This window comes from Bufo gargarizans, chromosome 3, assembly GCF_014858855.1.
Source record: "Bufo gargarizans isolate SCDJY-AF-19 chromosome 3, ASM1485885v1, whole genome shotgun sequence".
In the NCBI taxonomy this organism is placed as follows: Eukaryota; Metazoa; Chordata; class Amphibia; order Anura; family Bufonidae; genus Bufo; species Bufo gargarizans.
Window position 1 is genome coordinate 476,396,264 of NC_058082.1, and position 144,179 is coordinate 476,540,442.

At 44.9% G+C, this 144,179-nt stretch overlaps 3 protein-coding genes across 3 annotated transcripts; 1 reads left to right on the top strand and 2 right to left on the bottom strand.

Annotated features, from left to right (window-relative positions):
• Positions 1-9,317: 9,317 nt before the first annotated feature.
• On the bottom strand, positions 9,318-10,544 carry LOC122930389 (E3 ubiquitin-protein ligase TRIM8-like). Its single transcript, XM_044283750.1, has one exon. The coding sequence runs from the start codon at positions 10,533-10,535 to the stop codon at positions 9,453-9,455; it is 1,083 nt and encodes a 360-aa protein (XP_044139685.1). The 5' UTR covers positions 10,536-10,544; the 3' UTR covers positions 9,318-9,452.
• A 10,644-nt stretch (positions 10,545-21,188) lies between these two features.
• On the top strand, positions 21,189-98,849 carry LOC122930386. Its single transcript, XM_044283746.1, has 19 exons — positions 21,189-21,261; positions 22,838-22,976; positions 23,960-24,102; positions 31,734-31,851; positions 35,420-35,548; positions 36,244-36,467; positions 45,861-45,951; positions 52,208-52,282; positions 55,919-56,058; positions 57,905-58,058; positions 59,518-59,593; positions 59,830-59,919; positions 63,542-63,629; positions 64,800-64,892; positions 68,937-68,965; positions 70,939-71,030; positions 71,116-71,202; positions 96,411-96,505; positions 98,223-98,849. The coding sequence occupies exons 1-19, from the start codon at positions 21,196-21,198 to the stop codon at positions 98,388-98,390; spliced, it is 2,097 nt and encodes a 698-aa protein (XP_044139681.1). The 5' UTR covers positions 21,189-21,195; the 3' UTR covers positions 98,391-98,849.
• Positions 98,850-131,110: 32,261 nt separating this feature from the next.
• On the bottom strand, positions 131,111-134,283 carry LOC122930387 (polyubiquitin-C). Its single transcript, XM_044283748.1, has 2 exons — positions 134,133-134,283; positions 131,111-133,284 (listed from the first exon to the last, which is right to left on the bottom strand). Exon 2 carries the CDS (start codon positions 133,276-133,278, stop codon positions 131,221-131,223), a length of 2,058 nt encoding a protein of 685 aa, XP_044139683.1. The 5' UTR covers positions 133,279-133,284; positions 134,133-134,283; the 3' UTR covers positions 131,111-131,220.
• Between the last annotated feature and the right edge of the window lie 9,896 nt (positions 134,284-144,179).

The window sequence follows — 144,179 nt, forward strand, 5'->3', positions numbered from 1 at the left end:
AAAAAATATTTTGCATACGGTGGAGGATGTCGGCGCGGTCCACATGCACCACAAAGGCATCCTACACAAAACGGAGCATTGTGCGGATGAAAATATAATCATAAATCACAGAAAAAATGCACCACACGGATATGCCACTGACTATACTGGCTAGTCATAAATGCAGATATTAAAAGCTGAGACTTTTGCCAATATATTCCTGTCAGGAAGATATCGGAGCCCCAAGCACCACGTCACGGTTCTCAGCATGGCAAGGGGTCCTACCACTACGCTACCTATGGTGTGAACAAGGTCTGAGGGTGATGTAATCCAGCTCACAGCCAGGCTTCCACACAACCGCCTAGCAGGACAACCTAGTGCAATGTGAACAAAGCCAGACTGTAAGCCACACCCATATCAGACTATGTAATGGAGGCTACCAGGTGCAAAGAGTGTTTGAATGCCAGGTGAAGGCACATACACTACATATAAAACAAGACAAAAACACAGAAATATAGTGGCAAATCTGGGGGAGCTGCTCAACCCCTAACACTGTAGCGTGTTTTTCATTGGGGGAGCAGCCCCACCGCATGTGGACCGCAGCAAACGACTATCCCCAGCAAAAAATATTTTGCATACGGTGGAGGATGTCGGCGCGGTCCACATGCACCACAAAGGCATCCTACACAAAACGGAGCATTGTGCGGATGAAAATATAATCATAAATCACAGAAAAAATGCACCACACGGATATGCCACTGACTATACTGGCTAGTCATAAATGCAGATATTAAAAGCCGAGACTTTTGCCAATATATTCCTGTCAGGAAGATATCGGAGCCCCAAGCACCACGTCACGGTTCTCAGCATGGCAAGGGGTCCTACCACTACGCTACCTATGGTGTGAACAAGGTCTGAGGGTGATGTAATCCAGCTCACAGCCAGGCTTCCACACAACCGCCTAGCAGGACAACCAGTGCAATGTGAACAAAGCCAGACTGTAAGCCACACCCATATCAGACTATGTAATGGAGGCTACCAGGTGCAAAGAGTGTTTGAATGCCAGGTGAAGGCACATACACTACATATAAAACAAGACAAAAACACAGAAATATAGTGGCAAATCTGGGGGAGCTGCTCAACCCCTAACACTGTATGCGGTGGGGCTGCTCCCCCAATGAAAAACACGCTACAGTGTTAGGGGTTGAGCAGCTCCCCCAGATTTGCCACTATATTTCTGTGTTTTTGTCTTGTTTTATATGTAGTGTATGTGCCTTCACCTGGCATTCAAACACTCTTTGCACCTGGTAGCCTCCATTACATAGTCTGATATGGGTGTGGCTTACAGTCTGGCTTTGTTCACATTGCACTGGTTGTCCTGCTAGGCGGTTGTGTGGAAGCCTGGCTGTGAGCTGGATTACATCACCCTCAGACCTTGTTCACACCATAGGTAGCGTAGTGGTAGGACCCCTTGCCATGCTGAGAACCGTGACGTGGTGCTTGGGGCTCCGATATCTTCCTGACAGGAATATATTGGCAAAAGTCTCGGCTTTTAATATCTGCATTTATGACTAGCCAGTATAGTCAGTGGCATATCCGTGTGGTGCATTTTTTCTGTGATTTATGATTATATTTTCATCCGCACAATGCTCCGTTTTGTGTAGGATGCCTTTGTGGTGCATGTGGACCGCGCCGACATCCTCCACCGTATGCAAAATATTTTTTGCTGGGGATAGTCGTTTGCTGCGGTCCACATGCGGTGGGGCTGCTCCCCCAATGAAAAACACGCTACAGTGTTAGGGGTTGAGCAGCTCCCCCAGATTTGCCACTATATTTCTGTGTTTTTGTCTTGTTTTATATGTAGTGTATGTGCCTTCACCTGGCATTCAAACACTCTTTGCACCTGGTAGCCTCCATTACATAGTCTGATATGGGTGTGGCTTACAGTCTGGCTTTGTTCACATTGCACTAGTTGTCCTGCTAGGCGGTTGTGTGGAAGCCTGGCTGTGAGCTGGATTACATCACCCTCAGACCTTGTTCACACCATAGGTAGCGTAGTGGTAGGACCCCTTGCCATGCTGAGAACCGTGACGTGGTGCTTGGGGCTCCGATATCTTCCTGACAGGAATATATTGGCAAAAGTCTCGGCTTTTAATATCTGCATTTATGACTAGCCAGTATAGTCAGTGGCATATCCGTGTGGTGCATTTTTTCTGTGATTTATGATTATATTTTCATCCGCACAATGCTCCGTTTTGTGTAGGATGCCTTTGTGGTGCATGTGGACCGCGCCGACATCCTCCACCGTATGCAAAATATTTTTTGCTGGGGATAGTCGTTTGCTGCGGTCCACATGCGGTGGGGCTGCTCCCCCAATGAAAAACACGCTACAGTGTTAGGGGTTGAGCAGCTCCCCCAGATTTGCCACTATATTTCTGTGTTTTTGTCTTAAAAATATTTGCTAGACAATTAAAAATCCAAACAATTTCAATCTATAAAAACCACTCTCTTATAATAAAACACCATAAAATATCTATTAAAACAATAAATATAGCTAATAGATTCACCCAATCACTAGCAGCATTCAGAGGTGTAAGTCCGTAAATTCGAATCGGCGATCCGAATTTCCTATGTAGAAACAATGTTTGTTGGAGCAATTAGATCGACAAAGTCCGAATTAAATTTCAACAAAATTGGAATCGATAATAATGTCTTTTCCACTAATCAGTTTGCATGAAAGTGCTTGATGAATATTCGTACAGCGGCGTCCCGCTACATTAACTTCTCAGTGGCGTCCCACTGAGACGAATTACTGTGTATGCCAACACACGATAGTAAATTCGAACAGTCTTACCATTCGATGTAGCTGAATGCCTGTGTAATACTCTGGACGTTGGTCTTGGTATACACTCGACCGTGGTCTTTCGAGTTGTAACGAATATTTGAGTCTGTTTTTTCCACACCGGCCGCTTGTTCGCACCTGAATTATACTCACTATGTGCGATCTTTCTCAAGCTTCCGAACGTTTTGTGGATACAGGCACTGACTTTACCAGGCAATATTCTTCATCATTAGTCCATATGTTGTAGTTGGATCCTTTGAGGGGGGTTGGAACCAAAAGTAATTAGTCTCAGTGGGACGCCACTGAGAAGTTAATGTAGCGGGACGCTGCTGTACGAATATTCATCAAGCACTTTCATGCAAACTGATTAGTGGAAAAGACATTATTATCGATTCAAATTTTGTTGAAATTTAATTCGGACTTTGTCGATCTAATTGCTCCAACAAACATTGTTTCTACATAGGAAATTCGGATCGCTAGTGATTGGAAATATTATTGCGAATAAGCCAACTAGCTATATTTATTGTTTTGATAGATATTTTATGGTGTTTTATTAGAGTGGTTTTTATAGATTGAAATTGTTTGGATTTTTAATTGTCTAACACATATTTTTAACTAATTAATAAATTCAATATTGGTCGCATATCCGAGAGTGCCCAGTATCAATCTAAAATATGGGCTCATGTTTTTGGGCTCAAAGAAAGGGAAGCCAATATCACCATGTTTTGGGTGAGCCTTGCTAATGGCGGAGTGTCAGTCAACATTAGTAGGCTACCAATTGGGCCGGTGGTTTACCTGCTATCGGGGTTGCAGCTAATCTTCAATATAAGGAGGGAAGAAAATGACAACCACACACTGACATAGTTGCACCAAGTAGCTAATTAGCATATTATAAAATTACTCATATCTATGGGTTTTCACAACATATTGAAATGGTACAAATGGAGTTATATTCAGCTGCTCAGCGCAGGTCTCCAATGGCAGCTGCATTTATATCAAGGTATGAGCTGACAGATGTCCATTATAGGAGCTATCCAACTCCTATAATGCCCGGGCCCCTCACACTGGTTATACTTACCCTGGCACCCTCATCGCATCTGATGCACACCCGGCCGCCGCTGCATCTCCCTGTTGCGCGGATCAAAACCCCCGCTGCCAATAGCATCTGCCGCGGGAATGAGCCTCCCTAGCGTCACCGGCGATGCTAGGGAGGCTAATTCCCGTTTGGCCTGCTATTGGCTGCCCCAACCCCCCCCCCCCTCCCCTTATGTTTTGATCTGCACTACGGAGAGATGCAGTGGTGGCTGTGCGGGCATCAGATGCGATGCGGGTGCCGGGGTAAGTATACCCAGTGTGAGGGGCCGGGGCATTATATGGGAAAATTTAAGGCAATGGTCCCAGAAAGGATCAGTTATCTGAATGTTCTTCTGTGCAAATTATTTCCAAATTTTGGTTATTGTCAATCGTAAGCTGAGTATTCGGTAGTGGTGGCACATCTTCCGGCCACAGCCCTACTTGAACATGTAGATCGACCTGACAGATCGTCTCCCAATTACAGGAAAGAACGCCACGCAGACACCATTATAACAACAGTTTTTATTTAACCAAAAATCAAATGCATTAACATTAATTCTATCAGTCATCTGCACTTCTGCAATCATCATGCTGTTGATGAACTGTTCTAGCATGTGATCACTGGGGGCACTGAATGGCCACAGCAGTCATGGGACCAAGACACTTTCAAGGGGGACCTGAAGTTGCTGGAAAGGGGGTCGTGGCCCTGGAATGGCAGGAATGCAGAGGTGAGATTTTATTATTTTTTTTAATTGGGCACACGTTCCAATCGTGGTGGGAATGGTGTAGAAAGGTGAAACATGCTGACAAGTTACCTTTAAGGGTATGTCCAAATAGGATGTATTTGGTATTTTTGACATGGATAATGCTGTGGACATACTGCAGATTACTGCACCGCAAGTAAATTTACATTATGGACCACATTTGGATGAGATGTGCCACAATTTCATCCACTTTGCTGGCACAGGAATAAACTGTGGGTTTACGCAAATCCATGACATCAAATACGCACTGTATTAGTCTATGTGGATGTACATTTTAGCAGTCTAACAAGAAATTTCTTGTTACTGGATACTGCAAAAGATCTGGGTATCCCCACATTTTTGTATGTACTATATATGATTCTATAGTATTATATTGGAAAAGAGAATTGTGATGGCACACTCACATTTGGTTTAATTAAAAGTATTTATTATTTTTAGTTAAATATTTGATTTGCGTTAATATATATAATTATATATGTAAAAAAGTATATAAATGCATTAAAAATAAAGATAAAAATAAAAATGAGAATAAAAATAAAATGGAGCTATATCTGGTGTTCAAAGTATTTAAAGAGTCTGTTCAGTGGGTCCTGGAATATAAGGTCATATAGATCAAGTACAGTATGTTGGTTCACTTTTGTGAAATATTGTTATTCTTCAAAAAAAATGTGCAATCTAGTTGCAAAAAGGAGAAAGTCCAGTATATTTCCAATCAAGAAAAAGCGTGAAAAAATAGTGCTCAATTGAATAAAATATGTTGTGCACAACAAAAGTTGGTATATCGATATTATAAAAAAAAATTGTGAACCTTATATCATGTGAGTGGTGTTCTTATATTAAAACAATGCCAGATACTTGCTGGTGTGAATACTGCAGTAGTTATTCTTATATTCACCGGGTCAAGTTGACCACTGAGGAAGGGACCAAAAGTGACCCGAAACGCGTCTGGTCTGAGGAACTAGTGAGGACTAAAAGGAAAACCACTACTTGGAACTGAAAATTATCGGATGATAACATATCTGCCACGGCGATATTCTTTTAAATTTCCCGCAGCAAAAAGGATTGGCCAATCAGAAACCAGACACCGTGTGACGTCAAACAGCATCACCATCACGTGCAACATCACATGGTGAGGCGAGCGATCACGTGGGACGCCACGCTGGTCCTTGCACAAAGGAAGGCATCGCAACAGATGAAGAGGGGTAAAGTAAGCTCTCCACTATTCCTCCGCATTTTAACATATATATTTTGCCAACAGTAACGGCTATACGAAAGAACAATACTGGGAAAACATATAACAGACTTTAAGTATACTTACAATTACCAGGAGAATTGCTCTCTCCTTAAAGGGCGGACGTTCTAATACCGGGAAACCCGGTGAATATAAGAATAACTACTGCAGTATTCACACCAGCAAGTATCTGGCATTGTTTTAATATAAGAACACCACTCACATGATATAAGGTTCACCATTTTTTTAAATAATATCAATATACCAACTTTTGTTGTGCACAACATATTTTATTAAATTGAGCACTATTTTTTCACGCTTTTTTTTTGATTGGAAATATACTGGACTTTCTCCTTTTTGCAACTATATTGCACATTTTTTGAATAACAATATTTCACATAAGTGAACCAACATACTGTACTTGATCTATATGACCTTATATTCCAGGACCCACTGAACAGACTCTTTAAATACTTTGAACACCAGATATAGCTCCATTTTATTTTTATTCTCATTTTTATTTTTAATGCATTTATATACTTTTTTACATATATAATTATATATATATTAACGCAAATCAAATATTTAACTAAAAATAATAAATACTTTTAATTAAACCAAATGTGAGTGTGCCATCACAATTCTCTTTTCCAATATAACACACCCTCACGGTTTTTAGGTGTATCGGTGATAGAGCACCTCTATCCATATTGACCGACTGGTGAGCCTCAGGAACACTTTTATCTATAGTATTATATCTTTAAGGACTTTACTACAAAAAAGAACTTGCATTAGAAAGTGAAAATATTTCACTTTTATGATGATGGGTTGTAGTTCAAGGCCAAAATCCTGTTAGGTACAGTGATCTTGTGTGGATCCACATAACCATCCACAATGTCCACATGTTCATGTAGATATTGATGCTGCGTCATGGTGCATTTTAGCTACTGTTTAGATTGTTATCCCACAAACAGTATTTATCACCTATCCACAGCCCCAGAAATCCAAAGAACAGAGGGTTTCCAAGTCCCCTCCTTAAATGGAGCGGGACCACTGCATTCACTTTTATGGGACTTACAGTATGTTGTCTAGGTCAGTGCCAAAGAAGTGGTGAACCAGCATGCCAACTATCGCTCTAATCCGACAATTATCGCCTATTCTGTGGTCAGGTGACATATACTTCACATGGTACAACCCCTTTAAAGGGCAGATTTAAACCTATGCAGATTTAACCTATGACACTGACTGACCTGTTACATGTGCACTTGGCAGCTGAAGGCATCTGTGTTGGTCCCATGTTCATATGTGCCCGCATTGCTGAGAAAAATGTTTTAATACATGCAAATGAGCTTCTAGGTCCAACGGTGGCATTGTCGTTACACCTAGAGGTTTTGCTTTCTCTACAACTGCCGCACCCCCTATACTTTAATTGGCAGGCCCAGGCAGTGTAAACGTGATCACACTTGGCCCTGTCAATCAAAGTGGAGAAGGTGCAGTTGTTGCAGAGAGAGCTGAGTCTCTAGTTGTAATAGTAATGCCCCCATGCTCCTAGAGGCTCATTTGCATATATTAAAACATACCTTCAAGGGGTTCTGCATTTTTTTAAAACTGATGATCTATCCTCTAGATAGATCATCAGCATCTAATCAGCGGGAGTCCGACACCCGGGACCCCCGCTGATCAGCTGTTTAAGAAGGCAGCGGCGCTGGCAGTAGTGCCACGGCCTTCTCACTGTTTATCGCAGACCCAGTGACGTCACGACTTGTATCAACTGGCCTGGGCGGGGCTAAGCTCCATTCAAGTAAACAGAGCTTAGCCCCGCCCAGGCCAGTGATACTAGTCATGATGTCACTGGGCCTGCAGTAAACAGTGAGAAGGCCGCGGCGCTCCTGGAGCACCGCTGCCTTCTCAAACAGCTGATCGGCGGGGGTCCCGGGTGTCGGACCCCCACTGATCAGATGCTGATGAGCTATCCAGAGGATAGATCATCAGTTTAAACAAACAGCAGAACCCCTTTCAGTTGCCAAGCGCACATGTAACTGGTCAGCCAGTTTCATAGGTACAAATCTACTTACACATGCCCATTAAGGCTCTGTTCACATCACGTTTGTTCCACATTTACATATATGCAGCGAAAAAAGGATGCAAAAGGGTAGTATACTACGTTTTTCCATTCTGCAGAACCCAGCAAAAAAACATATATGTTAAACGGACACTTTTTTTCTAATAGAACCCTATGGTTATTGATGCTACTGTACAGCGTCCTTCAGAGGCATCCATTTAAAGTAGACATAGTGCGTATAGATTAGACGTGGGACAAAACCTGATGTGAACTAGTCGTGATGACTAATTAACATAACTCACAAAAAGAAAAAAGTTTCAAACCAAAGTTTTTTTTTAAGCGCTACTGATCTTGGTCAGTATTTTGCTTTAAGATTTGTAAGGCAAAACCAAGAATGGAACCTACAGAGGAAAAGTTTAATGGAAAGATTTGAAAGTATTCTATATTTTGGACCCTCTCATCATTTAAGCCTACATATATTGAAGCTATACACTAACCAAAATAATGCCATGTGAAGGAGGCCTTAGGCTGAGTTTATTTTTTTTATGTTTTTTTCTGTAGCATGCAAACCACATAAGAATTGTAATAGTTGTTTACTATAGAAGCATTGCTACAAAAGAGGAGGCAAAATACTGAGAGAACTAGGGTAAACGTGGTAAACTATATAAGGTTAGGCCTCATGCAGACATCCTATAAGGGTCCATTCACACGTCCGTAGTTCCGTTCCGTGGCCCCACAAAAAAAGATAGAGCATGTCCTATTCTTGCCCGCAATCGCGGACCAGAATACGCATTTCTATCATGGGGCCGGCCTTGTGCGGTCCGCAAATTGCAGAACGCACACGGGCCGGTATTCATGTGTTGCGGATCTGCAATTTGCGAACCGCAAAACACTTATGGACGTCTGAATGAACTCTAATGTTGTCCCGTTTTAGCATCCATTTCACAGTAAGCCTAACAACCCAAACTGACAGAATCATAAATTGGTCAGTCTTCTCCAATCATGGCGTCTTCCACTGCTATCTTTACACAGCCTTTATGTACACATAATGCAGCATGAAGTGGCTCAGTGAAGTTGGCAGTGAAAGTGTACAAGCACCTTATGGGGGCACACAATTCGTAAAAGGACAGCTTCCCAGCCTCATAATCCACATATATCCTGACCTTATCACTGGAGATCTGGTGAGGTAACTGGATCACATGGCTGTTGTGTAACACTGAACACTGATTATTATATACCTGTCGTCCTCCACACAAACACCAGGACTTATTATTATTCCCAATGTATGACCTACGCCTCTTTCTGCCTATACTGGGATAGCAAACTCCTATCCTCCACAAAAGTGATCCATTGATCTCCACATCCCAGTATTGTCGCCCCGATGAAAAACTATTCCTGCTTATCACCTGATTCTCCTCAAATTTCAATGCAGTTTCTAGACGATTTTGGTTCATCAGTGTCCGTGACACAGTTTTCAGGTCATCTGATATGTGGATATTATTAGCAGCCGTGTTTACATCCAGTAATATGTCTGCAGGACCCTCTGCAACTGAAAGTTACATTTATATCTCTTATTATATCAGATAATGTCTGTGATATGCGAGAGATCAACTCCGCACCCCAATCACCTCCATCATGTGTCAGGGTGTCTTCAACACCTTCCTCCTCCTCTGGATCGCACAAGTTACGTGTGTCTAATGCCCGCAAAAAAATAAGAGGATCAGTTATGTTACACACCTCCTCAATGTACCTCATCAACCTAGAGAGCTGTTCCATATTTATTTCTAACTTGTGGATCAGAGAGGAGAGCGACAGTGACACCTGCTCTTCCTGCCTGGAGAACTCAGTCATGATCCTCTTCTCCACATCATCTATCCGTCTTCTAATGTCTATAAACAGGGCAGTGACACTCTCTGCTTTTCCAGCTGCTTTTACTTTAGCTTTTCTCCAACAGTCCTCTAGACTCCAGACTCTTTCCTCAATCTCCTCTCTCTTTGTGATCAGTTTCTGCAGACCATTTCTAAGTTTCTTTTTTCCTATCTCAGAAGCCTCATCTAGAGACTTTATTTCATGCCCCTGATGTTCTCCAATCAGACAACAGGACACACAAATGCAAGTGGCATCGCTGGTGCAGTAATATTCCAGAATCTTCTTATGGATGGAGCATTTCCTGTTCTTCAGGGATGTGCTGGCTTCAGTTAGGACATGTTCTGCTGACTTGCTGTGAAACCTCAGGTGTTTATCACATAGAGAAGCTTCACAGTGCAGACAGGATTTAACAGCAGGTACAGGATAGTCTACGCAGTAAGTGCACCACATTTTGGTTTCCTCCTGATGTGGCTGAGTAAACTGGAAAATCTTCACTAACCTACACAGAGTTATGTTCTTCTGCAGTGCAGGACGCTCCTGAAACTGTGCTCTACATTCAGGACAGGCATAAACTCCAGACCCGTCCAGTGTATTCGGGACTTGATCAATACAGTCCCGGCAGAACTTGTGTCCACATCTCAGGGTTACAGGATTGGTATAAAAGTTAAAACAGATGGAACATTCCAGTCCTCTTCTCAGACCAGCAGATGCCATCGCTGACGGCAGAAGAAAGAAATGAAAGTAAAAGTATAAGTTATTCACATTTATCACACAGGGTGAGGCTGGGCTCGTGACCAAGTTTCTACAAGCTAGTTTCAAGTGACACAACAATTTCATACTACCTCAAATCTGGGACGATTATGTGAAGTCCCTATGGGTGGAAGTATGTGGACGGAGGAGCACACAAAGCTAAAAAGGTCCTCCGCATATAACGGATTTAAGCAAGAAATCTACAACCAAGAAAGAATTCACATCATCGTTATTTTTCCATTCTCCTGATCCATCAGAAGAACAGAAAAATAAAAATGGATCTGGTAAAAAAACTATCCTGTGCATCCATTTGAGCCGTTATTTTAGACAGAAAAAGAAATTGCTGCATGCAGGACATTTTTCCGTCTAAAAAAATGGCAGACGGAAATGGCTCAAAAGGATACCAACTGTGCATAACTGATGCACAGGATCCGTTTTTTTTAGTTTTTTTTTCTGTTCTTCTGATGGATCAGAAGAACGGAAAAATAACGGTCATGTGAACTCTCCTTAAGGCATACAGATGAGGGACCAAAGCACAATGGGGCAGATTTATAAGTCCTGTAAATTTATACAGGAAGCTTCAAGATTCGCCAAATTCATCCTAGTGGTTACTGCTGGGTGATAAACTTGGCGTATGGCTAGCCACTTTTGTGTCACGATTTTAGTAAAAAAATATTGCACCCTAGGCCATGCCCCCCTTGTTAGACTTACCGGTAACTGGATTTTCTGGAAGTTTCCACGACGGCAAACTTGAGATTGCCCTTGTCCTGTTTAGGCAGTAAAACATACAAATCAGTATTTTTTTTAACTAGGCATGAGTCAATGAAAAAAATTACGGAGACATGGACTACTTTGGACCATGAGGTGGACCAAACATGCCCATTGAAGTCTATAGGTCCATTTAAAAAAAATCACTGATGCAACATGGCTGGCATCCTTGTTTGATCCAGGTCTGGTCCTTTTTTCACTGACCACTTGTAGGAGATGCTCTGGAAATTAGTTTTCAGCTGAGCAGTGCCGTGGAATATGGACAAAACATGACGTCAAACGGACACAGAAATGTAAACAAGGCCTCATACTGCCTATTTCTTTTTACTAGCAGACTTTGTCAAGAGAGTGCTTTCAAACTCAGCAGAAAAGACTTTCCTCGGGAAAAACAAAACAAAAAACAATACCATATTTTTTGCCCTATAAGACGCACTTTTTCCCCAAAAAATTAGAGGGAAGTGTCAGTGCGTCTTATGGGGTGAATATACTAATGAGCGCACCAGAGAACCAGCAAACAGTGAATGCAGCTCTGCACTCACCGCTTCCTGGTCCTCTGCCTTCGGCTGTGCTGTGACCTCAAGCTGCGAGCATGGCGTCACAGCACGCGGCAGGAAGAAGAGAGCTGGATCCTAGGAGCGGCGACGTTCGGAGCAGGACAGATAAGTTAATTTATTTTATTTGCTCTGAGGCATGGATGTCTGAATGGGGTCTTATTTATATGAAGCTTTTATCTGAGGTCTGATATGAGGTCTTATAAACATTGGGGGTCTTATTGGGGGCTCTAAGCTGAGGTCTTATTAACAGTGGGGGTCTTATTGGTGGACTGATCTGAGGTGAATAAAATATATTTTTTTCTTATTCTCCTTTAGAACCTAAGTGTGTTTTATAGGGTGAAAAATAGGGTACTTCACTCTTGTGGGGACGTTTTTGTTTTTTGTTAAGAAACTTGGTCAAATTCTCCAAAGTATAGGAGAACCACTAACCAGAGAGAAACAACAACTATAGGAGAATTAAGTGCTGATCTCAAGCATAACACAAGCCTGGATTAGACACATGCTCCATTCATATCAAAGTTGTGTTCTGCGGTACCTACCAGTCCCACCACCCGCTGGTGTTTGGGATCAAGGCTCAGAAACAGACTAGGTCTTGAGCCTTATTGCATAAACCGCCCATGGAGTGCCAGCAAATACAATTTATTAATGTCATCACAAAGTGTGTCACATCTCTCCAATCTCATGACGATAGGTCATCAATATTAAAATCCTGGAAAACCCCTTTAACACAAGGCAGTGCCCCGAGGGAGAGAAGAAAGAGTGCACCCTCCTTTCAGTGCACTGGCCCTAGGGAGCAACCGTGTGAAGAAAGCCACTGTGATAGACTTTCTGCAGTCAAGGCCACTACCACTCCCATCCTCTGCACTGTCTCTCACTCTATCCATCTATCTTGTGGCGAGGTGATGTTATCCTAGATATTACTGGGGTCTATGTGCAAAACACACCCTGCTCTTCTCCCCTCTGTCTGTAGATACTAAGGGAGGGCCCCCTTTGCTTGTTCTGCATAGGGAAAGTCATTGGTAATTGGGCAGTTTCTAGATGCCCAATTCTTCTAGCCAAGCCGTGCCAGCCAATCAGTGGTATGCAAACCAGTCCCTTCACTTCTACCAGATATAACCTAGTCCCTGCTCTAATTAGACTTCTTTACTCCTTTATGCTGCTGCAGCATGGAGCAGACACTTCCAAGTCCAGAGAGGACGCCCCTCAACCATCGTCATGGAATCTGAGGGGTTAACTTGTGCACTGAACAGTTGTGGCCTAACAGGCATCACCAGAGTCTGACAAGTAACAAGGTCATGGGGCAGCAGCTCCCCTGCAGAGTGGTTACAGAGATGCAGCCTCTCTACCTGCTGCTCCCCTTCTCAGGACTCTGCACGGTTCAGGCCAAACCTCCGGCACTCAGGACTCACACTCACTATGAACGGAGTGATGCTGCAAGGCTTCCAACTGTATGTACCTCTAGAGAAGTGAAATACAGTGGAAAATGGCGGCGCCACCACCAGAGACCTCCTGTGCCTGTGCCCGGGGGAAGACTCCTCACTGCGGGGGCGGGGCCTCTGGAGACCGCGCCGCTGCTTGATGAGGACCTCAGTGAAGGAGGGCGGGGCCTCTGGAGACCGCGCCTCAGCTTGATGGAGACCTCAGTGAAGGAGGGCGGGGCCTGAACTGTACCCGCCTGACTCCTTCAATGTGGCTCCCGAGTGTAGCGCAGGAGTCGGGCTGGAGTGTGAATAATGGCTAGTCCTCCTGCTGCTGTCCAAGGGCCCCATAGCGGCCTCTACTGCTGTTAGGGTAGTTAGGGCCCTGCCCCCGCTTTCAGGGTCCTGCATACCAACAGTGACCCACTTTAGCCCCTCACACACCAAAAGTGACCCACTTTAGCCCCTCACACGCTAAGTGACCCACGTTAGCCCACCACAAACAATAGTTACCCATCTTAGCCACTGACACACTAAGGCCTCATGCACACGACCGTATTTTGTTTCCGTGTCCGATCCGTTTTTTTTTTTTGCGGATACGATGCGGACCCATTCATTCACCGTGTGCTGTCCGCATCAGTATCTCCGTTCCGTTGCTCCGCAAAAAACATAGTGCATGTCCTATTTTTTTCTAGTTTGCGGACAAGGATAGGCATTATTACAATTTGGATTTCTTGCGACTGGCGTGGCCCTTGCCTAATGGGCTTCAAAGATCCCGTGAACATGGACAAAATAGGGCATGCCTCTGTGCAAAAACCCATATGTGTGAACACACACATTAAAATGAATTGGTACGTGTGCGGTCCGTGAAGAACACATAGAGCACACGTACACGGAACACTGGGAATGAGGCTTAATAGTGACCCACTTTAGCCCCCCACACACCTATGATAGCATTATCTGTAGGTCATGTAATTGGCTAAAGGGAATCCAGGGGAAATGTACCGCCATACTACAATATCAAAAGCACAGCACCAAAAACTGAACGCCAAGCTCAGAGGCAGAAACATCTTATAGGAACATGAAGTTAGTTTTGTTTAAAAAATCTTTTTGTTTTACCTTCCTTTGTATTGACCTGTTCTATCTGTATTGTGTATGCACTATTGCTAATAGCTGCCGTCTTGTCCTGTTGATAGAGCCCAGTTATAATTGGTATTTCGCTCTACTGTGTGTATAGCGGTGCGCTGGCTCGGCTGCAGGATACCTGGGTGTGGTATGTCCTGCGTTTGCTGTGCATTGGGCGGTAATAGAGTATTGTAGCAGGCATTAGATAGCCTGGGTATAGCCCTTTGTATAGACCCGCCGGGAAACTCAGCACAAGCCTCGGCAGTGAGCAGTGATGGCGGTGTGATATTCAGTACAGGGTACAGTACTTAGGGCTCTTTCACACTTGCGTTCTTTTCTTCCGGCATAGAGTTCCGTCGTCGGGGCTCTATACCGGAAGAATCCTGATCAGGATTATCCCCATGCATTCTGAATGGAGTGAAATCCGTTCAGGATGCATCAGGATGTCTTCAGTTCCGGAACGGAACATTTTTTGGCCGGAGAAAATACCACAGCATGCTGCGCTTTTTGCTCCGGCCAAAAATCCTGAAAACTTGCCGCTAGGCCGGATCCTGAATGAATGCCCATTGAAAGGTCCCGGCTGCCATAGTAACACTGAACGCATTTTGAAGACAGATCCGTCTTCAAATGCTTTCAGTTCACTTGCGTTTTTCCGGATCCGGCGTGTAATTCCGGCAAGTGGAGTACACGCCGGATCCGGACAACGCAAGTGTGAAAGAGGCCTTAGTACGCTTTTTATCTACGTGGGAATTGACCTGCCATGCAGATTTCCAAATCTGCAGCATGTCAATTATGTTTGCAGTTTTAGCTGCAGATTTCACCCTTTTCCAATGAAGTGTGAAATCTGCGACAAACCCACACTTAAAACCCAGGGCCATTTCTGCCATGAGGCGACATGAGAATCTCCCCTCAGGTGGCAGTTTTCGGTATTTTTGAGGCGGCGGCATCCGCACAGCAGTTAAACATTGCTGGTGGATGCCGCCAGTGTTCCCTTTAGGGCTCATTCACACGAATGTGGCGTGTTTTGCTGTCCGCTAATTTCAGATCCGCAAAATACGGATGCTGCCCGTGTGCCTTATGCAAATTGCAAATGATTTATAATTTTTGCAGGGACACGGAGCGGAGCAACTTCAATCTTTTGCGCCCCCATTGAAGTCAATGGGTCCGCATCCAAGCCACAAAAAATGCGGCTCGGATGCGGAACCAAACCACGGTCGTGAGAACGAGCCCTTAGGCTGCGCATTCCACCCCCCATCTCCAGGGATCTGCGGTCCTGTCACTCACACACCGCTCAGCTACCCGCGCTCCTCCCCTCCCTCAGGCAAGCAGCCCACTGAATGGTGAAGCAGACAGATTTCTTCCCGTTCCACCTTTCAGCCTGCAAGCACAGATCACGCTGCCGTCCTGTGTGGGTGGAGCCTGCAGACCCGAAATGTGCATCAACTCCGCCCCCACACAGTCCTGCAGAGCGATCTGTGTCTGCAGGGGAGAGAGGACTGTGAGCTTCAGGAATGGGAAAAGGTGAGTAGTTACTGTGTTTTTTTTTTTTGTTTGTTTTTTTAGTTTTTAGCACAGGTGGCATTTCTACTACAAAGGGGACACAGAGGAGAGGGCATTAATACTACAAGGGGGGCACAGTGGACATTATTACCATAAGGGGGGCACAGCAGGCATTACTACTACAAAGGGGGGCACAGTGGGCATTACTACTACAAAGGGGGGCCCAGTGGGCATTACTACTACAACAAAGTAGGCACAGTGGGCATTACTACCATAAGGGGGGGCAGAGTAGGCATTACCATAAGGGGGGCACACAGGGCATTACTACCATAAGGGGTCACAGAGGGGATTACTATCTTAATGGGGCACAGAGGGCATTTCTATAATAAAGGGACACAGAGGGCATTGCTACTATAAAGGGAGCACAGAGGGCATTGCTACTATAAAGGGGGGCACAGAGGGCATTACTATTATAAAGGGGGCACCAAGGGTATTTTTATTATTATTATTAGAGGGCATTACTACCATAAGGGGGAACAGAGGGGATTACCATCATAAAGGGACACAGAGGGCATTACTACTACAAAGGGGGGCACAGTGGGCATTACTACTACAAAGGGGGGACACAGTGGGCATTACTACTACAAAGTAGGCATTACTACCATAAGGGGGGCAAATAGGGCATTACTACTACAATGGGGGCACAAAGAGCATTACTACTACAAAGGGGGCACAGAGGGCATTACTACTACAAAGGGGGCACAGAGGGGATTACTATCTTCGGGCTCTTTCACAATTGCGTTGTCCGGATCCGGCGTGTACTCCATTTGCCGGAATTACACGCCGGATCCGGAAAAACGCAAGTGAACTGAAAGCATTTGAAGACGGATCCGTCTTCAAAATGCGTTCAGTGTTACTATGGCAGCCAGGACGCTATTAAAGTCCTGGTTGCCATAGTAGTAGTGGGGAGCGGGGGAGCAGTATACTTACAGTCCGTGTGGCTCCCGGGGCGCTCCAGAATGACATCAGAGCGCCCCATGCGCATGGATGACGTGCCATGCGATCACGTCATCCATGCGCGTGGGGCGCCCTGACGTCACTCTGGAGCGCCCCGGGAGCCGCACGGACGGTAAGTATACTGCTCCTCCGCTCGCCACTACACTTTACCATAGCTGCCAGGACTTTAGCTTCCCGGCAGCCATGGTAACCATTCAGAAAAAGCTAAACGTCGGATCCGGTAATGCGCCGAAACGACGTTTAGCTTAAGGCCGGATCAATGCCTTTCAATGGGCATTAATTCCGGATCCGGCCTTGCGGCAAGTGTTCAGGATTTTTGGCCGGAGCAAAAAGCGCAGCATGCTGCGGTATTTTCTCCGGCCAAAAAACGTTCCGGTCCGGAACTGAAGACATCCTGATGCATCCTGAACGGATTTCTCTCCATTCAGAATGCATTGGGATAATCCTGATCAGGATTCTTCCGGCATAGAGCCCCGACGACGGAACTCTATGCCGGAAGAAAAGAACGCAAGTGTGAAAGAGCCTTTAAAGGTGCACAGAGGGCATTACTACTATAAAGGGGACACAGAGGGCATTACTACTGTAAAGGGAGCCCTAACACAGCACCTGCAGTGACACCCCTGCCCTCAGGCTAAGACCCTTGGCTCTGGACCACAACGAGAGGTCGCAATAACACCTGTACAGGCCTACCAATCACTGATCAAACAGTGAGGGCTCATGCACACAAACGTGCTGTTTTTTGCGGTCCGCAAATTGCGGATCCCCAAAAAACTGATGCCGCCCGTGTGCCTTCTGCAATTTGCGGAACGGAACAGGAGGCCCATTATAGAAATGCCTATTCTTGTCCGTAAAACAGACAGGAATAGGATATGTTCTATTTATTTTTGCAGGGCGCGGAACGGAGCAACGGATGCAGATAGTACACAGAGTTCTATCCGCATCTTTTGCGGTCCCATTGAAGTGAATCGGTCTGCATCTGAGCCGCAAGAAATGCGGCTCGGATGCGGACCCAAACTACGTTCGTGTGCATGAAGCCTAATGGAAAGATTTGCACCTACCCTGAGGTTTTGACCCTAACCTGGTTTTGTCTCACAATCACTTATTGAAATCACTGAGCAAAATACTGACAGTGTGAATGAGGCCTTGTGTGTTTATTCACACATTCTTGTTTTTCCACTGACCGTGGTTCAGTGCAAAGATGGAAGCGTGCACTACTATGGGTCGTGTTGTGGACCAAACACACCCAATGAAGTCTACGGACCTGTAAACACTACTTCGAGAACATGGATGCAGTCAGAGTTTTCACTGACCATTGGTAGGAGATGCTATGGAAATCCCAAAGTGCATGTGGAATACAGATGACGCAAGAAGGGCAAAAAACGGACACACTGACCCTTATCGCCCCTCTTCACAGATGAGTGACCAGTTTTTCATAGACAGTGTCACAGATATAGATGTGTGAATGAAGGGTTTGTCCAGTTTTTTTTAGCAAGGACCTGTCAAGAAATCCATTCACCTGGTACCAAATGCTTGGTTTCGGCTCCCTGGCTCCTGGACTGACTTTCATGGGCTTCTGGTCAACTTCCTGCACATCATAAGTAATCATATAGAGGCTTACCCGTCTGATTATGGTGCTCTTGCCGTATTTGACTCACCCAATCAAAGCAAATGAAGTATACAGTAGTAACGACAGGCACTCATTATCTGAGACCACCCAGAAATAGTTGATAAAAAATGTATATAAAAATACATATAAACACTAATAAACAATAAAAAATATGAACAAAAATGTCAATTGCTGATGACTCTTAGTCTAGGGTTGTGTGTATCTTATGATTTGCAAACCACGGCAAATAGCAATGAGGTAGCTGATAATGCAGTGGCTAACAAATATCTGTCCACCATATAATTCACACCCCCACTAGTTGTGCTGCCATGTATCATAACATAAAACCATATAACGCAACCAAATATACGCTGTATTAGTTATTGTATATGGCGATATAGATGCTAGATATTTATAAGTCCACCATAATCTTCAGCAAATGAGCTAAAAGATGACCACAATATTTAGAAAACCTACATTAAAATGTCCACATGGGGTTAATTATCATCTCCCCAAAAAACACCAAAGTTGATTACACTTTAGGAGTTAAAGGGCACATTCTGGTGCCTCTTATTGGGTGGTCAAGTTATTCTGAACATGGAACGTTTTAATTACTACAAAACAAAATTACTCTAACAAAGAGATGGGCTACGGCAGCCAACTACATTATATGTCATGCCTCTGCTCTGATGATCCTTTATTAGAGCAGGGATGCACAACCTGTGGTCTAGGGGCCACATGTGGCCCTACAATGGAGAGAGTCACTGTACATGAATGCATGGTCTCCTCTCTGGAGTGCTGATTAGGGGGGAGAAGTGGACCCCCATTCTGGCGATAGGTGGGAGTACTGGAAATGAAACCTGTACCTTTCAGACATTTATGCCATATACGTTTGATACGCTATCAATGATCCTGAAGGTAATACCCCATTCAATCTTACTTCTGTCCTTGGAAGTGGTTCATTATGACAATGTGGCCCTTGGACCAGAAAAGGTTGTGCACCCCTGTATTACCCTAAGTTCACACCTGAGCGTTTTACAGCGCGTTCAAACGCGCTGTAAAACGCTCAACACATGAAAACCAATGCTTCCCTATGGGAATGGTTCTCACCTGGGCATTTTACAGCGCGTACGAACGCGCTGTAAAACGCCCGACGCATAATCAAGTACTTGAGCTTCTTTGGGGCGTTTTGACGCGCGTTTGTGGCCATAGGACACTGCAGTCAATCACACAAACGCGCGTTTACTATTACAAAAAACGCGCATAAAGACGCGCGACAAAAACGCGCGTAAACGCGTTTGAGAAACGCTCAGGTGTGAAAGCAGGGTTAGAGTTAGGCCTCGTGCATACGACCGTTGTTGTGTTCCGTTCCGCAAAATAGGATTCTGTTGTGCCGTGCTCCGTTTTTGCTCAGTTTTTGTTTTCGTGTGTCTTCCTTTATTTTTGGACGACCACCAGACATAAAGGAAAGTAAAAAAAGGTCTGACAGGTTTGCCATGCAAATGATAGAAAAAAAACGGACGCAGACGCAGATGACAATCTTGTGTGCCTCCGCGTTTTTTAGCGATCCCATTGACTTGAATGGGTCTGCGAACTGTTTTCCGCGAAAATAATAGGACAGGTTATATTTTTTTGACGGACTGGAACCACGGATCACGGATGCGGATGGCAAACGGTGCATTAGCCGAGTTTTCAACGGCGCAACGGACACGGAATAAAACAACGGTCGTGTGCATGAGGCCTTACAATTCTAGAGCCACTAGAAAGGTTGACTTGGACCAATTTACTGAAAGTATGTACTCCCCCATAATGTCACTTCCTTTGTAGGGCAGTATGGGAAAAATGCATTAAAAAAAAAAAAAAAAAACATATAAAATGCCACACCACATATTTTGTCACATTGGCATTTTTGCGCCATCCTCGCCACTTGGGAGTGACACATTTACAAACCTGCGGCCATGTGGGGAGCAGGAGCGACTCCGGAGAGTGGCGTAAGTATAATCTGAGGTGCCCGGGCATTAGGGGGGTCATTATAATAGGGACTGGATAACCCTTTTAAAGTGAAAACTAGTCCAGCCAGGGACTGGAGTAGTTTTTAAATTAGGGGCACGAACTGCCAGCGGTGCACTTAATTTATGACGTAGCCAGGCCTCATTATAAATTAGGCGCTTTCTCTGCTAGAACAGGGGGAAACAAAGGTCTTTGTAAATGACCCCCAGTGGGTGTCTATGAGAAATGGGCAACAATAGGGAAAAAAACACCAAACCCAGAGCATTTGGCGATAAAAAAAAAAAAAAGTGATCCTATGATGGATCTCAGTACCGGAAAGGAAAACGCTGATGTGCAAGTAGCCTTATCTGTTTGTAGATTTTAATGTATGGATTATGAGGTGGTTACATTAGCAATTACTGTATATGATACTGTTTTATCACTAAATATAGAGCGACGCGGGGCCTCTCTGTAGCCACAAATAAAGTCACTTTGTATGCTAGGCGCTTCCAGCAAACAATGGGTTAATAGTGTGTGTTCTTCCCATGCAAATCAGTGCAGGTATTCCCGGCCTGTGTGTCCTGCTGAGATTTGCATAGTTTGTTGTAGTAACCGGCGCGCTGGTGAGATACCAATCGGGGGAAGGCATGGCAGCGAGCTCTGCAAGTCTCTTGTGGCTGGAAAAAACAAGATCACAAATCCAAAATCTACAGGTACCGTAAATGAGTCTCTATAAGCCGACATAAACCACAGCCTCCTAAATAGTGATTGAATGTTCATAGAGAAGACCCTTACTTTTCTTGACACGGGATTCTGTGATTTTCCTAGAAATATTTTCCAGAAAAAGAATTAACAAGGGTTCTTAAACAGACAGGGGGTCATTTATCATAAACCGTATGACGGTCTATGATATCGTTGTGTGCTGCCAGAGGATGCACCTAATTTAGGATGAGGAACTTAATTAATCATAAATTTGGTGCATCCTCCAGCAGTCAGTGCACTTAAATTGAAATCTACACCAGCCCCTAGCTGCTGCAGATTTCAGTCTTCTTTTACACCAGAAAACTAGTATAAGAGTAGATAAATATGCCAGGCCCGCTACCGTGTCCCCTTTTTCAGCGAAGAAAAGCCACTTGCAAAAATATTTTGTATTTAAGTCACAAATACAGTGTTTGCAACTTTTTTATGCCAGAAAACTGCAATAGTGGGAATAATAAATTCCCCCATTGTTTATAAAGGGGCAACTGTACTGAACCCCGTCACTAATCAGGTGATATCTGAGTAATGGCATACTGTATGAGGCCACGAAAATTCATTCTAGATTACGGATTATCACAAGCGTGACGCTGCCCAGACGCAGGACCATGGCAGCCTGGCTGTAAACAGATGACCAACCTAAGACTGGTCCAACCACAGTACTAGAAGATCCTCTAGTGGGCCAGGGCTCTGATACAGAACTGTCCCCAAAGGTCAAGCAGAAGACAACCCCACTGGAGCTGACTATTGCCACCAAGGTCTTATATTTGATCTCCGAATAGCCCATTAGGCCTTATTGATGATATGCCCTACGTGTGCAGTGATGGCCACAACATTTGTTACACAATTAACCCTTTCAGGAGCAATGGTCGTGTAACCAACCGATTACGTTTACACGTGCCGATTCTATGATCTTATGAGCAGAATGGGAGGGGGATGATCTTACTAAAAGGGACATTTCCGTCCAAAAAGTTTTTTTAAACTGAGTATTAATAGAAAACTTTTTTTTTTTTTTTTTATAATTTTTTACTCAGTAATACTATGACATTGAAAATTTAATTATTGTCCTACTGTAGCAGTAGGCACAAAATTTGAATCCTCCTATGTAAATAGTTCGTCCATTGCTGTGTGGGGGAAGGTGTTATCTGCAAGGCGATCTTTATTTTTAATAGTAGGTCTAGAATTGGGATGGCAGTATGACAGTTCTATTGCTTTCTGGATAGGACTAGGTAAAGATGTCCACAGAAGAGAACTGCATATCAGTATGATGCTCTAATTGAGCCCCTTTATAGGAGGGCTCTGCCTGGCTGCAGTTAATGGAAAAATGTAACTGAGGCTATCTGCGTGCTAAAGGTCCAAGCAAACAGGAAGTTAATGACTCAGGACAGGAAGTAGAACAGATGCGACTTTAAAAAATGATATCCAGAAAACGTAATTAATGATTGTAGGTTGGGTAGAGGGCACCTATACTTATTATATTTATATTTGTAATATAATCCAATTGATTTTTCCTTTTTTTTTCCGCATTGATAGGAATGGAAGGATTTTACAAGTAAATTATATGATGCTGTACAACAACAGATGACTGAGAATAATATCAACTTCTTCAATGACCTGTCAGAAACAGAAAAGATATTTGTTCTCGACAAAGCAGCCAAAGCTGTAAAGTCAGGTATTGTCATTAACACTATGGCATGAGGCTTCTTGTATATGGCAGAGATGAGTGCACAGACCATCCATGGGCTACACTAAATCACTATGACTCTGTGTATGGCCTATGTCGGAGTATGAAATTACAGTAGAGACATCCAGATGTAAAGTAAACATCTATGAGTCTGAACGTTGGCTCTGTGCAGTATAGAGCATGTATGAAATAGCAATATGGCCATGTGCATGAGCCTTTATAATATTAACAAAGTACACAGTCAGGATGTTAAAGCGGTTTTCCAGGCTCCAAATCAGCTGCTTGCGACATCCACCGCTGACGGAATTAAGATAGGTCATCAGTATAAAACATTCAGAAAACCCCTTTAATATAATTTGTCAGAATGCAAGACTTTGGGGGTCATTTATCATGCTGAAATACGCCTATATTAGGCGTATTTCAGGCACAACTGCTATCTGCAATTTTAACCCCGCTCACACCAGGTCTAAAATTGTGGGAATAAATTAGCAGTGGGGCGGTGCTGGACTCCGAAGTAATGGGAGCGGCTGGGCTCCAACTGCCGGAGGGACGTGCCCTTGGGCTCCTTATTGAGGTACTTTATATATTAATAAAACCGATTTTATAGACCGAGTAAAAGACACAGGGCAGTAAAACTAGTGTATTTTAATGTACATCGTGGAGACTAATGTGGTGATGTTATTAGCTCAGTAAGTAAAATCCAGGTAACAGTCTTCCTTTAAGACCAACATCTAAAACTCTGGTCTTAATAAATGTACCCCTATAAGTTTGCCCCCACTTCATATAAAGTATACTAAATGTTATCCAATCAAACGTTTGTTGTAAGATGATGACATGCTATTAGTGGCCAGTAGAAGCCAGGACTGTCCTTTGATGGAAGTATTATTTAGCAGTGTATGGTGGTATTTTTTGCAGTATTATCTTGGCAGTATGGACTGTAATACCAGCCCTCTCTCTTCTCTCACTTCCAGGTACTACTTACAGTGAACTATCAGCTCGCATCAGCTCCAGTTTGGAGGAAAATATACTTAGTTATGTGGCCCAGGAACAACGAGATGGTGTCATCCCAAGAAGTCAGTCACATGTGGTGGCTTCACACATTCAGGATGGAGTGGTAGGTGAAATGGTTTCTTCTAAATCACACAGTGGTGTTTGTCTGGCCGAATCCTGGCCTATTTGCCGGGTGACAGGTGGCTCTCCGCCGGACACCAATATAGTCAATGGGGCTGACGGGCCTTGCGGTAACATTTGGCAGTGCTGGATCCAGAGAGCTCCGGCAATCTGTTTCAGCAATGTGAAGCTAGCCTTAGTTTTTTTATTCCCTGCCTTGAAAGAGCCATAACTTTTTTACCTCTTGTTTTTTGCAGACAGGTTGTACTTTCTAATGGCACAGATTAATATTCCATACAATGTATTGGAAAGCTGAATTTTTTTTTTCACAATGGGGTAGAACTAAGAAAAAACAAAAACTATGCCATTGTTTTGCGTTGACAGCATTTATTGGGCAGTATAAATAATGTCATCTATATTTTACCGGTCAGTACAATTACAGTAATACCAAATTTATATAGTTATGAAAAGAGAGGTTTGTCCAGCTTGTAGTTGTGGTAATCCAAAAGGCTTTTTATTCAATATTCAATATAAAATCCAGGTACAAGAATGCAGAGTCTACATGTTTCGGGCACAATTCAGTCTTAGCCCTTACTCATGACGTTTCAAATACACTGTCAAGTTAACCTTTATAGGGAGGAGGGAGAGCTCCCTCACCTGAGACAATCAGGCTGAAGATCAACCCCTCCCCTCCACAAAGGTGTACATAGATAAAAACATACCAAAAAAGAATTTATATAAAAAAACAAATTACAGAAGTTGGGAGAAAAAAAGAGAGATAAATTAACAAAGTGTCAAGCAGTGTTATAAATTTGTATTCCCAAATTCTTCTAGCTTTTTGGGATTTGAAGTTACCTTTTAATATGAGTACTTTCATATGTTCTACATTGTGTCCTGGGCTACAGAAATGCTTAGCCACAGGAAAGTGTAGCTTCTTCTCTTTGATTGTGTGGCGGTGGGACCTCATCCTTGCATTGAGTCTCTGTCCTGTTTCTCCAACGTAGAGGCCTCTAACAGGACATTTAGTGCAGAGAATCAGATAAACAACATTAGATGTAGAACATGCGAATGTCCCAGGGATCCTATATTCCTGCTGTGTGTTTGAATGTCCCAGGGATCCTATATTCCTGCTGTGTGTTGGGGATCCGGATCTTATCTGTTGTCATTATATGGGAACAGGTTTTGCATCTGCTTATATTACAGGGATGGGTTTCCTGTGGTCACTGGCCTTGAACTTGATCTGATCAAAATGTTCCTTAGATTTGGAGGTTGTCGGTAAGCTAGTAAGGGGGGGGTCTGGGAAGATTGTTTTTAGTCGTTCATCCTTACGTAGGACATGATGTAATTTTTTGGCAGTTTTCCTCAGTACCTCTAGTTGTGGGTTGTAAGTCACAACCAGAGGTATGCGCTGGTTCTGTTTCTTTTCATTGTATTGGAGAAGTTGACTTCTGGGGATCTTGGTGGCTCTTGTGATCTGATCTTCAATTGAAGCAGGATGGTAGCACTGGTGTAAAAATGTCCTTTTCAGATATTGTAAATGCTCATCCCTGTCTAATGGGCTGGAGCAGATTCGGTTATATCTGACGGCTTGACTATAGATGATGGACTTTTTAATATGTTTGGAGTGGAAGCTGTCCCATGTGAGGTATGTAGGCCGATCAATAGGTTTCCGATACAGGGATGTCTGTATTGAGCTGTCTTGAAGTTTTATGGTGGTGTCCAGAAAGCTGACTTCTGTGTGGGAATAGTTGAGGGTCAGGTTTATGGTGGGATGGAATTTGTTGAATTGTTCTTGAAATTTTATCAGTTCATGTTCAGAGTTGGTCCAGATTATTAGGATGTCATCAATGAAACGAAACCAAAAAGTCATTTTCCAGTTTTGCCATGAACAGATTTGTATATTGCGGTGCCATTCTACTGCCCATGGCGGTCCCAGTACACTGTAAATATATCTCCTTGTCAAAAGAGAAATAGTTATGGGTGAGGATGAATTTGGTCAGTTGTAGTACAGACTCTGAGACGATCCCATTCGCCTCCAAGTATACTCGGCAAGCAGTTAATCCATCATTGTGCGGGATATTTTGAATACAAGGATTCCACATCCATGGTTGCCAAGATTGTGCCTTTTGGGAGGGGACCTATGGCTGACAGTTTGTTCAATAAGTAAGTGGTGTCCTGTAGATAACTATTTGTGTTCCTCACTAATGGTTTCAGGATGCCCTCTATCCAACCTGAGATTTCTTCAGTGAGGGTTCCCACACCTGAAATGATCGGCCTCCCTGGATTCCCTGCTGTATACTGTAGGATTAAATCCAGTTTTTTGTTAAGACCTTGTGGCTGGCGACTTTCTAACCGGAAAATCCAATATGATTCTCTGTTTAAGAGTTTCCTTTTTCTGTCACCACCTCTTATTGGTTTTTTAACCTTTTCAATACCTTGTACTGACATATAGGAGACATCACCACCATGTACCATAGCAAAATGGAGGCTTGCCGCAGATATATTGCGGTTCTCATGGTGCGGTATGTCTGATATATGTTTTCTAATGCGTGTTTTTATTGCGTTTGTTGTACATCCTACATATTGTAACATGCAACTTGTGCATGTTATACAATAAATCGCATAGGTAGTATTGCAGTTTAAAAAGGATTTTATTTTGAAAACCTGGCCATTAGTGCTAGATTCAAAACTGTGACAGATTTTCATGTGTCTGCAGCAGGTGCAAATGGAGTGACCACATTTATAATTTCCTTTTGTTGACAGCCATGTGCTCTGTGTTGTTCTAGATTTTTCATTTTTAAAGAGAGATGGGCTCACAGAACTGGCTACGGTGGGTGCCTTCCGTGCTGCACATTTGATGCCTTTTTGTGCCATTGTTCCCCATTTTTTGTCACATGCTAGCACTGGGAAGTGCTTTTTAACAATGTTACAAATTTGGGTATATTCATTACTATATTGTGTGACAAAAATGTTTTTCTTTTCACATTTAGGGCTTTTTCACACCTGCGTTCTTTTCTTCCGGCATAGAGTTCCGTCGTCGGGGCTCTATGCCGGAAGAATCCTGATCAGGATTATCCTAATGCATTCTGAATGGAGAGAAATCCGTTCAGGATGCATCAGGATGTCTTCAGTTCAGGACCGGAACGTTTTTTGGCCGGAGAAAATACTGCAGCATGCTGCGCTTTTTGCTCCGGCCAAAAATCCTGAAGACTTGCCGCAAGGCCGGATCCGGAATGAATGCCCATTGAAAGGCATTAATCCGGATCCGGCCTTAAGCTAAACGTCGTTTCGGCGCATTGCCGGATCCGACGTTTAGCTTTTTCTGAATGGTTGCCATGGCTGCCAGGACGCTAAAGTCCAGGCAGCCATGGTAAAGTTTAGCGGGGAGCAGGGGAGCAGCATACTTACCGTCCGTGCGGCTCCCGGGGCGCTCCAGAGTGACGTCAGGGCGCCCCACGCGCATGGATGACGTGATCGCATGGCACGTCATCCATGCGCATGGGGCGCTCTGAGCTCATTCTGGAGCGCCCCGGGAGCCGCGCGGACTGTAAGTATACCGCTCCCCACTACTACTATGGCAACCAGGACTTTAATAGCGTCCTGGCTGCCATAGTAACACTGAAAGCATTTTGAAGACGTGTGCTTTCAGTACACTTGCGTTTTTCCAGATCCGGCGTGTAATTCCGGCAAGTGGAGTACACGCCGGATCCGGACAATGCAAGTGTGAAAGAGGCCTTAGATATCTCTCTAGTTTTTTGTCCCTTTGTTCCTACATGTGTAGCTAGCAATGTGTTCCTGTTCATGTTTAGGATATCTCTGTTGCATTTTTTCATCATTTTTTCTGAGTATGCTCTGTGTGCCAATCTTTTTATAATATCTTGCACCTCTGTCTCATAGGCTGACTTTTCACTGCAGTTTCTTCTGGCCCTGATTAATTCTCCTTTGGGTATATTTCTGATAGTGTGGGTAGGATGGCATGACTTTGCATGTAATAATGTGTTGCCTGCTGTTGGTTTTCTGTATGTGCTGGTGTATATGGAGGCTGTGGCGGAGTCCCCCCTGAGACGGAGATCCAGGAATTCGATGTTCCTGGTGCTGTGTTGAACAGTAAATTGGATACCGTTCACACACGCATTCAGATATTCTGCAAAAGATGGTATGGCCGCCACATCACCAGACCAGATAAAGATCAGGTCATCGATGTAACGGCCATACCATCTTATGCTTTCTGAAAATAGGTTGGTGTCGATGAGGAGACAGCCCCTCTCCCAACATGCCATAAAAATATTAGCTAAGGAGGGAGAGAACTTGGCCCCTATCGACACCCCCGATGTCTGCAGGAAAAACATTCCATCAAACATGAAATAATTCCGTCTTAGGAGGAAGTCCACCACAGCCACCACATACTCTGAGCACCGTTAAAAAATTTCAGAAATTCTCCAAAAACCACACTAGAGAAATATTAACCAAGTTGTGGGGGATACTAGGGTAAAGTGCAACCACATCCGCTGTCACCCATGAGTATCCTTGGGACCACTCTAAATTTTGTACTGCTTGCAAAACCGATTTGGTTAAGAACACCTATATTAAATCCATGTAGTAACAGATCTTCTAATTCTTTCTGAAAGGAGGGGAGTGGGTCACCGGGTAAAGCGCTATAGATCTTATCATTATGTAGCATCTGATGAATAAGCGATCTATATAGTTCACTGTCCAGGATGACCACCGCTCCCCCCTTATCAGCCTGTTTCACAACAATATCATCCCTATTGCTAAGATTGCGCAATGCTAGGGATTCTTTTTTTGATAAATTGTTTGTACTTGAATTCTTATGTTGTGAAACAACAGAATTGTTCAGTGAGACCAAATCCCTCTCAACTAGTTCTTGAAATCTATCCAGCGCATGGCACCTGGATTGCACTGGATAGAAGTCACGGTTGGAAGGGTTAAAGTCTAACGAACAATGAACAGGGTTGGAAGGAGAACACATATTTCCCAATTCTAGTAGGTCATACACATGTAGCATTTCATTAAAGGACATACTGGCTGAATCAAATGTATGGTCTGGAATTGAAGTTTTATTAATGATCACTGGGTCTGAATCTACATTGGAGGTAAGCACACCGGCTGCAGCATCTCCCGGACTACACACCTGTGAGTCTATTGATTGGAAATGCTGCTGCAGAGTTAAGCTGCGAGCCAGTCTGTTTACGTCCAATATAGTTTTGTTCAAATCAAAATGACATGACGGCGCAAAAGTTGAACCTTTGCCCAAAACCTTGAGTTCATGTTCTGACAATAAGCAGACTGACAAATGTATTATTTGTAGTTCATTTTCCCCCTTCTGAATCTCGCGGGATAGCGGCGACTTACGGTGTCATCGACCTCCTCTGTGTTTTTTTTATAGTGTTATGTTTTAATGCATTTAGGGCTCATTTTTGCGTGGCAAGCTATAGGGGCAGTGTCAGAATGTGAAGGGACACCCCCCCAACTATTAACACCCAACTATTGCAGACAGTTTGAAGTACGCAACAAATCCCAGCACGTTTTGTGAAGAATCCAATCCAATATCCACCTCTAGCATGAGTAACAGCATAAATATTAACTTCCGATGCATTTCAGATAAAAAATATCCTTAATCATAGCTCAGCAGACTGTTTACAATTCATTCATAAACCTCTAGTAGGAATAATAGAGGAACAGCACAACATGCAGTTATAAGCAAAGATGGTCCAGAATCGTTATCTCATGCATAAGTAGTTCCTTAAAGGGCTGTCTCACGTCAGCAAATGGTATTTATCATGTAGATAAAGTTAATACAAGGTACTTCCTATATTTTTCGCACTTGATGATAAGACGCACCTAGGTTTTAGAGAAAGAAAATAAGAAAAAATATTTTTCATCAGACCTCCATGTCAAACCTCAAATTAAACCCCCATATCAGACCTCAGCTCAGGCCCCCATATCAAATCTCAGATGAGACCCACATATCAAACCTTTAAATCAGACCCCCATCTGACCTCCATGTCAGACCCCTATATCAGACCTCATAGCAGATCCCCTTTAGACCATGTGAGACCCCATATCAGACGTCATATTAGACCTCGTATTAGAACCCTATCCAGACCGTCTTTAATATTGATTGGACCCTGGGCAAGAATGCCAGATATGAGCCCCCCAATGCCATATATCAACCCCCCCAGTCTCATGTATCAGCCCCCAGTCTCTTGTATCAGCCCCCCAGCTTCATGTATCAGCCTCCCAGCCTCGTGTATCAGCCTCCCAGCCTCGTGTATCAGCCCCCCAGCCTTGTGTATAAGCCCCCCTAGCCTCGTGTATCAGCCCCCCCAGCCTCGTGTATCAGCCCCCCCAGCCTCGTGTATCAGCCCCCCCAGCCTCGTGTATCAGCCCCCCCAGCCTCGTGTATCAGCCCCCCCCAGCCTCATGTATCAGCCCACCCAGCCTCATGTATCAGCCCACCCAGTCTCATGTATCAGCCCACCCAGCCTCATGTATCAGCCCCCAGCCATCAGTGCAAATAAATAAATAAACAAATTACCTCTTCTGCTGCTCCTGGACGACCGCGCTCCTCACCACCAGGCTCTCTCTCTTCTTCCTGGACCAGGAAGCAGTGAGTACAGAGCTTTCACCGCTTCCCGGTCCTCTGGTACTATTCATTGCTTCCATAATGGAAGTGCTGATTAGTATTCACCCCATAAGACGCCGGGGGGAAATGCATCTTATGGGACGAAAAATAATTTGTGGGCAGTGGCCAGTGGGGCTCAAGAGGCAGCTGCCTTGGGCCCCCAAGGAGCAACTGGGCCCAGGGAAGCTGCCCCTTTTGCCCCGCGTTAAAGACGGCCCTGACCCCATCAGAACTAAAATAAGTTAACTTACCTCTCCTGCTCCACCGCTACTCTGCAGGTCCGGCTTTCCCTCCTGCACTCACCGCTCCCTGGTCTTCTCCAGGCCCACACTGCACTGTGACCTGACTCTGCGCAGCGTCAGGTCATAGTCTGCACACTACATCCTTACAGTGCAGCATGGGCCCAGAGAAGACCAGGGTGCGGTAATTACAGTCAGCTCTTGAAGCGCATCACACAGCACATTCCCCGCGACAGCATACTAGTAAGCGCTTCCATAACTAGTATATGGTTTATAGAGCACCACTATTTTTCCCACAATTTTTGGGAAAAAGGTGCCTCTCTAAAGAAAAGAAATAAGGTACTAATGTATTGTGATCATCCACATGTCCTCTTTTGCTGGATTAATTAATTTTTCATCACATTATACACTGCTAATATCCAGGGGTTATGACCACCATACAGTCCAGCAGTGGTGGTCGTGCTTACACACTATAAAAAAAAGCTTTGGCCTGTGAGCACTCCCAAGGTACTGGCCACCAGAGAGGCCACCACTTTTTCCTATAGTATGCAAGCACGTCCACCGCTGCTTGATTGCAGGGTGGTCGTAACCCCTGGATACAAACAGTGTATAATGCAATAAAGAGTTCAAAAAGAAGAATGTGTAATATTGATATTAAACATAAAATATACATTTATGGTTAGTATATTTTACCCACAAAATGATTTTGTATCTGTTTTTTCACACTATACATTACATTTTTTTTGCTAGATCAATATATTAGAAAACAGACCAAGCATGAAGGTAAAACTGCATGCACTTCTAAATCAGCCCATACCGGACACACTCCGAACTTTGGCCTGGAAATTGCAATTAGCCAACACAAAAGGTAATGACGGGATAACTGTAAATGGATTGATAACTTTTTTTCAGCTTTTTTAACTTCTCTTCTAATTATTTATAGTATATTGTTATTTACCTATGTATAAGTTTATAACAGGATATGTGGTGGGCAGAAAGTTTGAGCACTTGTCCACACCAACCCATCAGATACTGGATTAGATTTTTTCATAAATAAAAAAATAAATAAATGCTATAATTTCACTATGGGCAGCATTTTTGTTCACTTCCTCTACTTCCAACTACTTTAAAAGCATCTCAGGCAATTGCTCATATCCTATAGGACCTGAGGACACTGTATGTTCATATAAGTCAGATTTGGTGCAGAAATGTTTGCAAAAATTTTACCCTTTTATTTGAATTGGGTTTGTAAGAATCACATGGATATCCTGCAGAAAAAAATCCTTAGGCCTCATGCACACGACCGTTGTGTGCATCCGTGGCCGTTGTGCCGTTTTCAGTTTTTTTTCACTGACCCATTGACTTTCAATGGGTCCGTGGAAAAATCGGAAAATGCACCGTTTGGCAGCCGCATCCGTGATCCGTGTTTCCTGGCCGTGAAAAAAATATGACCTGTCCTATTTTTTTCACGGCCAACGGTTCACAGACCCATTCAAGTCAATGGGTCCGTGAAAAATCACGGATGCACACAAGATTGTCATCCGTGTCCGTGATCCGTGTCCGTTTTTTTCCTATCATTTCAATGGCAAACTTGACTTAGATTTTTTTTTCATTTTTCATGTCCGTGGATCCTCCAAAAAACAAGGAAGACCCACGGACGAAAAAACGGTCACGGATCACGGACCTACGGACCCCGTTTTTGCGGACCTTAAAAAAAAACGGTCGTGTGCATGAGGCCTAAGATGTATGAACCTGATTTCTGCAGTGAATCTGATACATGTAAATATACCCTAACATTCTATTTTGCATATGTTACCTTTAGGGCTCATGCACACAAACATGTTTTTTGTCCTCATCCGATCCGCATTTTTTGCGGATAGTATGTGGACCCATTTACTTCAATGGAATCGCTAAAGATGCAGACAGCACACCGTGTACTGTCCACATTAGTTTGTCTGTTCTGTGCCATCCGCAAAAATATGGAACATGTCCTACAGTATGTCCTATTCTTGTCTGCATTACAGACAGGGATAAGACTGTTCTATTATTTCCGTTCCACAAAATGACCCTTAAACACATCTGGATAGGTCACTTACCAATTCCTAAATCCATTCTAACATCCCTATGTATAAATGAAATACACATTACTTAGGCTGTGACCAGGGTCGTACACAAATCTTATTTACTATGGGTCCCCCTACCCCACCTGGATCACCAGTATGCATGCTTTCAAAGCTCCCAGGCAACACAGAGAGTAAATACTGTATTACACCTGCCGATTTTTCGGCAGATGATCGCTAACGACAGTTCCGTTAGTGATCATTTTGCAGATTAATACATTAATACTTCCGCCAATAGCCCAATGAACAAGCAAACGATCATCGGGCAATCCAAATCTTTTGACATTTTAAAAATGTTTTGCAGGCGGAGGATCGTGGTCTCTAATAACGATCTGCCGCCGGCAAACCACTACTGTATATAGCATGGGGACAAGCGATGGCATAGCGATAACTCCTCCACATGCTGCAGACGAGATCGCTACATATGTAATAGCAGCAGTCTCCTCCGTTAACGTGCAGGCGATTGCTGGGAGGGAATGCTTTTTTTTTTTTGCTTCCCCCCCAACAATCGTCCGCCACATCGGGCTGTGTAATACAGCCTTAATGCCCCAGAGTTCTGATGAATTTACATTTTAGTTTTTGGGTTTTATTGGGAGGAAAAAACTTGTAATTAAATGAAGTCTCTCTAGGCTTTATTACTTTATCTGACTTCTGTGTTGGAATAAGTATGTTTCTCATTCTGAACATCATATTTCTCAATGTACTGTATTTACACAATTTTTTATATATATATTTTTCAATTTTTTTTATATTTCAAGAGCTATAAATGTGTAATTTTCCTGTCCATGTAACCATATAAGGTCTTACTTTTACAAGTTGTAGTTTGTAATGGCACCATTTTGCAATACATATAATCTCTAATATTTTTTTTTTAACGGGATTACCCAACATTATATCAGACCTCACAGAGTGGCTGACCGACAGTGGTGATCATACTTACCTGGTCCCTGCCGCTGGGTTCAGTCTACACACCCCTGTTAAAATGTCAGGTTTCTGTGATGTAAAAAAATGAGACAAAGATAAATAATTTCAGAACTTTTTCCACCTTTAATGTGACCTATAAACTGCACAACTCAATTGAAAAACAAACTGAAATCTTTTAGGTAGAGGGAAGAAAAAAATATAAAAATAAAATAATATGGTTGCATAAGTGTGCACACCCTTAAACTAATACTTTGTTGAAGCACCTTTTGATTTTATTACAGCACTCAGTCTTTTTGGGTTTGAGTCTATCAGCTTGGCACATTTTGACTTGGCAAGATTTGCTCACTCTTCTTTGCAAAAATACTCCAAATCTGTCCGATTGCGAGGGCATCTCCTGTGCACAGCCCTCTTCAGATCACCCCAGATTTTCAATCGGATTCAGGTCTGGGCTCTGACTGGGCCATTCCAAAACTGGAAACATTTCTGAAATGATTTATCTTTGTCTCATTTGTGTATGTCTATACCTCTCAATCTCATTCATGGCAGTGCTGGTGCCTGACAGTGCTCCTCCCTCTAAAACCACCTAGATGCCGCAGTCCCTTTTGACTGTGACATCTAAGGCGTTAAACAGCCAGGATCTGCACTTCTGCCAGTTCGGGCCGTGAGGCTGGGTTCACACCTGAGCGTTTTACAGCGCGTTCCTACGCGCTGTAAAACGCTCAACAGGCAAGAACCAATGATTCCCTATGGGAATGGTTCACACCTGAGCGTTTTACAGCACGTACGATCGCGCTGTAAAACGCCCGACGCCCCAAGAAGTACATGAGCTTCTTTGGGGCGTCTTGTCGCGAGTTCCCGTACATAGACTTCAGCGGGAACGCGCGACAATGGGCGTTCGCTTGTCTCTGTATGCGCGATTGCAAACGCCTGGAGAATTGCGCATACAGATCGTTCCATCGCGAACGCTCAGGTGTGAACCCAGCGTTAGAGCAGGAGCCTGGCTGTTATGCGAGAGCCGAACTGCTCTTTGCTGCACGAGAGACCCATGCAGCATTTAAAATAGGCCAAACGCTTGTTCATCAGGTAATCGCTGTTGAAGCGGTCACCTAAATCGACATTTGCCTGCAGCAGATCGTGCTGTGTAAACAATGCCGACAAACAACGATTCTGTATGAGTGATAGCATTAGTGATCACTCCTCATACTGTGGAAGAGATCACTGCATGTGAAATGCAGCGGTCTTTTTCACTGAAGAGCAGGCGATTGTCGGGATGGAGTGCAACCTTCCTGACAATCTACAGGGACCTTTAAGGATGTTCAGTTCACACTTGAAATGCTAAGTCCTATGATTTGTAACAAGAATGCTATCTTATTATCTGTGCTGTTCTCACAGCCCGCATGGAATATCTGTCACACGTGTCCTTGAACAAGGCCCGATCTGTACTAGACCGAGAGATAGCTCTACATTGTGAGGCTCTGCTCTCAGCGGAACAGACATTTCAAAACCTGAAAGATATCAAGGGTAAGTGTTGTATAGAGTAAGACTGGATCAACTGGATGAGTGATGGGGACAGATAGTTTACAGGGTAACCTGCTCGGATCACCAGAGGTCAGATTTAGGGCTCATGCACACAAATCTATTTTGTTTCTGTGTCCGCTCCGTTTTTTTGCAGATAGGATGCGGACACAGTCATTTCAATGGGTCCACAAAAAATGTGGACAGCACACCATATGCTGTCTGCATCTGTATGTCCATTCCGTAGCCCCGCAAAAAATATAGAACATGTCCTATCCTTGTCCGTTTGCGGACAAGTATAGGCATTGTTACAATGGATCTGGAAAAATTACGGATGCAATACGGATGTCACACGGACGGCATCCATATTTTTTGTGGACTGCAAAATACATAAGGTTGTGTACATGAGCCATTACTCTGTGCAGGAAGTGGAGTGTTCACTTCCCCTGCAGCACCACCTGCTGATGTATTACATGATGACCATTAAAATCAATAGACTGTTAATATAATGTAACAACACGCCATGTTTGCCAGAGCGAGAGACATTTTTGTAGCTGGTAATTATTTGGAGGTTATTGAACAGGGGCGCCTTTTATTAACTCAGAATTCATTCATTGGTCATTTTAAAATAGTTTTTCTAAAATAAAAAAAAAGCACACTCATTATATACTCTGCTGTACATGTTCCTTTTGTATTTTTAGGATTTGCAAGATGTATGCGGAATGTGATGTCCTATTGTCATAAACAAGCCAAGATTGGCCTTTTAGATGAGGATTATCTTTTGCTTGTGCCTTTAACACAGACAGTCTTTGCAACATCTAAGCCTAGTACATCTGTAGATACACTGTCTACACTATTGGTTGAGGAATACATCACCTTTATGGACTCCCGACCACCCGCCATGCATAGGAATGAGCACCCACAGGTATGTTCCATTCTAGCTCTATTGTTTGTCACATACTACATCTTGCCATATGGTGTTACTGGTAGATGTACATTTCTTCTTATCTTTGTCAATACGGAAATGTTCTGCAATTTGCCACAAATTAATTTACCTAGTACAGGGCCGATACATTTACCTACTACACTATAAACTGCAGCAAACTGGAACCATGACAGTAGACAGCAAAGGTGACAGTAGAGATATTTGTGCAGCTGTTGCTCATGCATTTAGCTCCAAGCAGATTGTTTAAAGGGCTTGTGCAAGAATAGGGTGGTTTTTGGCAACCCCCTCCCCCCCAACTTGGCCAGACCAGTAAAGGAAAGATAGATAACTTACCTGCTTCCTGGTGGTGACTCCCCGCTCCTTCTCCTCCAGGCCTGCTATGCTCCCTGCATGTCAACATTCGGTTTGACATCACCACAGCCAATCACTGGCCGCAGCGGTGACCAGCGTCCCTTACGTCATGACAAATAGTCACATGGCTCAAGGGAATTCGGTCTCCACCACAGCCAATCATTGGCTGTGGCAATGTCAAACCAGATGTTGACATTGAGGGAGCCCAGCGGAGAATCACAGACCTGGAGGAGAAGGAGCGGGGAGCCAGCACCGGGAAGCAGGTAAGTCATCTTTCCTTTACAGGTCCTGCCGGAGAGAGGGGGGTTCATTCTTGTACAATCCTTTAAAAGGCATCTGTCTGCAGATTTGTCCCTATAAAACTGGCTGACCTGTTACATGTTCACTTGGCAGCTGAAAGGACTTGTGTTGGTCCCATGTTCTATGTGCCCACATTGCTGAGAAATTATGACTTCATGTCAGTTTATTTGGATTTCATCCTTTGGAATCCAAAAGTGATATCTGTGGCAAAACCGCATCAAATCTGCACCAAGAACCACAGGTAATACGTGTTTTTTGGTGCAGAAACGCAGAGATCTGCACATAATTCTGTATGGAATTTATGTTTCTAAACCTGCACCCATGTGCATGTACCCTTAGAATACGCTTCAGTGTGCAAAACCAAGTTTGTAACCTAGAATTAAAAAAAAATAATTGCTGTATGCTGTTTATTAACTGTATTCATTTGTAGGAAGGACACACTATTCAATTTATTATGAGGAAGAGTAGGGGGAGACTTGGATTACTGCAGTCCTTTACTTACTCCCTGCTGAGAGAGATAGAGATACAGCTAAAAAAAAAATTGGATATCTGAGTATCTGTATAGGAGACTTCTTATAATTACAGCACCATCAGCATTTATTAACCCCTTGATGACTTCCACCGTACATGTATGGTGGAAGTCGCCACTTTTACGATGGCTCCCTTGCTTGTGCAGCAGGCGCCATAGCCACTGGGTTTCTGCTGTTTCAAACAGCAGAGACCCGGGGCGGATGTATGCGATCAGCCCTAAGGCTGATCGCATTCAATTAACCCCTCAGATGAATTTGAATGTGAAGAAGTGGGAGCCGCGCACGGCCGTGACAAAGTTAGGGTCCATTCACACGTCCGCAAGTGTTTTGCAGTCCGCAAATTGCGGCTCTGCAAAACACAGACACCAGCCATGTGCTTTCCGCATTTTGCGGACCGCACGCGGCTGGCACTACGATAGAAATGCCTATTCTTGTCTGTGGCTGCGGACAAGAATAGGACATGTTCTATTTTTTTTCGGGGCTGTGGAACTGAAGTGCGGATGTGGACAGCACACTGAATGGGTCTGCACCCGTTCTGCAAAATTGCGGAACGGATGGGGACCCATTTTGCGGACATGTGAATGGACCCTTAGCTGGAAGCCTCAGAGAGTTAAATATGGAACATGATAATAGCATGAGAAAGAAAGCACCGCGGCACTCACCACTGGTTACAAAGTTGCTGTTTGCAGTTTATTTCTTAATGCACATCGTGGACGTGGACAGAACACAGGTGAATAAATAGGCTACAGCTGTTTCGCGCTGTGTTGCGCTTTGACAAGCCCAACAAGGCTACAAAGCAGCAGGGGGCAGCACTGTATTGTTATAGTAAATTGTGTGTTCTATAAGTTTTTATCAATATAAAAATGTGTTCTGACCATTACCTCTTTGCCTGACGATTTGGACCTGATGAGACTTCCTGGCTTGACATATTTCTATTTTCTGGTTTCTGATTTGGCTTTAGATTGGATTCTTCTGGTTAGTGTTCAGCGAAACGAGCTTTGGATTAAACTTCGTTTTAATGCTGTACGTTGACCCGGCGAGGTGAACATAGTTACTTGAATTTTTAAACATTAAAATCATTTTAAAACATGGATCCGAAGTTGTCTTTGGTACCGGCTGGTACCTCAGTACTGAAGTCAACTTCAGATCCATGTTTTAAAATGGTTTTAAAGTTTAAAAAACCCAAAGTTATTCACCGAAGTCCCACAAGACTTCTGTGATAACAAATTTGCCTTTCTGGAGCCCATACATTTGAATGCTGTACATAGACGAATCTCTGTACAGCAATCAAGTTTTGAACAAATCGATTTTGTATCTAGGATCTGAAGCTCAATTCACTCAACACTACTTCTGGTATTGACATAGGCTTGTATCATTCTGCTATATTCTGTTCTGGTTATCCTACCCATCGAGTCGGTTATCTGCCCAGTGTATCTGTCACTACCTTTTTTATTTTGTACCGGCATTTACCCCTGTAGGCCCGTGCACTTAGTAAGGAAGGGACCGCCGTCCAGTTGTGGGCCATCATCTAGGGCGTATCGTGCAGGCAGGTAGGGACAGTGGCAGGGTAACGTTCAGGGCCTCACTGATCCATATCATGACATAAGTCTCTCTCTCGCTCTAAAGTGTGAGAGGGGAGGGGTGGAAAGTATAATGTAAACTAACATGCCGGTAGAAACAGTGACGATGACCTGGTGGCAGTTCCACTGTATCTGTGCAAAAATAAACAATGATGACAATTTCGTGTTAGTTAAAAGGGGTTGTCCAATCTGGACGATTACGGCATATTGATAGGATATGCCATAAATATCAGGTAGGTGCAAGTCTCACCTCTGGAACCCCACTCCTGTCTTAAGAACAGGGCCCCACCATGAATGGACAGCATTACACACATGTGCAGCATACTCTTCTTTTACTTCTATGGGACTTCCAAAAGTACCTGAGCTGGTGCGTTCGGTTATTTTTGGAAGTCCCATAACAGTCAATGGAGCGGATGCTGCAAATGCACCTCTCCATTCACAGATATGGGACTCCCAGAAATAACAGTACTTTTAGTCCGGCTGCCTCTCAGCGTGCGCTGCCATCGGAACTCCGCCCCCCACCCTCATTATAGTCAAAGGGGACGGAGCAGCAGTGCGGGGGCACACGTGAACTAGCGGCAGGACGGATCCGACAGGCTGTTCACCAGGGGCGTCGCTAGGTTAAAACATTCGGGGCCTGGGCCCCGGATGTTTTGTCCCATGCCCCGAATGTCCTGCCTGCCTGCTAGATACAACTGTATTGCCGTACACAGTTCTGTACAAATACAATTGAATCTTACACTGGGAAGAGGCGAAGGACCTTTGGTGACATCACAGGTCATGTGATCAGCAAAACAGGCTGTGATAATATGACCTGGATGATGTCACCATCATGTGACCAGTGCAGGATTGGACCGGAGTCAAGAGGAGAAGGAGCCTAATGGTGATGTCTGTACAGGTAAGTGAAGGGAGAGGCAGAGCAATGCTGGGAGTTGTAGTTATTTAACTGGGATGTATTTTAGGGCTGAAGGGAGGGATGTTATTGACATGGAACTGTGTGCTTGAGGTGGCTGGGGGAGGGAATGATGTTATTTACATGGGACTGTATGTTGAAAGTGGATGGTGGGGGGGAATGATGTTTATGTACATGGGACTTAATGTTTAGGGTCCAGTGTTTCCCAACCAGTGTGCCTCCAGCTGTTTCAAAACTACAACTCCCAGCATGCCTGGACAGCCTTTGGCTGTGCGGGCATGCTGGGAGTTGTAGTTTTGCAACAGCTGGAGGCACACTGGTTGGGAAACACTGGTTTAGGCTACGTTCACACTTGCGTTTGGTGATCCGCTTGTGAGATCCGTTTCAGGTCTCTCACAAGCAGCCCCAAATGCATCAGTTTAACCCCAATGCATTCTGAATGGATGCGGATACATTCAGAATGCATTCGTTCGGCTCCGTGCGGTCCCCCGTTCCATTTTGGAGGTGGACCCCAAAATGCTGCAAGCAGCGTTTTTTGTGTCCGCATGGCCTTGCGGAGCCAAACGCATCCGTCTTGAGTAAGGCTACTTTCACACTAGCGTTCAGAGCGGATCCGTCTGCATTATATTGTAAAACAAAAAATTCTAAGTGTGAAAGTAGCCTGAACGGATCCGTCCAGACTTTTACATTGAAAGTCAATGGGGGACGGATCCGTTTGAAGATTGAGCCATAGTGTGTCATCTTCAAACGGATCCGTCCCCATTGACTTACATTGTAAGTATGGACGGATCTGCACGCCTCCGCACGGCCAGGCGGACACCCGAACGCTGCAAGCAGCATTCAGGTGTGCGCCTGCTGAGCGGAGCGGAGGATAAACGCTGCCAGACTGATGCATTCTGAGCGGATCCGCGTCCACTCAGAATGCATTAGGGCAGTACGGATCCGTTCGGGGCCACTTGTGAGAGCCTTCAAACGGAGCTCACAAGCGGAGCCCCGAACGCAAGTGTGAAAGTAGCCTAACAATGTAAGTCAATAGGGACGGATCCCTTTGCATTGACACAAAATGGTGCAATTGTAAACGGATCCGTCCCCCATTGACTTTTAATGTAAGTCAGGACGGATCCGTATTGGGACTTAGAAATTAAAATCTGATACAAACAAATTAGTCCTGAACGGATGCATTTGTTTGTATTATATCGGTGCGGATCCGTCCTGTACAAGTACATGACAGATCCGCACGAACGCAAGTGTGAAAGTAGCCTTAGGGGGTGATGTTTACATGGGATTGTGCGTTGGAGGCGGCTGGGGAGGAGGTGATGTTATTTACATGGGACTGTATGGTGGAGGGAGGATTATAACTGCAGGGGGCACTGCAAATCCAGGGGACATTATAGGTGGTCTTATTACTACTGGGGGCTCTATAGGAGGGTCATATAGATCCGCCTTATTTCTACTAAGCGCACTATGGGGGCCTTATTACTACTGTGGGGTCTGTAGGGAGCTTTATTACCACTGGGGGAACAATAGGGGGCCTTATTTCTACTAGGGACTCTGTGATGGTATTATTAATATGGGAGGGCATTGTTGAGGAGCATTATCACGGTTGGGGCAGTGTTACTAATAAGGGCATTCTAGAAGGGAATTACTATTGGTGGGACTATGAGGAGTACAATTACTATGGGGGGCAGTAATGTTTCTTTAGGATAGTATTTGGGGGTATGGGGGGGGGGGTTGAGGTTTTGGCATAGCAAGCAGCAGGATAACACTGTGGGGACTCCAGTTGGGGGATAATGATAGAATGTGAGGAAGCTAAGATGTCTGTGTGTCACACTCTGCAGAGACGAGGCGGCTGAGAGAAGTTGTCCAGACCGAATGGAGAAGATGATGACAGAGAGGAGACGTCCCCTGGAGGCCCTGGATGTGACAGGTAAGTGCCGCTGTATAGCAAGCACAGCATAGTGCGGGGGGGGGGGACATATTTATTGGGGCTTGTGCCCCGGATCTTTTGAGACCCTAGCAACGCCCCTGCTGTTCACCCTAAGCCAGCTCTCAGCTTATTTTAGGAAGTCTAATAACATTGAATGATGAAGTGGCCGTGCATGTGTAGCATGCTTTCCATTCACAGAGCAGCCACCTTCTTCAGATAGGAGCAGATCCTAGAGGTGGAACCCACACCTATCGGACATTTATGACATATCCCAATATGCCATCAATGTCCACACATGACAAACCCTTTAATGTTAGTCTTCAAGATGTCTTAAAAATGCTTACTGTGTCTTACCTGTTTGTTCAAAACAAATATCTACTTTAATTTATCCAATCCAATATTTTAAAATTAGATTAAAGTAATGAAATCATCTCCCTTAGAGACTGTTAAGCTGATACAGCAATGATCAAGCTATTCAGTGCCAGCTGGCATGGAGTAATTGCAGACCTAATCTTATAGTAAAATGCCAGCAGGAATTCACAATTCTTGTTCCAATATTTACTTATCTATATCTTTCAGGTGACAGATTAAAAAATTTTCTTTTGTAGGAGGTAGGTATTTTTAAAGTAAGTAAGTAAAATGCTGTAAAACCACAGTTTAAAGAAGTTTTCTGAGATTTTGATACTGGTGACCTATCCTCAGACTAGGTCATCAGTATCTAATCGTGGTGGTCCGAAACTCGGAACCCCCGCTGATCAGCTGTTTGAGAAGGCACCGGTGCTCTTGTGAGCACCACGGCCTTCTCGCAGCTTACCAAGCACAGTGCCGTACATTGGTATCACAGCTCAGCCCCAGGAATGTATAGGCATTACTAAAGCTTAGGCCTCTTTCACACGGGCATTGCGGGAAAAGATGTGGGTGCGTTGCGGGAAAATGTGCATTTTTCCACGTGAGTGCAAAGCGTTTTAATGCGTTTTGCACGCGCGTAAGAAAAATCGGCATGTTTGGTACCCAGACCCAAACCCGGACTTCTTCACAGAAGTTCGGGTTTGGGATCGGTGTTGTGTAGATTTTATTATTTCCCCTTATAATATGGTTATAAGGGAAAATAATTGCATTCTTAATACAGAATGCTAAGTAAATTAGGGATAGAGGGGTTAAAAATAAAAAATTAAACTCACCTCATCCACTTGTTCGCGCAGTCCAGCTCGTCTTCTTTCTTCTTCTTTTGAGGACCTGGAAGGAAAAGGACCTTTAGTTACGTCACTGCGCTCATCACATGATCCATCACCATGGTGATGGACCATGTGATGGACCATGTGATGAGAACAGTGACGTCACCAAAGGTCCTTTTCCTCCCAGGTCCTCAAAAGAAGAAGAAAGAAGCCGAGCTGGACTGCGCGAACAAGTGGATGAGGTGAGTTTAATTTATTTTATTTTTTTAACCCCTCCATCCCTAACTTACTTATCATTCTCTATTAAGAATAATATTTATTTTCCCTTATAACTATGTTATAAGGAAAAATAATAAAAATCGGGTCCTCATCCCGATCGCCACCTAGCAACCATGCGTGAAAATCCCACCGCATCCGCACTTGCTTGCGGATGCTTGCGATTTTCAGGCAGCCCCATTCACTTCTATGAAAATCACCGCTCATGTGCGCAACCCCATTGGAGTGAATTGGTCCGGATTCAGTGCGGGTGCAATGCGCTCACCTCACGGTGAGCATGGAATTCTCACCCGTGTGAAAGGGGCATATTAATGCTCCGTGTCTCTGCTGTCCGGAACGGGGCTTGGATCTCTTTCACGCAGCAGATTACCTACACGGCGTCCGCTCTTGTGAAAGAGCCCTAATATCGTAAGATCTGTAGGTCCGCTACTGCTCCACTATCTTGGACAGGCGTGGGCATCGCTCCACTAATCCTATGCAAGATGGGGCTAGTATTTAGTGAAATTTCTCTGTGGTTCTGCAAAGGTTAACCTGCCCTCTTGCCTTCTGTTTAGCTGCTGACTAAGTGCTGATTAAACTTTTATTTATTCTGGGCACTTTGTTCCACCCCTTTGCCTGAGCTTTAGGTATTCTGGTGTTTGCTAGTCCTAGTGAAGGTGTGCTTTTCTGTCTACTCGTGTAAAACTCTGCCTGTTTACTGACTCTGATCATCCACTGCCTGCCCTGACTGGATTTGTTTTACAGATACACACAAACTATGCGTGCTCTGATGCCAGCCTGTTTCCTGACCACGAGTATTGTCTGTTCCTTTGGTACCTTGCACTGATTCTCTGACCCCTGTGGGTCAGCTGCCAACTACACCGGGACTATTCCAGGATTTGACAGCCTGGTTTGTTTCCTGCAGCAAAGTCCAGATCCATGTAAAGGGGTTAAAGGGTTAATACTTTCGGTTTAGCTCAAAGCCAAACCACTTAGTTGACAGCGTTTATATCAACAAACCTTTCTATCCTGTATCAAGTCCCTTTCCTAGTTGCTTCTAGCCTATGTAGTTTGGGTCTTGCATATATTTCAACCCAGATCTGATTTTGGAGTCTCCTAGAACGATTAAATCTATTTTGTTTTGATTCCAGTTTTCCAGTTCATCTCTGCAGGTTTTTTCTGCGTTCTAGTGCCTCCTGTTGTTGGTGATGTTAGGGTTAGTATTTCAGATACAGGGTTCCATAGGGTTATCTTCAGGGACAGTGAGGGTCAATGGTGTTTGGCTTGAAGGTCAATGTCTAGGGATAGTTAGAGTCTAGGTCACTTATTGCCTGTTAATTATTCTTTGTTAACTCCATCTGCTTTATTATCTGACTGCCATTATCTGTTTCTTTACCTGACTGACATCTTCATATGTTTGTGCCACCATCCATTTACCATCAGCATTCAGGTTCTGTCATTTAATGGTGAGATTCTACTTCTGTATATTTGTTACCTGCTAGTGTTGATATATGCTTAATAGTATTATTCTTCAAAGTTCAAACCATCAGTTTTTATACAATTTGGCCCTACTGCGAGTACAAGGAGATACCTAAGGTACCCAGGAAAATCCACTACTGGTGAAGGCTAGTTCTTCATTTTGTGAACTACCATTGTCATTACACACCGCAATTTCGTGGCAACGTGAACATGGCCTAACACCCCCATGCTGTTTGATGTTCAATGGATGAGCTAGAATGAATAAAGCATCAATAGTAGGAACAAAGTTCTTGGGTTTGTCTTTACCTTTATACCTGGAAATCCTGTATGCTACATTTTGTAGTGGTCTATGAGCTGAAGTTTCTAACCTGAAATTACTTTAACCACATGATAGACACCATACAACAGTGAGGGTGTATGGTGGGAGTTGTTATAGTTACGTATGATATTTTCTGTGGGCTTTGTATTGAGAACTGAAGATCAGAGGGTGAACATAGATAGGCTTCTGCTTGCAGAATCATGTAAGGAGCTGGACTGGAGTCAGGAGGTTGAACAGCGAGTTTCACTAATGTTGGCCATACATATTAGACTAAGATTGGCAAGAGTCAGGCATGCTAACGTTTAAAATGTCCCATCCTTTATTGTCAAGGGACATGAGGCACCGGAGAGGTCTGGAAGCAGATTATTCTACTCAGAAAACATGCACGCCCAGTTGAACTGAGCATGCATGTGTATCAGAAGATCAGGAGGAACAATTGTTGGTCAAACAAGGGTTCAGCTAACAGCTATTAAAGGTGAATGGTCGCCTTAACACATATGAAGTGAATTCAGTATAAACAATCTTATTTTATATTTAAACTAGGAGAGTGGGATATTCCAAAAAATGTCTTTATCTTTGCAAACTCTGGACCAAAGGCTAGCAGAAACCATCCAAAAAATCTATGCAAATGAAGGTGAGTTTTTATTTTGTATTTTTTTTATCTTTGTAACTTGAAACCACATTTAAAGGGAACATGTCACCATGAAAATGCAATGTAAGCTACAGGCACAGCATGTTTTAGAGCAGAAGGAACCGAGCAGATTTATATATAATTTTTGGGGGAATATTTACTTTTCTTTTATACATTTAAATTCCTGCTCCTATCAGTGATTGACAGCTATTTCTATACACAGTGTTAGAGGGCAGGCTGTCAATCGCTGATAGGACCGCCTCCTGGACTTTAAAGCCCAGAAGGAGCAGTAATATAATTGAATGAAATACAAGTTATATTGAATCTTTCCCCACAAAACTATATATCAATCTGCTCAGCTCCTTCTGTCTATAACATACTGCCTGCAGCTCAGACACCAGGTTCCCTTTAACTTACAGTGCCACAAACAGTGCAGATCTGCAACGCATGTTGGCTGGAAGATCTATCCAATCGGCATGCTCATTTTACAGAGAAAATATCTGTGAATGAGTACATCACATTGGGGACAAGTACAGCCAGTCCGCAGGGTGCTCTAATCATGAAATTAATGGGCTGATTGACTGTCTTCTAGAAGCTGTATGAGTGTTCACCCCTGTTAACATCACGCTAGAATCTTACGTCAAATGTACAATTCGGGACTATTGCCCAACATATACCTTTAACAAAAGGCTCTCATGTGTGCCATTGTCATATACATACTACAATGAAAAACGTGTACTGTGCGGTATGGGGCGTTTTTTGCAGAATACCTTGGCATACAGATAGAAAGTTGGCTATGCTTTTCTTTACAAGAAAGAATACCAATGTACACCAGCCTGATGAAGGCTAAAAGGACTCTCTTTTGGCTTCCGTCAGGTGAATGGAGCCCAATGGATATGTTTAGCATATACTGTATGTAGGGAGCTTTTCCTGATGAATTTGCTTAATGAAGGGCATAATGTGATGTGAACAAGGCAGCGGTAGCGTGCAACATGCATCCACCTGTACTGCACTGCTGTCTACCTGTGCTACATGTACTACTGCTGTCTACCCGTGCTACATGCACTGTACTGCTGTTTACCTGTGCTACATGTGCTGTACTGCTGTCTACCCGTGCTACATGCACTGTACTGCTGTCTACCTGTTCTGCATGTACTGTACTGCCCTCTACCTGTGCCACATGTACTGTACTGCTATTTACCTATACTACATGTACCGTACTGATCTCTATCTCTATTACATGTACCATACTGATCTCTACCTGTACTACACATACTGTACTGCTCTCTACCTGTACTACACGTACTGTACTGCTCTCTACCTGTACTACATGTACTGCACTGATCTCCACCTATACTACATGTACTGCACTGATCTCCACCTATACTACATGTACTGCACTGATCTCCACCTATACTACATGTACTGCGCTCTACCTGTATTACATGTGCTGTACTGCTCTCTACCTGTACTACATGTACTGTACTGCTCTCTACCTGCACTACATGTACTGCACTGATCTCTACCTGTATTTCATGTACTGTACTGCTCTCTACCTGTACTGTACTGATCTCTCTGTACTACATGCACTGATCCCTACCTGTACTAAATGTACTATACTGCTCTCTACCTACGCTACATGTATCGCACTGATCTCTACCTGTATTACATGTACCGTACTGATCTCTACCTGTACTACATGTAGTGTACTGCTCACTACCTGTACTACATGTTGTGTACTGATTCTAATTGCAGCGACGGTGGTCCATTGTGGAAGCGTTCATCTCCATATTAATCTGTATCGCAGTCCTCAGGACGGCGATACAGATGGCTGTGGCGGGGCAGGGGAGGGAGAGGTGGACATCATTATCATTGCGCCGCCTGAGCCAGGCAGCAGACAGCCGGGAACACAGGCCAGAAGAGGCCTGCATTGCTGCCAGACTCATGGAGGTAAGTATTAGTGACACTAGGGTATTTATTGGCCCATTTTTTTTGGGGGGGGGGGCCACTATGGGGGCATTTCTTACTGCCCCATTTTTTTGGGGGGGGGAATGTGGGGGCATTTCTTACTGGCCCATTTTGGGGGGCACCATGGGGCATCTGGTAGCACTATAGGGGCATTTTTACTGGCACATTATTGGAGGCACTATGGGGCATCTGGTAGCACTATAGGGGCATTATTTGGGGGCACTATGAGGGAGTGGAGCACTATGGGGGCATCTGGGGGCTCTAAAGGGGCCTTTTTTATTGGCATATTATGGGGGCATTATAGCATGTGGTGGCACTAAGGGGGCATTTTTAACTGGCACATTATGGGAGGCACTATAGGGGAGAGCAGCACTATGGGGCATCTGGTGGCACTATAGGGGCATTATTTGGGGGCAGTAGAGCACTATGAGGGCATCTGGTGGCTCTAAAGGGGCATTTTTTTTACTGGCACATTATAGGGGCACTTTGGCATCTGGCAAGGGGGCATTTTTTACTGGCACAATATGGGGGGCACTGTAGGGGAGAGGAGCACTATGGGGGCATCTGGTGGCACTAAGAAGGGGATTTTTTTACTGGCACATTATGGGGAGAGGAACAATATGGGGGCATCTTGTGGCACTAAGAAGGGGCATGTTTTACTGTCACATTATGGAGGCACTATGGGGGAGAGGAGAATGATGGGGGCATATAGTGGCATTAGGAAGGGGCATTTTTAACTGGCACATTATGGGGGCACTATGTGGGAGAGAGAACTATGGGGGCATCTGGTGGCACTAAGAAGGGGTATTTTTTACTGGCATATTATGGGGGCATCTGGTGGCACTAAGAAGGAGGATTTTTTTACTGGCACATTATGGGGGCATCTGATGGCACTAAGAAGGGTATTTTTACTGTCATATTATGGGGACATCTGGTGGCACTAAGAAGGGGGGTTTACTGGCACATTGTGGGGGAGTGGAGCACTATGGGGCATCTGCTGGGGGCACTAAGAAGGGGAATTTTTTACTGGCATATTATGGGGGGCACTGTGGGGAAGGGGGAGAGGATCACAATGAAGGTATGTGCTGGGGGCACTAAGATGGGGTATTTTATACTGGCACATTATGGGGGCACGATGGGGAAGGGGGAGAGGAGCAATATAGGGCATTTACTGGGGCACTAATAGGGGTATTTTATACTGGCATACATTATGGGGACATTATCTCAACTGCGGGCACTAAGTGGGGGTATTTATTGTACAAACCGGATTCCCAAAAAGTTGGGACACTAAACAAATTGTGAATAAAAACTGAATGCAATGATGTGGAGATGGCAAATGTCAATATTTTATGTGTAATAGAATGTAGATGACAGATCAAATGTTTAATCCGAGTAAATGTATCATTTTAAAGGAAAAATACGTTGATTCAAATTTTCACGGTGTCAACAAATTCCCAAAAAGTTGGGACAAGTAGCAATAAGAGGCTGGAAAAAGTAAATTTGAGCATAACGAAGAGCTGGAAGACCAATTAACACTAATTAGGTCAATTGGCAACATGATTGGGTATAAAAAGAGCTTCTCAGAGTGGCAGTGTCTCTCAGAAGTCAAGATGGGTAGAGGATCACCAATTCCCACAATGTTGCGCAGAAAGATAGTGGAGCAATATCAGAAAGGTGTTACCCAGCGAAAAATTGCAAAGACTTTGCATCTATCATCATCAACTGTGCATAACATCATCCGAAGATTCAGAGAATCTGGGACAAACTCTGCGTAAGGGTCAAGGCCGTAAAACCATACTGGATGCCCGTGATCTCCGGGCCATTAAACGACACTGCACCACAAACAGGAATGCTACTGTAAAGGAAATCACAGAATGGGCTCAGGAATACTTCCAGAAACCATTGTCAGTGAACACAATCCGCCGTTGCCAGCTGAAACTCTACAGTGCAAAGAAGAAGCCATTTCTAAGCAAGATCCACAAGCTCAGGCGTTTTCACTTGGCCAGGGATCATTTAAAGTGGAGTGTGGCAAAATGGAAGACTGTTCTGTGATCAGACGAGTCACGATTCAAAGTTCTTTTTGGAAATCTGGGACGCCATGTCATCCGGACTAAAGAGGACAAGGACAACCCAAGTTGTTATCAACGCTCAGTTCAGAAGCCTGCATCTCTGATGGTATGGGGTTGCATGAGTGCGTGTGGCATGGGCAGCTTGCATGTCTGGAAAGGCACCATCAATGCAGAAAAATATATTCAGGTTCTAGAACAACATATGCTCCCATCCAGACGTCATCTCTTTCAGGGAAGACCCTGCATTTTTCAACAAGATAATGCCAGACCACATTCTGCATCAATCACAACATCATGGCTGCGTAGGAGAAGGATCCGGGTACTGAAATGGCCAGTCTGCAGTCCAGATCTTTCACCTATAGAGAACATTTGGCGCATCATAAAGAGGAAGGTGCAACAAAGAAGGCCCAAGACGATTGAACAGTTAGAGGCCTGTATTAGACAAGAATGGGAGAGCATTCCTATTTCTAAACTTGAGAAACTGGTCTCCTCGGTCCCCAGACATCTGTTGAGTGTTGTAAGAAGAAGGGGAGATGCCACACAGTGGTGAAAATGGCCTTGTCCCAACTTTTTGGGGATTTGTTGACACCATGAAATTCTGATTCAACATATTTTTCCCTTAAAATTGTACATTTTCTCAGTTTAAACTTTTGTTCCATGATTTATGTTCTATTCTGAATAAAATATTAGAAGTTGGCACCTCCACATCATTGCATTCAGTTTTTATTCACGATTTGTATAGTGTCCCAACTTTTTGGGAATCTGGTTTGTACTTTCAGGATAATTATTACTACTAGGGGTAAGTATAGTTTTACTACTACTGGGTTGCTATGGGAAACATGATTACTAGTATGGGCACTATGGGGGCATTATTGCTACCAAGTGAGCTCTGGCAGATAATTTTTTCTATTGGTGGGATTTTGGGGAGCACTGTTACTTTGGTGGGCTCCCTGGCACAGTATCAGCTTAGCACAATTATTTTTGGGGACATTATGTTTATACTATTAGTGTCTGGGACACTATTTACTGGGCGCAGTTATTTTAGAGCTGTGTGCCAATAATTGTTGAAGGGGGCACTATCTGTGTGATACTAGTATTTTTTAGGGGCCAGTTTCTGCAGTATAGTATTGGGGAGCACAGAGGGCACAGTATTGGGGATGGCAGGATGGGGTGTTCAGAAGATGATGGAAAAGTAGGAAACTAATGTCTGTCAGTCTCTGCAGAGATGGGAGATGACTGAAAAATCTTCATGGCGGTCTTTTCTGAATGGAGAAGATGAGGAAAGAGAAGATCTACTGTACATCAAAGGTGACATCACTGGATGTAAGAGGCGCTATGTAGGAGAGGAGATGCTCCGGCTCCTCCTCCTGCCATTTGCAGAAGGAGGATTCAGAGCTGGGTGAGAACAGCCAAGATGGGGGGGGGGGGGACCACAGGTCTTGAGCAGGGAGGAGAGCGGAGGAGCTTCCTGGCTGTAGCCTGCTGTTGTCTATTGTATAATGCAAAGCAGGCAGTGCAGCCAGGACAGGCCCTCCCCTATCTGTATGATGTGTAGAGCCGGTCCGACACCCGCATCTTCATACCTTCGATATCGCGCAGCTCCTCCTCCACTCCTCTTTTGGCGCCTTCAGGACTAGGAGGGAGGAAGTGAAACTGCAACAGCTCCTGCCATGGAGCTACATGGGGGGCAGTGTGAATGAGTACAGGAGCTGTATGTCTGGGCCCTGAGTATTAAGTACAATGCGTCTAGGGAGAATGAGGGCGAGACTCTTACCTTCATCTTCAACAATACAATTTTAGCTGTACAGTGTTTGTTGGGAGTGGCCTAATATATGTAGGAGGGGCTTATCACAATGGGTGGGGCCAATTTTTTTGCTCAGCGCGTCGCATGCCGCTTCTTTTCTTTTCAGACCCCCACTGGACCCCCACTGGACAAAATTCCTGGGTGCTCCCCTGTGTACTGCTATCTACTTGAGCCAATATGCAAAAACCCTAAGGGTCACATACTGTGGAAGCGGTTTAGAAGTATTAAAAAGAAATCTGAAAGAAATAATATTCCCCAATATCAAATTCCAATTATAATGCTGGGCATTGAAATGTTTCAACATATGTTTGCCTGATTAAATATATTTTTTTTTTATCTTTTTTTGTATTTTATGCAAAAAAAATTGTAAATTAATAAGGTACCATAGTTCTGTTGTATGTTCTTTGTTATCAAACAGCTAGAAATCCAGAAGATGCCTTGACACTTGGTCTACAGAGGATGCTGCAGCCCATCTTCCAGGTCTTCTTTGTTGGTATAAATTATTTGGTATATTTCTTTGATACTGTAGACCCAAAATTAACTTTACAGATAATGATATGTAAGGTGTAGTATAATGAAACACTTGATTCTAAATAGTTTTGGGTTCTCCTTCTTGGATTTCCAAGCAAGTGTTAGGATTCAAGTGCTATAGGTAACTCCAGTTGTCTGTTCCAGAGTTACTGCATCTAGCATAGACAGACACCACCAGGCACTGCTGGATTCCCATTCACTCTAATGGGATCTGGCAGGTTTGCGGCACAAATGGAACAGACTACTAGAGTTACCCAACACAAATGTGAACTTACCTATATATGACCATTTATAAACATACCTAAGACTCTAATAAACCCTATGAAACCTTAAAGGGGTGGTTCAGATTCTAGATATTGATCACCTATCCACAGGATAGGCCCTCAATATCAGATCAGTCGGGGTCTGACTACCTGCACCTCCACCAATCAGCTGAACATAGGTCCCCACGAACATTTGTTCCTATAAAATGGTCTTGGTAATGGTAACTAATTATCCAACAAATTTAGGGATCGACCAATATAGATTTTTTAGAGTCGATACCGATAAGGCCTCTTTCACTTGGGTGTGTGCGCCCTGTTGCCGTATTGCGGACCGCATTTGCGGATCCCGTTCCGTGGGCATTCTGCATCACGGATGCGGACCCATTCACTTCAATGGGTCCGCAAATCCAGAGATGTGGAATGGTGCGGCACGGAATGCTTCTGTGGGGTTTCGTCCCGTACTTCCGTTCCGCAAAAAGATAGAACATGTCCTATCGTTTTGTGGAACGGCCAGATCGCGGACCCATTCAAGTGGGTGATCGGCTGCCCCACTGACTGTGCTCGTGCATTGCGGCCCGCATTTTGCAGGCCACAGCACAACTACGGGGGGGAAAAGCCCGTGTGAAAGAGGCCTAACCTGTGAACTTTCAGGCCGATAGCCGATAACTTATACCGATATTCTGTGCATTTTCACTTTTGAAAAATAAAAATAAAAATTTCTGTTACGGCATTAACATAGGAGATTTTTTTAAAATATTTTAATAGTTTGGACTTTTCGGATGTGGCGATATGTGATATGTTTATTTATTTATTGTTTATATATTTTATATGTAAAATTGGGAAAGGGGTGATTTATACTTAATATTTTGGTGTTTTTTTTTTTTTTTACTTTTTATTTAATAACTATTTCCCCCCCCTTAGGGGCTAGAACCTGGGATCTTTTAATCCCTTGTCATATTCACCCTAATAGAGCTCTATCAGGGTGAATAGGATCTCATACTGGCCCTGCTGCCCTGTGCACAGTGCACACAGCAGCAGGGAGCTTACCATGGCAGCCAGGGCTTCAGTAGCATCCTGGCTGCCATGGTAACCGATCAGAGCCCCAGGATTACACTGCTGGGGCTCCGATCAGAACCTGCCACTTCCACTAGTGAAGAGGAGGGGAGGGGACCCTGTGGCCACTGCCACCAATGATTTTAATACTGTGAGGGGGTGGCGCACTGCGCCACCAATGTTTTTAATACTGGGAGACCAATGATAATTAACGTTTAATACAGGAGGCGGGTGTGTCGGCGGCAGAATCACACAGCCGGCACCCTGCCTCTGACAGGGATCTGTGATCAGTGGCAGCAGTTAACCCCTCAGGTGTGGCATCTGAGGAGTTAACTGCCGCTGATCGCAGCTTCCTGTAATATAGGCTGGGCAACGCCTCCTGTATTTGTATTAGACGTTAACTTTCATTCGTGGCGCAGTGCGCCCGCCGCTCCTCCTCTCGTCTCTCCTCATAGGCAGCGCGGCACAGGGGAAGGGAGAGAGTGACTCCTTCTCCCCTGTGCTGCTGAGGAAATTTGGCGCGCTGACAGCAGCGCGCTCATGTTCTGTGATAGCGCACTGGACGCATTATCCGCAAGGTTAGATGCTGATAACTTTGAAAATCATGAATATCGGCAACTCCGATAATCAGTCGATCCCTACAACAAATGACCAAAATTTGCATTTGTGTAGGGTGATACTGTCTTTATGCAATAATAATAACAATCATTCTCCCTCATGTCACTTTAGCACAGGCTGTGTAAAAGGCCCTTTAAATGAGCGCTGATCAACTTCTTTTCCCCTTCATGCCCTTTTATGACCTTTGGGCCAATTTCACACTTTCCAGTTTGCAAACAACACAGGGTGTCCTGCGCACAGGTTCTTGCCACCCCAGTAGCAAGGGGATAAGACCAGCCAAGGCTGAGCCCACTCTCTCTAAGGATCCCATAACATGATCTGCCTCTCGTCCTTGAGTACAGTCAGATAAGTAATGAATATTGAGAAGGCCTCTCCAAATAGAGAGGATGTTGTAGAGGAACCCTGTTTACATGGTCATCAGAAGTCAGTCAGCTTCAAGGCAGTGTATGGCAATTCATTTTTGTTACATTTACTCTGATAATAAAAAATGGTGCACCTACGATACGTATGAACTATAATGAAAAACATATTAGGCTTGTCACATATGCTGAGTATGTATGAACACAATTCATAAATCTATGACAAACTTTATTTTGTCTGAAGAAGACGTCCTTAAATCATTACATTAATATAGCCATTGTCCCGTCTGACTTTCATTAGAACCTGATTCTCATGGTAAATGAAGAAAGGGGAGCGAGACAAAATGTCATTGATGTCTCTAGCTTCATAGACTTCATATGTAGAATACTAAAATTTGCTAAAGGGCATTTTATCTCAGACATATGAAGTCATCCTGCTGAGGCTACAAAAGCAAATGAGGGAAAACACTTGTTTTGGTAGAAAATTCTAAAAAAAATTTTAGTTGTAGCAGCAACTGAAGAATAATGTATGAATTACCTGTTAAAGGGGTTCTCCGGGAGTTAAAAAGATGAAAATACCCAAATATTACTTTATTATGAATATATTCCTGAATACCTTTCATTAGTTATAATGGCTTGTTTGTTTTATTAGGATAAATAAAATGTCCTGTGTAATTAGGACAGGTTTTGTGTGTACTAATTGGACGGTGTCCAAGTTACTTCAGAGCAGTAAGCTAAAGAGCTGCCTCATTCTTCTCTCTGCTCTATTTGTCAGGAATTATGATATCGAACACAGTTTATTTTTAATATGATCTATATCTGATGAATGATGAGTGTCTGTAGGAATAGAGTTCATGAGGAGACATGGTGTGCAGAGAGGGCAGACAAGAAAAACTGTGGTAATGGAGACTGCATACAAGTGCTGCTGCTCATTACCCCCATCTCCTCTCTGTACTTCAGGTCTCCTAAAGAACTTCATTCCCACAGAGATTCAGCTGAAGATCCTATCAGCTGTATTCAGGATCATAATCCCTGACGATTAGAGCAGAGAGGAGGATGAGGGAGCTCTTTAGCTCAGTGTTGTGAAGTAATTTGTCCTCCTGTGTAATTAGGACAGGTTTTGTGTGTACAGACATTTTATTTCTCCTAATGATTGCTCAAAAAACGAAACAAGCCATTATAACTAGCATAACTAATATATTTATAATAAAGTAATATACAAGTATTTTCATTTTCTTAATTCCCGGAGAACCCCTTTGAGGTTGGATGCTCATTTTTAGATATTTATATAATCTCACACTACAGGTTATCTGAAGATGAATACACTACTCTACGTGTGGGATCAGTATATCCTGGGACTTGATGAACCGCAGTTTAATTGTATACCAGTTTTCAGTTTAGCTTTTCTGATATTAGTCCAAAGACATCTTAACGACTCAACCAAAGTAAGTATTGAATGAAGTTGGTATCAAATGTTAAAAATGACTTTATATTCCAGTATATCCAGAGTCCGCTAGTCAATCTGGTGATATGATCACTTTTAGATGATCTGTGAAGTCAAATCTGTAGAGTATTCTTTAGACCATATCTAAAGGCCTCTACACACATTAGACTAATGTCGACTGAACCCGCCGACAATCCAATGTGTATGGGGAGCTTTTGATTGATGGGAGGAAGAATTTAACAGGATTGGGCACATCAAGTTTCAAACAGGGCAGTTTCTAGGGAATTTTGCCAACAGGGCAAACATTAAAAAAAAACTTTAACAATCTTGCATACACATCTCAGTAGCCACCACTATGAACAGAGTTATATGAAAACATTACAAGAGATTGTCTAGGATTAGAAAGAAGCACATGCTTTTTCCCAAAAAAGGTTTAGTCTGTCCATGGGCTGTTCCTTGTATTGCAGCTTAGCTCACTTCCTCACTTCTGTTGAATGGAACAGAGCTGTGTGAGGGCTTGATTTTTGCATGACAACTTGTGGTTTTCATTAGTATAATTTTGGCGTACATAACACTTGTTTGATCATTTTTTTATTAGTTTTTTTGTGGCGAATAGCAAAAAGCAGCTATTCTGGCTATTTTATTTTATTAATTTTTTTTTTATGCCGTTGCTCCTCTCTACGTTGTGAACTCTGGAAGTAACCCAGAAAGAAATGTTGACTGTCGGCCAGACAAAAAATGCTGCAGCATGCACTTTTTGTCTGGCCGAACGCCGGCATTTATGTTGGAAAGAGGCCACAGCAGTGTCGGACCCCATGATAGTCTATGGGTCCAGAGGTGAACGGTTGTATCTGACAATGCCAGATCCGGTGACTCCAGAGGCAAATGCCAGAAAAAAATAATGAAAGTACTGGTCCAAGATAAAAATATGACATATTATATACATAATTCCAATAAAAGTACATAGAGAATAAGTATTGCTGAAAAGAGGAGGAGGAAAAAAAATAAAAGTTAGTATCCATCTAGGCATTAACTTACCCTAATGTGTCCAGTGCTGGTGAGAAGATGCCACCACTAGTGCACTGATTCTTATTGGATGGCCTGCACAATAGCAAGATCTCTCCACCACCCAGGTACAAAAGTATCCAAGCAATGGGACTGAATAACTTAGGGTGTACCACCAAGGGCACTGACTCAGAAGGTTGACATTCTAAGAGGGAATCAAACACTATCACAAGTATGTAACAGCAATATCTAGACACAAGTGAAAAATTGTTATAGGTTGCATGATATAATAGTAAATTGTTTATTTGTGGGGTGACCCCTTTAAGAAATCAAGGCTACAGGCCATAATCTGATACAATGCTACCATGTGACTACATCACATCCAATTGAGTGGAACAGAAACCTACACCGATTTACTATACTATATTGTTCTAGCTTAGTGGAGCTGCACTTCGACCAAAAATTGTTTGTTGTAATACCAGACCACCTTGGGGGAGATTTATTAAGACTGACATGCCATAGGGGCAGTGTGAGCCTGATTCATTAAAGGGGTGGCTTGCTGATGAATCTGGCTCAGGCTGAACACAACACCAGGTTAGACCTGTATGACATGCTCAGAAGTAAAAACATTAGCAAACTATTAGTAAATGAGCGAAGCTCATTGCAACTCTTAAGCCCTGCCTGCCTTTTCTGGACCATGTGTATGTGTCAGAAGAAGTGATGCATGGACTTCATAAATATGGTGTTTGAGCCCCAAAATTTAAAAAATACATTGATAAATCTGCTCCACTGCTTTTGCCTTTTAACATAATGATTTAAATACTGTATTTCTCTTCTGTCAGCAAAGTGATATGAAAGCAGTACTAAAGACAGCAGGAACGTCTTTATCTGTCCAGGAATTTCAGACTATAATAAATAAGCATTTTTATCAAGATCTCTACAGTTCATTGAACAAGGGGGGCAGCGATCAGTTTCCAGTCCATGATCCAACACAAGGTTTGTGGCAGAAATCCTGGATTAGTCTGATTTAATATAAGCTATCCTATTGTATAGTTGCATGAACAGTTTGGTTAACATGACCAACAACTTTGTATTTTTATCAAGAAGACATCCCCTTGTAGTTTTTGAACCTCTGACGATCAGCCTGCAGTGACTGCAGCAGGGAAAAAATAGCATTACATGCTGGACATTTAAATAATCGCCTGCCCATGCAATGTATACATGGACGGGTCTGCCAGAGGGGGTGCTACAGTTACCATAACTTCTAAGTGAACTTGTGGGGGTGTTTGCCCATACATAAGCAACCATTTTGAACAAACCGGGCTGCTGTGTAAAATATATTAGAGAAAAAAGTACAGTAGAGTCCTGAGCCTCTAATAAGTGGTGAGGTGGACTACAGAGCGCATCAGACTCTTATTACAGAAAACAGCTAAGCTACAATCACTCATCATGATTGTTCCCCAATGGATCAAGGCAAAACAAAACCAAGAAGGCCGCAATGAAGAAGGAAAAAAATAAATGGTTGCTTAAATGTAGTGGCCTCTAGTTAGTGAGCGCCAGTAAGGAAGAGGACAGCAGGGCTGTCAGAGGTCAGCGCTGCTCGATAGTAAGCGTACAGGGACAAAAGTAGGGAGGCAGTGGGCAGGCAGAGAAGAGGCAGGCTGAGAAGTCTGCATCTTACAGTTATCTGTATTTAGTATACAGTACTTGCTGTTTTTTAATAAAAGTTTACAAATTTGCCCTTATAAAATATATTGCAAAAAAATTTTTTTTTTTTTTTTTTTTTTTTTTTTTAATGAAGTGACAGTTACACTTTAAACATAAATTACTGTATAAATCTCTGAATCTCCCTCAGGCTCCATCCTGTCTCCTGTAAATGTAATGGTGTAAAGTTATTGCCAAGCAGTCACCTCTGCCTACTGGAGATTGTACACTGCCTGTTCTGCTGTATTGGCACAGTTTACAGCCTTTTCTATGCCTTCTCTGTGAATTTGTGTTGGTAGCTCTCCAGTACCTTTATCCCGATTTGTAATTTTGTATGTAACTAGAACTTTTGAAACCATTGATCTGACCACACCTCATTTGTGAGTCCTGGGCAATCGGACAGTTAGTTACTAGAGCTATTCTGGCAAACAGCGGTTTCTACAATCGAGCTGGTGGACATAAGCTCGTCTATTCTCTTTAATTTTAATTTATTTTATGCACTTATATAGCGCTGACATATTCTGCAGCGCTTTACAGGCATTATCATCGCTCTCTGTTCCCAGTGGGGATCACAATCTACATTCCCTATCAGTATGTCTTTGGAGTGTCGGAGGAAACTAGAGTATTATGAGGAAACTCATGCAAAAAATGGGAAGAACATACTCCATGGGACCTAAGATCCTAGCCCTAACTATTGAGCCACCATGCTGCCTGCTCTCACATCTAATATGATTGCATTTGTACTTTTAAGCTACCCCACATTGGAGTTATCTTACCAAAGCACCAACATATGCAAGAACAAGACCACAAGATAGAAGACAAGCAAGGTACATTCTGTTAAATCAACTTTCAAACAAATGAAATCCTATCTTAAAGATTAAATGTTTCCATTAGAATGATCCTGATTAAAGAAAGTCATAAGGACAGATAAAATAATCTCTGAATTTTATCAGGAGACACAGCAATATATCAGGACAAGAAGAATGCACAATAAGTCATCCTATTAGTCATATAAATGTCAGTGTTGTTGGCTTAATGTCTCTTACTATTTGTGTAATTGCAGAGAAGAAAAGGAAATCTTAAAAAGGCAAATGGCTGAAAAAGAACAGGGAGAAGAACAGAAGAGACGCCAGCAAGAAGAGGAGCAAAAAAGGTAAAAAAATGTGGACAAAACACTATTCTGTATAAGATGTACATAACACAAACTATAATTTCTAAATATATTTGATAAAATTATTTAAAAGTATACCTGAGTTTTCAAAAAAAGATTGCAGGAATAACTATATTTTGGGCTTCCCTAATGTCCCTTTCAGCTATATTATTCCCTGTTTCAACTGCACATCTAGATGCATTTCACTCAGAAGCAGGGGGAATCTGGAATCTGTGGAATCTGCCAGCACTGTACTGCTGTGACGTCCTTTCCCTTACTTCCTGCTATCTTTGTTTTCAGCTCCAGAGCTCACAGATCAGATAAGGAGGCATAAATCACACTTACCAAAAGGCAGGGAGGCTCCTGTAATCTTCAAAATCTGTGTAGATGGAATTGTTTCCTCAGGCTCAGGATCTCAGCTAGCTCTGACACACCCACATTTCCTGTGAGCGGTCTTCTGTGTTTCTGTTACTAGGGACAGATCTTGCCTGACAACAGCCAGTGAACTACAAATTGGGTGGAAGTGAGACCCAAAGTGGTCATGACTTTTTTTAAGTAGATGCCGGCAGATTTTTAAATGAAGTTATTTAGAAATTTGCTAGTTATATCATTCTTTATCAAATTAAATGAAATTGTGTGAAAGTACAGTGACTCTTTAAATAACATTAAATATGTAATAAAATTTAATTTGCTAATTTAATATTTGAGGCGAGCAAGGTCATATAGGCGCCATGAGACATGTGCATGAAAGCTGGACAGAGCCATGCAGAGCACACTGGCACCTTACTGCAGAACCGTTTTCACCCAGTGTGCTGCAGTATAATGCTCTGTACACTGCTATATTATGAAATAGCCAACGTTCCGAAGTTGTACAGAATTATAATACACTGTTATCACAGAAAAGCAGATCACAATGTACCCAAATCAGAAACCATGGATGAACAAGGAAGTGCGGCTTCTACTAAAGGCAAGTAACATTGCCTTTAGATCAGGTGACGCTCAGGCCTACAGTAAGTCCAGGGCAGACCTGAAGAGGAGCACCAAGAAGGCCAAGCACAGTTACAAACTGAAGGTGGAGGAACACTTTGTCAACTCTGACCCACGACACATGTGGCTGGGCATTCAGGCCATCTCTGACTATAAGCTCAGGAATTCCACAAAGCCATGACTGTGTCCTCCCTCAATGAGCTAAATGATTTTTACGCTCGTTTTGAGGACAATAAGGAAAAGTTTGCCAAAACCCTACCCTCTGACTGCCAGACCTTTACTCTCACCATCACAGATGTCCATAATGCACTGAGCAGTATCAATGCTCACAAGGCTGTTGGCCCTGACGGCATTCCTGGACGTGTGCTTCGAGCATGTGCTGAGCAGCTTGCAGGGGTCTTTACTGATATCTTCAACCGGTCGCTTGCCCAGGCAGTAGCACCAGCGTGCTTCAAGACCTCCTCTATTGTGCCAGTGCCAAAACACTCATCACCAATGTGCCTGAACGACTATCGCCCTGTAGCACTCACACCTATAGTTATGAAGTGCTTTGAGCGACTGGTCCTGGCACACCTCAAGTTATGCTTGCCCCCCACACTGGATCATCACCAATTTTCCTATCGAAGTAATAGGAGTACAGAGGATGCTGTATCTACAGCGCTTCACTGTGTACTCTCACACCTGGATAACAAGAATACTTATGCAAGAATGCCGTTTGTTGATTTCAGCTCAACATTCAATACAGTCATTCCCTCCAAGTTGATCACTAAACTTGTGGATCTTGGAATCAGCAACTCTATCTGTAACTGGATCATGGACTTTTTGAACAACAGACCCCAGCATGTTAGGTCAGGAAATAACTGTTCCACCACCATCACACTCAACACTGGCACTCCACAGGGCTGTGTGCTGAGCCCGTTCCCCCACTCCCTTTTCACCTATGACTGCAGGCCTAGGTATGAATCCATTTCCATCATTAAGTTTGCAGATGACACAATGGTGATTGGTCTCATCGCTGACAATGATGAGTCTGACTATAGGGAAGAGGTAAAGCACCTAGCTGTGTGGTGCGCTGACAATAACCTGCTCCTGAATACCAGCAAAACAAAAAGAGCTCATTGTGGACTTCAGAAAGGAGAAGAGCGACACCCATGACCCCATCCACATAAATGGCACGGCTGTTGAACGGGTTTCCAGCTTTAAGTTCCTGGGGACCTCACAGGGTTTTTTTGCCTTCCTCTGGATCAACTTGCAGGATGACAGGCCGAACTGGATGGACAAAGTTACTATGTTACTATGTTACTTATGTACTATGTTACATCTCTGAGAATCTGTCCTGGTCAGCCAACATCTCCAGCCTGGTGAAGAAGGCACATCAGCGCCTCTTTATTTATTTAAGAAAAAACACTTGTCTGCTGACATACTGGGTAACTTCTATCGCTGTGCGATAGAGAGCATCCTGACCAACTGGTATGTGAATTGCTCTGTTGCTGACTGCAAGGCACTGCAGCGGGTGGTGAAAACTGCACAACGCATCAAAGGGACTCCACTTCCTGCTATTGAGGATGTTCACAAGAAGAGATCTCTACGTAGGGCACGCATCATTCTTAGGGACTCCTCTCATCCTGCCAATAAACTCTTCCAGCTCCTTCCTTCCAGAAGGCGCTACAGGACCCTTCAGACTAAAACCAGCAGGTTTAGGAACAGTTTCTGTTACCCTACTGAACCCAGTCCCCCGCTGAACCTTTTCATCCACACTCACTTAACCCTCTACACTCCTCCTCCCCTCCATTCTTCCCAATGACCTTGACCGTCATTCATTCTCAACATTCACTGTATGTTCACATTCGTTACTGCTATAGTTGGGACACTGTCATAGCATAAGTCTCTGTTATAGTACATACTTATACGTACAGTAGGTACACTTACACTGTTCACTATTATAGTCTGTTCATAGCGCTACTCTTCCACTTCTGGAGATATATTCATAGCATTCTGCAGATATGTTTATTATACATCTGTAAATTTGTATATACCTAGCATATCTGTATACTTGTTCATAGTACATCTGTATACTTGTTCATAGTGCATCTGTGTATTTGCTGTCTGTATAGCAATATAGAAACAGTTCCTCTGTATATATGTATACATCAGTACATCTGTATATTTGTTCATAGTACATCTGTATATTTGCTCTCTATATAGCAATATAAACACCTGTATACTTAATTTATCTGTACATAATCTGTACATAACTATTCCTACTTTCTACACTATCCTTATCAGTATATAACTTGTTTTTATTGCACTTGCTGCTCTTTGCACTTCTGATTGGATGCAAACTGTATTTCGTTACCCTGTAATTGTTATACACTATGACAACTGCACTAGAGACCTGCTTTATATTATGACCCCCCACCCTGACCTAACAAGAGAGCATAGAGTAGAGAGAGCATATGCTAGAGCTGGACATAAAAATAAAACATTTAACCACATGGTTTATGCAAGGTATGTCATTTTTTTTACACTGTGTAAAAAGAGCATACAGTAGGTCTTCACGTTTTTCCAAGTGCCCACCAACCTGCAGGCAATTACTAACTATGAAAATATTTTTGTACATATGATGTGTGTAATGTAGGCAACAGGAAGAAAGGTTCAACAGAATGCTAGCAGAAACCAGAAGAAAATATGAAGATAAAGCTGCTTTTGAAAATCAGCTTAAGCAGGTTAGGAAGATAACACTATATTGTTTGCATTGGCAACGTAGGTTTCTTTTTCTGAATGGTGTGTATTTAAAGGGGTTCTCCCGGCTTTTAATATTCTCAGGATAGGTCAATATCAGATTGTCGGGGGTCCAACACCTGGCATCCCCGGTGATCAGCTGTATGAAGGGAAGGCGCGCACAGTGTGCACTTGCCGTCTCCCATCTCTCTTTCTGCTGCTTTGCAGCCAAATCCTTCCCCTCATACAGCTGATCGCCAAGGGTGCCAGGTGTCTATCCTCTAGATAGGTCATCAGTATCTGGTAGGTGGGGGTCCAACACCCAGGACCCCCGACGATCAGCTGTTTGAGAAGGCAGCAGCACTCGTGGTAGCACCACGGCCTTCTCCTGTGACGACAGTTGCGATACCAAGCACATCCGCTATACAATGTATGACACTGTGCTTTGTGAGCTGATAGAAAGCCGTGACGCTACTGCGAGCGCTGGTGCCTTCTCAAACAGCTGATCAGTGGGGGTCCTGGATGACAGACCCCCACCGGTCAGATACTGATGACCTAACTGGAGAATCGGTCACCATTAAAAAACATTTGGAAATCCCCTTTAATGGGTATATTTATATGAGCAATTTTCCACATGAGCCATTGGGAATTGCAGCATGTTCTATCTTGTTCCAATTTTTCCACACGACTCAAATGAATGGGTCTGCAGTAATGGGACTGCACACAGACTCCATCCGTCTGGGTTTTGAACCAAAACACAGACAAGTTTCATATCCCTTGTCTAAAAGAGGCCGACAGTTTTAGGCCTCATGCACACGACCGTGCCGTTTTTTGCGGTCCACAAACCGCATTTCCACAAAAAACGGAAGCCGCCCGCGTTGCCTTCCGCAATTTGCAGAAAGTAACGGGCGCTGGCAATGTAAATGCCTATTCTTGTCCGCAAAGCGGGGCCGCAGAATGGAGCCACGGATGCGGACAGCACATTGAAGTGAATGGGTCCACATCCAAGCCGCCAAAACGGCAGCTCGGATGAGGACCCAAACAACGGTCGTGTGCATGAGGCCTTATATTAATGTTATATAGAGTCAATTTTTCCTATAATGTATTGTATCATTAGAGAAGAACAAAAACACTTGATGTATGTGGTGCTTTTTCATGTTTATGTCTTAATCCAGGAACAACAGCGCAGCTATGAAATAGAGAAAAGGGCGACAGAGCAAATAAATGAGTTACAAGGAGAGATCAGGAGGCTACTGCAGCAAAGAAGGGTAACGATCGATATTTATCTGATTATACACTTTACACTACACTAAGCTCAGTGAAGGAACTAGAAGAAAAATATTTTCTCCTTTATTTTGCTGCATTGTTTGTAATGTCACCAAGATAAAGGAAATGAGCCATGTCTAAGCTGCAATCTTATAACAAATGTTATCCCACAAATGTAAAACTATTTTTACTCACAAATCTCAAGGCCATGATTCCCTTTCTGTGGGCAGGCAACCGCTCATCGAGCACCTGCATAGAAAATAGTCCCTCACATATAGCCCCAGAGATAGATATAGTTTATAATGGCCCACAATTTCCTTCTCCACTGTCTAGAGAGAGATATACCGGTAGCCATTTCTATTAACTTAAAACTATGGATGGATGAATGAATGAATGAATGAATAAAGGGTGTCTGGGCTGCTTCACCTGCTTCTGAAGCTACTGAGCATGTTAGTCTACCACTGAATGAAGGAGGACCAGAAGGAGAAACGGCAGGTGGTGTTACCAGAGTGGAAAATGATATGTACATAAAAAATAAAAATAAAACTATATTTCTATTGAAGGCATATAGCAATAATATTTTGAAACTATCACTGTTACACAGACAGCCAATAATCACAGGGTAAAAAAAAATTTTTATCACAGAACAAAATCCCCTATTATAAAACGTCACTTTTATTCATACAAGTTAAAATAGAAAATATGAAAATAGAAAAAAAACCCTAACAGTAACAGATAAAACCATGTTGTCAGGAACTTAACCAATCTAAATCCTGTTCATTTTAATATAAACAGAAAAAAGCTGAATGCTGTCGGGGCGCTGTTCTTCAGAATTAAAGGGGTTGTCCGGGTTCAGAGTTGAACCCGGACATATCTCTGTTTTCATCCAGACAGCCTCTCTGACATGAGCATCTGAGCATTTCACTGAATCGTGCAGGGCAAAGGCTTTTTCTGGAGATCCAGTGACTTACCGGGCTCTCCATGGGTAAAGCTAGGCGGAGGCTTCCACCTAGCAGTGATCCCACTGGTACTAATGAGCGGGTTTTAGCGCTTCCCTTTAAAATGGCTAATGCAGCGCTAAAGCCTGCCCATCAATGTCGGTGACATCACCGGGAACACTGATAGGCAGAAGCCTCCGCCAAGCAGCGTAAAAAAATATAAACACACAGTCCTTGCCCTGCGTTGGATGCTCATATCAGAGGGCCTGTCGTGGTCAAAATGGGGATATATACGGGTTCAGCTCTGAACCCGGACAACCCCTTTATATAAAATAAATAAATAAGCATTGGTGTGGTTTCATGATAAAACAATAGAATAGCATGGTAAAAAAGCTTGTGTAATGTGTTTTGAAGGGGATTCCCCTTCTTCAGAAGAGAAGGGAGACTCCTTTCAAAACCCATTACACAAGCTTTTTTACAATGTTATTTTATTGTTTTTTTCAATAAAACAATTTTTTGACTCTGAAGAAAAGCGCTTCGCCAGCATTCGGCCTTTTTCTGTTCATCTTACTATCGAGTGGGTATCCGGACCGCGTCACGAGCAGAAAAGGTGCAGCAGCTGTCCTCTACTTCAGTGTGCCTATCCCAAGACAATTACTCTGAGGCCGACTCATTACATGCTCTTTCAGTGAAGGAGCTAGAAGAAAAAGATTTTCTCCTTTATTTTGCTGCAGTATTTTTGGTAAGTGGCTCTTATATTTGGGATCCTAGTTAGTATTTAGCGGTTTTACACTATGTAGTGCCCTGGTGCTCTTTCTTCATTCTATGGGTCCATTCACACGTCCGTTTTGCGGTCAACATATGGCCGGCCCTATGATAGAAATGCTTATTCTTGTCCGTGATTTTTGGGGGAGCCGCAGAACGGAACTACGGATGCAGACACGGTGTGCTGTCTGCATCTTTTGCGGTCCCATTGAAATGAATGGGTGCGGAATGGATGCAAACTGAGAAATGCGGTCGTGTGAATGGACCCTAAATCCTGTTCATGACTGTGATGGGGGAGTTGCCCTGCCAACCAGTCAACCCTCGGCTGGTCGACCCATCAGTGAGGCTGGAAGCCATGCCAATCAGGTTCCTGACTCAGTGCCCAATCCCAGAGCTAGGAGCGGGGATTTAATCTGCTACTCAGTCACGTACTGCTACTCAGCTGCTGGTGATTGCATATAGTGCCCTGGCTCTGTTTGTACCTCTTTCCTTTACCTAAACTTTAGACCTGCTCACTAGACTTCTGTGTACTGACCATGGCTGTTTTTTTTTTTTTTTAACCTCTTGTTTACGGAATCGGCTTCTACTGATTCTCTTGGTATTCTGACCATGGGTAGTTTCTGGATTAATCCCTCGTCTGCTGTACCATCTCTCCTGGTTTTGACCCTGCTTGTCTACTACTTTTTTACCGCAGTCATTCTGGTAGGTCTGCTTCTAGCAAACTCACACCAGTTTTCTGCTGACGGAACCTAGGACCATAGTGTTGAATTGATTCATAAGAATCGATTTGTCTCATCAAGCAGAGTTATGCACCTGTTGTGGGGTGCCCCTGAAGCTGTAGCTGCACCCTTTGCCACTTAAATCACAGGTCCGGACATATAAAATATAAAGTATTTTTCATAGGACAATAGCTTTATGGTATGTCTGCATACCTTTCTCTTAGGCCGAATGCACGCGGCCGTGTTTCACGGCCTTGAGCGGTCCGTGGAACCACGGGCTGGATTCCTGCTGATAGCAGGAGCGCACGGCGTCATTGGTTGCTATGACGCTGTGCGCTTCCTGCTGCCGCCGCAGTACCGTGACACACTGGTATAGATCATGCCAGTGTATTACTGTATTGCGGCGGCAGCAGGAAGCGCACGGCGTCATAGCAACCAATGACGCCGTGCGCTCCTGCTCTCAGCAGGAATCCAGCCCGTGGTTCCACGGACCTCTCACGGCCGTGAAACACGGCCGTGTGCATTCGGCCTTAATTGTATTAAAAATGCTGCTGACTATTTTTCAAAACCACTGTACAACTATGCGGCACACATTTGTAATTGTAAAGACACATAGTAAAATACATTTGAACTGTATCTTCAAGGGAACCTATCAGCATGAAAATGTAGTCAACAAGCAGCATGTTATGGAGCAGGAATAAGTGAGCAGATTGATATATAGTTTTATGGGAAAAGATTCAGAATAATGTGTAATTTATTCATTCAACGGGTTGTCTCATCTCAGACAATGGGGGCATATCATTAGGATATGCCCCGTTGTCTTATAGGTGCGGGTCCCACCGCTGGGACCCGCACCTATATCTGGAACGGAGGAGGACTCCGGTCGGGGCCACCAGCAAGCCGGCTCCCCATAGAAGTGAATGGGAGCACACCGCACATGACCGGCCACCGCTCCAATTCACTTCCATGGGCTCGACGGAAATAGCCGAGCCAGCGCTCAGCTATTTTTGACGGCCCCATAGAAAATAAACAGAGGGCGGCTGCGCATGCGCGGTGCACTCTTCGCCACTTTCGGGGCTCCGTTCTCTGTCCTATCAGACAATGGGGGCATATCCTAGCGATATGTTCCCATCGTCTGTGATCAGACAGCCCCTTTAAAATCTCTCCTCTTTCTGAGCTCAGTAGTTAAGTGTGCGGTCCTATTGGTGATTAATTAATTGATAGCCATCTCTGTATACACACTCCCACATGGAAAGCTGTCAATCATTAATAAGACAGAAATATAAATGAATAAAAGAATAGTTCCAACAAATCTTTTCCCATAAAGCTCTACTGTATATATCAATCTGCTAAGGTCCTTCTGCTCTGTAACATCCTTTAAACTAAAGTTTCATCCTTGTAGCCAAATTGAAAGATAACTGGCAGTTTCCAAATATTAAGATAGAAAATGCTTTCTTTTGCTATCAGAGCGATTTTAACAGTAATATAAATTCACTGCAGACCCATACTTACAGTGCAAAATGGTGTTAACCAGAAGTGTAAATCACTCATTAAAAAATAAATAAAGTTTAACAGCTTCTCATGTAGAGGTGTGAAAGTAACATCATTATTTTTTGTATTTTAGGTATCTTTTGGTGGCAATTCAGTAGAAAGGTAATGATAAATGCAGCCTGTCATTTCCATCCCGAGTACTATTCAGCCCAGTAAGCAGCGATGTTACACTCTGCTTCTCCTTACAACTTATCTGCTATAAAATATTGAATGGCAAATAGGTAAAGAAAAGCAGTAGTAAAAATAACTAAAAAATCATACTTAAATGATTAAGTTTTATAATACATTTTTATCAAATTAAAGCATAAAGGGGATCATTTATTAAGACCGGGGTGTTTGACGCCGGTCTTAATACCCCTTGCGCTGGCAGTTGATGCGGCTAAGTCATGTAGAGGCACCGGCCTCTACATAACTTCGGCGTATCCACCGCCTGTCTAAAACTACTTCCTTGCTGGTGTAGATTTAGACTATTTTCTAACATACAGGCGTATAAAAATGATAAATGATAACCTTTGCACCGCAATCTGCGACAGATATTCACCAAAAAGCGACATATATCTGTTAGTAAATGACCCCCAAAATGTCTTATTTGTTAAAAATTTTTTTAGAAAATGCTCATTTACGAGGGAATGCAAGTGTGCCATGGTTTCTAAATATCCAGATTTTTGTGGGATTACGGTACCTAATATTTTGAAAACTGAAAGGATATTCTCTAATAAAAGAGGTTAGATCCTGCATAAATTCTGATGTGCCAAAACAATAGGTGAACACCGGCATGCTTGATCTTTATCTTCCCAGACATCAGCCATACACTTTAGATGGTCGAGTTCAAAATTGGTAAGTTCTGCCAGCATAGATCTAGATCTAATGTGTACGGCCATCCTAAGCCCCTGTTAGACACCTCTAGTGGCAGCTTACCTCCCCTGAAAACAATAGGATAGGACATTCAGCATGCCTACATTTTCTTTGCCCCGAGATCATCTGTTGGGAAAGAATAAGGTGCCCCCCTCCCCTACCGTACACATGAGGCTGGGTTATCTTGGGACTCCATGTGACCTTGATTCCGTTTGTTTAATTTTTTTGGGGGCTAGACAGAATATACTACCATTCTGATCTTTACAGCAAAAGAGACAGTAAATGAAAGGAAAGTAGGGCCAGTGGAGTACAAAGAATACAGGGATTGTGCCACTAATAACACTTATCCCCTATCTACAGGATAGCGTATGAGTGTTTGATCGCTGGGGGTCTGACCTCCGGGAGCTGTGGTGCGCATGTGCATCCTCCGCTCCATTCACCTCTATGGGACTGCTGAGTACAGTGCTTGCAACAATCCCATAGAATTGAATAGAGTGGAAGAAGCACATGAGCGCCGTCGCTCCATCCTTCTGGGGCAGTTGGGTGGTACTAGCAGACCTCTGTTCTTAATATCGCTGGGGGTCGGTCCACCGGCATTTGAAAGCTTATCTTATATTTGTTATTAGTGGCACAACCCCTTTAATCCTTTGGACTCTGTTTGCCTCATTGAAGTGCATGGATACTGTACATTGCTGCATATCGTTTTTATGTATTCAAATTTATACCCACAATGGAAAGCCCAGCAGAGGGTTAATCGTACTGCGAACGCAGCCTAAAGTAGTGATTCGAATTGCTTGGGGGTCTTTAGCTGGATCTGTCTATGGTCTGCAGATAAACATGTCTATGGCAAGCTTTACAAGGGGAGACTTTGGTTCTCCCTTTTATTAAGATCCTAGGAATTTTGCTTGTATATTTATGAACCTACAACTTATTGATAAGACTGACAAATCTTCCTGTAGTTTACCTTTTAAATAATCTCCATTCACAGAGAATTTAGAGGCAGTCAGTGACCATGCAGCACAATGTCACCACCAACGTTTACAAGGGATTTTTAGAGAACGGTTTCATTTCACAGCCCATAAATTGTCGTCTTCAGTAAGAGGAACTGTGTGGAGAGGAGAGAAGTGAAAGAGCAGCAATGTGGTTCTTATAGTTATGCTTATACATTACATTGTATTGTGAACAAATAACATGAGACCGCTGTCCGTGTAATTTTGCAGCGTTGCGGCTCCGCCCCCCTCCATCAATTCACAGCCCCCCACCCCAATTAGGACGACTCATAGCCGCCCATCAACCACAGAAAGTCAACCTGGTCAGTAAATGTCACCTTTAAGAAATACATGAAATTGTTTTGAGGACTTTTATCAAAGATATTTCTGCTTGTCTTATATCTCCAGACAACACTGTTAAGGAAGTAAATGGAAAGACGGCCAATACTGTTATCCGCAACCTGTTACAGAAGATGATGGAGTCTGCAGATACACGTAAGGTTTTCGTATAATAATAACAAATAGGTGTAAAGTCAGACATTACATGCTTTCATCTAAAAATTAACATTTTGCTAGTGAATCCCTATATACAGTAGCTATGGGCAGTCTTTGTCTTCAGTTTCTGGGACAGGAATTGGCTGTCTAACATGAGCCATCGTCAGCCATGTTAGGTTACTTTCACATCTGCGCTTTTCTTTCCGGTATTGAGATCAGTCATTGGATCTCAAAAACAGAGTAAAACACTTCAGTTTTGTCCCTATTCATTGTCAATGGGGATAAAACTGAACGGAGTGCACCAGAATGCATTCAGGTCCAGGTTTTGGTGCGTTCCCATGCTGCACACAAAAACGCTGCAAGCGGACACAAAAAAAAACTCGGATCCGGTGCCAATTGACTTACGTTGGTTTTAGTGCCAGATCAGTCTTGGTCATTTTAGAGATAATACAACCAGATCCGTTCAGAACGGATGCAGAGAGTTGTATTACCATAACGGAAGGGTCTTTGCTGAGCCATGACGGATCCAGCAAAAACGCAGACGTGAAAGTAGCCTTATTTCTCATGGGATTCATTTCTCTGTCCTTTGTCACACACAGGATCTTCCTACGTCCCTCTCAGTTTTTTCTAGCAGTCAATCACAGTGAAAGAAGCTCTCTTTCCCATCCCTCCATCTGTGATCAACCCCTTCCTGTCCCATGATGTATTAAAATCATGGGACTTATGCAGTTTGTGAGACTGGGCATAGTAGTACGTCATGGTGATGGTGCAGGCACAGCTCCAGTAATGTGCAGCCGGGCTCCCACTGCAATAGCCGGGATCAGATGCCTAACAAAGGTTTCTGGGTCTTTCATGTACGGAAACCTATTAGGCTCTCAATAGAATAGTCATACCTGGCCATTGTAATACACTGCATTACAGAAGTAGTGCAGTGTAATATGTAAGCTATCAAAGGATGACCAAGTATAGTAAAAAATAAAATATGATGTTTTTAAGTGTAACAAAGAAAAATAATCCTTTTGTACAATTAAAAACCTATGCAAATATTATCGCTTCCATAACGACCCAAACTATAGAATTACAAAACATATTACACACAGTAAAAACTGTAAAAAAAAATACATGAAAAACAATACAATACAAAAGAATTGCAGTTTTTGCTTGTTGTGCCTCGTGAAAAAGACTAAATAAAAAGGAATCAAGACGTATGCACTTCAAAATGGTGCCAATGAAAGTCACACCTTGTCCCACAAAAAATAAGCCCTGACAAAGATCCATCTACAAAAAAAAAAATGTCTTTCAAAATATGATGACAAAAGATGAATTTGTGTGTTCAATAATAGTAAAATAAGGAAGCAGAGCAGCGTGACGTAGCGATGTAGCTACGTGGGGCGTGTGCCTCTCCCCCACCTTGCTGCTCTCCCTCCCTCCCTCCTTAGCGTCCAGCGCTGAACTTGGGCCCGCGATGAGCAGGTGAACCAGCATCCGCCGACGAGGACATAGGCCCCCAGAGAGAACGCTTGCAGCCGCGTGGAGATACCCAGCAGAGCGTCTTGAGAGAATGGGATCGGTTGCCTGGAATCAGAGATCGACTTCTAAGTAGGAGCGGTGCTGGAGTATGGGGGAAGTATATGGAACAACAGTATGCCCACCTCCTAGTGGACATTGGAGGATTGCTCCGGTAGTGCCGCACCTGGAAGATTTGTCCCTCGCTAGCGAGAATCTGCTGTGTGCTGGATTTCTATATGGGGTAGACTATTGGTAGCTGAACCGCTTACAGTAAGTCGCCATCTTATTGGCTGAAGACCGGTGACATCAAGTTTTTACCCCTGTCCTACTGATCTGTATCCTACCCGCTTAACCCACTAACATACATAAACAGAATCAGAGGGTGCGTGGGATACAGCAGCCATGGTTGTCATCAGGGGGTAAAGGACGATTCTCATATAAAACAAAACAAAATAAATGAATTACAAAGTTCTAACATGGAACGTACGAGGGCTAGGGGATAAAACTAAGAGGATTATAGTCTTCAATTTGATTTCCAGACACCTCCCCGCAATCGTTGCGCTACTTGAAACCCATGCTTCATTGGAGACTCCTGAATATCTGCAGAAAAAAATTGGCAAAATATCAATTTCTCTCCTGTTTATCCTCATACTCCCGTGGGGTTAGCGTATAGGTCCACAAAAGTATAGATTATGAACCGCTGGAACATCAGATTGATAGCGAAGGGAGATTTGTCCTCCTTCACGGCCGATGGAATGGTCGGATTTGTATATTGGCCTTTTTATATATCCCCCCCCCCTCCATTTGCCATGGTAGTCCTTAACCAGCTAGCTACGTTTATACATAAACAGAGAGAGGTGTCCGGTATTAATATCGGGGGACTTTAATTGTGTAATGGACTCAGAAATGCATAGGGTTTCTGAGGTCTCTAAATATAAGGGGAGGCAGAGAAAACGGTCATTACTCCAGGGGTTCTGTCAGGAAATGGGTCTAATAGACATTTATACGGTAATAGGAAGGCCTTTTCATGTTACAGTAAGACATATATGGCCATGTCAAGGATTGACCTAGCATTGGCCAATAGTGATATGATAGCCTTAATTGCCAAAATTAAATATGAGGCACATAGAATATCGGATCATTCGTCAATTCTGATATTATATGTTATGTTATAAAAGAGAGGGATCAGAACACAAGCGTAAGACCATTCCGACTAATCCCACACTGGATATCTATTATAAAATATCATGATTTGATAAGTAAGGAACCATATCAATTCTGGACACATAATATTGGATCAACCTACATTCATTTTGTGTGGGACTCAATGAAAGCATTCCTACGCGGCCTGTACTATAGTATAATCAGAGTCAAAAAAGCAGAGTTCCGTAAAGAAGAGAAAGGTCTGGAGGAGATGGTAAAACAGCTGGAGGTAATCCTGACACAAAATAAGGATGAGAGTAGTCGGGTCCAGCTCAAAATGGCCAAAGATAAATACACAAACTTTATGACGAACAAGGCACAAAATAAGCTGTTTTTCCAAGGTTATGATTACTATAGTGAGGCCGGCAAACCAGGTAAATTACTTGCTTCAATAGTATCAAATCAAAGAGGCTCCAACAAAATGAGGCAGATCCAAACGAGTGATGGGCAGATAACAGATAAGCCGGCGGAAATTGCGGGAGAATTTGTAAAATACTTTAATACTTTATATAGATCCGAGACTAATGACAAAACGGCACTCATAGAACGTTATTTGCAACAGACAAATTATCCCTCGCTTTCAGAGCAGGATTCAGCATCCCTGAATTCCCCAATCCTCTTGAGCGAGTTGCAGGAGGTGGTATCTGGGATTCTGGGGTTCTTCATCTCCAGGGTCGGACGGTCTCCCGTTTGACATCTATAAGTGTCATGGGGAGGTCCTCCTGCCCAGGCTACTGCAGGTATTAAATGAGTCCCAGTCTGTGAGGAAATTGCCTCCATTGCTAATGGAAGCTACCATTACATTAATTTTGAAGAAAGGGAAAGATGGGAACAACGTGGAGTCATATCGTCCCATATCGCTACTAAATACAGACTATAAGATAATTGCCAAAATGCTTGCAAATCAACTAAAAAGAGTGATAAAGGGGTTAGTGCATATAGATCAGACAGGTTTTATCCCCGGGCAACAGATTCAGACTAATATACGCAGAACATTCCTGAACATACAGATTGGGGGGCGGAAGGACCACTCCATCCTGTCCTTAGATGCCGCTAAGGCCTTCGACAGCGTGGAGTGGTCCTTCCTCTTGCAGACCATGCATAGAATGAATCTGGGAGGCGGCTTCATAGATCTGATCCGAATGTTGTATTGTCAGCCAACAGCGAGAGTCGGGGTCGGTGAGGTAGTTTTTCCCGTCATCCTTCTACAGCGTGGTACTCGGCAGGGCTGCCCCCTTTCCCCCTTACTCTTTGCAATTTTCATGGAACCCCTCGCTTGTAGAATTAGAGCAGACAATGAAATACAGGGTTTTGGAGGTAATGGGGTAAAAGATAAGATTAGCTTATATGCAGGCGACATTTTGTTGTATTTACAAGATGGTTGGAGAAGTGTCCCTCGGGTAATTCAGACAATCGAGGAGTTTGGTCTGTTAGCAGGTTATGAGATTAACTGGGCCAAATCCGTCCTTCTCCCTTTGAAGCGCAGCGCCCCACAAAGAGATATCAAAGTCAAGGTATTATTGCCATCAGACTATATGGAGTATTTGGGGATAAAGATCTTTGGGCAGTTACAGGATTATAACAGATTAAATGTCATCCCTATGATAAATAAAATAAAGGAGAAGGTTAGGGTTTGGCAGAAATTGCCCCTCTCACAGACTAATAGAATTGCATTGGTCAAAATAATTTTGCTGCCACTGATGTTGTATGTGGTCGGCACCTGTCCCATTTGGATCGAAGATAATTTCTTCACGTTGATGGAGAGATTGATCAACGACCTGATTTGGGGCAGAAAAAGGGTGTGAATCAAACTAAGATATCTGTGGTTAGCCGAAATTGAGGGCGGGCTTGGCGTACCATACTTTCACATACCCGGCACCTATGACAAGACACTGCGATCTGCAGCAATTAACCCTTCAGGTGCCTTTTTTAGAACCCTGGAAATTAGCAGAACGGGAGGAAATGCATATGCATTCACTGAGGAAAATAAACTGTTAGATGAAATCCAGAATGTAAAAGTAAATTCCCCATTAAAAGGTCCCTTTCTGACCCAGGAAGAAGTACAACAGCGACTTAAAGAGATTAAAATAGACAAATCACCAGGTTCAGATGGCATACACCCCTGTATCCTAAGAGAATTAAGTAATGTCATAGCCAGACCCTTATTTGTGGTGCCAATATTCAAAAAGGGTGTAAAAACAGACCCCGGAAACTATAGGCCGGTAAGTTTAACATCTGTTGTGGGTAAACTGTTTGAAGGTTTTCTAAGAGATGCTATCTTGGAGGATCTCAATGAAAACAAGCAAATAACATCATATCAGCATAGCTTCATGAGGGATCAGTCATGTCAAACTAATTTAATCAGTTTCTATGAGGGAGTAAGTTCTAGACTTGACAGCGGCGAATCAATGGATGTCGTATATCTGGACTTCTTCAAAGCATTTGACACTGTACCACATAAAAGGTTAATATATAAAATGATAATGCTCGGACTGGGAGAAAACGTCTGTATGTGGGTAAGCAACTGGCTCAAGGATAGAAAACAGAGGGTGGTTATTAGTGGTACACACTCAGATTGGGTCACTGTCACTAATGGAGCACCTCAGGGGTCAGTATTGGGCCCTGTTCTCTTCAATATATTTATTAATGATCTTGTAGAAGGCTTGCCCAGTAAAATATACATTTTTGCAGATGACACTAAACTGTGTAAAGCAATTAAAGGGGTATTCCCATCACAATGATCACTGTTAAATCTGTTAATGATTTGAATGATCATTTTTCTAAATACATTTTAATACCCAATTCCCACCCTTTTTGAGAAAATAAGTCCCCTCTTACCTGATTGTCTTTCGTCTCCCTGGGTTACGGCCACCTCTCCTGTTGAATCCCGCCTTGCCGCGCTTGCGCAGAAGACTGAATATTCTCTCCCGGCCAGGCCGTGCAAAGTCTTGAACACGCACACCGCCGCGCATGCGCCATGATGACTTCTTCCTGGCCAGTATAGTACAGAGCCACGAACACGCACGCTGGCTCTGTACTATACTGGCCAGGAATAAGTCACCATGGCGCATGCATGGCAGCGTGCGCATTCAGGACATTGCGTGGCGCGGCCTGGAGAAAAACTTCAGTCTTCTGCGCAAGCGTGGCCCAGCTGGGGGAAGCCCAGCCGAATCCAGAAAGTGAAGGTCGCGCTCGACGAAGGTAAGTATAAAAACTGAAGATGGGAATACCCCTTTAACACTGAAGAGGACACTATACAGCTACAGGTGGATCTGGGTAGATTAGAGGCTTGGGCAGAGAAGTGGCAGATGAGGTTTAACACTGACAAATGTAAGGTTATGCACATGGGAAGAAATAATGCAAATCACCAGTACATACTAAATGGTAAAACACTGGGTAACACTGACATGGAAAAGGACCTAGGAATTTTAATTTTAAACAGCAAACTAAGCAGTAAAAAGGAGTGTCAGGCAGCTGCTGCCAAGGCCAATAAGATAATAAGTTTGGGTTACCTTGTAGCTTGATATTCATAAGGCAACTCGTGTAGGTGTGATATATAGACCACCTAGCCAAGTCAAAGAATTAGATGATCTACTAGTTGAGGAAATAGCTAAAATGACATTGAAGGGGGAAGTTATCATTATGGGAGACTTTAATCTTCCTGATGTAAACTGGAAAACCAAAATAGCTAGTTCTGCCAGGAGTACAGATATTATACATTTCCTACTGGGATTATCTCTACAGCAAGTAGTGGAGGAGCCAACCTGGAAGGAGGCCATTTTAGATTTAGTATTCACAAATGGGAATTTGGTATCTGATATTACTGTAGGGGAAAGCTTGCGATTTAGTGATCACCAGTCAGTGTGGTTTACTATAAGTACAGTGACTGAGTCACACCACACAAAAACAAAAGTGTTAGATTTTAGGAAAACTGACTTTTCTAAAATTAGATTAGTGGTATACGAGTCCCTATCAGACTGGAACAGTTTCATTGGAGTCCAGGAGAAACGGGACTACTTAAAAGTGTCACTATTGAAGGCAACAGAAAATTGCATTAGGCTTGTCAGTAAAAGCAAAAAAAAGGAAGAGACCACTGTGGTACTCAGCAGAAGTGGCCAAAATCATTAAAAACAAAAAGATAGCATTTAGGAATTATAAAAATAAAAATAAAAGAGGATGACAGACAAATTTATAAGATTAGGCAGAGAGAGGCCAAACAGGTTATAAGAGCTTCTAAAGCACAGGCAGAAGAGAAATTAGCTCAGTCAGGGAAAAAAGGCGATAAGGCATTCTTCAGATTCATAAATGAAAAAAAGGAAACTAAAACAAGGAATTACCAAATTAAAAACAAAAAAAGGAAGGTATATGGAAGAAGATAAAGAACTAGCTGACTGCCTCAATGAATACTTCTGTTCAGTTTTTACAAAGAAAAATGAAGAAGAAGAAGGACCTCAGTTAGGAAAGAAGACTAATGAATCTTTTGATGCATGTGTCTTTACAGAGGAAGAGGTTCTAAGTCAACTGTTTAAAATTAATACAAATAAGTCACAGGGGCCTGATGGGATACACCCAAAGCTATTAAAAGAGCTCAGCGGTGAACTAGCAAAATCATTAACAGATTTATTTAACCAATCACTGGCAACAGGAGTCATCCCAGAAGATTGGAAATTAGCAAATGTTGTGCCCATTCACAAGAAAGGTAGTAGGGAGGAATCGGGCAACTATAGGCCACTAAGCCTGACATCAATAGTGGGGAAATTAATGGAAACCATACTTAAGGAGAGGATTATGAAACATCTAAAATCCCATGGATTGAAAGATGAAAAACAGCATGGGTTTACTTCAGGGAGATCATGTCAAACTAACCTTATAGATTTTTGATTGGGTGACTGCACCAGTAGACATCGCTTATCCAGACTTTAGTAAGGCTTTTAATACTGTCCCACATAGAAGGCTTATCAATAAAGTGCAGTCTTTGGGCTTGGACTCCCATATTGTTGAATGGATTAGGCAGTGGCTGAGGGACAGGCAACAGAGGGTTGTAGTCAATGGAGTATATTCAGACCAAGTATATTCGGACATAGTTTTAAATTAGAGGGGCAAAGGTTTAAAAGTAATATCAGGAAGTATTACTTTACTGAGAGAGTAGTGGATGCATAGAATAGCCTTCCTGCAGAAGTGGTAGCTGCAAATACAGTGAAGGAGTTTAAGCATGCATGGGATAGGCATAAGGCCATCCTTCATATAAGATAGGGCCATGGGCTATCCATAGTATTTAGTATATTGGGCAGACTAGATGGGCCAAATGGTTCTTATCTGCCGACACATTCTATGTTTCTATGGTAACTCCTCAAATTCTTTTTAGGAAAGTAACTCTACCAACTAACATATATATATATATTTTATATATTGGGGGGAACATTTTTGGGGTGCAGTCATGGGTTTCAAGAAAAACAATTACTGGTAAGAGCAATTATTGTTTTCCCCCATAATGGCACCAATGCGAGGGGGGGGGGGGACTACAGCTTGTAGCACTTTCCTCCCAAAGGCTGCATCTGAGTCAAGATTCACTCTGTAAATGTCTAAAAAAAACGTATGGGGAGAGCTCCAAGTAGCAGCTCTGAAAATCTGGGCCAGAGAAGCATCTGCCCAAGAGGCTGCCATAGCCCTGGTAGAATGAGCTCCAAACCCGGTTGGAGGAGGCAGGCTAAGGGAAGAATAGGCAAGGGAAATGGCATTCTTTACCCATCTAGCAATAACACTAGTAGAAACCTTGCGGCCCTTATATTTACCCTGAAACTGGATAAGGAGATTCTCATCTATAATCCAAGGTGACGTGGAATCTAGGTAAAACACTAGACATCTGATGTCTAGGCAATGGAATTTTTCTTCTAACGTATTGGCTGGATTTGGACAAAAAGAGGGCAGTATAACATCCTGACTTCTGTGAAAATCGGAGACCACCTTGGGCTGGAAGGATGGAATTTGTCTAATAATCACCTTGTCCTCTAAAATCGTGGTATAGGGAGGGAAGGCAGAGAAAGCTTGCATCTCAGATACCCGTCTAGCAGAGGTTATTGCTAGAAGGAAGGCCATTTTAAAAGAAAGCATTTTAATAGTGATTTCACTTAATGGTTCAAACGGCTTCTGGGATAGGGCCGAAAGAACCGTATTTAAATCCCAGGGAGGAGGCTAGGAGGATGCAATCTGGAGGCTGCAGACAAGAATCTTATAATCCATGGATGATCTGCTAACCTGGAATCCAAAAAATTGCTTAGTGCAGCTACCTGTACCTTTAATGTGGATGCCTTAAGATTCCTATCCAGCCCTGTTTGCAAAAATTCTAGATCCTTGGTATTTCAGGGGATTTAAAGGGGTCTGGGATATGACCTAGGAAGTTAGAAAAAAAATTCCAAACTTTAATATATTTTTTAGAGGTAACCGCCCTTCCTACTTTTCAGCAAGGTGGAGACCACTTTGTCAGACAATCCCCTTCTCGACCAGACATCCCTTTCAAAATCCACACCGAGAGATGAAGAACTTCTAGGCTGGGATGAACTAACGGACCCTGGTAAAGAAGATCCTTTCTCAATGGCAGAGTCCATGGAGGTTGTACCGCCAACCTCAGAAGACTCGAGTACCAGGACCTCTTTGGCCACTTTGGCTCTATCAGAATAACAGCGGCTCCTTCTCTCTCTTTTCTTCAACAAAATGGAGGGAAGGCATATCTTAACTCTTGGCTCCAGTCCTGTGCTAACCCGTCCACTGCTAATGGGCTGTCCAAATGATTGAGGGAGAAGAATCTCTCTACCTTCCTGTTTGCTCTTGAGGCAAAAAGATCCACTGTAGGAAGATCGTACCTTTGGACTATCTGTAAAAAATGTCTTTGTTCAGGCACCAGTCTCCCTGTTTTATGGAAACCCGACTGAGGAAGTCCACTATGACATTCTCCTTCCCCTTCAAATGCACCGCTGAAAGAAAAAGCATTCTTTCTTCTGCTATATAAAAGATCTCCTGGCATAGATGTAAAAGGAAAGAGACCCTCGTTCCTGCTTAACGGTTTATGTAGGCCACCACTGTTGAATTGTCTGAATAGAAAACAATCTTCCTGTTTTTTTATTTCCGGAAGAGCCAACTTCAGTGCCATCTCTTCTAATTCTTTGAAGTTGAAGGATGCTTTCCTCGTATTCAATTCCCACCTCCCTTGCCAGTACCTGTTCTGGGAGTGGTAATTATAGTCTGGTCTGCAAATGTCCATGGAGCTCCTGCTGATAGATTTTCTGGCACCGTTCAACACAACAGGGAGAGTCTTGTTTTTGAAGAAAGGTGAAAATTTTGATCCAAGGAACAAGGGGAGCCGTCCCACGATCTTTGGATGTCCGCTTGAAGATCTCTGGAGTGGATCTGTTTATAAGGTACTGCAGGAATTGCTGATGTCATCTGCCCGACCACCGCCATCACCTCCCTGAAAGAACACTGGTAAGAAAGGAAGACTGACCATACTTGTTCCCTGATTGACTCTCTTCTTGGAAGGGGAAGAAAACTCCTTTGCAGACAGGAGTCTAACTGAATTCCCCAAAAAAACGCAAACTTGAGAAGGAATCAAATTAGATTTTTTCAAATTTCTAAGTTCTCTAATTGTAGCAGAGGAATTCTATATCTTTTTCTAGCCTCTCTTTTGACTGAGAGACTATTAAGAAATCATCCAGATAGGGCACCAGAGTAATTATTGATAGTCTTACAAAAGACGCTAATTTTGCTACCACTTTGGTTAAGACTCTTGGAGCCTGAGATACCCCGAAGGGAAGCGCCCTGCATTGGAGATGCATGAACTTCCCCTGAACACAGACTGCTGTTCTTAAAACTTTTGGGAGGAAGAATGGATTAGAACATGATAATACACATCTTCCAGATCCAGGCTTGCCATCCAGCAATCCTGGAAGAGGAGACTCACAGTCGATTTTATCATCTCCATGCGAAATTTCTTGTTGACCAGGGATTTGTAGAACTTCTTAGGATTTAAAATAACTCTGAACGTTCCATTTGGTTTCCTCACCAAAAACAAAGAGGAATAGAACACTTTGCCCCTCTCTGTCTGGGGGACTGGACAAACTACTCCCTTGTCTAAGAGAGAAAAAACTTCTGATTCCAAAGCCTTCCTTTTTTCTGGATTTTTGGGACAATCTGTCTGAGTGAAAAAATCTGGTGGACGAGAAAGGAATTCCAGCCGGAATCCATTTTCTATTACACTTAGGATCCACTTGTTCTGAGAAATGGACCCCCAGGCTGGGAAAAACTGAGACAGTCTTCCTCCCACCTGACTTCTGGCGTCATTGCAGTTTGTCTTTTGGTCTATTGTCCTGGGGTTTGAAAAAAAATAAAAAAAGATCTTTTAGGATATTTTTCCCTTTCTCTTCTATCACTCTGCCTACCCCTTTGTCTTTTAAAACTGGCCTGGGGTTTACAAAAAAAAATAAAACATTTTTCTGGGGAAGCGAAAAAACCTTCTTTTTATCTGAGGCTCTCTAGGATGTCATCAAGAGAGGAACCAAGCAATCTAGAAACTTCACATGGGAGAGAGCAAAGTCTAGACTTGGAACCTTGATCCCCTTTCCACGATTTAAGCCAAATAGCACACCTTGCTGCATTTGACATGGCAGCTGCTCTGGCAGAAAAACGGACCACATCAGTAGAAGCGTCTGAAAGGAAATCTGCTGCCTTAAAAGCAAGGTAGGGAGGGAAGATAGTAAATCCTCTCTAGGGGTTTTGTCCTAAATATGAGACTCTAGTTGATCTGACCATAGCCTTAAGGACCTGGAGACCCAAGAGGCGGCAATGGCCGGCCTAAAACTTGTTGAGGCACATTCCCAGGCACGTTTAAGATAAACGTCTGCTTTTTTTTTTTTATCTAAAGGATCTTCTAAACAGCCGAAATCATCAAAAGGAAGAGCCTATTTCTTGGCTATTTTAGCTACAGGGGCTACAGGGGCATTCCTAGCAGGGTTTTTCCATTCTTTCCTAATCAGTGCTTCCATGTTCTTATTAACAGGAAAAACACTGACGTTTAGGGCTGAGACCCTCAAACACCTGGTCAGCAATAGTTTTAGGCTGTTTTACATCCTTTAATTGCATAGTGGTTTTAACAGCTTTTAACAAAGGATCGGTATCTTCTGGTGGGAATAGAGCCTTCCCCGCTCATCTGAAGAGAAAAATTCAGAAGATAAGACCTGGCCGGATTCTATGTCCTCGTCCTCTCCCAAAAAATCTGAATCAGAGTCCATATTATAGGTACACCTTTCTGGTGACTTTGGACGGCTCTGACCGAAGGACTAAATGGAAGAATTAACTTCAGGCCGCATCAAGGCCTTAATGCTTTTAGATAAGCTATGGGATTCTTACATAACTAACTTGTCTATACAAGCTTGACATAGTGGTTTAATTTAACATACGAAGCTGATAAAGCTACTCTACATCCTCCACATTCTTTATGTTTAGTTTTGCCGACAATTTCTTTGGTGTTTTTGCTACCTAAAAAAATAAAGCAAACAACACCCAATGTTATTAGAAGAGGATAAATCTAACCAACTGTAGTTGTAAAGGAGGATATTAATTATCAATTTTTATACAAATCTCCATAATTAATATTCATAAATGGGCGTGAATCGTCTAGTGATGACTCCACCTATTTATGCCTTAAATAACAATATACTTTCACTTTGCTTTACACTACCCGCTAAACTATCTGCATGCGCCTCACTGAACTAACTACCGCTAATAACCACACGTTACACAGATAGTTACAAATAAATACAAGATATTTATTAACACCTACAGTACGCTACGCACACAGTACACTAACAATTCAGTACTAAAAATACAGTACTAACTATACTACACAATCCCAAATTCCACCCACAAACTCTAACTAATACACACACATACACATTATCAGCCCCCAACCTGGCTCTAAACTATCCCTATTATTAACAAAGGCTTAATGGTGGCACTGCAGGGGTAAATGCAGGCCACAGACACAGGGATGCAGGGGTACAGAAAGGGGAGTAAGGAATGTTCCTAAAGGGTTAGGTTAGGGAATTGGTGGTCAAGGGGTTAAAGTGGGAATATGGGCAGGTAGGAATGGCTGGGGATTGGTGGGATAGGGTATAGAGGTAATAGGGCAAGTAGGGGTTCGTTGGTGGGATAGGGTATGGATAGGGCAAGTGGGGTGTTGGTGGGATAGGGTATGGATAGGGCAGCCTAGGGTTAATATCGTTGGTGGGATAGGGGGTGATACTCAGCCCTCCAGGGATTGCTCGTTGTCCAGGGGGGTCTTCTTGAGGGGGCGGCTCGGCTCTTCCCTCTCAGTGCAGGGCCTGCCAGACATTTATGTCCGGCGGCCTGCACTGCCGCACCGCGGGACACGTGGGCCGGCACAGTGAGATGACGTCACTGCGCCAGCCCGCGCGTCCCTGCACAAGCGCATCGGGGCCACGCCACTTTCTGACAGGCAGGAGAAGCCTTTGATCTCCCGCCTGTAGCTCTTTGCATTCCGGGCAGCGCGATAATAATCGCGCTGCCGGAATGCGCATAATAGAAGGAGGGGAGGTTAACGTGGGTCTCCCTTCCTTCTATCACGCATAATTATCTCCAGCAGCGCTGGAGATAATTAAAACAAAGGACTCAGATTCTGTTGACTCTGAGTTCTTTGTAGTCATCAGGATGACTGGACCCTTGTCCAGTCCTTCTGATGCAATAAGCCAGATTGCATCAGTGTGAATGCTTGGGGCACATTCACACTGATGCACCTGGTTTTAGGTACATATAAAGCGGCCTATGGATATGGGGGGTATATGATTATAAGAGGAAAATGGACATATTCTATAAGGGGACACATATATAGGTATATAAAAGGGACATATAAGGGGGCACATATTCCCCACAGGGACCACAATGAGCCCCTGTGGAGTACTAAGGGCAGATGTTGGGCACATCTGCGCACATCATCCTATAATGTGCCCATTTATGTATGCATATATATTATACATGCACGCACGTGTTCGCATGTACACTCACCTAAAGAATTATTAGGGACACCTGTTCTATTTCTCATTAATGCAATTATCTAGTCAACCAATCACATGGAAGTTGCTTCAATGCATGTAGGGTTGTGGTCCTGGTCAAGACAATCTCCTGAACTCCAAACTGAATGTCAGAATGGGAAGGAAAGGTGATTTAAGCCATTTTGAGCGTGGCATGGTTGTTGGTGCCAGACGGGCCGGTCTGAGTATTTCACCATCTGCTCAGTTACTGGGATTTTCACGCACAACCATTTCTAGGGTTTACAAAGAATGGTGTGAAAAGGGAAAAACATCCAGTATGCGGCAGTCCTGTGGGCGAAAATGCCTTGTTGATGCTAGAGGTCAGAGGAGAATGGGCCGACTGATTCAAGCTGATAGAAGAGCAACGTTGACTGAAATAACCACTTGTTACAACCGAGGTATGCAGCAAAGCATTTGTGAAGCCACAACACGCACAACCTTGAGGCGGATTGGCTACAACAGCAGAAGACCCCACCGGGTACCACTCATCTCCACTACAAATAGGAAAAAGAGGCTACAATTTGCACAAGCTCACCAAAATTGAACTGTTGAAGACTGGAAAAATGTTGCCTGGTCTGATGAGTCTCGATTTCTGTCTGATGAGTCTCGATTTCTGTTGAGACATTCAAATGGTAGAGTCTGAATTTGGCGTAAACAGAATAAGAACATGTATCCATCATGCCTTGTTACCACTGTGCAGGCTGGTGGTGGTGGTGTAATGGTGTGGGGGATGTTTTCTGGGCACACTTTAGGCCCCTTAGTGCCAATTGGCCATCGTTTAAATGCCACAGGCTACCTGAGCATTGTTTCTGACCATGTCCATCCCTTCATGACCACCATGTACCCATCCTCTGATGGCTACTTCCAGCAGGATAATGCACCATGTCACAAAGCTCGAATCATTTCAAATTGGTTTCTTGAACATGACAATGAGTTCACTGTACTAAAATGGCCCCCACAGTCACCAGATCTCAACCCAATAGAGCATCTTTGGGATGTGGTGGAACAGGAGCTTCATGCCCTGGATGTGCATCCCTCAAATCTCCATCAACTGCAAGATGCTATCCTATCAATATGGGCCAACATTTCTAAAGAATGCTATCAGCACCTTGTTGAATCAATGCCACGTAGAATTAAGGCAGTTCTGAAGGCAAAAGGGGGTCCAACACCGTATTAGTATGGTGTTCCTAATAATTCTTTAGGTGAGTGTATATACAGTACAGACCAAAAGTTTGGACACACCTCATTCAAGGAGTTTTCTTTATTTTCATGACTATGAAAATTGTAGATTCACACTGAAGGCATCAAAACTATGAATTAACACATGTGGAATTATATACATAACAAAAAAGTGTGAAACAACTGAAAATATGTCATATTCTAGGTTCTTCAAAGTAGCCACCTTTTGCTTTGATTACTGCTTTGCACACTCTTGGCATTCTCCACCTGAAATGGTCTTCCAACAGTCTTGAAGGAGTTCCCAGAGATGCTTAGCACTTGTTGGTCCTTTTGCCTTCACTCTGCGGTCTAGCTCATCCCAAACCATCTCGATTGGGTTCAGGTCCGGTGACTCTGGAGGCCAGGTCATCTGGCGCAGCACCCCATCATTCTCCTTCATGGTCAAATAGCCCTTACACAGCCTGGAGGTGTGTTTGGGGTCATTGTCCTGTTGAAAAATAAATGATGGTCCAACTAAACGCAAACCGGATGGAATAGCATGCCACTGCAAGATGCTGTGGTAGCCATGCTGGTTCAGTATGCCTTCAATTTTGAATAAATCCCCAACAGTGTCACCAGCAAAGCACCCCCACACCATCACACCTCCTCCTCCATGCTTCACGATGGGAACCAGGCATGTAGAGTCCATCCATTCATGAATTGCAGATATTGACTTTACATTTTTTTTTCCCCCAAAGAAAGATTTTTCTGGACAGACCTTCTAGTTTTTGAGACCGTGTGCCCCCCTGATGCTTGAGGTAGGACATGGTCGTTACATTGTCTGAATAGACCTTTATATGTTGGTTCCTTAGTTTTGGAGCGGCTTCTCGTATTGTCTCCCAAACTGCTCTGAGCTCCCTGTAGTTTGAGGACTGAACTGCAATTTTCGGAGGCCAGTCTCGCTGGTAGAGGTCGGAGTATATTTTTGCACCCCACCCTTTTACGCTGGCACCGGTCTGAACATACACTGCTGGGGTTTTGAACCAGACCATGCCCTTCTTTAGATTTTTTGTTTGAAGCCAAAACCACCACCCATTTTCTTAGAAGTCAGTACTGAAGGGCCCTGTAATGGGCCTGGCACCAAGGGACTGCTACCATGCAGGCTGTCATCTGACCTAAAAGGCTCATAGTTTCTCTGAACGAGAAGGAGCGACGTCATAGGAAGGCCCTGATTGATGATTGAAGGTTCTGGATTCTTTCTGCTGGAAGGAAGGTTGTTTGTTTTACCGAATCCAGCAAAACCCCTAGGAATTTTACCTTGGTATCTGGAACTAGGGATGACTTTTTTAGGTTTATCACCCAACCTAGAGCTGTCAGAAGGGAACAGAAGATCTCTCGATCTGCTATAGACTGATCCACCGTGTTTGAAATCAGTAGAAAGTCGTCTAGGTAAGGAACGACAGTCACCCCCTGAGACCTCAGGGAGGCGACCATCTCTACCACTAGCTTCGTGAAAATCCTTGGGGCTGAGGCCAGCCCGAAAGGGGAGAGCCACAAACTGGAAATGGTGAACGGACCCTCTGTGATCCCTTACTGCAAAACGCAGGAGCCTTTGAGACTGGGTGTGAATAGGAACATGATAATATGCGTCCTTTAGATCGATTGTACAGAGGAACCTGTCTTTTTGAATTAAAGGAATGGTAGAATTTAGGGATTCCATCTTGAACCTTTTGTAAATTACAAATTTGTTTAGCGTCTTGAGGTTTATAATCATTCGGAAAGGTTGGAGTAGAATCCCTGCCCCCGTTGACGCTCGGGAACAGGAATCACTATTCCTAAGTCCAGGAGATTCTGGACCTCCTTCCAAATCTGGCTGTGCTGAAAAGGAGAAGAGTGGTGAGAAATCAGAAATACATTCGGAGGGGGGGGGGGGGGGGGGAGATAACTGTATCCTGTAGCCGTTCTAGATAAGATTTTGCGCCCAGGAGCTGGGAGAAGTCTGCTGCCACTGAGCAAAAAATTGGGATAGTCTTCCCCCTAATCTGGCGTCACTGTTTCTCGCCGCTCTTGTTCTGGGGATTAAGGAGGTACCCTCTACCCCTTCCCCTTTTGGGTAACTCCAACGTCTGGATTTACCTTTACCACGAAAGGAGCTATTTTGGGAATATTGACTACGAAAGGAGGGTTTCTTTTTAGGGGTTTTCTCCTCAGGGAACCGTTTCTTTTTATCAGTAGCCTTCTCGAGAATCTTGTCCAATACAGGACCGAACACTTATTCACCCGAGAAGGCTATAGAACACAACTTCATCTTGGAAGAGATGTCTCCTGACCAAGATTTCATCCAAAGTGCCCTCCGGGCAGCATTGGACAAGGCCGCGTCCTTGGCTGAGAATCTAATTGTCTCTGCGGAGGCGTCCGCTAGGAACCCTGTGGCGGATTTTAACAAGGGAATAGAGTCTAGTATCTGTTCCCTGGATGTCTTGTTAATTAGATGATTTTCTAATTCATTCAGCCACAGGTACATAGACCTGGCGACTGAAGTAGCGGCTATGTTGGTCTTAACACTAAACATAGCTGACTCCCAGGATTTTTTTTAATAAACTGTCAGCCTTCCTTTCCATGGTGTCCCTTAACTGACAGGAGTCCTCGAATCGTAGCGAGGTTTTCTTATTAACTTTGGCCACCTGGACGTCAATTCTGGGGACTTCGTAAAAAATCTTAGAGTCTGACAGGGTCAAATACAAGGCGGTTCCTGAATTCCTTGGAAATTCCTAGTTTCTTTTCTGGATGGGCCCATTCATCCATCACCATCTCCTTAATGTTTTCATTTAAAGGGAATACCCGGGAGTGTCTGACCTTCAATCCCCCAATCATCTCTTCCTGAACTGTATGGGGTCGCTGGATGTCCTCCACCCCCATTGTATCCCTGACCGCCTTCAAAAGGTCACTCATCTCGCTAGGAGTGAAGAAGAACTGTTTAGAGTCCTCGACGATCTCGCCCTCAGATAGGGGGTACTCGTCGTCCTCTTTTTTGGAGGATTAGGCATCGCCTAAATGTCCGCCATCCTGGGCCGTTTGGGTGGGCGAGCCCCCAGGGTATCTTCACGGAGGGAGGCCAGAGAAGACTTAACTTCCTCCTGAATCATGGATCTAAACTCCTGCATAATTGAGGGTTGGTTCTTCTCTCACTAACTTGGAAATACAATCCTTGCAAAGTTTCTTAGTATAATCATCAGGAAGCCTGACGGAGCACTGGATGCATTTGGCGGTCTTCCTCGGCTTTTTTAAAGCAAGTTTGGCCTAAGGTGAGGGAGCAGCCCATCAATCTTATGTCGATCCAGTATAGGTGCATAAACAGATGCAGCATACCAGAAGACCCCAGGGGGATGGGCTCATACTAGTGGTTAACAGAACAGTCATACTAAGGCACCCTCCCCACTGGCCCAGATCTGTTAAGCTGCCGGCATGCCCAGGTGGGCTACTCACGCAGGGGTGCTCTGGAGCGGTCTGCTCCTTCTGCTGCGGCTCCTTCTCCTGGTCCGACATGTCCTCCAGTGATACAGAGAGCAATGCAGAGAGCGCAGCGGGAAAGTGCTTGTGAGCATTTTTTGTAGAAGACATTCACTTCCGGGGTTTCGTCCGGCGGCCCGGAAGTGATGTCAGATGGGCGCGCCTGTGCAAAACGTCCTTCCGGTCAGCTACCTACACAGGGAGGTAGGCGGCCCAGCGGCAGCTCAGGGCAGGCTTCCTAGAACAGGGAGCATGACCCCGGCGTCTCCCTGTCCACTTTGGAACGAAGCCAGCCGGAGAGCAGGGGACGCAGACCTGGAGGCAATATACACCGCCAATGTGGTCACCCAGGTACCTCCCTGAAAGCCAGAGAGGACTTTTCTCTGTCCTGGCCACTATAGGGGCAGGAACACACTGGTGAATGGTGGTGGGAGGGGTCCTTTTAACCTGTCTCTTTTCCTGCCCCTACAGAGGTCAGGGGTCAATCTCTCTGGGCCGTCATGGTGGTGAAGTGGAAAGAAATGTCGTAGCCTACTGATATAATATTTAGAAACACAGATTTGAGGTAATTTCTTCCCAATCCTTCGAAAAGGATTTTAATCTTCTGCCCACCTGATGTCTGGCGTCATTTTTTAGAGGTTTCAGAGCATTTGGGGTTAAACAAGAAACCTCTCCCCCTTTACCTTTAACTCTGTCAGATCTTTTAGACTAGAAGAAACCTCCATTTTTAACCTTCTGAAAGGGAAATTTCCTTTTATTTCTTACCCCCAGAAAGGATTTTTTAGAGTCAAAAGCCTTCTCCAAAATCCTCTCCAGGTCCTGACCAAACATTAAATTTCCATGAAAAGGGAGACTACACAGTTTTATTTTTGAGCTGATGTCTCCCGTCCAAGATTTTAACCACAAAGCTGTAGTTCTTGCCGTCATCCTAACGGACTTTGCGGTAGCATCTGACAGAATATGTACAGCCTTCAATAAAAGCGGGAAGGTGTCCTTTAAGAAACCATAGGGAGTGTTTTCTTTCATAAGAGACTGTAATTGCTGCAACCACCTTTAAAGAGATCTGGCGACAGATGTGGCAGCCAAATTAGGCTTAAAAGGAGCTGCAGCTGATTCCCAGGATTTTTTTTAGACACAAATCTACTTGATCCGTGGGGTCTTTTAGGGACCCCATGTCCTCAAAAGGAAGGGCATTAGCTCCTTTACTAATTTAGAAAGGGAGATGTCTACCTTAGGACAGGATGTTAAATGTATTTGGTCCTCCTCATTGAAAGAGAGTCTGCGCTTAATTGTTTGGAAATCAATAACTTCCTATCCGAAGCCTTCCATTCCTGTTTAATCAATTCATGCATGTTTATTATGAACTGGAAAAACTATTTTTCCGTTGTTCAAGGCCACTAAACATTTTGTCCTGTACCGACCTTTATACCTTCTCATCCGAGAGGTTCATGGTCGCTCTAACTGCTTTAATTAATTCTTTAGTATCTTCAGAAGAGAAACTTTTTTAAATTCAATATCAGACCCAGAGTAATCATCCGAATCCTAAGGCCTCTTTCACACGGGCGTCCCAGATTTTCTCCTGATGCGTCGCGTGTGCATTGCGGGAAAACCGAGCGAGTAGGCACGCAATTGCAGTCAGTTTTGACTGCGATTGCGTTCTGATGATCATATTTTTCCACGCAAGTGCAATGCGTTTTGCACGCGCGTGAGAAAAAACTGAATGTGGTACCCAGACCCGAGTTCTTCACTAAAGTTCGGGTTTGGGTTAGGTGTTCTATTCATTTTATTATTTTCCCTTATAACATGGTTATAAGGGAAAATAATAGCATTCTTAAAGGCTTTCCACCACCAGAAATACCGTTATGTAGCTGACTGACATTAGCGATGCGCTAATGTCAGCACTACATAACAGTATGTTTCTAACATTTGTCCCTGAAGCCGTTTTTGTAAAATAACCGCTTTTATAATATGCTAATGAGCCTCTGCACTATTGTATTCGGCGCAGGCGCAGTGAGTGAATGATGCGCTCCTAGTGCCGGATTCCTCACTGCACCTGCGCCGACTATGTCACAGTGAGGAAGCCGGCATCAGGAGAGGGGCCTTCACTCACTGCGCCAAATACAGAAGTGAACGGGGCAGGCGCGGGATTTTGTCTGCGATGCAGGGAACAGTGACATCAATCAAGAGGAGCGGGGCGGGCAGAACAGGGGACCTGGGCGGGATAAAGCGTGAGTAGACGGAGCCTCTAGGTGCTGATTTTACGCCCACATAGCACCTAGAGGCTCATTAGCATATTATAAAAGTGGCTATTTTACAAAAACGGCTGCAGGGACAAATGTCAGAAACATACTGTTATGGAGTGCTGACATTAGCGCATCGCTAATGTCAGCCAGATCCATAACAGTATTTCTGGTGGTAGAAACTCTTAAATACAGAATGGACATGCAAAAGGACCTTTGATGACGTAATCGCGCTCACTACATCAGCGCAGTTCCTGCTAAGCGTGATTACAATTATCAAAGGTCCTTTTGCAGGACCTGAAAGAAGAAGCAAGAAGACTATGCGAGCTGCGCGATCAATTGGATAAGGTGAGTTAATTTTGTTTATTTTTTAACCCCTCAATCCACATTTTAGTAAGCACTTGCTTGCGGATGCTTGCAATTTTCACGCAGACCCATTTATTTCTATGGGGCTTGCATTGCGTGAAAAACACAAAATATAGAACATGCTGCAATTTTCACGCAACGCACAAGTGATGCGTGAAAATCATGCTCATCTGAAGTGAATGGGTCCGGATTCAGTGCGGGTGCAATGCGTTCACCTTACGCATTGCACCCGCACGGAATTCTCGCCCGTGTGAAAGGGGCCTAAGACTCTAAGGCCTCTTGCACACGACCATATGTCTTTTTCAGTATTTTGCGATCCGCTAAAAATACGGATGACATCCGTGTGCATTCCGTTTTTTGCGGTACGGAACATCTGGCCCCTATTAGAACAGTACTATCCTTGTCCGTTATGCGGACAATAATAGAACATGTTCTATCTTTGAACGGAACGGAAATAGGGAAACGGAAGGCATACGGAGTACCTTCCGTTTTTCTTGCTGATCCATTGAAATGAATGGTTCCGTATACGGAATGCAAAAAACGGAACGGAAAAAAAAAAGTTTTCAGTTAAGGCTAAACGCATTTCTTGTCTGATTAGGTCTCCTAGTTCTTCTCTAATAGAGGGAACTAAATCCTTTGCCATGAAGTTTCTTTGTGCAGGATTCAGGTAATTTTAAAGAATAAATCACACATTTCCTAGGTTTGGGATTTGTTTTTGCTCTCTGGGCGCTATCTTTATTGCTCTACATGCATACAGGGAGAAAGCAGAGGTAACAAGGGGGTTAGCTTAGGTCAGTGATGGCGAACCTAGGCACGGGTGCCAGAGGCGGCACTCAGAGCCCTCTCTGTGGGCACCCACACCCTGGAAAAAGTCTATGGTGTACCAATATGCAGGGCGCACCATGAACAGCACAGGCAGCGTACTGAATGTAGGCAGGATATTGTAGATAAATTATAAAGTACATGGAAGATATACTATATTGGACTGTAGTATTCAAGGTAAATTGCTGTGTTGGCACTTTGCGATAAATAAGTGGGTTTATGTTGCAGTTTGGGCACTCGGTCTGTAAAAGGTTCGCCATCACTGGCTTAGGTAAATTATATAACCAGCATCTCCCCATGTGTACAGGCACTTACAACAGTCGGCCCCAGAGTGGTCTCCATTGAGTCAGTCCCCAGTTCAGACATGCTGACAGGCTATCTACCACATAGTCCCCCTCTCATATATCTCCCTTACCTGCAGACCTCAGATCAGAGGGCGATTTCCGCCTTGATCAGCGCGCCAAATAAGCTTTGCCCACTCTACGCACCCGTACGCCGGAAGTCGCCGCTGGAACGCACGTGGAACACAGCACGGCTTCCTGTGATGTCACCACTAGAGCCGAACCTATCAGATTGCGGCAGAGGGCGTGCACATGACCGGAGGAACTCACTGAGTGTCCGATCTCCACATGGAATCCCGACGCCCAGAGCGGGAGATAAGGAGCAGATGTCCGGCATGTAGTGGACCCTCCAGCACCACAGGTACCCAACTAGGGAACAGGTGCTGCGTACCTCCCTCATGTGGCCAAGGCAAAAAATTAAAACAGCCGCCTCTGTCTGCCTCCACAGACGTGGTCCCACAGCATTTGCCATGAGAAAAAAACTTGTCTCCCACCTGGAAGGGACAGGAAGAAACTGAGGAGGAGCCGGAGTAGAGTCAAATTTATTCTTCCTGTCCCTACGTGGTTGGAGGCGGGTCATCTCTCATGGTAATGCCGTCATGGAGGATGAAAGGGAAAAAACTCATTCAGAGAAGAGTAGTTCTATGGTAAGCCCCAAGAGGGAGAAAATAAGTTGCTTTTTAGACAATGAAAATCAAGGCAGCTGTGATATGAGAAAGAACATAGCAACACTGCCACCTTGTGGAAAATTAATATATGGCAGGAAGGCTGTCCACAGTCTGTCCCTTCAACCTTATTTCCTGCTTTGGCATTTTAAAATTACTAATTATACTAATCATTAGACATTTACATTATACTTATAGTACAACACACAAGCTATGAATTTTGTGTTAATGCACAACTTTTTTTTACCACAATAACAGAGACAAATGGGGGATCTTATTAACCTTATGGCAGTTTTCTGGCATAAAATAATTTGCACATTCTTATGCAAGTAACATTTTTAGCAACAATTAGTGACTTCTGCGAGGGCTGCATTCTCTTTTGCAGCAGCAGAGCATGTGTAATTACAGCTCAGCCGTCTCATTCACTTGAACGGGAAGGAGCCCTTGGAGTTACACTCCATCCCATTAAAGTGAATGGAACAGAGGAGCTGTAATTACACGGCTGCAATGTTGACGGCGAGCAGGTAAATGGAGAGGAGAATGCAGCGCTCACTGGACCCCACTGATCTGATATCCTGAGGATAAGTCATCAATATTGGAAACATACAGGATTCACATCCTAAAATACACGAACTGCCTGTTCATGGTGAATCCCATAGTTTACAGCTAGATGAACAAAAGGGGTACCGGATACAGTAACAGTACACTTATCAGAGGGCTCTTGTAACCAACCTATGTGACCATCACATGAACTGGACAGATTGTTTTACTACATGGAAATAAACAATTAATGTTCCCATTGGGTGACAGCAAGCAGAGAGTTTGAATTGTGAAGATACGGAAAGCATACCGAAAAATTGGATGCATATAAGCTTTATTGGCTAGAAGTCTAGAACCAGCAATAAGGCCGACAAGTACAATGCTGGTCTTGAATTGTAATGTAGCTAGTCATAGACTAACGCTTGTTCTTCTCCACAGATTGTATTTGTCACTGGTAAGGGGAAGGGAAAACACCAAATACACACCACAACGAATAGACAACAATCTAGGTCTCAAAAGCTAAGGAAGAGGGATGGTGACCTCCTAATAATCCCTAGGCCTTTCCCTAACTCCTGCCAGTATGAGCAGATCCTGATGGTGGAAATACTCATAGATACCAGATACCTAAAGCCCTGCTAAAACTGACGAGCCCTAGGATAGGTAGCAGGGGATGAGACAGCTGGTTCCTTCCAGAGAGAAGGAACCTACGTCTCCCTGAGGCCTAGAAACAACACACACCAGATAATAAGAAAAACGAAGGCAACAAGTACTTAGCTTAGAGATGTATGGAGAAGCAGGAGATCCAAGACAAACCGGCACTAGCAACTCCAAGGAGAAACTATCAACTACATGGTCAGCAGTGTGAGGCGGATCTAAATAGAGCCTCATCACTGATAATGAGCGGCACCTGAGGAGAGGTGAGATCCTGCCAAACAACATACATAGAGGAAAACAGAGAGACCTGTCAGATAACCTCACATGCAGCAAGTCTATCCGATCTTCTCACCTCTCTCACAGGAGGGAGTGTGACAGTATTACATTGGCCCAGATTTACTAGTATTGTAGATGGTATAAGCTTAGACAAGCGGTCTAGACCTGCACCAGATTTATCACAGTGGCCCTGGAAAAAAACATAAAAGTGTCTCCATGTTGTAGGCAGGTCCTAATTGACAGAAGACGGGCCAAAACAAGTAGGCAGGGACAACAGAAGTAGAAGAGGCCTGTAATACCGTAGTGTAGCACAGAATACCGCCCCAGCAGAACCAAATACCACAGGGCAGCACAAAATTCCTGCCGCCCCAACCACAGTATTCAACTGTATCGCCATCATATCGCCCCCCCCCCCCCCCCCCCCTAGTAAATCTAGGCCACTGAGGGACATTTATCAAGATTGGCATTACCATTTGCCAGTCTTGATCTCGTGTGCATCGGAGTAAGATGCTTTAAATTTATTAAGAGTCAGATACCATATCTCTGGCAGTCCATATACCTCATCTGGCGTATACTTCAGCTATAATTTATGCCAGTTTGGGACGTAATGTATAGTAAATCCTTCGGGTCACGCTAAGCCCCCTCCTGCTAAACTACACCCCTTTCCTCTTTATAAAAGTGCCAATAAGCTTCAAAAGACACAAATTATAGCAAACATGTTACATGCACCATAATTTGCAAAGTTTTTACGCCACTATTATGGCACAAAGTCATAAATCAATGCCCCTCTTTGTGTTTTTCTAAAGCTATTTTCTTACTTTATAGTTATTAATGGCCGGACACTGGCAGAAAGGGATATTTTGAATAGTGTTACAAGAAAGCATCTTAAACATTACAGTGAAGACGTAAAGAATGCAGAGGTGAGTTATGTATCTGCTAATTTCAAAGGATAAACGTTTGAGGATATGCCGATTTTCCGTTTTTGTTTCTGTTTTTTACTCCCGCCCTTCCCGGAGCAATATAGTTTTTATTTTTCCATTCGCACAGCCATATGTGGGCTTCTTTTTTTTGCAGGACAAGTTGTACTTTCTATTTCACTATTGCATACAATGTAATGGGAAGTTGGGAAAAAAATTCCAAAGGGCGTGGAATTTGGGGAAAAAAACCACTATTCTGCCACAGTCTTATGGGTTTTGTTTTTAACAGTGTTTCCTACTCGTCAAAAAATGACCCATGCACTCCATTCTCTGGGTCACTAAAATTACAGTAATATCATATTTGCATAGTTTTCTGTGTTTTACTTTAAAAAAAATAAAAAAATAAAAATATATATATATATATATATATATCTTTTTTTCATAGCCATATTCTGACACCCATAACATTTTTATGGACCTGTGTGAGAGCTCAATTTTTGCAGGACGATCTGTACTTTTTATTGATACCATTTTGGGATATATATGACTTTTTGATATCTTTAATAAAAAAAATTTGGGGAGGTGAAGTGATGAAAAAAATAAGCGAATCCGCCATTTGGCTTTTTTTTATCATTACATCGTTTGCCGTATGGGATACATATTTTTTTTATTTTAATAGTACACGAGTTCTGGGATGCAGTGATGCCAATGATCTTTTTTAATTTTAATTTTGGGATAAGGTAGTAACTTAAATTTTTATATTATATATTATTTTTCACACTTTTTAAAATTTCACCTAGGGGAAATTGAACATACTATCATCAGATTGCTTCTCTCATAGATTTCAAAGCAGCCTTGGATCCTTCAGGGGGCAGAGGCTGCTGCAGGGAATGAACGGCTCCCCTAATCGCTGCTATGGGGAGCCGTTCCAGGATTTCCATTGCTTAGATACCATGGTCGGTATTATTGTAGTTGCTGTATTATATACAGCAACTACAGACGGGTAAAGTTATACACAAAGTTTAAAGTGTGTTTTCTGACCAATCAGATTCATTAGTATCTTAGGCATTGTCTTAGGCAGTATTGACCGGCCAGCTGCTAGATCCTGTATCCCGAGAGGGCTAGATGAGGTCTAGGCACGTATGTATCCATGTATGTATCCATACATGGATACAATTTATGACAGCTGTAGCATAAGTTGCTGTAAACCAAAACAGGAATTGGTATAAAATAGAGAAGAATCAGTCTTTCCTTCCTTTTTGAATTTACTTGTGGTCATTGGCCTGAAACAAATACTGCATTTCAACCAGTGAGTGTAAATGCAGCCTAGAGAAGAAAGTACAGAGTATAGAATAGTCTACTCTACATCAATGATCTCCAGCTGTTTTAAAATCATCAAAACCATCAGGCCCTGATAGGTGTAGACTGTCAGGGGATGATAGGAGTTGTAGTTTTGCAATAGCTGGAGAGCCACAGGTTGGAGAATATTGCTCTGCACAATTCCCCAACCCAAAGTATGATGGATGATGCTTGCTGGACCAGGAAAAAGCCACCTCTGAACCTCTGCTGTCCAATTACACTGGTTTATAGCCCTAGTGATGCACTCTGTCCTCAGTATAAGGATATCTAAAGTGAAATATAAAAAGGACAATAATAAAGAGTCAGTAAACTGAATGCACTGTACCGTATGGGAGCCATTAACTCTGCTTTCCTGTTTTAGATTGAAATATTTGGTCGTGAACTGGAGTTAAATGAATTAGACAGCATGGAAGAATCTCAGAGGACAGCAGTATCTGAAGCAACAAAAAGGCGGTCAGAAGCACGTTATATGGCCACAGTGAGAGCGAGTGCACAAATCCTACCACAAAGCGTTGCTTATACTGTTTAGAATTATAAACAAGTATCTTACTACCAAACTGAAATGTCAAGCACAAAAAAGTCTAACAGCATGTAGACTGCAAGCAAGGCCTTTATGCACATGACTTTTGATATTTTGTATCCATGTCCGATCTGCATTTTTTGCGGGTTGCACATGGGCCCGTTTATTTCTATGGGTCCACAAAAAAAAAAAACTGGATCTGTGTGTCCATTCCGCAAATTATAAAACGTATTGCAGACAAGCATAGTCATTTCTAGCAATGGGAGTGAGAAATGTGCACAAAGCGTACAGAAGGTGTCCATATTTTGTGGATCCATGGTTTGCTGACTGAAATACAGACACGGTCGGGTTTATGATGCCTAACAAAAGAAAACACATTTTGTATGACAACAAAACCTGTCTAGTGATCCTATATACTCAAGAATACAGTGTACTTTAAAAAATATATATAATAATAAATGATTTATATTCAATAAAAGTCCCAGAAAGTGTAAATAAATTATTTTTTTCATATTTGTAACAACCTACATATATTTGTCATTTTATTTAGGTAAACGGTAAGAGGAATAAAAGAAAACAGATTTTCAAATCAATGCAGCCATTTTTAAATACAATCCGGATTCCCAAAAAGTTGGGACACTAAACAAATTGTGAATAAAAACTGAATGCAATGATGTGGAGATGGCAAATGTCAATATTTTATTTGTAATAGAACGTAGATGACAGATCAAACGTTTAATCCGAGTAAATGTATCATTTTAAAGGAAAAATACGTTGATAAAAATTTTCACGTTGTCAACAAATCCCCCAAAAAGTTGGGACAAGTAGCAATAAGAGGCTGGAAAAAGTAAATTTGAGCATAACGAAGAGCTGGAAGACCAATTAACACTAATTAGGTCAATTGGCAACATGATTGGGTATAAAAAGAGCTTCTCAGAGTGGCAGTGTCTCTCAGAAGCCAAGATGGGTAGAGGATCACCAATTCCCACAATGTTGCGCAGAAAGATAGTGGAGCAATATCAGAAAGGTGTTACCCAGCGAAAAATTGCAAAGACTTTGCATCTATCATCATCAACTGTGCATAACATCATCCGAAGATTCTGAGAATCTGGAACAATCTCTGTGCGTAAGGGTCAAGGCCATAAAACCATACTGGATGCCCGGGCCCTTAAACGACACTGCCCTTAAACGACACTGCACCACAAACAGGAATGCTACTGTAAAGGAAATCACAGAATGGGCTCAGGAATACTTCCAGAAACCACTGTCAGTGAACACAATTCATGATTTTCCTAAGTCATGACGTAAAGTCATGATTTTATGAAAGACACGGAGGAGAGTATTTGCTTAACTCTTTCTTTACTGGAATTTAGCAGCAAAGACAATTGAAGAAAAAAAACATAAGAGTAACCATGGTAACAACTCCACCCCTTCGACCCCTATATAAGGAGCATCACTGGCTGGGCACTTCCTCTTTCTTTGCAGTCTTCAAACGGCGAAAACCTGAACCCTGGAACGGACAACAGCAGCTGGAACATCAGCCGCGGAACAACCAAACGGAACCTCTGGAAGGTGAGTATCAGATGACAGATGACAAAGGTGCATCAACCTGGAGGGAAGAGAGAAAAACAAACATCATGGTAGTAAACTACCCAACTGTTTTGTTCTACGAACAACCACACCAGCCTAACTATTCCCCGTGCATTAAAACAGACAGATACATAATATATAGTACAAAAACACTACAGACCAGCAGGGAGGGCGAAAAAATGCAACGGGTGGGAAATACTCGCCTCTGTGTCTTTCATAAAATCATCCATAAAAGGCCCTGCTTTTTCTGTTTTTTCTGATATAATATCCGTTGGTGTTGGATACAACAATAAAATACAATATTCTTTTGGAAACATAATAATTATTGAGTGTGCCGTGGATTTATGTATTATTTCATAAAATCATGACTTTACGTCACGACTTAGGAAAATCCTGAATTTTATATCAAGACACGGAGGCTCATATTTGTAAGTTTAAAGCTGAGCAATTACGGAGGTAAAAACGTGAGGATCCGGTCTGAAATAGAATTCCCGAAAGGTAGAGACTCGGGACCAATCCGCCAACTTCATGACATCCTCCAAACGGGCCCCTGCCACCGACATTGAGGTAGCTGCCGCTCCCCGCACCGAATGCGCGGTGAAAATGGAAGTATCAATACCAGAGAGAGAAAGGATCCACTTAACCCACCGGGAAAGCGTAACGCTGGTAACCGGGGAAAAGGGGCGACGGAAAGATATGAACAATTGAGGGGAATCCCGAGAGTGAAAAGATAGGGTGCGAGACTCGTACTCCCTTAAGCAAGCCACGGGGCACAGTTGCAGAGAAGAAGGAAAAGACGGATAAGTAACCGACTTAATACCAGTTTTAGTGCGACGAGAAATATTGAACATAACCCCTTGCGGTGTAAAATAACACGCGTCAATGTCCAAAGCCCGGACGTCCGAGATGCGTTTACAAGACACCAAACAAAGAAGGGTCACTAACTTGGCTGAGAGTTGCCGAAGAGACAGCAAAGAGTTGAGGGGCCAACCTTCCAGAAATCGGAGAACCGTTGCGACATCCCAAGTGGTAGAGAAACGAGGTCTAGGAGGGTGCGACAACCGAGACCCACGTAAAAGCCTACAAATCAAAGGGTGTTGACCGGCGGGACAACCATCAAACCCGGAATGTCTAGCAGAAATAGCCGAGCGGTACACGTTTAGGGTACGGTAAGCTTTACCCGCCTCAAAGAGAGAAGTGAGGAACTGAAGAATAGCGACTACAGGGGCTTGCAGGGGATCCAAGTCCCGTGGATCGCACCAACGAACCCATACGTCCCAAGCCGCCTGATAGGCTCGTCTAGTGCCTGGAGCCCAAGCTGACTCCAACAGCTGTCTGGTTGCTGCCGAAAATTCTGAGGAGTCCCAGGGACCCCTGAAACTCGGCATGCTAGAAGCTGCAGAGATCCATCTAGCAGAAGCGGATGATGGCGACCATAAGGGTCGAGCAAAAGCTGCGGAAAAGACGGCAGAAGCCGAGGTTCCTCCGTGAGAAGGTTCAGTAACTGGGGAAACCACGATTGTGTTTGCCAGAAGGGAACTAACAGTACTAACTGCGCCTGCTGGCAACGAACCTGAGTGAGTACACGAGGGATGAGAGCGAATGGGGGAAAGGCATAGAGGAGAGAGCCCCCCCAGTTCTGGAGGAAAGCATCTACGGCCTCTGCTTGTGGGTCTGGACGCCAACTGAAGTACCTGGGCAGTTGCGCGTTCAGGCGTGACGCGAACAAATCGATGCAACATGGGCCCCAAAGAGATAAAATATATCGGAAAACCCTCGGATCCAATCTCCAGTCGCTGGAGTCCGAAATGCAACGAGAACTCCAGTCGGCTAACGTGTTGTGGAGGCCTGGAATGTATTCCGCTACCACCGAAATTCCCCTGGAAAGACAAAACTCCCAAAAATCTTTGGCCAGACAAGACAAAACCCTGGACCGAGTCCCCCCTAGGCAGTTCACGTACCGGACAGCAGAGACATTGTCCATACGTAGGCGAATACACGCCCGAACGGAACCCTGTGCGAAGCTGCGGATCGCGAAAGACCCCTGCCAAGAGCTCGAGGGCATTGATGTGTAGATGAGCCTCTTCTTGAGACCACGCTCCACCCGTGGATATTCCCTGACAGTGTGCTCCCCACCCCATCAGACTGGCATCGGACTCGATAACCAGATCCGGATGCGGGCCGAATATAGCCCGGCCGTTCCATACCGACAAATTGTGTATCCACCACACTAATTCGTCTCTGGTCTCCGAATCTAAGACCAGAGTGTCTGAGTATGAGGCCCCTGCTCTCAGGTGAGCAATTTTTAGTCTCTGCAGAGCACGATAATGGAGGGGAGCTGGGAATATCGCCTGAATGGAGGAAGTGAGAAGACCGATCAGGCGAGCAAGGTGCCGGAGAGATAACCGTGGGAGCAAGAGAGCATGACGAATCTCCTTGAGGATCGTTTTGACTTTGGCTAAGGGCAGACTGAGTGATTGATAATCCAAAGATTTTTGAGAGTTTCAAATGTTTGAGATTTATGACTGGCCGGAACTGGCCACCCTTCTTCTGTACCAGGAAGATACTGCTCAGTACCACTGTGTGAGGATCGGGAGATAATTCTATAGCTCCTTTGAATAGCAGGGATGACAGTTCTGCATTTAAGAGTGTTTGGTCCGAGACCGGACCCCATAAAATAGTGGGAAGGTCCTTTGGGGTGGATACCAGCTCGATGGTAAAGCCCCGGACCGTAGAAAGGACCCACTGGTCTAAGGTGATCCTTGACCACACATGGGAAAAGAGACGGAGTCTTCCCCCAACCTGCTGGGAAATCGGAGACGACACACAAGGACGACTTACCATATGGGCGCCTTGATCCAGGAGTGCCTCGGAAACCTCTGGAACAGGAAGGACCTCCGCGGGACGGGAAGAAGGTAGGTTGATACCTGGAGTCCTGCAGCGTCTGTCGGTAATTAAAGGAGCCACGGCCCGTGCCTCTGGGCTGAAAGTTGGTTCGGCCGGACAATTGGCCCCTAAGATTGCCGGCCCTGGAGGAAAAACGCGTCTGAAAAATGCGGCGCATGGAGCTCTGCGCCTTATCGAGGGCCGTAAAGGCGCCAACATACTTCCCCAACTCTTTTATGAAGGGGTCTCCAAATAGGAGGCCTTGCGCCTCTTTCCCGGATTCTGACAGGGATAAATTTGCTAATTTAGGCTCAATTTTCATTAGTATGGCTTTCCTCCTTTCAATGGCAATTGAGGTATTCACATTGCCTGCCATACAAATAGCCCTTTGGGGCCAACCACTAAGATCTTCAGGGTCAACCTGTGTGCCCGCTGCTTTAGCAGATTCAACTAGGTCAAAAATTTTGGCCAGCGGCCCGGTCATATCTAGTAACTTGTCTTGGCAAGCTTTTAATGCCGAGTCCAACCCCTTACGCGGGTTGAACCCCGTTTTAGCCAGAAATTTAACCACCTTAGGGTCTACGCTAGGTGTTTCACAAATCCTGTGGGGAATCAGGGGTCGTGGGCATTCCGCCCGAAGCTTGCTGCGAGCTTCTTTGGAGAGGGGAGTACGGATCCTCGCTTCCAGATACTGCGCCACATGAGTGGCGGTAAGCCATTCAGAGGATCTAGGGGGGTGTAACTGGTCCGGATTAAACAGGGGGTCACCCATGGGATCCAGAATTGTGTCCTTGCCGGACTCCAGAGGGTCTACATCGGTCCCCGTTAATTTAGACGGGTCATCCTCAATAGCAGGATCAACTGCCACATCAATTAAATCATCCTCCCCAGAATGGTGGGGGTAATCATCATAAGCCTCCTCAACAGACTCTGCGTCTGAATCAGAAACCGGCTCCGGTAGGGACCGGGCGGTTTTCCATGATCGTGCCCTTTCTGCCGGGCGCGGATTAGCTCTTTTACGCGACTTGATCGCGCATTCATTGGATGGGCCAGAGCCCACATTCACATGTGTTCTGGAGGCAGGAGGGGGCATTACAGGATTAGTTTGAGCCCTTAGGGCCTGGGATATAGATTGTGATAAGGACACTGAAACAGATCCCATAGCAGCTACTATAGCTTCAGAAATAGACTGCTGTAGGTTAGCAGCCTGCATCTCCTGAGCCGGGACATCATTAACACTATGAGGGGGGGAAGGTGAAACCTGACTAGAGCATCTCACCTGAACAGAGCTGGCCAGGGACACAGGGACCATAGACATGATAGAAGGAATACCTGAGGAGTAGGTCACCCCAACAGATAGAAAAAACGCTGGCACCGAGAACTACTTCACAGAGAAATCGATCCGGAGAACGCACCGCGACACAGTGAGCTAACGAGGAGCGCAGGGATAAGACTCCTCCCCTTCACCTGGAGCCTCCAATGAGGTGACAGGGAGGAGAAAGATGGCGCCCGAGAATCTCGCTCAGCAGCGCGAGATCTAGGCGCCTGAAGTAAAAACTCTAAGATGGCGCCCGAGAATCTCGTCTGACGAGATCAGAGACGCCGAAGCCCGGGAAAACGGAGCGGGAAGGTACAGGTAATGAAGAAGGAAGGGGGGGGGGGGAAGAAGGGAACAAGACAAAATGGCCGAGAGACTACTAGGAAAGCTAGTGATAACGGAACACCGGAACGGGAGGGAACTGACCAGGCGCCCACAGGCGTGAGCGGGAGGGACAATAAAGAGGAACAATTAACCCCTGCAAGTGGGAATCAGAATAAACAAAAGAGAGATGGGAAAAATAGCACAGAAAGATAAAAAAGACCACCCCAATAAGGAACTGGGGCAGAAATATATATCAAATAAGAAATCTCAATATAGTTCCCCTCAGAAACATATAAGGATACAATACTAAGCAAGACTATCAGTATGAAAAATTTAACCACTTATCTGAGCTGGAGCAGCAAAGAAAGAGGAAGTGCCCAGCCAGTGATGCTCCTTATATAGGGGTCGAAGGGGTGGAGTTGTTACCATGGTTACTCTTATGTTTTTTTTTCTTCAATTGTCTTTGCTGCTAAATTCCAGTAAAGAGAGAGTTAAGCAAATATGAGCCTCCGTGTCTTGATATAAAATCCACCGTGCCATCCGCCATTGCCAGACTGAAACTCTACAGTGCAAAGAAGAAGCCATTTCTAAGCAAGATCCACAAGCTCAGGCGTTTTCACTGGGCCAGGGATCATTTAAAATGGAGTGTGGCAAAATGGAAGACTGTTCTGTGGTCAGACGAGTCACGATTCAAAGTTATTTTTGGAAATCTGGGACGCCATGTCATCCGGACAAAAGAGGACAAGAACAACCCAAGTTGTTATCAACGCTCAGTTCAGAAGCCTGCATCTCTGATGGTATGGGGTTGCATGAGTGCGGGTGGCATGGGCAGCTTGCATGTCTGGAAAGGCACCATCAATACAGAAAAATATATTCAGGTTCTAGAACAACATATGCTCCCATCTAGACGTCATCTCTTTCAGGGAAGACCCTGCATTTTTCAACAAGATAATGCCAGACCACATTCTGCATCAATCACAACATCATGGCTGCGTAGGAGAAGGATCCGGGTACTGAAATGGCCAGTCTGCAGTCCAGATCTTTCACCTATAGAGAACATTTGGCGCATCATAAAGAGGAAGGTGCAACAAAGAAGGCCCAAGACGATTGAACAGTTAGAGGCCTGTATTAGATAAGAATGGGAGAGCATTCCTATTTCTAAACTTGAGAAACTGGTCTCCTCGGTCCCCAGACGTCTGTTGAGTGTTGTAAGAAGAAGGGGAGATGCCACACAGTGGTGAAAATGGCCTTGTCCCAACTTTTTGGGGATTTGTTGACACCATGAAATTCTGATTCAATATATTTTTTCCTTAAAATGGTACATTTTCTCAGTTTAAACTTTTGTTCCGTGATTTATGTTCTATTCTGAATAAAATATTAGAAGTTGGCACCTCCACATCATTGCATTCAGTTTTTATTCACGATTTGTATAGTGTCCCAACTTTTGGGGAATCCGGTTTGTATGATTGCCTCCTTTGTATAATGTCCCCCACCCTCATAGTCCCCCCAGTCCATGGCACCCATCCTTTCCATATATGATTGCCTCCTTACCTCTCTTCCTTACTCCATCACTGCTTCTGGCCTGTCTTCAAGCGTCCCGGCGCAGGCGTCACAAACACATCACCGTGACCTCCTGCGCTGCGTCATTTCGTAAGACCTGGCACAGGAGGTCACGGTGAGGTAATCGCGATCTCCTGCACCGCTCTACTGCTCTAGGTCACTAGCCTGAAGCCCATGAGGCTGAACGGAGGGGACGGGAGACATAAGCTCCCATAGCACACATTGAAATTGCTGCTGCCTGGCGCCCCCTGCAATTTTGCACCCAGGGCAACGCCCCCCCCCCCCCCTCCACGCTACGCCACTGTCATGGGGGGCACGCGGGGGGCAAGGAATAACCTAGGGGGCAATTGCCCCCCCTTGCCTCCCTGTAGCGATGCCTATGTTTACGACGTTATGGGGTTTAAGGACTGGGTTGAGGGCCTGTCTTGAAGAACCATAACCAAAAATATGAATTCCAAGATTCCTGGGCTTCTAAGATGTTAAACCCTGAACCTTCTGCATCGCTGTCTCGCATGTAGTTCTGCCTGGTTTCCCTGTAATTGGTTGGCCAATCTATCACCCTCAGGTAGACCAAACACAATACCAGGTACATGGCGATGACCAGAACCAGCTTTTGGGCTGTATCCGAACAGGCTCTCCCATCAGAAAACGTCTGAGTCTTTCTCCAAAGCATGGGAGATCCCAGTTATCTTTTAGACCTGTAATGCTCCAGCTGGAAGATGGCTTAGTTATCCATCTCTTGAAGACCTTTCAGAATTTCATCTTCTTTGCAGAAGACTAACACGAGTCGCTTAAGCTGACTGCCAAAACAGAGTGGGATCCTCTGGAGCCTCACAAGAGTGTCAGGGTGGATGACAAGTCTCTTCTCTGGCGTCATCAGGGTTTTTCCTTCGGCTCTATTGTAAACATACCTAGGACAGAAGAAAATACCCTGCGCTCCTGGGGAAGTTCTCCCCTCACGGTGCAATTAGTTGCCAAATACCAGCACCAATACCTTTGACCCCAGTGTTTAGAAAGGCATTAGGCTGACCTTCATCTCACAGGACCCCTCGTTATTCCAACACTGGTGTCTGAACACCCAACCATCAGAGGATTGCATCCTATGCTACCACATCCATCTGTACCAACAGATAAGGATGGCCATACTAATAGGTTAGGATATCCAAGGGGAGCTGTGGATGAAGCACCATCTTGTTCTTTATGGCACTGTATCGTTGTCCTACTTATGTGCACTCATGCTGATTTCTCCCTGTTAACCTGTCTTGTGGAGGCCAGTAATAATCGCTGGCATACAGTACCTTCCAAATGTATTCACCCCCCTTGACTTTTTTTCGTATTTTGGTGCCTCACAACCTGGAATTAACAAATTGTTTGAGGATTTGCATAATTTAATTTACATAACATGCCCACAACTTTGAAGATTGTTTTGTTTTTTATTGTGAAGCAAACAACAAATAAGACAAAATAACAGAAAAAGTCAATGTCCATAATTATTCACCCCCCTGAAGTCAATACTTTGTAGAGTCACCTTTTGCGGCAATCACAGATCCAAGTCGCTTTGGATAAGTCTTTATGAGCTTACCACATCTTACCACATCTTACCACTGGGATTTTTGCCCATTCCTCCTTGCAAAACTGCTCCAGCTCCTTCAAGTTGAATGGTTTGCGCTTGTGACCAGCAATCTTTAAGTCTGACCACAGATTTTCTATTGAATTGAGATCTGGGCTTTGACTAGGCCATTCCAACACATTTACATGTTTTCCCATAAACCACCCCATGTTGCTTTAGCAGTGTGTTTGGGGTCATTGTCCTGATGGAAGGTGAACCTCCATCCCTAGCCTCAAATCACGCACAGAGTGGTACAGGTTTTGCTCAAGAATATCCCTGTATTTAGCACCATCCATATTTGCCTAAACTCTGACCATTTACCTTGTTCTGGCTGCTGAAAAACATCCCCACAGCATGATACTGACACCACCATATTTCAATGTGGTGTTCTTTGGGTGATGTGATGTGTTGGGTTTGGCCAGACATAGCGTTTTCTTTGATGGCCGAAAAGTTTAATTTTAGTCTCACCAGACCAGAGCACCTTCCCCCATACATTTTAGGCTACTTTCACACAAGCGTTCGGGTCTCCGCTTGTGAGTTCCGTTTGAAGGCTCTCACAAGCGGCCCCGAACTGATTGGGATCCGCTCAGAATGCATCAGTCTGGCACCGTTTGTCCTCAGCTCCGCTCAGCAGGCGGACACCCGAATGCTGCTTGCAGCGTTCGGGTGTCCGTCTGGCCGCGCGGAGGCAAACGGAGCCGTCCAGACTTACAATGTTAGTCAATGGGGACGGATCCGTTTGAAGTTGACACAATATGGCTCAATTTCAAACGGATCCGTCCCCCATTGACTTTCAATGTAAAGTCTGGAAGGATCCGTCTGAGCAACTTTCACACTTAGAATTTTTTATAAACTATAATGCAGACGGATCCGTTCTGAACGGATCCCATTGTCTGCATTATAGGAGCGGATCCGTCGGTGCAGACACCAGACGGATCCGCTCTGAACGCGAGTGTGAAAGTAGCCCTAGGAGTCTCCCACATGCCTTTTCGCAACCTCACAACGTGCCTTTTTGTTTTTAGCAGAAAGTATTGGCTTTCTTCTGGCCATTACTTTCTAATGGCTTTCTTCTGACTACCGCCATCAACATAACATCACTGGTCAACATAACAAAGACACATAAAACAGAAAATAAAAACACATGACATGGACATACACGGGGAACAAACGTTGGAACTGGATCATGAAACCACTGTGTGAATAAATATATTCTTTTGAAACGCAAAAACCTAGCAATCTGTGTGCCTCAATTTTCATTACATATTGGTGGCTATTTCTAGCCCTTGTTTGGCACCAGAAATAAAAATAGAGTGCGGTTCGCCATTTTATCAAAACATTAGCTGGGACCTAGCAGCAATTTCATCATTTCATTTGGCTACCATCACGTTAGTAGAGGCAGCCCGTTCCTTGAAGGCCTTGATCTCAGCATACGACTGAGTCAACTGAGCCTCAACTTCCTCCTTCTGCCTCTGCAGCTCTACTAACTGTGACTATTCTTGCCACCTGTGTGTCTCAGTCAACCGTAGATTGTACATTCTGTCAGCTGTGCCTGCAATGCCGAAACCTGGATCAAATTACTGGCACAGCACTGGCAATGAATGTGTAGTGTACAGGAGAGTAATACCCCGTCACTACAGAAGGGTCACTTGGGTATTGTCGTTCCCCCTGTATTTATGGGGAGGTTGGTATAGAATATCTTGTCAATGTACTGCTATGTATTTTCCTGTTACTGTGAAACGTGCATGTGCAGGCCGGCCAGGGTGTCATTCCAGCTCTGAGTCACTAGAGGGAGCTAGGGAACCCTAGGTTATATAAGGCCCAGTCAGGAAGTAATAGCAGGTGTTCAGACAGTGGGAGCAGAGGTCAGAAATGATCCTGTGTCTGAGGGAAAGCCAGGCTATGGGCCTGTGAGAGCAGAGCAGGCCCCAAGCCTGCCGGCTAGGAGAGGGTAGTAAAGGCCCTGTAACCGGGTTCCGGATCCAAGGAAAAGGTTCCCCTCCTGAGTCATCATCCGTTTAGCTGAAGCAGCATAAGCAAGTCACCACCCAAGACACAGAATACCACAGAGGCCGATCAGATAAAGCAAGAGGTACTCAAGATAACAGAGGAGGTACTAGATAAGGACAGCTTCAAGGGTACGCCAGATAAAGGGCATTAGACCTTGGAGAGAAAGTCACATGTGTCAGGACCAGTCAGGAATAGTGTGCAAGCCGCCTGTACTGCATCTCCTGCAATCAACACTCTGTATAAAACATTGCTGCGACCGGCCATTCTGTAATTCCAATAACCACCGGTATTCTTATGGAAAACCAACTGTCTTTTATGGAACGGCGCTTCCAACTGCGTCCATGTATGATTACAACTGATATTAAGTAAAGTTCCAGTTTTTGTTGGCTATCCTGTGGTTGCTTCGTTCTTCTACAATATCCTACACGGCGTGTCACCGTTTAATTGACACTGGCGTCACGAACTTTTAAATACCTGCCTGTTCCAGTATTTGCCCCAATTGAAGACGACAGTGGATCCCAGGTTAGTGAGTCAATCTGCACTACAAAACCCAGCATACACTACTGACCCCCTGGGACACTGCATCGCTCTTTTTGGCGTCACGAACAGGATCCGCATACTTCTGAAGTGCAGAGAAGTGTGAACTGTGTGCTTTAACTATTCCACCACCGTATTGCAAAGACTGTAACCTTTATTCCTAACTTGTGGATTACAATTGTGCCTGGGAGGAATCAGAGACGCTGTACTGTGTTGCGCTACCCCCAGAGAGAAAATCGCATTTGTGGACTGTGTTTTATTGGACTTTTCATCATCCTGCTTGCTGTCAGTGAATTGCGGCATCAGGACACTTAAAATGGCCGCCGACGCCATGAGGCTTTTTACTGCGCCATCAGGATGTGCAGAGGCGCGAATATTTGGCGCTCAAACCTTCCAAGAAGAAGGAGGAGACGATTGCCCTGGAGCGCCACCCACCTTGAGGAGTGACGACGCGGCTGACTACTTTGAAGAGTTACGCCTGGGAGGCGGGCCTCGGATTGAGGTAGACCGGCCCAGTGTGTGGGAGGAGTCAGTGTCGACTCTGCACCCAGTGAGTGAAGAGATGGCGTAAGCGGAAGAGCCGGGGTTCGATACCACGTGCGCCGATGCCTCGTGCGAGTGGGGCGCCACTCCACCGGATTTTCCTGAGTTGGGGCCGTGGGACCCTCTAGCCTGGACGGCCACTCCCTGGGCCCAGGCCATGGACTTGAGCATCACCCGTCCTGAGTCCCCACCGATCCGTCGCCGGCACGCAGAATGGCCGGCTATTATGGAAGAATTGAGAGCCGCGGTGGCTAAAAAGAACACCAGCCGGAAAAAGCGGTTTGAAGAAATGGCCAAGTCCATACAAGGAGACTCCTTTCCGGGTAAGCCCCAGCTAGAAAGGCGCCGCGGGATCGTGGTGTCCTTTGATAAAGAAAAAGGCTACGGGTTTATCCAGGAGTTGGGGACTGGCCGGGACTTTTATGTAAACCGGCGATCGGTGAAGCGGCACTACCTCCCGGAGCATCTCCATAATCTGACTATGGGAGAGATCGTAGAGTATACCCCCGCCGAAAGTCTACGGGGCCCCTACGCTACCGCAGTCACTCGCCCGAAGGCGCCGGCTGAGACCTGGGACTCTGAGAAAGAGAGGACAGATCCGGTTGAGACAGAGGGAGTGCAAGTGGAACCGGCCCGAACCACCCATCTGCATAGCCAGGTGTACCTCAGTCCCGACGTTTTCTGGGAGCCCATCGTGCTGCAGGGGCTGGAGGAGCGATATCCCCCTCCGGATGCGGTGAGACGTGAGGAAGAGAAGGAGCGGCAGGACAGCTGCCGGCGGGCAGAGGAATGTGCTGAGGCCCGGCGTCAAGCAGCAGCTGCCACCGTTACCCCAGCGGCCACAGTCCCTGAACCTCCGGTAGCTCCGACCACCTGCACTAAAGCTGAACTAGAGGCCCAACGTAAGAGGGTGTATTGGGTGGCGGACCTCGGCTGCGCTGGAGGCGTGCAGTGGTTCCCGTTTCCTAGGACGGATGCCGAAATGGAGGCCATGGAAGACAAGCCTCCCCCTCTAAAGATTGTAAGAGGAGACGGTTTCCAAATGTGGCCGGCCTTGCCAGAACAATTGCTGCAGGTTCCCTACGTCGACTCATCATCCGAGGAAGAATATGACACTCGCCTGTGAGTAATCCTTGCCTCAGGTCCGTCTCCTTAATGGCCGTTTTGTCCCTCCAGTTGGCAGAGCTGGTGAAGCTCGCTGCCAGTTACACACGGCCGGTGGCATCCTAGCTGAATAATGTGCCACTGTATACCACTGCTTCCAGCTGCCCTTGTTATGTTTGGGACATCCGGTTTGCTGCTATTCTCCCAGTTGTGCCTTAAAGTGTTGCACCATTTTACCCCTTTTTACCCCCATTTCAGGTTGAAAAGACATTTTTATGTCAGCACTATTTTAAAGGGGAAGCAGGACTTGCCAGGATAACAAGGCCCTGGTATTGTCAGAGTCCTGTATTGTCATTTTATATATGTGCTGCTGACTGTATTTAATAACCGTTTTTTTTTATTCAAGTATATGTGCCCAGAGATGGACTTCCTATGTGCAAGCCTCTGAGAGGTTAATTTTATTATGGACTTATTTATTGTCATGGACTATCCTGGTTCTTTAAACATTCGCTGTGCCAGGTCAGCGCCCCCGTTCCACTCACTATCCTGTGAAAAAGAGAACGACGCCCCTTGTCACCAGACTTCACCTTTGCCAATTGGGTCTGATAAGAGTGTAAATGACATATATGTATGCATGCATGTGTCTTTCTCTATTTCAGGTCATGATTCCAGTTGGGCGGGCCCTGATGGAGTACGAGGTCGTACTCAGCTTAAAGCAGCGGGGTATGTAGTGTACGGGAGAGTAATACCCCGTCACTACAGAAGGGTCACTTGGGTATTGTCGTTCCCCCTGTATTTATGGGGAGGTTGGTATAGAATATCTTGTCAATGTACTGCTATGTATTTTCCTGTTACTGTGAAACGTGCATGTGCAGGCCGGCCAGGGTGTCATTCCAGCTCTGAGTCACTAGAGGGAGCTAGGGAACCCTAGGTTATATAAGGCCCAGTCAGGAAGTAATAGCAGGTGTTCAGACAGTGGGAGCAGAGGTCAGAAATGATCCTGTGTCTGAGGGAAAGCCAGGCTATGGGCCTGTGAGAGCAGAGCAGGCCCCAAGCCTGCCGGCTAGGAGAGGGTAGTAAAGGCCCTGTAACCGGGTTCCGGATCCAAGGAAAAGGTTCCCCTCCTGAGTCATCATCCGTTTAGCTGAAGCAGCATAAGCAAGTCACCACCCAAGACACAGAATACCACAGAGGCCGATCAGATAAAGCAAGAGGTACTCAAGATAACAGAGGAGGTACTAGATAAGGACAGCTTCAAGGGTACGCCAGATAAAGGGCATTAGACCTTGGAGAGAAAGTCACATGTGTCAGGACCAGTCAGGAATAGTGTGCAAGCCGCCTGTACTGCATCTCCTGCAATCAACACTCTGTATAAAACATTGCTGCGACCGGCCATTCTGTAATTCCAATAACCACCGGTATTCTTATGGAAAACCAACTGTCTTTTATGGAACGGCGCTTCCAACTGCGTCCATGTATGATTACAACTGATATTAAGTAAAGTTCCAGTTTTTGTTGGCTATCCTGTGGTTGCTTCGTTCTTCTACAATATCCTACACGGCGTGTCACCGTTTAATTGACACTGGCGTCACGAACTTTTAAATACCTGCCTGTTCCAGTATTTGCCCCAATTGAAGACGACAGTGGATCCCAGGTTAGTGAGTCAATCTGCACTACAAAACCCAGCATACACTACTGACCCCCTGGGACACTGCAAATGTTCGGAGGAATTTTCTCTGTTAACCGAGACATCAGTGCAACATGTTACGGCTTGCAGATGCTATCCTCAAATGTATGCACATGTTTGGCTAGCATCTGAAGCCGTTTGGTTGCCTTATTCAATACCGTACTTTGTTAATACAGAGCTTGTCTACAAGCCTGTGTCAACAAATCGGACAACAGCAGAAACTTATACGTGGTGGGGAGGATGGGGTTAAATGTGCTGTGATTTGTTAAGTGCTGTAGTGTGGAGAAGTCCATACTAACTTTTTGTTGAGATGCCATCTTCTGGTGCTGTCTTTTCCTGTCCTTCGTTTGCTGCTTGGAAGAGGTCTTCTAGTACCCGGAACGCCTTCTCCCATCCAGCCGGACTTCTGCCGACCAGCATCAACGGCGGTAGCTCTCTAAAAGCGACGGTATGCGATGACTTCTATGGACGCTCGCACGTGTTCAGGGGACGTGTAACACAACAGAAAATCGTTATAATACAAAACCAAAAGATTGTTCAGCTCTGATTGAAAAAGCGCATTACCTGTCCGACCTATCAGGCTCTGGATGCACAGAATCCACTGTACGCGTCTCTCTCGCCTGACTGATTAAGCGATTTTCTACACCAAAGCCAAACACAGAAACAAATTCCTAGCAGTGGGCCTGGCTCGCCAATGTAAAAGGGAATATTATTAATATTTGGAGTAAATATTTATAATTAATATTCATAAATGGGGGTAATTAATCGCCGCCTATTTATTCTTTATACAACTTGTTTCTTCTACCTTTTCCTGAACTACGTGCGTTGAATTGCAGCAGCGACAAAAGACAATAAGCTGTATCTGAACAATAAAGTATTTATGAAATAATTACAAGTTTACAGTCAATTCTTTTCTGCTATATCTATATATATTTATATCAATATATATATATATATATATATATATATACCCACACATATAGACGCACATCGCAATACATGGATAGCACTATACACCTAATTACACTAACACTATATAATCCCACTAAACTAAACTAATTCCACCCCACAATTTGACTAAATATACACTCTTACACACACACACGTAATAGCAGCACCCACCCACCTGGCTATAAACTCTCCCTACGGGATAAAAGGGGTAGATTCAATACATGCAATGCAAGGGTTAATAGGATAGCAGGGGTAATGCAGGGATTAAAGGGGTATGGTGTTGGTAGGGGTAAATGCAGGGATTGTAATATTGCAGGGCAAGGTATAGGCAAGGAAGCAGTGAAGGGGTTAATGATCAGGGCAATGCAGGGAATATTGAATATTGCAGGGCAATGCAGGGCAGGGGTATAGACAAGGAAGCAGTAAGGGGGTTAATAATATGATACTTAGCCAGATGCTCGTCTCTAGGGGATGATTGTTGCTCCAATGCTCTTCATCCTGGGGATGGTTGTCGCTTCAGTGGGGCTGCTGGGCTAAGATTATATGAGTGCGAGACAATAGTCCCGCAGGTGGTCCGATGTGCACATCATTGTAATCTATGATGCTGTGTACTCCCGTGCACACAATCAATGCCGCTTCGGGACATATGGTCCGGCCGCTAATGGACCATATGTCTTGGAGAGCATACGGTCGTGTGCAAGGGCCCTTAGGCCGAGTTCACACTTCAGTTATTTGGTCATTTATTTCCATCAGTTATGCCTCATTCCCAACTCAGTGTTTTAGTCAGTATTTTCCATCAATGATTGTGAGCCAAAACCAGGTGCGGCTCTTTCCCTCAGGCTGGGTTCACACCTGAGCGTTTTACAGCGCGTTCCTGCGCGCTGTAAAACGCTCAACAAGGAGAAACCAATGCTTCCCTATCGGCATGGTTCTCACCTGGGCGTTTTACAGCGCGTACGATCGCGCTGTAAAACGCCCGACGCCCCAAGAAGTACATGAGCTTCTTTGGGGCGTCTTGTCGCGCGTTCCCGTACATAGACTTTCGGGAACGCGCGACAATGGGCGTTCGCTTGTCTCTGAATGCGCAATTGCAAACGCCCGTACAATCGCGCATACAGAGCGCTCCATCGCGAACGCTCAGGTGTGAACCCAGCGTCAGGGCTCATTTACACGACCGTGGGTGTTCCATTGCGGACCACATATGCGGATCCGCAATACACGGGCACCGTTCCATGCGCATTCCGCATCACGGATGCGGACCCATTAATTTGAATGGGTCCGCAAATCCGGAGATGCGGAACGAAAGCACGGAACAGAACCCCACAGAAGCACTACGGAGTGCTTCTGTGGGGTTCCATTCCGTACTTCTGTTCAGCAAAAAGATAGAACATGTCCTATCTTTTTGCGGAACGGAGGGATGCGGACCCATTCAAGTTGAATGGGTCCGGGACGGAGGCCTCACGAACGTTCTTGCAGCATCTGACAGTAACAATGAGGCCTTTCAGGGGTTAAAAACAAAAAAGACATACTCATCTCATCCATTTGCTCGCAGAGGCGCCCTTGTGAGCATCTTGATCATTAGTTATGCACAGGATCTGGTTTACCTTTATTTTTCTTCTGATCCATCGGAACAGAATGGAAAAATAATGGTGATGTGAACTCAGCGTAAGCAATGTCACTATCCCATTCCACACCCCAACTGAAATAACATTGTTACAAATAGTGCCACAACATGGACAGTGACATACTAGTGGGGGAATCAATGACAAAAATTCCAACAAAAAATATGCATCTTAATCAGGGGACATTTTTATGCGTCTTAAAAGGGAATTCTCTGAAATGTGCCCTGTTGGAGCCTAGAAATTTTTTATTTTAGGCCAAGGGAAGCCGGGCCTTAAAAATTAGGCATTAACCTGACATAAAAGAAATTCTGATAATGTGGCTCAAGGTACATTATGGGTCAATAAATAAAAACTTTACTGTAGGCCACTGGACTACAGGCCCCACATTAGGCATTCACCGGACAGAAAAGATCAAGTGATTATGTGACCGGCAGGGGCGTTGCTAGGGTCTGAAAACATCCGGGGCACAAGCCCACTGTACCACTCCCCCGGGAAGCCATGCCCGCACCCCATGAAGCCATGCTCCCATCGGAGGAAGGGGGGGAGGCCCTTCACAGTAGTTATTAACCCCTTTCAGCAGTCCCCCCTTCACAGTAGTTATTAACCCCTTTCAGCAGTTCACCCTTAAGTGAATGGGGGACTGCTGGAAGGGGTTAATAACTCCTGTGAAGGGTCTAGCCATCTGGGCAACCCTACAGATCATACCCCCACCCCCCTTGTACTCGTTCAGCTACTTTCCTGCTGCGCCGGCATGAGTTCAGTCACTTCGGTGGCATCAGTGCACAATCCCATCCCGCGAGACCAGTGACCTTCCTCGGCAGTTCTCGCGGCCAGAGGTATATTACACGGTCAATGGATATCTTTTTTACTGCAGGCCAGTACAAATACAGGTCAAATGCATATGTTTAAAACAGGGGTGCACAACCTGCGGCCCGCGGGCCGCATGCGGCCCCCAGAGCCATGGTTTGCGGCCCCCGCCCTGCTGGGCAGAAACACAGCTGATCCTGCAATTAGCTGTGTTTCTGCACAGAGCGCCGCACAGCAGATGGATCACAGGTTTTGCTCCTCTACTGTAGCAGGAGCAGAAAGGGTCCCCGGCTATTAGTGAGAGCGGGGAAGCTGAGGAGAAGACCGAAGCGCTTTATTAGCGCTTCTGCCTTCTCCTCTATGAGCGCTCTGCAGTGTGGACCCAGCGATCATGTGATCGCTGGGTGTCTTGGGAACAGAGGAGCGCTGCCCTGGTACAAAGCCTCCGCAGCAGGCTGCTTTCCCTGTAACTGGGGCTCCTTTGGATGCTCCAGCTACAGTGGTAATAGTACAAAAAAAAGTCACTTATTGTCTCCCAAAGGTCTTTCAGTGACCTCTTGGGGACAAATTATGTGGTAAAAATATATATAATTTTTTTTTTGAAAACTAAATAAATAAAAAAATTTAATAAAAAGGAAAAAGTGCTTAATAAAAGAGAGTGTTCACTGTCCCACCACAGTCTTTTTATGAAAAAGTGCAAAATTTAAAAAAGTGACAGTGTGCCCCAAAGTCTTTTTATGACCTCTTGGGGGACATATTATGTAGCAGAAATATATTAAGTAAAAAAAATAAAAAGATACATAAAAGAAAAAACCCCCACACCAATCAAAACCATCACCATTCACGTGAAACTTTTCATATTATATAGCAAAACGGCCTACACAAAATAGAGAACTAATTATAATAATATATTTTGGTGTCAGTTTGCATATTGAAAGAATAAGGAGCTATAGTTTAAAAAAAATATACTTTTTAAAAATGTTTTGTACAGTTTCCCCCAAATAAAAATTGTTGCAAAAATTATTTTGGTAGTCCAACAAATAAGATAGTTACAACCATTTGAACCACCACGCGTGCTAAATCACAATAAAGTGTTTGGTCCTTAAGGCCTTTTCGGGCCTGGTCATTCAAGCGTTAACCAATAGGCGCCTTCCCCACTAGCAAGGTAATGTGCTTTCTGGTTACTGTAGGGCGCCTATAACTGGATTGGCAGGAGATGGTAGTAACCAGTGAGCTCCGTCCTCTGCAGTGAAGGAAAACGCTGATTTAGAAATAGGAGGCAGGATGGAAGGAAATGTCGCCACTTTTCTGGTAAAAAAAGATTTTTAACAAGTTTCTGCAGCATGGCCTCTGAAATCGAAAATTCATAATTACCTGCTCCACTCTGCTCTGGTCCTCTGCACTGCCCCCGCTGCCTCCATCTTCCGGTTCCTGCTCTGTTTACACCTGTCAGTGCATGGCCATGGTCACTTGCACGGCTCCAGTCAATGACTGGCTTCAGCAGTGACATGCTGCTTGTGGCCACATCACCGCCTAAGCCAGTCATTGTCTGGAGTGGTGTATGACTATGTCCATGCAGTGCCAGGTGTAAACAGCGGAGGCAATTCGAAGAACCAGAGAGGCGGGGAGCAAGTAAGTATAACTCTTCGGTTTCAGGGGTTATGCTGCAGGACGATATTCGGGACAATTACTGGGAACAAGTGTTAATAGGAGCGCTCATATCTTATATCTGGCCAGTATAGTCCTGTAGCTGATCAGTCGATTATCAAGGAATTGCTGATTTGCATTATTTATCAGGATGAAAGATTTCCGATTATCTGCAGCACGACTGTGGCAGCGATCACTCCTCCCCAATCACTTTGCACTGGCTTGTGTAATAGGCAGATGAGTGCCGATCAACATTTTTTAATTTGCGGCCCCTTGAAATAGAACGATGTGACAATGCGGCCCCCAGACCAAAAAAGGTTGTGCACCCCTGGTTTAAAAGAACTAAAAATATTAAATTGGATTAAAAACATGGCAAACGAAATCCCCCCTCTTGAAAAAAAAAACTAATGATAATAGTTGAAATTCGATAACACGTGGTCATCACTGGTGTTGAATTCCTCCGAGGCCCCAACAATTATTCATTTACCGTACAGAACAAGTAAGTATGTGGCTGGAGGTGGATTACACGGTCATTGGATATCAATTTTTCAGCAGGCCAGTGGACTACAGGCTCCAAAAATTATGCATTCACCGTACAGAAAAGAACAAGTAAGTATGTGGCTGGAGATAGATTACACGGTCATTGGATATCAATTTTACAGCAGGCCAGTGGACTATTGGTCACGATTACAGCAGGCCAGTGGACTACTTATTGGTCACGATCCCCCCTGCTGCGCTGAATGTCCTTTCGGACAGGACACTGGACGAGGGGAAGCCAAGAGTTCCATGCAAATTGTGCCAGCTCTGGCCACAGGTCAAGCCTGCACACCCAGTAGTCCAGGGGTTCCTCACTTCTCAGAGTGTCCACATCGGCTAGGCGTTCCCTGAGGCTGGATCCGGAGGGCGGCTGTCAATGGGTTGGCTGCAAGAATGATCTCATATCCGAAGTGACGAACACATCTTCAAACCGCCCTCTTCTTGCATGCACTGTTGGATTGGTACCCGCAAATGTTTCTTTGTGAGTGGGAATTTCTTTGTCAGCGCCCGCAAAAGCAGAATGCAGCATTTCTCGAAGCAAGGTCTGGAAGTGCTGCATTCTGACAGCCCTCTGTGATGCTGGTAACATGTCTGCACTTTTGTGTTTGTACCTGGGGTCTAAGTACGTTGCCAGCCAGTACTGGTCCTTGCCCTTTATGCTTTTTATACGGGGGGTCTCTCTTCAAACACTGGAGTATTAAAGCCCCCATTTGCACTAAACTGGAAGCGGTGGAGTGGCCTGGCTCCTGCTCATCGTCCAGGATAATGTCATCCTCGGTCTCCTCCCCCCCAGTCACGGACAACACCAGGGATCCCAGAAAAGTTTAAAGCATGCTCTTCTTGCTCCTCCTCCACCCCGGCACCATCCTCCTCTGACTCCTCTTCAGACTCCTGTTGACTTGTTTTAGATGGAGTAGCACCCCCTGGGAATTCATCCAGCATTGCGACTTCTTCATCTTCCAGCTCCTGCTACTCGACAGCTTGATAAACGACACAACGCAACGCACGCTCCAGAAAGAAGGTGTAAGTTACAATGTCACTGATGGCGCCCTGGCTGCGACTGACCAGTTTGGTGATCTCATCAAATGGCCGCAGAAGTCTGTGTCGTGCATGAGCAGCCACTGGCGCAGTGAAAAAAAAGCAGCCGTAGAGTTCGTACAGCTAGTCGTTAACTGCACACTTCTGCTGGAGAAGCCTATCAAGCATATACAAGGTGGAGTTCCAGCGCGTCAGGCAGTCACAAATCAGACGTCTGAGGGGCAGGTGGCCATGGTCGTGTAAGATCTCCTAAAATGGCCAAAGATTTTCCTGGCCTGCCACAAGACGTTCTGGCAACAAATTGCTGCATGACTAAGTTCAGGACGTGTGCCGTGCACAGCACCGTGTGTCATTTTGCCCCGTTTCAGCGTGCTCAGCAGATTGGCACCGTTGTTGCACACCACTTTACCAACTGTAAAATTGAGCGGGGTTAGCCACTCATCGGCCTGTGACTGCAGAGCTGAAAGCAGTGCAGGACCGGTGTGGCTCTTGGCTTCCAGGCACAACAGCCACAGCACAGCTTGGCAACATCTCACCTGGCACATCGAATAGATTCTGGGGAGCTTGGGGGGCGCAGCGGAAAAGGCAGTAGCAGTGGAAAAGGAGGAGACGGAGGAGGAGAGGAAAAGGTAGGCCTGCATGCAATCCGTGGCGGTAACACCAAATCCACAGGGGTGCCACGGGTTGCATGCTTGACTGCCGTCAGAAGGTTTACCCAGTGGGCAGTAAAAGTTATGTACCTTCCCTGCCTGTGTTTGCTAGACCACGTGTCTGTGGTCAGATGTATCTTGGCACCGACACTGTGTGCTAGAGATACATTCACTTGCCGCTGAACGTGGCCATATAGCTCCAGGGTGACCTTCTGGGAGAAATATTTTCCATTGCGGTGTGCCAATGGCCACAAATTTTCTAAAGGCCTCCGAGTCCACCAGTTTATACAGTATGGCAGTAGTTGGCGGGCTAGCAGTTCCAACAAGCCGGCAGTCAACCGTTGGGCAAGAGGGTTATCCGGCGTCATCTTTTTACGCTCGAACATTTGGGCCATGGAAGCCTGCCTTCTGCCAGATGAATGCAACGAAGGCAGGGTGGAAGGTGGGGTGGAGGAAAAATGGGAGGAGAGAGAAGGAGAAGAGGCAGGACGTGGAGCACCGGGAGTGTGGCTTTGTGGGTTCTGATGGTGTTGCTCGGTGATGGCAGGCCAGGTGCCTTCTTAAGGCGGTCGTTCCTAGGTGAGTGTTGGGATTACCGCTACTTATGCGTTGACAGCACAGGCTGCAGATGGCAACACTATTGTCAGCAGCAGACACGTTAAAAAAAAAAGCCCACACTGCGAAGCCACGTGCCGGCGTCCTGGGAGCACCAGATGTGACCGTGCATGGCTCGTTCCAGATACATTAGCAGTCAGCTTTTTGCCTCCTGTGCACCGTAAGTTCTGCCTGATTCTCCTACTTCTCCCTATCTGCTGCTCCGTCTCTCCCTCTGAACTCCCCTCCTCTTCCTCTCTTGTGGGCACCCACGTGACGTCCATCGACACGTCATCGTCACCTTCACCACCACTGACATTAGAGATCTCGGAGTAGGCAGCAACAGCGGGGACCTCCTTGGGCTGATCTGGGTACTGTCGTCAGACTGCTGGGTGGCGACCAGTGATACTTCCTCTTCCTGATCCGATGCCAAGAATGGCTGCGCATTGGTAAGGTCTTGGAATGGATGGAAAAATTATTCCTCTGACGGAGGGGATATGGTGGTGGTGTCTTTGGGGGTGCACACAGCAGAGAGTGAAGAGGGTGCAGAAGCGGAAGGCTGAGTGAGCCATTCAACCAACTCTGGTGCGTCCTTTGACGAAATCGCACGCACCTTCTGTAACTTCCCACTTAGGCTCCGGCCTGGTGCACCTGTCCGACCTCTACCACCCCTGCGGAATGGCCTGCCTCTTCCTCTGCCTGTCATTTTCAAAATGACCCTGTGACAAAGGTCCCTATAGAAGAGCAGTATTTGTGGAAGAAGGTATATCACACCCCTGCCTCAATCACTTTTTTGGGAGGGGCAACTGGTATATCACACCAGTAGAAATTATTTGTTCCAATGGCGTTGGTCACTCTGTGTAGCTGCGGTAACAAATTCTGCACTACTCAAATGCACTATATAGAAAGTATATTATTGGTATATCACACCCTTGCCTCAATCAAATTTTTGGGGGGGCAACTGGTATATCACACAATTATTTGTTCCAAGAGCGTTTGCCCCTCTGTATAGCTGCAGTATCAACTGTTGCACAATACAAATGCACTATAATATACTTTCTATGAAAGTACATTGTAAGTATATCACACCCGTCTGTAAGTCACACCTATCGATAGCACACCTATACCAGTCCTTAAAAGGACTTCTGTGGCCCTACTAGCTAGCGTTTTGTGTCCCTAACAGTCTGTCCCTGCTCCACACAGCAACCTCTCCCTACACTGGCAGGAAATGGCGGCCAGATTGTTTTTTTTTATATAAGCTAGGGGGTATGTCCATGTGCTGAAACATCTCAATTGGCTGTCCTGTACCACCTGATGGATGTGTTATGGGTCAAAGTTCTTCACAATGTAAAAGAATATGGCACCAGCAGACATCGCCATATGTTCGCCCGTTCGGCGAACGAGAAAAGTTTGCCACGAAACGACTGCTTGGCGAACCGCAAGGCCATCTTTACTGGCCACACACTTCAGACAGAACTTTCACTCAGACAGAACTCAAGAACCAAATAGCAGAACTAACCAGCTATGCAGAGTCAGACAGACTGAGGAATTAACCCCTTCAGAACCAGATTGGTGAGACATGTCACAATAGAGCTATTCAAACCTACAAGCAATGCCCCATTCTCACAGTGTTCGGTCAGTGATTTGAAGCCAAAACCAGGTGCAGCTCTAAACACAGAACAGGTGCAGATCTTTCCCTTAGGGCTCACGCACACGGCTGTTGCCCGGCCATTTCATGCATTGGGGACCGCAATTTTCAACATCCGTGTGGTTTCTGCAGACGGATGCAGAGCCATTCAACTTGAATAGGTCTGTGATCCGTCCAACTTTTCTGTGCGAAGGCATGGAGAGAAACCCCACAGAAGAACTCCGTAGTGCTCAAGTGCCTCCGTTCCGCACCTTCTGGATTGTGGACCCATTCAAGTGAATGGGTCAACATCCATAATACGGTGCACCAATGGCCGGAGCCCGTATATTCCGGATCCCGCAGTTTGCCGGCCGCAATACAGGCACGGCTGGGCAAATGCTGTGTGCATGAGGCCTTAAACCTGATCTGAGTGTAGACTTCACGCCTGGGTTTGACTTACAATTACTGATGGAAATCACTGACCAAAACAGTAACGTGTGAATAAGGCATAATACGTGACCACAAACGACAGAGGCAACATTGCACTGCCACACCGCCCACACAGAATACAATGGGGCACAGTGCACAGACATTGAAACAATATTCCTTCACACAGACAGGGAAGAGATACAAGTCACAGGGGTGCAGTTCACACCCACAAATATCTGCGACCAGCACACATAAACAGAGGCAGCCGTGCACTGCCACACCGACACATGGCCCTAGATACACATCCACAATATTCAGCAACCAGCCCACGGTATACGAGGGCGAATAGTGAGCAGACGTGTAACAAACGTGAGTGGATGTTGTTTGAAAGTCATGTTATGTACAGTTGGCTTAAATCGAGTCTGTCACTGGGAAATTGAATACAGGACATGTTCTATCTTTTTGCGGAACGGAAGTACGGGACAAAACCCCACGGAAGCACTCCGTAGTGCTTCCATTCTGCATTTCTGGATTTGAGGACCCATTGAAGTGAATGGGTCCGCATCCGTGATGCGGAATGCCACGGAACGGCACCCGTGTATTGCGGATCCGCAATAGTCCTTAGTGATCTATTGCTTCATTCTGGAGAAAAAGTACTTTTAATCCATATGTAAATAAGCGAAAATAAAGGCGAGCCTAAATCGCTGTGCGGCCCCCTGCTTCCTTTGCCCCCCCCCTCCTTTATTGGCAAGGCCAGGTTCCTGCACAGTAATCTCACCCCTGGGAGGGAGGGGCTAGCCGAGAAAGCAGGAGGAGCAAGAGTACACAGTGTGGCTTGGGTCTGCCCTTAACTGCTTATTTTTATATAGATTAAAAGTATGTACTATTTTTTTTCCTTGAAGACGTTTCGCTAGTCATACGGCTGGCTTTCTCTATTAGAATAGCTTATAAGAGAATTCTCCAGCATTAAATACTGGTGACTTGTGTTATAGTCACGGGGGTAAGAAATTGATTGTACAGTATTTGCATGACTGAAGCTATCATTTGTGATTAAACTGCCTTGACAGAGGTGTTAAAACAACACTGTAAGGCTTCCTGCACACGAACGTGTGCTGTGGACCGCAATGCACGGGCACCAACCATGGGCCAGCCGCATGCAGATTCGCGATCCGTCTGTTCCGCAAAAAGATAGAGCAAGTTCTATCCGTGGTGCTTCCGTAGGATTCTGTTCCGCATCTCCTGATTTGCGGACCCATTCAAGTCAATAAGGTCCGCATCCGTGATGAGGAATGCACACGGAACAGTGCCCGTGTATTGTGGATCCGCAATACAGCAACGGGACACTACGTTTGTGTGAAGGAGGCCTAAGAGGCAGACAATGCCCAGGGGGCTGCCTGAGCCCTCTTCACAGCACGCAGCCAGGTAAGTGATGATCTGACATTTCCCTCCTGACTACTGGATAGGAGGACACAAAGTGGCAGCTGTCATGGCCACCACAGAGTGGCAGGTTTTGGGGAGGTATTTTGTGATGCACTGTGGTACTTGGCTCTGCTGGGGGTAGTGTAATGTACTGGCCCTGTCTTTAGTCAATTTGGACTTGATTACAAAATGGGCCACTTTAAAGTTCCCAGTCTGCCCCTGACTATAATTACTAGGGTCACTATAGAAGGACCTATGACAACTACTGGAAGGCATTATAAAGGAGCATATATCGGGGCACTATAGAGCGGCCTATGATAACTACTTGCGGTACTATAAAGGGGTCTGATTACTACTGGAGGCACTTTAGGGGGCTTTATTACTACTTCTGGTAGTGGAAGGCATAATTATTGGGCACAATTAGTAATGAGGGGACTCTGGGAGAGAATTATAATTGGTAGGACTTCTGGGAGTACTATTAGTTTTGGGGTGGACTATCTGTCTTACTAAATCAAATAGCATAGGCTGTAAGGTTCTGTTTTTGGCCTCTGTTTAAAATATAGCTTATTTTTATTTAAATAAAAATATTCCAAAAAAAGTGGGTGTAGTTATTTACAAAAAAGTCTTACGTGCTGTATATCATACATAGCGGGGCTTGGACTTGATTTAAGAGCAATAAGAGGTGTTATTTTTCACACAATCTTTTCTCTAATATACTAGATATTAATTTGTCTTTTCATATTGCTTGTTTAATTTACACATTGAATGTTGCCACCTGGTTTCAGGGAGAGAATTGCTTAGTGCTCTTTCACACCTGCGTTCTTTTGTTCCGGCATAAAGATCCGTCGTCGGGGCTCTATGCTGGAAGAATCCTGATCAGTTTTATCCTAATGCATTCTGAATGGAGAGAAATCCGTTCAGGATGCATCAGGATGTCTTCAGTTCGGGAACGTAACGCTTTTTGGCCGGAGAAAATACAGCAGCATGCTGCGCTTTTTGCTCCGGCCAAAAATCCTGAACACTTGCCACAAGGCCGGATCCGGAATTAATGCCCATTGAAAGGCAATAATCCAGATCCGGCCTTAAGCTAAACGCCGTTTCGGCGCATTGCCGGATCCGACGTTTAGCTTTTTCTGAATGGTTACCATGGCTGCCAGGACGCTAAAGTCCTGGCAGCCATGGGGTAAAGTGTAGTGGGGAGTGGGGGAGCAGTATACTTACAGTCCGTGCGGCTCCCGGGGCGCTCCAGAGTGACGTCAGGGCGCCCCACGCACATGGATCACGTGATCGCATGGACACGTAATCCATGCGCATGGGGCGCTCTGACGTCATTCTGGAGCGCCCCGGGAGCCGCACGGACTGTAAGTATACTGCTCCCCACTACTACTATGGCAACCAGGACTTTAAAAGCATCCTGGCTGCCATAGTAACACTGAACGCATTTTGAAGACGGATCCGTCTTCAAATGCTTTCAGTTCAGTTGCGTTTTTCCGGATTCGGCGTGTAATTCCGGCAAATGGAGTACACAACGGATCCGGACAACGCAAGTGTGAAAGAGGCCTTACTAAAGTCCCCTTGTTAACAACAACTGTGTCTTTTATAGGAGTTTTACTTATAAATTAACAAAGATAGTCTTCCACGATCTAAATAGCAAAATTCAGCTATCACTTACTACCAGATACTTAACTGAAAATGCCCTAAAAGCGCTTACAGCTACCGATTTATTGCCCTCAAAAGGGGTCTTTTCTACCTTTATAAGCTATATCTAAAGGGAACCTTTACAGCTCCCCAAATTTATCACTAAGGCTGCTTTCACACTAGCGTTCGCTGGTCCGCTCGTGAGCTCCGTTTGAAGGAGCTCACGAGCGGACCCGAACGCAGCCGTCCAGCCCTGATGCAGTCTGAATGGAGGCGGATCCGCTCAGACTGCATCAGTCTGGCAGCGTTCAGCCTCCGCTCCGCTCGCCTCCGCACGGACAGGCGGACAGCTGAACGCTGCTCGCAGCGTTCGGGTGTCCGTCTGGCCGTGCGGAGGCGTGCGGATCCGTCCAGACTTTCAATGTAAGTCAATGGGGACGGATCCGTTTGAAGATGCCACAATGTGGCTCAATCTTCAAGCAGGATCCGTCCCCCATTGACTTTACATTGAAAGTCTGGACGGATCCGTACTAGGCTATTTTCACACTTAGCTGTTCTATGCTAAAAATAATGCAGACGGATCCGTTCTGAACGGAGCCTCCGTCTGCATTATTATGAGCGGATCCGTTCAGAACGGATCCGATCGAACGCTAGTGTGAAAGTAGCCTAATGCTCTTTACTAAAGTCTAACTAGTGCTCCCCCGACATGTTTCACCACTGCGGTGGCATCTTCAGGGGTTTGGATTATGGGGTTTTAGATGCTCCAGACCCCTGAAGACGCCACAGCAGTGGCAAAACATGTCAGGGGAGCACTAGTTAGATTTTAGTAAAGAGCATTAGTGATTCATTTAGGAAGCCGTCGTGCAGATGCAGCTGAAGTCATCATTATGGTCTGCACCCAATGGCGAAGATGAGGAAAGAGAACCTCTACATCAGAAGACACTGGAAGTAATAGGTACGTGGTGCAGTGTTCTCCTGGATGTTTAATAGTGGTGAATATGATTTACATACAAATATACCATTAGCACTGAGGCCGGGGAGCAAACATTTTTTTTCCGGATCTTTGTTTTGCGGACTAAAGGATACATACGGTCGCGTGCATGAGCCTTATAGTTGGGTTGAAAAATTAAAGCGGCTGTCACAAGGATCAACCCTATTAACCAGGTATATAGCCTGGTAAGGTTCGCCCTGCTGAGTAAAATGATGCTCGTCTTTTCTTTAGGTGCAGGCATTTTGGAGAAATGTACACTTTTATGCAAATAAGGCATTGGAGCACCGCTCCAGCAACTCCCTGGTGCTCCATTGTTAACCCCCCCCCTGGCTAGTTTCACACTAACTTTTTTTACTGGCTCCGGCAAGGTTCAGCAAAAAACGCTTCTGCATCCGTTATGGACGGAGCCGGTTGTATTATCTTTAACATAGCCAAGACTGATCCGTAATGAACTCCACTAAAAGTCAATGGGGGACTGATCAGTTTTCTATTGTGGCAGAGTAAACAGATCTGTCCCCATTGACTTGCATTGGGGGTCATGCCAGATCCATCTTACTCTGCATCCCAGGACTGAAAGCAAAATACAACATGTTGCCGTTTGCTCTCTGGTCTGGGAACGCAACTAAACAATGCGATTTTTGGAGCAGTTTAGTTTTGTCCCCATTGACCATGAATGGGGACAAAACTAAAGCTTTTTTCTGGTATTGAGCCCCTATGACGATCAATAAGGGAAAACTTAAACGCTAGTGTGAAAGTACCCTTAGATTAACAGCATTGTTCAATGGTTCCCTAGCAAGGCACGTACATACCACATCTGCTGCTTGACAAGCACCATAGATTAGGTTCACTGACAACTGCACACTAGAGGTGAAGCAGACGGCGCCTCCAGTTTCAGCAACAGCGCATGCGCACTTTCTATGCTGCTCAGCAAGCAGATGTGGTACGCACATGCCTTGCTAGGGAATCAGAGCACAGGCACAAGAGATGAGCGCTAGACTCACATCTAGTGCTGTCAATCTAAGGGGAGGGCATGTTTTTAACAATGGAGGCATCTATTGAGCACCAGGGACATTGCTGAAGCAGTGTTTAAACCGCATAAGCCCGCCTCCTTTGCCTAAAAATAAGTGCATTTCTGCAACACGCATGACATGCTGTAGATTTGTTTAGGGTCCATTCACACATCCATAGTTCTGGGTCTGCATCCGTTCTACAATTTTGTGGACCGGATGCAGACCCATTCAATTCAGTACACCATGTAGTAGTTCCATCCTGCAGCCCCTCAAAAAAAACAAAAAAAAAAAACGCATGTCCTATTCTTGTCTGCAATAGGCATTTCCCATCATAGTGCTGGCCATCTTCAGTCTGCAAAATGCAGAATGCACACTGGCGGTGAATGGACCCCTGGGACACAGACTGCCAGAGGACCTCATAAGTTAGATACATCCTCCAGCAACGCAGGGGATATCAAAAACAGCACCAGTCCTGATAGGTCTCGCCCCATGTTATGCAAATTAGCCCCTTAATGCAATGCCGTTTCAGCCAGAGGCTTCGCTCAGTTTTCTCTGACCGTGCATCCACCATTTTGACAGGGCCAGGCAGTCAAGACATTCTCATGCCAGGCCCTGAAGTCTTGTGACATGGTGTTCGGCACACCCGCAGTGCATGGCTGGAGATCACTGAGCAGATTCCATCTCCAGCCATGTAATGTGACAAACATTATGACAAGACTTCAGGGCCAGGGGCGAGAACATCTAGACCTCATTCCTGTAAAAGTGGAGCACGCAGCCAGTAGAGAAAACTGAGCAGAGCCTCTGGGTGCGTCAGCAATGCCCTTGAGGCACCAAGAGGCTTATTTTCATAACAAATTCTTATTTCTATGAAGTTGGGGCATGCATCAAGTAACAAATCTCAATCTAGCGACAAGCACAGATCTGCTGAGGCAGATTGCTTTACTTACACATTTGTGATAACCGATTCCTGTTAACTTCTAGGAGTGCTGTGAGCATGCTCCAAGACTTGTACAGGGGTCACCACGGAGAGTGAGGTGGTGAACTAACCTGACACCTACAGGCGACCGAGTCCAGCTTGGTAACAGAAGTTACCCAACGATCCTCCTGATGACACCCGAGTAGCAATCACTTCCAAAGAGTCAACCTATTGTAAGGTTAAGTTCTCAGCACGGTCAGATTCTCGATGGCTGTCCACACAAGGCACGTGTTCCTGCATGGCAGCCAAGCATAACTGCTTCGACAGTCATGAGTTTTTGTGGAAACAGTGCGAACTTGACCAGTGGGATAAACCCCCTCATTTTAAAGCCCCACTCACACATCAGGTCAGTTTTGCAGACCACAGACCCATGAAACAGGCACCAGCTATGTGCATCCCACATTTTGATGTGGATCCAGCGACTATAATGGGTCTGCAAGTCACATGTTGGACACAGACCGGGCATTTCCTATCGTCTGCAGTGTGGCCACATGGAACCTGAAGCACACAAAAGGGCTTTCATGTCCGTGCAACTATGCCGCAAAAGATAGGACATGTCACACTAGCGTTAGACACCTTTCTCTCTGCATCCCAGCATTGCTGGTAGGCTCCATTCACTATAATTGAGACTGGTGGAGATCAAGCCACAACCTGGCAAATGTGCAAAGAATCAGCCAGATCGAAAGCACTGCACACATCGTTTTTCGCCCGGCTGATTCTCAGCATGGTTGCGGCTGCATCTCCACCGAGGCAGCAGGTGTCAGGTAGCGTCTGGCAGTGCCAGACCCAGACAACTCCTGCAGACTGCTCCATGTCAGATGCAGCAAGGCTAGAGTCACACTAGTGTACAAGAAAACGAATTCCTAGCACGTGGATACACAATGTAATGAGGGTTCATCTTTTAACTGTATAGGCAGCTAAGGCTACTTTCACACTAGCGTTCGATCGGATCAGTTCTGAACGGATCCGATCATATTAATGCAGACGGAGGCTCCGTTCAGAACTGATCCGTCTGCATTAAAATGCCAAAAAAAAGCTAAGTGTGAAAATAGGCTCGGACGGATCCGTCCAGACTTTCAATGTAAAGTCAATGGGGGACGGATCCGCTTGAAGATTGAGCCATATTGTGGCATCTTCAAACGGATCCGTCCCCATTGACTTACATTGTAAGTCTGGACGGATCCGTACGCCTCCGCACGGCCAGGCGGACACCCGAACGCTGCAAGCAGCGTTCAGCTGTCCGCGCGGAGGCGAGCGGAGGCTGAACGCGCCAGACTGATGCAGTCTGAGCGGATCCGCTCCATTCAGGCTGCATCAGGGCTGGACGGCTGCGTTCGGGTCCGCTCGTGAGCCCCTTCAAACGGAGCTCACGAGCGGACACCCGAACGCTAGTGTGAAAGCAGCCTAAAAGGGGTCAACCACTTAATACACTTCAGTTGAAACTTTCTAGACTTCTGACAGCTCAAGCAGAGAATCTGAATACAAGCTGCCACATTCTTGGTCATCTGTTGCAGAAGTTTGTACTCAGCTGCTAAGCTCCACCTGTTATATAGAAAGCCTCAGGTAAGTCAGACTATGGCTCTAGGAATTGTATTCTATGGTGATAAAACTGACAAAAGGCAAACTTCTGCTGTGCAACAATCTTTATTTAGCAATACCAAGTCTACAGGATTGTGACTGTAGCATAAGAGCAAACAGTGCAACAAGGAAACAGCAACACGGAATGAAAGTCTAAGGTTTAACAGCCACCCCTCAGGCGAAGCACAAGATGGAGGGTGGATTCTTTCTGGATGTTGTAGTCGGAGAGGGTGCGACCATCTTCCAGCTGCTTGCCTGCAAAGATCAATCTCTGCTGATCTGGTGGGATACCTTCTTTGTCTTGGATCTTGGCTTTCACGTTCTCAATAGTGTCACTGGGTTCAACCTCAAGGGTGATGGTCTTGCCAGTAAGGGTTTTTACAAAGATCTGCATGCCACCTCTCAGCCGGAGCACAAGATGGAGGGTGGATTCTTTCTGGATGTTGTAGTCGGAGAGGGTGCGACCATCTTCCAGCTGCTTGCCTGCAAAGATCAATCTCTGCTGATCTGGTGGGATACCTTCTTTGTCTTGGATCTTGGCTTTCACGTTCTCAATAGTGTCACTGGGTTCAACCTCAAGGGTGATGGTCTTGCCAGTAAGGGTTTTTACAAAGATCTGCATGCCACCTCTCAGACGGAGCACAAGATGGAGGGTGGATTCTTTCTGGATGTTGTAGTCGGAGAGGGTGCGACCATCTTCCAGCTGCTTGCCTGCAAAGATCAATCTCTGCTGATCTGGTGGGATACCTTCTTTGTCTTGGATCTTGGCTTTCACGTTCTCAATAGTGTCACTGGGTTCAACCTCAAGGGTGATGGTCTTGCCAGTAAGGGTTTTTACAAAGATCTGCATGCCACCTCTCAGACGGAGCACAAGATGGAGGGTGGATTCTTTCTGGATGTTGTAGTCGGAGAGGGTGCGACCATCTTCCAGCTGCTTGCCTGCAAAGATCAATCTCTGCTGATCTGGTGGGATACCTTCTTTGTCTTGGATCTTGGCTTTCACGTTCTCAATAGTGTCACTGGGTTCAACCTCAAGGGTGATGGTCTTGCCAGTAAGTGTTTTTACAAAGATCTGCATGCCACCTCTCAGACGGAGCACAAGATGGAGGGTGGATTCTTTCTGGATGTTGTAGTCGGAGAGGGTGCGACCATCTTCCAGCTGCTTGCCTGCAAAGATCAATCTCTGCTGATCTGGTGGGATACCTTCTTTGTCTTGGATCTTGGCTTTCACGTTCTCAATAGTGTCACTGGGTTCAACCTCAAGGGTGATGGTCTTGCCAGTAAGTGTTTTTACAAAGATCTGCATGCCACCTCTCAGCCGGAGCACAAGATGGAGGGTGGATTCTTTCTGGATGTTGTAGTCGGAGAGGGTGCGACCATCTTCCAGCTGCTTGCCTGCAAAGATCAATCTCTGCTGATCTGGTGGGATACCTTCTTTGTCTTGGATCTTGGCTTTCACGTTCTCAATAGTGTCACTGGGCTCAACCTCAAGGGTGATGGTCTTGCCAGTAAGTGTTTTTACAAAGATCTGCATGCCACCTCTCAGCCGGAGCACAAGATGGAGGGTGGATTCTTTCTGGATGTTGTAGTCGGAGAGGGTGCGACCATCTTCCAGCTGCTTGCCTGCAAAGATCAATCTCTGCTGATCTGGTGGGATACCTTCTTTGTCTTGGATCTTGGCTTTCACGTTCTCAATAGTGTCACTGGGTTCAACCTCAAGGGTGATGGTCTTGCCAGTAAGGGTTTTTACAAAGATCTGCATGCCACCTCTCAGCCGGAGCACAAGATGGAGGGTGGATTCTTTCTGGATGTTGTAGTCGGAGAGGGTGCGACCATCTTCCAGCTGCTTGCCTGCAAAGATCAATCTTTGCTGATCTGGTGGGATACCTTCTTTGTCTTGGATCTTGGCTTTCACGTTCTCAATAGTGTCACTGGGTTCAACCTCAAGGGTGATGGTCTTGCCAGTAAGGGTTTTTACAAAGATCTGCATGCCACCTCTCAGCCGGAGCACAAGATGGAGGGTGGATTCTTTCTGGATGTTGTAGTCGGAGAGGGTGCGACCATCTTCCAGCTGCTTGCCTGCAAAGATCAATCTTTGCTGATCTGGTGGGATACCTTCTTTGTCTTGGATCTTGGCTTTCACATTCTCAATTGTGTCACTGGGTTCAACCTCAAGGGTGATGGTCTTGCCAGTAAGGGTTTTTACAAAGATCTGCATCCTGACCTAGAAAAAGAAAAATAAACTTCTGTGTCAAACAAAAACACTACTACACATCAAGCACATTTTGATTAGAGGAAGCTTCTTTAGCTCAGGGCAAACATTTGGCTCAACATTATTTTCATTGTAAAGAATTTAAGTTTAACAGTAACCAAAACCTCCACCATCTGCATTCTGCTCAACTCACAAATTTCTATATCTACAGCCCCAATATAACCTTACATATTCTAGATCCTACAGAACATATCAGACAATAGATATTTTTATATTAAATCAGCCATCACACAGACAAGCTGAGGTACGGTGGCCATGAACATTCCCTGTACTTACATCATATACCACTGGCAAAGGTTTTTTAAAATATTTACAGCTTAGGCTGCGTTCACACTTCAGTTATGTGATCAGTTATTTCCATCAGTTATTGTGAGCCAAAACCAGGTGTGGGTCAAAAACACAGAACAGGAGGAGATCAAATAATTACAGCTGATCTCTGAAGGCTTCACTACTGGTTTTGGCTCACAATAACTGATCGAAATAACTGAAGTATGAACACAGCCTTATTGGTTTATAGCACAGCAGCAAAAGCATTAACTCGCAGACTGAGGTAAAGGACAAGGACTACAAGTGTTATTCCCGCTCAAGAATAGCACATAATAAAGCCAGCCTTCACCTAACATGTTATAAAAGGCTTCTGACCGCTTACTTCTCCTCAGACATATTTTTTTACATGTATTTCCGGCCCAAACCTCCTTGCCGCCAAATCTATATTACGTTACCTTCACCACAGCACATACAGTTTATACCGACAGGCAAATAAAACCACCACTGGACAGAAAATAAGAGTAATAACTTACCTGTTAGAGAACGAGAACAATAAATGCTGCCGCTGCCTTATCCACAGCTTTGTGTTATTTTTCCTAAACGTAGTCGGATCTATCTGAGTGCTGCGTCACATGCCCCTTATTTATAAGCCTAGCGATGACTCACCACCACCTGGTAACTGATTTGCTCATGCGCCACAAAGAAAACATAGCTCCCGGGACTAGGGCGGAGTAACAGTTACACGCCCGAAAATACTAGATTCATTTTGTAGGATTAACACAGTGGAATAAACACTTACCAGACTCGTTGGCTAATAGAAACTACCGTTTACGTATCACGTATTACAACATTCGTTATAAATGAGCGCGGAGGGATACGCGGCAAAGGGGCGTAGAGTTGTGCCGAGACTTCTAGAAGATTCTAGCCGGTCTTTGCTCGGGGCGTGTATTTGGCGGGCGCTGATTGGTGGGATGTGACGCAATGTTGTTGCTGGGGGTTCCGGGCAGATTCTAGGTGGCTCTTGGCTGCTTGGTCATATCGCTTTCCTGTTTCCTGGTTCTCGGTGTTTACAGTAATTACTGGAATAAATATGGCGAAATGAGTGGAGGTTATGAGAGCTGACTGTAACGTCACTGAAGGGTAATTGGACAGAAAAGGGTCACTATAAGGACAATGGCAGATAGCAACTGAGGAGGCCTTGACTCTTGGGCCATTTTGCCACTTATGCCTTGTTTAGGTCAGTGAATGGCGCGCTGGGTTTTATACTCGTGCCCGCCCGTGTGCCGCACTGTGGCCCCTGGGGGGATGGATACAGACAGGAGAGGGCCACCAGGCAAGAACAGAATATGGGCCCCTTGCCTTTTCTGTCTCTCTAGCAATCCACCAGTCATTGTGAGCTATGAAATTAAAGGGGTTTTCTAGGAGTCAGTTATTTGATCTGTGGGGGTCTGACCCCTGGGAGCCCTGTTTTGAAGAAGCCGAAGCACTCTTCCGTTCCTAGGCCAGTGACCTCCCGTTCAGCAGTCACACGGCCCAGGGTCAACTCAGTGCCATTGAAGTGAGTGGGCCTCGCCTGCAATACCAAGCACAGCCACTATACAATGTACAGCGCTGTGCTGTATCCTCTTCAAACAGCTGATAGATGGAGCTTGGGGGGGGGTCTAACCTACATCAATTGGATATTGATGACCTATTGTGAGAATAGACCATCAGTATTGAGTGTACATGCCTTCTAATATGACAGTAGGAAGCTGCTTTTAGGGTGGCAGTGGGCCTTCTAACCTAATGGACCCCTGTGATAAAGGCATCTTATCTTATGTAGTGTCACGGTCATATTGTTGTTTGACCGTGACGCGGTTGCCGGTGGCAACATGCACCTGCATTTATAGGCCCCAAACATTAGGTCTTTAGAGACTCCTGTTCTTCCATGTCTTGGATGAACATGACGTCTCTCCCCTGCTCCTATGTGAGGGATTAACAGGGTCCCAGGTTTCCAGGGTATGAGCCATCCTACCATCGGGGTCCGCTCATACGGTGAGGAGTAAGGCCTCATACACACGACCGTGCCGTATTTTGCGGTCCGCGGATCCGCAAAAAGCAGAAGGCGCCTGTGTTGCCACCCAAACAACGGTCTTGTGCATGAGGCCTTAGAGAGAAGATTAGGGACACTATAGGAGATGACCTGCTTCCCTTTTCTGGCTTCTTGGCCTAGCAGCTATCCTTTATCCCTCTACATTGTACGGTGGGGGGGTTTCCCCCATTCCCCACCGTGACAGTATGTCCAACAAGGTGGCCCTCACGGACTGGGCAAGTTCACCCAGGAAAAGAGCAGAGTTCCAACACCAAACAAGGCTGGAGTACAACTGCCCCCAGCCAAGAAGCCACAGATAAAGTCAAGCTAGTGGCCACACCTAAGACACACCTAAATCCCCACCAGCTAGAAGATTAACCCTTAGCTCACCAAACAGCAGGGAGACACACCTTAAAGGGGAAATGCACAACACATTGCCACCGGCAACCGCGTCACAGTCAAACAACAATATGACCGTGACATGTAGCTGCACAGATTACAATTATTGTATGTCTTTCCCTGATGAAGACGTCTTCCGTCTTTCAGTGTTTTCCGGTTTTTGTTTCCGCTGTGTTTTGGTTCCGTTTTTCCATTCCATTTTTCCGTATGGCATATACAGTAATTACATAAAAAAAATAGGTCTGGGCATAAAATTTTCAATAGATGGAAAAATAAACGGAACGGATACGGAAGACATACAGATGCATTTCCGTATGTGTTCCTTTTTTTGCGGACCCATTGACTTGAACGGAGCCACGGAACGTGATTTGCGGGCAATACTAGGACATGTTCTATCTTTTAACGGAAGGGAAATACGGAAACTAAATAAATATTTCTGTATAAGGAATGGAAAAAACTTCCCGTAAACGGGGACAAAAAAAAGGTAGTGTGAAAGAGTGCGAATTTTGCGGAACGGTTGCGGACCTATTCATTTTATATGGGGACAGAATGGATGCAGACAGCACACAGTGTGCTGTCCGCATTTGTGGAGCCCGGCCCCGATCTTCGGGTCCGCAGCTCCGCAAAAGATAGAACATGTCCTATTCTTGTCCGCAGCTGCGGGCAAGAATAGGCATTTCTATAGGGGTGCGGAACACACCACGGACGTGTGAATGGAGCCTAAGTCGTAGCGCTTCTGAAACAGACTGGTATGATGATGTAAATGTGTTGTTCTGTATAAAGACAAGACTAGGCGGTCCGCTGCTGCACACAAGGGCTCGTTGCAGTGGGAGCAGTGCTGAAGTTGCGAGCGCTGTCCACTACAATGTTGACAGAGCTGTTGTTCCGAAACCGACTGCCGATGATGGAGCTACACAGAAGAGCTGATTGGCAGGATGCCGAACCCTTGCCAGTCAGTAAGAGGCTGCTCATTCAGTACGTTGAAGTCAAGGAGGCGGTCCTGTCAGTGATTGACAGCTATCTCTGTATACACAGTCATAAGGGGAGGGACTGTCAGTCGCTGATAGGGCCATTAGAGATCCATTGCAATATTAAAAGAGAAATTGATTGCTCCAATTCTTCGATAAGTCCTCAATGTTGATTGTGGGACTTTTGCTATTTTTCCTGTATGGAAGACGACATTAGAGCTATTTCACACAAGCGAGTCTTTTGCGGGAATCATGCTCCATGTGTGAGCGTAATCCTCCATTGTGGACTTGCAGGAGAGCACGGTATTATACTGATTTATAATGCTCTGTGCCTCTGCATGACTTTACTCCTACAGGATCATAGTGACCTAAAGCAGCCGCTATGATCCTGTAGCAGTAAGGTCAAGCAGAGGCACATAGCATTATAAGGGTCCATTCACACATCCGTAGTGCATTGCGGATCCGCAATACACCCGGCTGGCACCCCCATAGAACTGCCTATTCTTGTCTGCAATTGCAGACAAGAATAGGACACGTTATATTTTTTTCTGGAGCTGCGGACCAGAAGATTGTGGGCTTGCTCTGGAGATGCGGAGAGCACATAGTGTGCTCTCCGCATCCATTCCGTCCCCATAGAGAATGAATGGGTCTGCACCCGTTCCGCAATTTGCGGATGCAGACCCATTATACAGGCATGTGAATGGAGCCTTAATGATGATAATGCCGTGCGCTCCTGCAAGTCCACAACGGAGGATCACGCTCACACACGGAGCATGATTCTCATAGTCTGAGAATAGGCAAGAGTCACTCCTTTTTGACTGTGTTAGGGTACTTTCACACTTGCGGCAGAGGATTCCGGCAGGCAGTTCCGTCAATCCGGGTGCAAATAGATGGCATTTGTCAAACGGATCCAGATGCGGATCCATCTGACAAATGCATTGAAATACCAGATCCGTCTCCACGGTGTCATCTAGAAAAACGGATCCAGTATTCATTTTTTTCACAGATTTAAAGGTCTGCGCATGCGCGGACTGGAAGAACGGATCCGTCAATGCAGCAATTTTAATGCACTAATACATTTCAATGGAAATTAATGCCGGATCCTGCATTCCGGCAAGTGTTCAGGATTTTTGGCCAGAGAGAAAAATACAGCATGCTGCGGTATTTTCTGCGGCCAAAAAACGTAGGAGGGACTGAACTGATGCATACTGAATGCAATGCTCTCCATTCAGAATGCATTAGGATAAAACTGATCAGTTTTTTTCTGGTACTGAGCCCCTAGGACGGAACTCAACACCGGAAAAGAAAAACGCTAGTGTGAAAGTACCCTTACTTTCACACTAGCATTAATATTTTCCGGCATTGAGATCCGCCATAGGGCCTCAATACTGAAAAAAAACGCTTCCGTTTTGTCCCCATTCATTGTCAATGTAGACAAAACCTAACTGAACAGAACAGAGTGCTCCAAAATGCATTCCGTTCTGTTTGGTTGCGTTCTCATACTGGAGAGCAAACCGAATCATGCTGCGTTTTTCTTTCCGTCAGTTATAATGTTTATAACTGATGTCCAGGGTCCAACGGTGATGTGAACCCGGCCTTAGCAGGCCTATTGTGTATTTGGGTTCTCATTATCCCCCAGCCTTGCCCATTTACCTGTTTGTGATTCCTTTTGGACAATTTGACAATGGTCTGGTCCACTTTTCCAGGCCTAGCACTTCTTCAGGGACACATGGGGTATTTGAGGATATCATTGATGCAGCACTGGAAACAAAAAGTAGCGGGGAGCTTCAGCATTGGAACGGCAGGGATCAGACAAATTAGTAAAGGCTACAGTTTTTTTTTATTAAGACCGGCGTTTTAGACCCTGCACTGGCGGCAGATTGCTGAAATTATGAAGAGGCGCCAGCAAGGAAGCTGTCTTGCATTAAGACCATTTTATACACCTAAAATAGGCGTAGAAAATGATGAATAAGAGGAACCTGCCAACCCGTCCCATGCCACACCCACTTCTTTTAGACCTGCCGTGAGCGGGGAGGTCGTGCCTGATATATGCCTAATATAGGCATATTTCAGTATAATAAATGACCCCCTATGCCCTTTAAAAAAAAAAAAACATGCCAGGTGTCTCTAAAGGCCTTATTAGACCGAACAATTTTTGTGCCAATTATCGGGAACAAGCAGTCATATTGCAGCAATTATGTTGTCGTGCCACCAGGCAGGTCAAGTTCTCATCACCATTTCATTTTCCATTCTTCTGATCCGTCAGGACAGAAACAAAAAATAATCCGTTATTTCCAGCTCATCCCTCATGACAGCACAACAGGAGGTTGTTCCCCTTTAACCTTCTTGGGACAGGAAACAGAGAGGTTAAAAGTTCCCTCCCACCTCCACCCACCAGTGTTCTTCCTGTCCCTACAGGGGATAGGTGCAGAGAGGTTCTCTGCTCTAGGGTTGAAGAGATTCTACAAAAACTTTTAGGACCTAAGGCTGGGACTAGGATCGGGGGGTGTCCGGCCTCTTCTTCCAGTTCTCAAATAGCCTTGCTAAAACCTCTTGGGGTAGAGGTCCCTTAGCAGCCCGGTACCCACCTGACGGAGTCCGAGCCTATAGGTGGGTTCTCTGATGGTCTGGGTTCGATCGGTGGGTTCATCCTCATCCTTCCTACCCTATAAGTGGCTGTGCCAGTACCTCTTATGTGGAGGTCCCCTGGCTTGCTTCAAACCCTGATGAAGCGGGTAATGCAGCTGGTGGTTACCTCACTATGGACGGCTATGGGTTCAAGAAGCTTAGATCTGCTGTTCCTTAATGGAGTTCAGCAGGATCGCACCTCAGTGCGCCTGAAACAGCAGCTGGAATGGGGCCTTTTCTTTTCTCCTTACCAACACTCCGTATGCAAGTGTTGGCAGAAGCTGCATGACATTATTGCTTTGGTAGCACATACTCCAAGATTGGTAAGTAAACCATGCATATGTTTAACCAGCTGGATTGCCTCAACAGTTACTTTAATTGAGAATCTGTGTGTGGATCTAAATGGGAACTCAGGCGATAGTAGCATCACCTGTTTCTTTAATGAGGACTGAATGTGGATTTAAAATTTTCAGGCTGCATTCAATTGACAAGGTCACAGACTTAAATCTTTCAGGTCTAGTAACCTGGCTTTGTTATGTCTGACTTGATTCCTTTATCTAGGAAACATTTATACTGTTCCTGGCGTGCCGCCTCATGGCCTCTGTGCCCGGCATGCCGCCTCATGGCCTCTGTGCCTGGAGTGCCGCCTCATGGCCTCTGTGCCTGGTGTGGGGCCTCATGGCTTCTGTGCCTGGCTTGTTGCTTCTGCATCTGTGCGTGGCCAGCTCGCACCTGCCTCTGTGCGTGGTCGGCTCGTACCTGCCTCTGTGCGTGGTCGCCTCGCATCTGCCTCTGTGCGTAGCCCATTCGCACCTGCCTCTGTGCGTGGCCGGCTCGCACCTGTCAAGGTCTTACCTTGTCCTCATGGTGGCGCCATTTTGGACGTGTGCAGACTGCAGTCTCTTATAACCTCTGGGTGAATCATCACTTGCCTGCTGCCTGGGCGTCGCACAGTTATACTGTGGCAACACCTGACTATATCAGTCTGCTCAGGCTTCAGGTTTATAGCACTTGTGTTTGTTCTCTAAGGTGTATCTCTGGCAGTCTGAGCTCCTTGTGTGTTCCTGTGTATGATCCGGCCTGGCTGACGTTTCCTTTGGCTCTCGACCCCACATCTGCAGACGTACCCGCTTTGGACCTGACCCCGGCTTGGACGACAACCCGCTTTGGACCTGACCCCGGCTTGGACGACTACCCGCTTTGGACCTGACCCTGGCTTGGACGACTACCCGCTTTGGACCTGACCCTGGCTTGGACGACTACCCGCTTTGGACCTGACCCCAGCTTGGACGACTACCCGCTTTGGACCTGACCCTGGCGTGGACGACTACCCGCTTTGGACCTGACCCTGGCGTGGACGACTACCCGCTTTGGACCTGACCCTGGCTTGGACGACTACCCGCTTTGGACCTGACCCTGGCGTGGACGACTACCCGCTTTGGACCTGACCCTGGCTTGGACGACTACCCGCTTTGGACCTGACCCTGGCTTGGACGACTACCCGCTTTAGACCTGACCCTGGCTTGGACGACTACTCGCTTTGGACCTGACCCTGGCTTGGACGACTACACGCTTTGGACCTGAATGAATTTGAAAATGATTTGAAATGAAACAAACAAGATGTGCTTTAACTGCAGCTTTAATTTGAGGATGGGTGCATCATCACTTGCCTGCTGCCTGGGCGTCGCACAGTTATGATGTGGCAACACCTGACTATATCAGTCTGCTCAGGCTTCAGGTTTATAGAACTTGTGTTTGTTCTCCAAGGTGTATCTCTGGCAGTCTGAGCGCCTTGTGTGTTCCTGTGTATGATCCGGCCTGGCTGACGTTTCCTTTGGCTCGCGACCCCACATCTGAATCCGATTTGGACCTGACCCCGGCTTGGACGACAACCCGCTTTGGACCTGACCCCGGCGTGGACGACTACCCGCTTTGGACCTGACCCTGGCTTGGACGACTACCCGCTTTGGACCTGACCCTGGCGTGGACGACTACCCGCTTTGGACCTGACCCTGGCTTGGACGACTACCCGCTTTGGACCTGACCCTGGCTTGGACGACTACCCGCTTTGGACCTGACCCTGGCTTGGACGACTACCCGCTTTGGACCTGACCCTGGCTTGGACGACTACCCGCTTTGGACCTGACCCTGGCGTGGACGACTACCCGCTTTGGACCTGACTACCCGCTTTGGACCTGACCCTGGCGTGGACGACTACACGCTTTGGACCTGAATGAATTTGAAAATGATTTGAAATGAAACAAACAAGATGTGCTTTAACTGCAGCTTTAATTTGAGGGTATTTACATCCAAATCAGGTCAACGGTGTAGGAATTACAACAGTTTGCATATGTGCCTCCCACTTGTTAAGGGACCAAAAGTAATGGGACAGAATAATAATCATAAATCAAACTTTCACTTTTTAAGACTTGGTTGCAAATCATTTGCAGTCAATCACAACCTGAAGTCTGGAACGCATAGACATCACCAGATGCTGGGTTTCATCCTTAGTGATGCTCTGCCAGGCCTCTACTGAAACTGTCTTCAGTTCCTGCTTGTTCTTGGGGCATTTTCCCTTTCAGTTTTGTCTTCAGCAAGTGAAATCCATGCTCAATCGGATTCAGGTCAGGTTGCATAACATTCTACTTCTTTCCCTTAAAAAACTCTTTGGTTGCTTTTGCAGTATGCTTTGGGTCATTGTCCATCTGCACTGCGAAGCACCGTCCAGTGAGTTCTGACACATTTGGCTGAATACGAGCAGATAATATTGCCGGACAAAACCTTCAGAATTCATCCTGCTGCTTTTGTCAGCAGTCACATCATCAATAAATATAAGAGAACCAGTTCCATTGGCAGCCATACATGCCCACGTCATGACACTACCACCACCATGCTTCACTGATGAGGTGGCATGCTTAGGATCATGAGCAGTCCTTTCCTTCTCCATACTCTTCTCTTCCCATCACTGGTACAAGTTGATCTTGTTCTCATCTGTCCATAGGATGTTGTTCCAGAACTGTTAAGGCTTTTTTAGATGTCGTTTGGCAAACTCTAATCTGGCCTTCCTGTTTTTGAGGCTCACCAATGGTTTACATCTTGTGGTAAACCCTCTGTATTCACTCTGGTGAAGTCTTCTGTTGATTGTTGACTTTGACGCACATACACCTACCTCCTGGAGAGTGTTCTTGATCTGGCTAACTGTTGTGAAGGGTGTTTTCTTCACCAGGGAAAGAATTCTTCGGTCATCCACCACAGTTGTTTTCAGTGGTCTTCCAGGTCTTTTGGTGTTGCTGAGCTCGCCGGTGCGTTCCTTCTTTTTAAGAATGTTCCAAACAGTTGTTTTGGCTACGCCTAATGTTTTTGCTATCTCTCTGATGGGTTTGTTTTTTCAGCCTAATGATGGCTTGCTTCACTGATAGTGACAGTTCTTTGGATCTCATCTTGAGAGTTGACAGCAACAGATTCCAAATGCAAATAGCACACTTGAAATGAACTCTGGACCTTTTATCTGCTCATTGTAATTGGGATAATGAGGGAATAGCACGCACCTGGCCATGGAACAGCTGAGAAGCCAATTGTCCCATTACTTTTGGCCCCTTAACAAGTGGGAGGCACATATGCAAACTGTTGTAATTTCTACGCCGTTCATCTGATTTGGATGTAAATACCCTCAATTTGAAGCTGGCAGTCTGCAGTTAAAGCACATCTTGTTTGTTTTGTTTCAAATCCACTGTGGTGGTGTATAGAGCCAAAAATGTTAGAATTGTGTCGATGTCCCAATTTTTTTGGGACCTGACTGTATGTTCCTTTAAAGAAACAACTTTATTTTACCTGCGTTTGCATGTGGTCTGGTTTCCTGGCTCCCGTGACATTATGCAAGGCCCATGAATCCTGCCGGCGCAGGTACTCCCACGCTCCCTATGCTGGTCTCCAGGCTCGATCAACAAGATCACCTTTTGGGTCAGTTCACTCAGGCTTTGCAGACGTTGCTTGCATGCACCGCACACCTTCCTCCTGGTGCTGCTGGGCCAGTGGTTCCTCCTGCTGCTGCTCCCATTGCAACTCCTACAGTTGCAGCTGAGGTCCCTGTTTCCAGAGGGATGACTGGTTCAGCCCCCCTGCCGCAGCGATATAGGGGTGAACTGAGTCAGTGTCGTGGCTTCCTAAACCAAGTGGGCATATATTTTGAGATGGTCCCTCAGGCATTTCCTTCTAGAGTGGGTCCAGAGTGGGCTTCAGGCTCAGGTAGAGGCCTTCATTTAAGGTGCGCCTGTGGAGGCCTCCTACCAGATTGGCTCCTACGTTTTTTTCCCACCCATTCCTCACTTGCCTCCTGGAGATGATGCGTCTGGCAGTGAACCTATGCAGCTGGGATTCACTCACCTTTCTGAGGCTGAGTGGGCCTTTAGGAGGAGGTAGGGCCGGTGCCTGTATTGCGGTCTCAGTGGGCATTTTCTGAAGTCATGCACGACCCGTCCAGGAAACGCTCGCACCTAAGGTCCTGTCGGGGGCAG

Bases quoted from the DNA above. Each gene is read 5' to 3' on its own strand.
- LOC122930389 (XM_044283750.1), bottom strand. From the start codon at position 10,535: ATGGCATCTGCTGGTCTGAGAAGAGGACTGGAATGTTCCATCTGTTTT.
- LOC122930387 (XM_044283748.1), bottom strand. From the start codon at position 133,278: ATGCAGATCTTTGTAAAAACCCTTACTGGCAAGACCATCACCCTTGAG.
- LOC122930386 (XM_044283746.1), top strand. From the start codon at position 21,196: ATGGCAGCGAGCTCTGCAAGTCTCTTGTGGCTGGAAAAAACAAGATCA. The intron at 22,977-23,959 runs GTATTGTCATTA...TCTCACTTCCAG, and splicing joins AGCCAAAGCTGTAAAGTCAG to GTACTACTTACAGTGAACTA. The intron at 71,203-96,410 runs GTAAGGTTTTCG...CTTACTTTATAG, and splicing joins GATGGAGTCTGCAGATACAC to TTATTAATGGCCGGACACTG.